Here is a 144,179-nt window from a genome sequence, read left to right as displayed (position 1 = left end):
TACTAAATTCGTCTTGTTTTCAGGCAGATAAATTCAATGCTGAATAACATTTCCCAGATGTCTGCTTTACGTTTTCATAATTTTAAAAATGTCTGGATAATTTATCTTGATGTTAGGATTAGGCTTACAAATTGAACATCAGTTTTCCATATTTTTAAGTTTATTTCAGAAATGGGGATAATTACTGTTGTTAATAAAATCTTAATATTAATTTAAGAAACCCCCTATATATCAACCGATTTTCAAATCTGCACCCCCAAACTATCAGAAACAGCTTTAAGGAAGATTGTTAACTCCTTGAGATCTTCATACTAATTAAATCAAAATGGAGGTAAATTTAGAAAGGTCCACCACTAACTGGCAGAGTCATCATGGGCATGTAAATACAGGCGGCATGTGGGTGCTGCCATCTTGGGCTGGATCATCAGTCCTATGACATCACCAGGGGCGACAATACATTGCTATACCGATATAAAAGCTCTTCTCTAATGAGTCCAATTCCTTAGATCAATATAAGATGCGACAGCACAGTCTAAACAAAGTGGTGAAGTCCGATATATGCCACAGGAAAATTCTAAAATGATATAGATGTTCTCATGCTTCTACGTCTTCCTCTTTTTTTCTTAATAGCAAAGTAATTAAATACAGTGGAGGCACAGTACCTTTCCAGCTGTGGGTCGCGACTCACGAGTAGAGATAGTATAATATTGCAAACTCCTTATCCTGGGGCGCCGTTCGTTCGGACACTGAAGGTTCCGCGGTTGTTTCCTGTGTCGGTGTAAGGTCTCTCCGCTCGGAGGTGGCGGATTGGGGTAAATAATTGCAAGTGATAGCAATAAGCTAGCATGGGTGTATGATAGCGGCCATGACCCCCCTCCATGTCCTGCTGGATACATTAAGAGGCTTAGGCCTCTTAATGTATCCAGCAGATACCGTGGCCCTCTAAGCCCCCTCCACTCCCCCATATGGCGTGAAGGTGGCGTAATTTGTGATTCTTTCTCTGCTGCTACGCCAGAAATCTGGCAAAAAAACTGTGATAAATCCCCCCCAATATATTTACATGCAAATACATGCATTTAAGTGCAAATTTCTCATTGCTCAAAAATTTCCGACTACTTTACTTACACACGAGGCCAAAAAATAAGATAGATTGCAAATGCCGTGCACCAGCTCAGGGTGAGCTGGTGCCGGCACTTATCTTCGTTTTGTTCTTAAACGGTTTTAAAGCATTTAAACGCTTTATTAATCTTTATATCCGAAGCAGCTTCCCCGCACCGTGGTCCGCGCTCAGCGCACCATGTGCGCAACAACTTCATTCAGGCGCAAGCACGGTCAAGCGCATGGTGTGCCGAGTGCATACCACGGTGCAGGGAAGCTACTTCGGATATAAAGATTAATAAAGCGTTTAAATGCTTTAAAACCGTTTAAGAACATAACGAAGATAAGCGCCCGCACCAGGTCACCCTGAGCTGGTGCACGGCATTTGCTGCTTAGAAGCCCTATCCGAAGTGGTAGGTTTCCTTTAATAGCAGCACCTCCTTTTATCAGGACCAAAGTTTCTGGCTACCTACTATCCAGCATAGCAACATTTAGTAAGTAAAATTGCTATTCTGAATATCCTTGTACAGCCAAGGAACCAGAACCAACAGGAAAAAATGATCAGGAGGCTGCAACACTAAATCTCTGTTTCAGATATGTACAGTGAAAGTTGAAGAGGATCTCAGATTCAAAAATCTTGTTGTAAGCTAATCACACTCATATTTAGCTATGTGCACTCTGATGCAGGCACTTATGTTCCTTATCCATAAAATATAAAAGTCATTTCTGCAGAAATATTCTATTTAATTCATGCAAATTAGTGGCAGGTACTCCTGCGCACATCACACAGGGCGCTTGGTGCTACTCTTCTAATAATTTATTCCATGCTTCCTGCTACCCTTCTATCCCACCCCCTCCTTCAGATTAAGGCTGCATTCCCACAAACGTGTGCCTACATTGGGCGCTCTGGAAAGGAGGGGAGGTGAGTGCTGCTCACCCCTCCCATCTCTACAGAAGGTAGAGCGACACTCCCGTTCGTCCAGCCAAAGATAGAGCATCTTTTTTATGGCCATGGCACGGTATGATGAGCACACGTTGAGTTCACCGTAATGAGCCCAGGCGCCATAGACAACTATGGGGGACGTAAAATAATATATTGATAATTTAAAAAGTCCTCATAATAGTGGCAATGAAAATGTCAACTCACCTTGCAAAAAATGTACACAGCGCTGTACACGAAGTTTGAAAAGTGAGAAGATGGTGAAATGAAGACTATTCTTTTCTATGAAGGTTTTAATTTAAAAAAAAAACCTGCATAAATATGGAGCTATGATTAATAACCTATTAATGTATTATTCCAGCTTGCTCCTATATTCCTCTATTTATAGCAGTCGGCCGGCCTGCAGAAAATACATTACAATGAATATTTGAAACCTCCAAATAATGAAGGTACAAACAATAAAGGATGCAGACGGCACTTCATACTTAAGCATATGCTTGTACTAGCAAATTATAGCTGCCTCTTATTTCCTGCTTTCCAATTACATTTACCAGTTTCAGCCCACATTAGACATAACAATCAGGAAGACATGTTCTCTCCAAAGCAAATGCCAACCTTCTTTTCTAAACCTAAATTTTACATAAGAAATAATATGTTGTATGTTATAACCTTTTTTATTATGTGCATGCCGAGCAGCTCTCCGTATGACCTATATATTTATATAAGGAGGTGTATTTACCTAGCCTTGTATAGAAGAAGATGACTATGTACTTATCCTGTCATAGGAAAAAGGAGCAGCGAGCATTATAATAGAAGAACATGTAAACACACAGATAACAGAGTGAAATGAAATGTTATCTCCTACTGCATCATGCATGGGTGTGCATATAGATAAATAGAGGAGGATACAACTGATATTTATTCACCACAATAGCTGCATTGCCTTTTTTACTTACCGTATTTATTTATAAACCTTTTATTTAGCTTTATAACATAAAACATGTTGTTTCATTTTTAGATACAAACTGAGAGCATCAAACAAATGTTATAAATGAAAATAAAGTACAGTGAACATACAGTAGTAGTGTACAATTATTAACAGGATCAATGGAGATATTTACAATTGAGAGATGGCAACACAATAAATATGAGAGCGTGACAATTGTAAGCATGGGGCCACATTTATCACTTTTGTGCGCCTAAGTGTAGTAGTTGCGCCTAAATTCTGGCGCACTGTTTTGCCAGAATTATCACAAGCTACAACCATCTGTGATAAGTATATTTTCTGCCTCTTATTAATCACTTTATTTTAAAACAGTTTAGGCGCAATTTTGGCGCAGTTAAGGCGCAATGTTAGATTCAGGCAGTTACATGTGATCCTGCTACAAGCTCCTCTCTGCTTCTCCCACAGCCCAGAATGAAGATGACACTCACAGCAGCACCCAGGTGTGTGACACCCTGCACCCAGTGACCTCCTCAGCAGTGGCTTCTCCTGGAGGGGATCCCCCAATGCTGGTCTCCTGCTGCACCCCTGTAATTCTGCACAATATCCCCCTCAGACACTGTGCAGAATGGGGGACACTTGTTTGTAGTATCTGCAACATTCTGCAAACTTCTGCAAACTTGTGCAAAGTTCTTTTCTCTCTTGCTGTGAGCTCAGCGTTTTGCAGAATGTTTTGTAAATAGAAGGTGATGAACTGTAAATAGAGTCTGCAGCTCCTGCCTGTAATGTATCTTTTATCTGTTCCAGTGTCTGGCTGAGCTCTGCTGCTAGAAATGAGCTGTTCTGCACAGGGGCTCAGTGCTTTCTTCTCAGATAACGCCACCTTCGGGCTGGAGTGTTTTTGCGCCCGTTTTTGCGCCTAAATGAAAACGTTGCAAGTGATGAATATCATTAGGCGCAGCAAAACATCTGGATTGGTAAGATAGATGAGGGAAAGCTGGTTATTTTTGCTGCGCATCTAGTTTGGCGTTTAATCACAAAAATGGCGCAAAAACGGTGCGCCTGAATGAAAAGGCGCAAAAACAACAGAAAAAACGAGTGATACATGTGGCCCATGGTATGTAAGGAAAAGCCCGCTCCTAGGTTACAGAGGTCCCACATATCTAGTCCAGGTTGAGCCTTCCCTCATTTCTGTGCAGGGTTTCCTTTTGATACCACTCTATATATTGCAAAATTTGGTCATCTGGTATCTTAGAATAAATCATCTCCATTTGTGAAGAAATAGACTTGGCTTGGTTGTCTCTCCCTCTCTTTAGTCCAATCTACATACAAATAAAATGATTTCTGGGAGTAGAACAATAGAGTCTATGTGGGGTGATGTATCATTGATTATTATTTTTCATTGTCTATGAGTGGCGTCGCTTTGCCGCAGTTGTGGTATTAATGCTGTTTTTCAACTAATTGCACCAAATGAACATAGGACAATGCAAAGTCACCTTGACATAGACCTGCTTGCAACAAATTCCTTAATAACAGTGTCATTAATTGCAACAATTCATTAAAGCGCCAGTGCCCACTCTGGTCTATGTCCTCAATTTACTCGGGGGGCAGGGGCTGGGGGACATTAAATGACCGGGGGCATAATTAGCTGGAGAACTATGGGGACATTAATTTAATTTCTGTGGGTATATGGACCATTGCTCTGAGGGAGGGGGGTGAAATATTACTTTATGTTGGGGATGATAGCCATTGCTAGGAGGAATCCATTACTGGGGAGCTAATGGGAACATTCATTTATGGGGGATTTGTGGGAGAAATCAATTGCTTGGAGGGAGTAAAAACAAATTGCTCGGGGTCTCTGGGGCACATCATTTGCTGGGGGTGGGGACAACCATTTCTGGAGGCTGGGGTTATCCATTGTTGGAGTTTTGGGGGCATATCCATTTTTAAGGGATTGTGGAGTACATCAATTTCTGGGGGGCTTTGGGGACACCAATCACTGTGAGGGGATGAGTGGGCATCAATTAGTGTGAGGGGCAGGAGGGACATCCATTGTCAAAGGGGCTGCAGAGAACATGAATTTCTGGGCAGCTTTGGGGAACATCAATTTCTTTGGGTTTTGTTAATTGCCCATTATACATAACATTATATACAGGAGGTTTGTGCGGGACATTACTTAATGGGGTCTGTGGGGGCATCATTTATTGGTAAGACTTATTTCATGTGAGCAAATTATTCAGTGTGTGGGAACATTATTTAGTGTGGGTATTATTAGGTGGCTCCTTTCACTACACATAATTAGAAAGGGTCACGTTGCAGGGGCATTAGCAGAGGCGATTATTAATTGCATTATTACATGTCAAGCCATGTTTAGGGAACATTATCAGGTGGGTGGCACAATGAGGGGGTTGTAATGTAAAGTATGGGGCCAATATATTGTGGAGGGGCAATAATTGTATGGGCCACAGTGTAGTATGTGTAAACTAGAATGAGTAGTATATATATGTGGGTTATTCTTAGGTGATTTGGGGTTGTGGGGCAAATCAGGACAGTATATTGTACATTGCCACAAGTTTAGGCGTATGAATTGTGGATTCCGTGTAGTCTTCTTCTGTAGGAAGCAGCATAAAAGTGTTAGAGGACCACCATGTAGGAACAATGAAGAACATAAGATGTCTGTGTGGTAAACTTCACAGGGAGGACACGTGGCTGAAGAGGAGACATGGTGATGCTGGAGCTAATAGAGAAGAACTACAGTCCGAGGACTCATCACCTGCAGGCTATGGATGGAATAGGTAGGGATTTCTCCTGAATTTTCAAAATCCAAAAATGGTCACTTGTCCATTAAATACAAATGCATTGGGGCCCGTGCCCCGGATCTTTTACCACCCTAGCAACGACCCTGGCCGTGGTGTATTAGGGGCTTAAAAATTGTTTCTTGTAAATTATACATATATATATATATATATCTTTGTTTGATCAACATTTATATGTTGTACATTGGTCTTATGGGTATTTGACATTAATATTATGATGTTAATAAACAGTTAAGCTTATACAAAGATCATTCACTTTTTGCTGCTGAAAGCAGTTATTTTATAGCGCCCTTTAAAATGTGTTCTGTTCTGTGTCAATTTATTCTTAATTACTTTCTTTTTATTTCCACATCTAAAAGTTTTGTTTTACTTTGAAATGATTTTTTTAAGCTTGAAAGAAATAATTTGCAAAATATAGGTTCTTCATTAGCTTTTGAATGTTATCTTTTGCTTGCAGTGTGTTCTCCCAGTCAGAGGTAAAACAAAAGGTCAGTTTGTTGTTGCACCGCTGTCTCCTTGCTGCAAGGGAACCTTACGCCTTCACTAAGCAGAACATGGACTGGAAAGTATCCTTTATAAATCTGATGCTTTATAAATCTGATGCTGCTTCGTAGTCTAATTGTATTTTACAAAGAAATTCAGAACTGTAAAAAAGTGAAAACTGGTGTTAAAAAAACTCTTTAAATTAAGAATGCTTTTGAAATGAAGTGTTAATAGTTTATACTTATCAATTAACAAAATGCAGAATTTATGAGAAATTTAAATCAATGGTTCTTATATGCATGTGCCTCATTAGGCGGCATACATATGCAGCAACCAGCAGACACAGGTGGTGCAAGGCTGGAGGATGGGGGTAAACAGTACCCAGGGACAGAGGCCAATTCCTCCAGGACCTTGTAGGTATAGCAATACTCTAAACACCTAGACGCTGGTGGCAACATAGAGGGGTGGTCCGCACTGTGGTAGCTTATTTCCCCCAGAGCACCCTCTGTGGTAGTGGTGTTAGGTGAGGGTCCTTCATGATGTAGATGTGGAAGTAATACTGGGACAAAGTGATTGTAGGTGAAAAACTGAATTTCAGTGTGATTGGATGACTCTCCAAAATAAACATTTATGGAAAGCATGTGGGATGTCAGCTGTATCCACTGGGGTATGAAAAAGTTTTGAAAAAATAATGAACGAATGCAGCAGATACTCCAGAAACTTTTAAAAAATGTCATCTTAGTAAATGAATATTCCAAATATGAGCAAGACTACAGTTATCAAAACCATAAAATAACAACAAATAACCGGTTGCTCAAGCATTTCAACTGAATGGTAGCGATAACCTTTTTATATACCTAGATTATCACCACCATCTGCAATGGCTCAGCAGAAACCGGTCATGAGATGAAAACCAGAACTGGCAATTATTGCCACTGGGAAAACAAGTGTCATCTTGTGGACCACTGTCTGTTAGTTGAGTGTGGTGGAAGAGTATGATCATTGTCTGCCCAACCTTGTAGATAGTATCTTTCTTGTTCTTTAGGGTATCTTCATTGTTCTTCTTGTTGTTCCTGTTGTGGAATATTTTCTAAACCTACAATTAAAAGTTTTAGAATTGAAGATATCCATTAGACCAAGGAACCTAATGTGCACCGTTAAGATGACTGACAGAACGCCGTTGGCTAGGAATTTCTACAGATGGCAGAGCTGGCACACCAGGCAGATGTTTGGATCTCCTTTTCAGGTCCTTGGAGCTTCATTAACTTCTAAAGCTGCCATGGTGGCCCAGTAAAGGTACAAGGGCAAGGTTGCAGAAAGGTTTCAGGATTATTGTCCTTTCACAGTCCACACCATAGACCCTTTAGCTAGCGTTGCCTGTCTTCAGTACAAATACCCAAGGAGCATAGGTTAGTCCTTGGTTTATTTAGTAAACTCTACCACTTTCTAAAATATTCACTTGGTTAAGCCAGATAGAGGGGTCTTGCCTAGGTCTTGTCAACACATCTTGTGTTACAAAGCACTTTTAAATTTAGCCAGTAGATGGCATTAGAACACAATACAATAACCCCTTACCGCCAATGTCTTTTTTCTTTCTACGTTTCATTTTTTGATCCAACCTTCAAAAATACATACCATTTTAATTTTTCTGTGTACAGAGCTGTATAAGTGTTTGTTTTCTGCTTAAAAATTGTCCTAGTATGAGTATTTAATAGTCCATGTAATGTACTGGGAAGCTCAAAGATGATGGGTCAGATTTACTTACCCGGTCCCGTCGTGATCCTGTGGTGCGTTGTCCAACGAGGATTCGGGTCTGCCGTGATTCACTAAGATCATTCCCCCGAGTTCCTACAGGTGTCGCTGCTGCGCTGAGGTCCGCTGAGCAAAATTGACCAAAAAAAAACACATTTTCATACATTTGTTATGGTCTCCGTATTTACAGCCTTTATTGTGAAGGAATAAAAGCTCCCCTTTATTCTGTGCAACAATACAATCACAGAGATACAAATTTTATGTAGATTTTTCTTATGTTTCAATACATTTTTTTTAAATGTACACCATATGTCATTAACCCCTTAAGGACGCAGGGTTTTTCGCCTCATTTCTCGCTCTCCAACTTCAAAAATCCATAACTTTTTCATTTTTCCGTGTACAGACCTGTGTGAGGGCTTATTTTGTGCGTAACAAATTTTACTTTCCCGTAATGTTATTTATTTTAACATGCCGTGTACTGCGAAGCTGAAAAAAAATTCCAAATGTGGAAAAATTGAAAAAAAAACGCACGTGCGTCACGTTCTTGTGGGCTCAGTTTTTACGACTTTCACTCTTCGCTCCAAATAACACGCCTACTTTATTCTTTGGTTCGGTGCGATCGCGGTGATACCAAATTTATACAGGTTTTATTGTGTTTTAATACATTTTCAAAAATTAAACGAATGTGTACAAAAAAGAAAAAAAATTTTTTGCCATCTTCTGACGCTAATAACTTTTTCATACTTTGGCGCACGGAAATGTGTGAGGGGTCATTTTTTGCGAAATGAGGCGACGTTTTCATTGCTACCGTTTTGAGGTCTGTGCGACATTTTGATCATTTTTTATTTCATTTTTTATGTTATGTAAAAAGGTGTAAAAGTCGCATTTCGGACATTTGGGCGCCATTTCCCGCCTCGGAGGTCACCGCCGGCCGTAACCGTTTTTATATTTTGATAGATCGGGCATTTTGGGACGCGGCGATACCTAATATGTCTGTGATTTTTACTGTTTGTTATGTTTTATATCCGTTCTAGGGAAAGGGGGGTGATTTGAACTTTTAATATTTTATTAATTTTTTTTATTTTTTAAACTTTTTTTTTTCTTTTTTTTTTCACTATCTTTTAGACCATCTAGGGTACATTAACCCTAGATGGTCAGATCGCTGCTACCATATACTGCAATACTTCTGTATTGCAATATATGGCATTTTTGCAGCACATTCATTACAATGAGCCACTGGCTCATTGTAACGAATATGCAGCTGCCAGATAGCCTCGTGTCAAGAGAAGACACGAGGCTACCATGGCAACTGATCGCCACCCCCCGATGACGTTCGGGGGCGTGGCGATCAAAAAAAAGATGGCGCGCCCACGCGCCGCCGTCTTTTAAACGCCGCCTGCGACTTTGCAGGCGGCGTTTAGGGGGTTAATAGCCGCGATCGGTGCAAGCACCGACCGCGGTTATTAGCGGTGGGGGTTTTATGCATTTTGCAAAAACCCCCACCTTTGTATGAAGAGGACTCAGCCCGTGAGCCCTCTTCATACACTCCTTATACCTCTGCGCCGTAGAGCTACGGCGCAGAGCGTTAAGGAGTTAAAATAATGTTTTTGTTTTGCCATATTCTGACGCCCATAACTTTTTTACAATTTGGTGTATGAACCTGTGTATGGTGTAATTTCTACCATTTATAGGACTGTAATTTTTTTTTCAAAATTAAAATATTTGTTGCAAAATGGCTCAGACATTTGGGCATTCTTCACAATTACAGGGTGCACCACTAAAAATAATTGTTTTTATATTTTAACAGATCCTGGCAGGAAAGGAGATACCTAACATGTATATGTTTGTTTATTTTTAGTTGCATTCTAGGGAAATTTGAACTTTTAGGTTTATATAATTTTTAAAAAATGTTTAGCCTTTATTTTACTGTATTTTTAAGCCTGGTTACTCATACCATATTGTCATACCTTCATCAGTTTTGTAATGTCAATTTAATAACTATTATCTGATAATGAGAACCACTGTTGTTTTCACCTTTGACCTGCTGACCTCATCTTTCAGCTATACAGCAGCCAATTTATGAAGTACCTGCAGTGAAGATGGTAGCATCTTTGGCCATCCTCCATCCACTAGTCTACAGTAGCATCGCTGGTATGTTTTTAGTTGCCATCCAGCCTTGTAGTCATATCTTAATGCATATTATTCTGTTATCATGTCTACATCTCCTATTCCCAACCCATAGCTCCATGCTAATCATATATAGGACCTCATTGTTGTATTGTATGGACATTTCATGCACATTTATGTATTTGCATATCCTGTATTATAGGAATTTGTTTAGAATTTCATGAAAACTTCGGTTCTGTAGGAATCCGAAGTTTACGGTGATTCGTGAGAACAAATTTTTTTTGCCCTTTATTAGCAGAATGGCCGCAAGCACAACGTGTTACATGGGGCAGAGAACCATGGGAAGAAGAAAGGAACACCTTCAATCATGTCTAGCTGCTTGTACTCAGTAGCTGATGGAGTGATTTTTGTTCAAAGTCCAGGGTGTCAATTTTTGGGGTTCTGTATTCCCCAAATTTCAATTCTTTTTTGTTGCTAAAGTAGATATCAATAAATCCTTGTAAAATCCGTGTAAAAAGTTGGAGGAGTGATTTTTTCTTTCTACGTTTCATTTTTGCTCCGTGACTCTGTGAGGTCAGAACTGCCGGTGTCATCAAGCAGTAGTGTGTTGATAAACAACACAAAGGTTCTCTAGTGGTTGACTAGGTCATCCACTTCCTCCCAAATTACATCTGACAACCCCAGCCAAGAGTCTGTGGGTTCCTCAGCTACAACCCTTAGTTGGCATGGCCCAGGAGTAGGTCAGTGGCCCTCAACCAGCCTCTGTCCTGTTCATTTCCCTCAGCAAGAGATCTACTAGGTGGTGTAAGAGATTTTTATCTGGGGCTCAAACCCCTCATTGCAAGATGACTTTCAGATTAACTCATGTTCACAGACATGTTTATATTGTCCTAGCTACAGAATTTACTGAGAATTACTCCAAAAAGCTTCTTGCTAACCAAAACAAGATAAGGGGAAGAACAGGCCGAAGAACAATCATCTATAACAAGTGTCAAGGAGAAACTTTTACAGGCAGGTTACACAAAAATGGCTGAATCATGACATTAGCTGGACAGTGATCAGCATGACCCCCAGCTAAGAATTAAAATAGTTGCTTGATCTCCAAAATAGCCGCTGTTTGGTTCTCTTGGACCAAGATGGCCACTGTAGAGGAATATATCACTAACAGTGGTCTGGGCTCAGCGCAACTATACAGCGAGGACGAACTTTTTGAGTAAACTCAGCAGCTGCTTGGCAGTGAAAAGGTGGGGAAGACATCCGCTGCTTTGTGAAGTAGGTGGGAAAGTAGAGATGTGGAGATTGGCAAGGGAGGTTATGTTGCACTTGCAAGTAGTGAGGCTGTGCACAGTGAGACCATTAAGGAGAATAGCAGTGACAGGGAAACACAGATCGATGATGATGTAGCCGATTGCACTTGGGAGTCGAGTGAAGCAGGAGCTTCAATCATCATCGTTGGAAGAAGAGGGTGTCAGGTCCAAGTAAGCAGTGGCACAGGGGCTCAGCGAGGCAGCGGCGTTAGTAGTCACTCATTGCAGAGTGTTGGCGGTAAAATCACCAACTCGGTGAAGTGGCAGTTTTTTGTTAAGACACCAGAGGAGCCAAGCATGCAGAGAGTGAAACGTGGCCAGGCAGTTAACACCAGCTAGCACCACGGCCCTGTGTCCACACATGCAGAGTCACCATCCAATGGCCTGGGAGGAACGTGTCTCCATGTGGTGGTCCATCCTGCTGCCGTAGCAACAGCAGCAGCACCTAGTAGCACACATGCCATTTCATCCAGGCAAGGCTCCAGCATCTCTGCCGAAGGGAGCTGTTTGTCTTCTACATCATCTCCTGGTTCAGATGCTCCTGCTCCTCACTACGCATGGCGCCAGCAGTCTTTGAACGAGGTGATTACAAAGAGTCAACTGTATTCGTCCAGCCATCCTAAGGTGCAGAAGCTGACCGTGCTCCTGTCCAAGTTGTTGGTACTGCAGTCTCTCCCTTTCCAAGTCATGAACTTGGAGGAGCACCCTTCAGAGAACTAATGGCTTGTGCAGAAACGAGGTAGAGAGTTCCAAGCAGAAATTTCTTTTCCAAAAACACAGTACCAGCCCTTCACAAATATGTAGAAAAGACAGTCCTTAAGTTGATCGGTTTCTTCAAAGGTGCACTGCAGCGCAGATGTGTGGAGCTGTAACTACGGTCAGGGCCAGTACATGTCCTTTATGGCCCACTGGGTGAATGTGCTTCCCGTCCAACCACTGCAACAACTACAACAGGAGATGCCACTTTCTCCTCCACATTGTCAAACTGCTGCTCCTGCGCCAATGTCCGCCTCCTCCTTCTCCACCACCACCTCAGCCTCCACATGTCTAAGTGCTGCTCCATCATACCACATGTGCAGAGCACAGCGGTGTCATGCCATTCTACACCTGGTTTGCCTCGGAGAACAAAGTCACACAGGGCAAGAAACTGCTCTGCGTCATGCAAGAAGAAATCAATGTGTGGCTTTCTCTGTGAAAACTGCACATAGGAACCATGGTGACAGACAATGGGAGGTACATGGTGTCCGCGCTCCACTGAGGAGGGATGGTCCATGGGCCCTGCATGGCACACGTGTTCAATCTGGTCGTCAAAAGGTTCCTGAAATCTTCCACTCATCTGCAAGACATGCACAGGAAACTGTGCATGCATTTCATCCATTCTTACAAAGCCAAGCACACCCTCCTCGAGTTGCAGTGGGAGAACAGGCTCCCCCAACATAGGCTGATATGCAATATTTCCACCCGTTGGAATTCCAGCCTCCATATGTTAGACCGCCTGTATGATCAGAGGAAAGCCATTAATGATTTTTTGATGATGCAAGCAGAACGGAGTACTCCCCTGTGTAACTTTGAGGCCACTTTGAGCCACTGGCAGCTCATGTGTGACACCTACCATTTGCTCAGGCCCTTTGAAGAGGCCACATTTTTTGTCAGTTGCCAGGACTACGGGATGAATAACGTCATTCCACTGCTTCATGTCCTGGAACAGATGCTGCAAAATCTGTCTGGTCAGGGCACTGGAGAAGTGGCGACTGCAGCTCATGGCTACATGAGTCCGGTGGGGGCTGAACTGGAGAAGGAGGACATTGGAGCACGAGCAGAGTCGGGTGAAATTAGTGGTTTTTCTACTCAGGTGACAGGAGAGGAGGAATATCCGGAGGAAGTAGAAGACGAGGCAGATGACCCAGAAGCGCCATGGCAGTATACAGTGGAGATGGAGGGAGTCCCGCAGAGTCACTTGCACAGATGTCCTGCAGCATGCTGCTTTGCCTAACTAGTGACAGCCGAATAGTCAACAGTCAATAGTCATAGGGATGAATTTTGGCTCTCCACCTCCTTGGACCCTCGCTACCGGTCCAAAATGGGTGACTTTTTTCCAGCTGCCCAGAGGGAGGAACAACTGGCGTACTATAGAGAAATACAGTGCAGACAATTGGCCGCTGCCTATGTGCGCCATTGTCCATCCTCTGTCAGGTCTGACTGGGGGATTCCTGGCAGTCATCGCTCACTTACTATTGCCACGGCTGCTGTGGGAGATAGGTGGGTAGGGGCAGTAGCAGCTCCATCAGCAGCAGCATAAGTCTGGAGTCCTTAATGAGCAGCTTCCTTCACCCGCCTAGTAAGGAGGGGAGCCGCCACCAGCAGCAGTACATGGAGCAGACCCTGGTGGTGGCCTACTTGGACAACACTCTACCACCCCAGGTAGAGGATCCCCTGGACTACTGGGCAGCTAAACTTGATGTGTGGCTGCAACTTGCGGAGTTTACAGTAGAGAAGCTTTCCTGCCCGGCCAGTAGTGTGGCATCAGAGCGGGTGTTCAGTGCTGCGGGGGCCGTCATTACCCCAAGGAGAACTCGCTTGTCCACCCGTAAAGTGGAGAGGCTGACCTTTGTCAAGATGAATCAGGCGTGGATCGGCCAGGATTTCAACACACTAATGCCTAATGCATCAGATTAGATCAGCCATGACGCCTCCCCCAAACGTTGAGAAATGAGTTTGGATTCTAACTACCTGCCTCAGCCACTACTTTGATGCTGCCACCCGCCTCATGCCACACATCTGCTGCCAGTTGCTGCATCTGCCTCCCACCATCTTTACCAGGGACTGGAATTGTCACCCACCTCCTCCACACTCATTGTGCCACTTTCTGACCTCCTGCTGCTGCTGCCGCCACCTCCACACTTTGTCATTGTGCCACTCTCTGACCTCCTGCTGCTGCTGCCGCCACCATCTCCACACTCTGTCATTTGCCACTCTGTGGCCTACGATGTTGCTGCCACCTCCATTATTTGTCATTGGGCCACTCTGGGGCCTACTCATTCTGCTGCCAAGTGACCGCTGTCTCCCTGGAACACCCTGTGATTTCCTTAATGCTGTTTTCACCATCCACCACTCTATGACGTTGTCACTATGTTTGGTTTTCCCCTTTATTTCATCAGTCAGAAGGAATGAAAAGCTTCAGGATTGAGTGTATACAGAACATAGAGGACATGCAAATATCCCATTTAATGTTCATCTATTTTGGATCAACTCTTGTTTGTTTTTGGCTTTAGCAATACTGATGGATTATTGACCGTTTTAAAGCTGACACTGAGGGATGAAAAGAAGGGCAAAATGATCAGTGACGTCAATGCAAAATTACTGCCGACACCCTCTCCTCTCTTTTGGGGGGTTTCTACATGTATCAGCGTTTAACAGAACAGGTTCTGTCGTATTCTATGGAATCATCTGATGTAAAAAGAGTGTGAAAGTGGGATCTTGACCCTCAGCTCCATCCATTCGAGCTGGCACAGATGTTACCTTGTCAGGTTTCGTTCCCGCTTCTCTTATTTGGTCAAGTTGGCCTCTGTAAGTGCCCATGGAATTGAAGCGGTTCTAAGAGCGATGACTGTCATGTGCATGTCATACTTAAACACAGCATTGTTTGAAGTTCAAACCACGCTCCCTATGCATACTTGAGCATGGCACAACATTCTACAACACCCTACAGTCACTCTGCTGCCAGGAAATACGTGAATTTAATGTTATTCACCATGATTCAATTCAGGTCGAAACAAATTTTGTCAGAAAATTTGTTGAACTCGGCGAATCCAATTTTTGGAAAAATTCGCCCATCTCTAATTTTAGTGTGTTACTACATGTCTATATGCATTACTGAGTGCACTATCTTTCTGTTCCCAGTTTTACCATACCCTACAATAAAAGTCGAATTGGACATCACTCCAGAATTAAAGAGGTACTAGGGGGGAGTTTAGCTGCCTGTCACATAATAAGGACAGAACATATATACTGTATTACAATTGTATGGCCATTTTCCAGCTGATCTTTATCAGTCTGTTTTAGAAAGATTCCTAACTGTCATATCGCCACCCGCTGTAGCATCATGATGCAATCCTGCATTTTTTGCAATAATTTATGACTAATCCCCATGTTCGTGTAAATGTACCCTTGTTGGTAAAGAAACAGACTGCAATGTGTCCCTTAGTTACAATGCTACGTTGCTACGGCTCTTTCTCTGGCTGTAGTTTGCTTTGTGCAGTAGATTCAAACATCAAGCTGAAAGTATTGGAGTAAATCCTCACTTCTTGAGCTGTTTCCACACACATGGGGAGATTAGATGTGTGCTTAGGCAACCTCTCCTCCATATGGTCAATACAACCACACCGATCCATGAAGGTAAGCCACCACACCACAATGCCAGGACTATTTATGGACATGTTAAGTGTGTATGCCAGGAAAACATATCCATAGACATATACTAGCAGACGGGGGCATCGCTGTCTGCTCAGTAGAAGTCACGTCCGGAATAGAACACTACACTTCCAGGCGCTACCTGGTTTAAGAAGCTGGTGACAGATTTGTACTGGATTTCCTATAAGTAAAGCCTGTGGGAGTCTATATCACTGATTAACAATTTCACAGAATCTCAAAAGCTTGTAAAACTGCTAAAGAGGGGTCTTTGCACCCAGGTCACATCACTTCTCTGATCTATGTACTTTTTACACTCTCATTCCCGATCCTTGTCCTTTCTTCACAGTCATTTCTGGTCTTTTCAACAAGTACATTTACAGAACAATCAAAGCAACACGCACACAGTGTTCCACCACTAAAAGCTCTGCAAAATAACAAAGCTGAAAAGAGACTTTTTAGAGACCAAAATTACTTGTTTCTTGCTTGATTAGTAGAAAATGTATCTAAATTCCCAGAGGGTAAGATGTTCTGAGAACTGTTTTCCTCGTTGTTCCAAAGAGGTTTCAAGAAATTAATACAAGTGAACAGAATTTTTGCCCTCATTACCAACACCATATATACATATATTAGTCCAGATTGCCAAGCAAGTCACTATGATATAAGATATGAGATTTATTAAAAGTCTTAGAGAACAAAAATGTTCTAGCTGATCATGGTAACCAATAACAGCTCAAAAAAAACTTTGATTAATAAAAATGTATATGAAACTAAATAAATTATAAATTTGATATTGTTGTAACCAGAACATCCTATGAAATACAGTAAAAAAAAAAGATTTAACCACTTAAAGGGAACCCGTCATCAGAAATTGACCTTAATAAACCACTTCCAGTATTTTGACAAGAAGTTGAACAGCTCCTAGATAGTGACTCTTTCATGGCCCCGCTTGATGGAATCATGCAGAAAATGAAATTTGAAGTGAAATGTAAGTTTGTTACATAAAGTCATGGAGGCGGAGAGTTTAACACAGCTCTCTCTGCCTCTGAAAACCTCCTGCCATGTGATTTACATAATTTGCGAGACTTCAGGAGATCTGATCAATGATTCAATTATAGTGAAGGGGGGGGGGGGGGTTCTAAGGCAGCGAAAGCTTGACTTTAGTGTTAAACTCTCCGCCTCCCTGACTTCATATAACCGATTTACATCTCCCTTTAAAGTTGATTTTCTGGATGATGCCACCACACTAGACCATGAAAGAAATATAATCTAGAAGCTGTTCACCTGCTTGACAACATACTGCTAGTGGTTTATTATGCCAATTCATAATGACATGTTCCCTTTAAGAAATAACCTTTTTTTCTTGTTTTTTCACTCTCCACCTTCAAAAATCTATAACATTTTTATTTTTCAGTGTACAGAGCTGTGTAAGGGCTTATTTTCTGCATAACAAATTTTACTTCTCAGGAGATTATTTATTTTTCTATGTATTGTACTGGGAAGCTGAAAAAACATTCCAAATGTGGTGAAATTGGCAAAAAAAACCACATTTGCATCACTTTTTTGTGGGCTCAGTTTATACGACTTTCACCGTAGCGCCAAATGATACATCTAATTTATTCTTTGGTTCAGTATCATCACGCTGATACCAAGTTAATATGTTTCATTGTGTTTTCATACATTTTTAAAAATTAAAAGAATGTGTATAAAAAAATAATAATTTCTGACCCTTATAATCTTCTGACCCTTATATCTTTTTCATACTTTTGTATGGAGTTATTTTTTGCGAGATGAACCTTCTTCTTCATTCATATCATTTTAAGGACTGTGCAACCTTTTGATTACATGTTTTATGTGATGCGTTTTACGCATTTTGGCGCTATTTTCTGTTATGGGGTTCACAGCTGGGAATAACCGTTTTTATGTTTTGATAGGTTGGACGTTTTGAGATGCGTGGATACCTAATATTTTTGAGATTTTTACTGTTTATTACATTTTATATCGGTTCTAAGGAAAGGGGGGTTGATTAGAATTTTTAGGTTTTTTTAATTTTTTAAACATTTTTCTATTATTATTTAGACTCTATAGGGTATTTTAACCCTAGATGTTCTGATAGCTTCTACCATATACTGCAATACTCCTGTATTGCAGTATTTGGCATGTTTACACAGTATTCATTACAATGAGCCACTGGCTCATTGTAACGAAACTGCAAATACCATGTGCAGGCATCCGAACGGGGGCTTGCAGCTATGAGGAGGAAGGTAGGAGGAGAAAAGAGGCTACTGGGGCGTGGAGTAGCCGCAACGTGTAGCCTCATGTCCGGCTACTCCATGCCCCAGTAGCGGCTTTAGAAAATTTACATATTAGGGTATTAAAGATTTTAAAAAGATAGGGTGGACGTGAGGATTAGCTCTAAAAAGGGTTATCCTCACGTCCCATACACCTACCTACCTCCCTTTAAGTTTTTTTTTCTAGTTATCAATATCACATTTCAAATCCTGGTATGGAAACAACCAGCACAGAGCTTGTCATAGTGGTACTGAGCGACTCCTCCTGCAATCCCAGGCCGCCCAGGACGTGCTGCGCTCAGCACTATTTAAAAGTGATGCATCCTGGGATGCAGAGGTCCGTGGTCAAGGGATCATTGAAAGGTCAGATACTCCACTTTTCTTTTAAGACAAAAGGTGTTGATGTATGAATTGCTTTTTCTTATCTAAAATCTCAGAATTTACGTTAAATTGATGTTAGCAATGAATAAGTAAGTTTTTGGCGACAGTCATGAAGGCAACTTTTCTACAACCCTAGAAATGCCTGTCAATTAACCTATATAATTGGTGCTCAGACACTGTATCATCCATTGCTGGAGCTAAATCTACATGTACATGATTTATTCTTATTGCAGCAATTACAGTAGATTCCCTTTGTCTATGTGAAGACAAAGTGAACGTTACTGTATAGCTAAAGAAGTTCACTGACCAGAATTTATTGTTTTATTTATCAACAAGAGAGAATAATTTTGGCATAATGGCCGTCATTAATGTGTTTATTTGAGTCAGCAGTTACTTCCCAGCACATCAGCCACTGTGCAAGCACAGCATAGTACTATACAGTCTGAACATTTACCAACTGTATATCCGTGTAGAATTTACACTTTCAGTTTATTTGTTATTCCGGCTCTCAAAACAGAATAACATTTCAGTATATAAATCAAATAGGTTGTAGGCTCTTGAGCCCTTGGACCTATTGTTTCATCTGATGACCATGTTATCAATCTCTAATGTGTTAGGCTACATTCACACTGACGTATGGAGGACGTATATACGGCCGATGTATATACGGCCGATATAAGTCCTCCATACACGTCAATGGGCACACGGCGCCCTACGGGAGCGGTACGGTGAGCACACGTGCGGCACCGTACCGCTCCGTACCCGGAAAAATATAGGACCTGTCCTATCTTTCTCCGTAGTACGGCGCCGTGCGCCATTAATTCCTATGGAGAGGGGCGGGGGTGAGCTGCGCTCACCTCCTCCTCCTCTCCCCGTACACTGCCGTTGCCCGCTACGGTACGGTACGGGCGGGCAACGTCAGTGTGAATATAGCCTTATTTGGTTTTATATGTTCCCCATGATCTGTAAAGCGCTGTGGTATATGACAGCTTTATTAACATATGATATAAGTTACAAAAGACATCCACAGACCGGAAAGTCATTTCATATCCTTATGATATACCGTCAGTCTCATGGGGAAATTCACTTAACCCCTGTGGCGGTGGCACATGTATATGTAATTTCTAGTGGATGCAACTTTAGAATCTTTCTGTTGCTTTTGATAGGTCAAATACGTCATGACACACGGCTGTGCACCCCTTGCTGTCCGGCAGCAGCCAGAAGAAAGAAGACGCGGGAGCAAGAGGTGAGTATAGGATTTTTTAAATATTTTTTTTAAACAGCAGTAAAAAGATTGTGGCAGCCGGGGGCCCAATATATGAAATAATTAATTATGGGGTGTTAAGGAGATCGCACTGGTTTCGGACGCCATCTTGACTACTAGAACAATAGTGACCGCACACTTGAGGGGGGTGGTGCTCAATGTAGGATTCTCAATCCACGTTCAATCTTATATGGAGAACATGGCACACACCAATTCTGAATTTTTCAAATGATTTTTATTTCAGTGATTCTATCACATAGCAAAGCCTTCACCATAGCAAAAAGAATTTTAAAGAGTAATTTTTCACAGATCTTTAAACATTAAGTACGACGTTTCGGTCATCACGACCTTTGTCAAGTAGGATCTGACCTAGGGTGGAAAAACATGCAATAAATACAAGGCTAGAGTAAGCTATAAAGGGCAGAAGGGGAGAGGGTGTAGTACAAATATATACATATATACAGGACGTCCTTTGTAAGAGATATATGCAGGTGTTGAGATACATATCAGAGGTAACATTGGCAAGACTGAAGTGGTAAGAGAGAAGTATGGGGTAGCGTTAGTGCAGAGGGATAAAGGTATGTAGGGGCGATATAGAGTGGGATCAATGGGGCAGCGAGAGAGGGCAAAAGTACTTACATGAGAAGTTTGGGATATGGAGGAGTAGTGAGGCCGCCAGTGTGTGTGGCCACAGGGTGGTTTAAATAGCGTGTGCGCGTCACCGGAAGTGTACTGCGCATAACCGGAAGTGACGTCACCGGAAGTGACGTCACCGGAAGTGCACTGCGCATGACCGGAAGTGACGTCCGGGACACTACAATGCAAAACCGGAAGTGACGTATGGGTTGCTATAGCAGCGAGACGCTGTCTGGGGACAAGAGCGCCGGCACATCGCTCACCTTGTAAAAAATATAGGGTGTGATATGTCGCATCTGGCGGACTTGGGGGGCATATGTTGAGAGGAGAAAGTATGTAATTGGGAAAAAAGGGGGGAGGAGCTGTAGGGGAACAGTAGATTGAGTTCAGAGTGGATAGTGTGAGTAAAGTATGTTGAATGGATAGTAATAAAATATAACCTTAGGATAAGGTCTAATGATTGGGTGTACTATGTGTGGTAATTACCATCCTGGGAGAGACAAAGAAGAACGATGCAGATTCTATGCTATCAACAAACTAGGGTTACGAAACAAGAGTAAATACAATCCACCCACCCACCATCACCCAGTCGAGACCTACATCTCACTAGTTGAGAACGATGTTCAGAAGCTCAAAGACAACATAAAGAAGAATAAATACAAATATCATTCCAACCTCAGCCCCCTAGAGAAACAGGCCCTTAAGAATCTACAAGATTCTAAAAACCTGGTTATAAAACCAGCTGATAAGGGGGGTGCCATTGTAGTGATGGACAAAACTGACTACATACAGGAGATTCATTCCCAATTAGGTAATCCCACTACGTACCAAGAACTTCAGAAAGATCCCACACCACAAATCACCCAATCAATTCACAACATCATCACCAAACATCTGACCCTAGGTACCATCGATTCTAAAACAGCCCAATTCCTAGTCAACCACCATCCCATAACACCAGTCTTCTATACCCTTCCCAAAATCCATAAAAGACTAGATAAACCTCCAGGCAGACCCATCGTGGCCTCCACTGACTCATTACTAGCACCCCTATCGATTTACCTCGAAAAAATTCTTACCCCCCTGGTCAAACAAACCCCATCCTTCCTATTGGACACCACGCATTTCTTGGACTCCATAAAAGCCCTCTCTCCCCTTCCACAACCCTCGATCCTTGTGACTTGGGATGTATGCAGCCTGTACACGTCTATCACCCACGAAAAAGGCATTGATGCGGTTAGCAGACTTCTAGATCAAGACCAGATAGGCGAACACGAAAGGGAATTCATCCTAGAACTCCTACACACCATTCTTTACAATAATTTCTTCCTCTTCGGAGATAAATTTTACCTCCAAACTCAGGGAACCGCTATGGGGTCCAATGTAGCCCCTCCATACGCTAACACATACATGGCCTTTTTCGAAAAGGACCATGTATACAACAATGAGACTTTTCAGAGATCCTCTTTATACTGGCGAAGATATATAGATGATGTGTTCTGCGTGTGGAGGGGCTCATTGGACTCCTTACTCACTTTCCACAACTACCTCAATTCTGTCACACCCGAACTACAGTTCACACTGCATCATGATACCCACCAGATGAACTTTTTAGACACACTTGTGATACAGGATCCCCTAGGAAACATCTCCATAGATCTTTATGTCAAACCGACCGACAGAAACACACTCTTACATTTCCACAGCTCACATCCACCACAGACCAAGAAATCACTCCCAATATCCCAATTTAACCGAGTGAACAGAATAGTCAGTGACCCATTAAAGAAAAAGGAAAGAATGACAGAAATGGCAGCTAAATTTCAGAGGAGAGGTTACCCCACTAACATTCTAACGGAAACAGAGAGGAGACTTACCACACAAACCAACAATAAACCCAAAGAGAAACCCCGAAGAGTTGCATTCATTCACCAATACCATCCCACTTCCCCACTTCTGACTAGAACTATTAAAAAACACTGGCCACTACTCAATCAAGCCTACCCCGACATTCAGGAGTTCCAATCTCCTCCCCTCATGTGCTACAAACGCACAAAGAACTTGAGGGACAGGCTGGTACGGGCTGACATAGGAAGCTTTCAAAAAACTAAGCAAATGTTTCTGTCCACCCCAAAAAAAGGCACATTCCCCTGCCTTAATTGTAGTCAATGTTCTTCTATCATTCGTGGGGAATCTTTCTCCCATCCCAGAACTGGACAACGGTACCCTATACAAGGATACTTCACCTGCAATTCACGGTTTGTGGTCTACCTCCTCAAATGTCCATGTGGACTCCTATACGTGGGAGAAACTGTAAACCCCATAAAGGACAGGATTAGTAAGCACAAATCAACGATAAGGACAAACCAAACTTTATTACCAGTTCCAGCGCATTTTGTCAAGTGCCACCACCACCCCTCTCAATTACGCTTCCAAATAATTGAACAGGTGGAAACCCCCCGTAGAGGGGGCAACAGGATAGCGTTTTTGCGCAATCGTGAATCCTACTGGATCCACACCCTGCAGACAATCGAACCATTGGGCCTGAATAGGGCCTATGACCGAACCTTTTCCTAATGTCCTATATAATTTCATTTATGTATGTTTCTATGCCACATTGATGTGATTTACTTTAACTTATGTTATTTCCCTTCTCTTACAGAAAAAATAACAGCATAGAATCTGCATCGTTCTTCTTTGTCTCTCCCAGGATGGTAATTACCACACATAGTACACCCAATCATTAGACCTTATCCTAAGGTTATATTTTATTACTATCCATTCAACATACTTTACTCACACTATCCACTCTGAACTCAATCTACTGTTCCCCTACAGCTCCTCCCCCCTTTTTTCCCAATTACATACTTTCTCCTCTCAACATATGCCCCCCAAGTCCGCCAGATGCGACATATCACACCCTATATTTTTTACAAGGTGAGCGATGTGCCGGCGCTCTTGTCCCCAGACAGCGTCTCGCTGCTATAGCAACCCATACGTCACTTCCGGTTTTGCATTGTAGTGTCCCGGACGTCACTTCCGGTCATGCGCAGTGCACTTCCGGTGACGTCACTTCCGGTGACGTCACTTCCGGTTATGCGCAGTACACTTCCGGTGACGCGCACACGCTATTTAAACCACCCTGTGGCCACACACACTGGCGGCCTCACTACTCCTCCATATCCCAAACTTCTCATGTAAGTACTTTTGCCCTCTCTCGCTGCCCCATTGATCCCACTCTATATCGCCCCTACATACCTTTATCCCTCTGCACTAACGCTACCCCATACTTCTCTCTTACCACTTCAGTCTTGCCAATGTTACCTCTGATATGTATCTCAACACCTGCATATATCTCTTACAAAGGACGTCCTGTATATATGTATATATTTGTACTACACCCTCTCCCCTTCTGCCCTTTATAGCTTACTCTAGCCTTGTATTTATTGCATGTTTTTCCACCCTAGGTCAGATCCTACTTGACAAAGGTCGTGATGACCGAAACGTCGTACTTAATGTTTAAAGATCTGTGAAAAATTACTCTTTAAAATTCTTTTTGCTATGGTGAAGGCTTTGCTATGTGATAGAATCACTGAAATAAAAATCATTTGAAAAATTCAGAATTGGTGTGTGCCATCTTGACTACTGTCCGCCATCTTAGATACAGCGGGCATGTTCCCTGACCATTGTCAAGTTTATGTCATGATTCAAACTTCATTTTATGTAACCTGTTTGCTCGCCTGTCAGCTAATACCCTTTGATATTTAATGAGAAGCCAGTCTGTCCTTGATTATATCATGATTCTGGAGTCCACTTATCTTATTCTTCTCAGCAAATTAGTATAAACAATATCTGTGTACAAGGTCTCTGAGAACTGAGCACAATTAATTAACTTTTACTCTGTCATCTCGCTGCCGGCAGCTATCTCATCCTCCCTCAAAGGGTTAATTAGGACTCACCTTACAAAAGTCAAGAGGGCTGTTGGGGCCCTGCATAAAAATCCCTATCATGGGGCCATTTTAGAAAATAATGGTGGAGGGGCAGTATAGGGAATAATTCATGGTGGAGGGGCAGTATAGGGAATAATTCATGGTGAAGGGGCAGTATAGGGAATAATTCATGGTGGAGGGGTAGCATAGGAAATAATTAATTATGAGGGGCAGAATATGAAATAATAGTGGGGCAGTATAAGGAACAGTTAATTATGTGGGGGAGAATATGAAATAATTAATGGTGAGTGGCAGCATAGGAAATAATTAATTATAAGGGGCAGCATAGGAAATAATTAATGGTGGGGGGCAGCATAGGAAATAATTAACAGTGGGGCAGCATAGGAAATAATTTATGGTGGGGGGCAGCATAGGAAATAATTTGTGGTGGGGGGCAGTATAGGAAATAATTAATGGTGGGGGGCAGTCTAGTAATTAATGGAGGGGAGGGCAGAATATTCAATAATTAGTGCAGAGGGGTTAATTGGGCCAATATATAAAATAGTTCACAAGGGGGGGTGCAGTATATTAAATAATTACTTTGGGGGGATCCAGTGTATTACGGATACGGATGTATTATGTGTTTTCAAGGAAGTTCTTTTGTTTTTTTTTAAATTTTTAAACTTTAGTCCGGCCCTCCAACTGTCTGAGGGGGGCGGTAAACGGCCCCCTATGTAAAAAGTTTGGGGACCCCTTGTTTATTGCCTCCAAGTTAATGACTCAGTCTCTGATGACCCATTATCTCAGAATAACTTTTAATAATATAATAATAATAATAACTTTTAATAATTTTTTAAAATAACCTGTCATTTGGGGCGCACAGTGAAAGTCGCACAATCCAAGCCCACAAGAAATGGCGCAAATGTGTTTTTTCATCATATTCATTACATTCAGAATTTTTTCCCGCTTTCCAGTATACAGCATAGAATATTTAATACCACCACTATGAAGTGCAATTTTTTCACACAGAAAACAAGCTATGGATTTTTGAAGGTGGGGAGGTAAAAATAAAGACCAAAAAATTAAAAAGGGCTTAGTCCTTAAGAGGTTAATACTAGAACCTTCATATCCAGGGTATTATGGCCAGGACTGCAGAAGTGTTTTGCTATAGATAGATGTTTTTACTCCTCTTTAATTGTGTGGCGATGAGACCTCATCCAAGCTCTAAGTTTTTGTCCTGTCTCTCCAACATAAAGGCCGCCCACAGGACATTTTGTGCAAACACTCAGGTAGATCACATTAGAAGTGGAACATGAGAATGTGGTCCGGGATGTCATATTCGTGGGGTGTGTTGGGGCTCTGCATCCTGTCTAAAGAATCTTTCTGATGCAGTGATTGCAGTGGGAGCACAACTTTAACAATGCTGACCATGGTACCTTGTCAGAACTTGCTTATTGCTCTGAATGGGATAAGATTTCAGGCTTCTGTGCTTGAAAACCATACCCAGAGATGTCTGTGATTGATAGCTTCCTTTCAGGATCTTTCCTCAGGGAAAGCTGAGTGTGAGTTTGAACTTGTTTTGTGTACAGCTGTGACTTGAGTGATGGAAGGCCGAACTAGTCAGTGCTGGGGCAGTGTCCATTACTGCCTTTCTATTCTACCCAGTTCCTTCAAAGGGTGCTGGCTATTGCAGCAACCAGGTAAAAAATATATTAAATCATAAGTATAAAATTTTTTGTTGGACATTATGTCCCAAACTACCAATACTGACACAAATCCACTAGTCTATCTTGGTACATCCAACCAAGATAGACTTAACAAAGCAAGAGAACTTTTCAGTGTGAACAGAGTCTTAGGCGGCAACAACCGCACCTTAAAAAATGTTATGCATGAATAGGAAAAAACGATGGTCTCACATTTGAAAGTCTGGTGGGACTCTATAACTTTGACCAAGTACTTGGAAAATGAAATGATACCAAGAGGTGGCAAAGAATACTGCCAGACTGCTCCTTGAAATTAATTGCATTATTAGTAAAACAAGAAAAAATAAAACTCAGCGATCTAAACAGCAAAATTCAAATTCTACAACAGGAGGCAGCACAGTATGAGTCCTCACCTGATTTCAATGATCTACAGACCAGATTAAACAACACCTTACAGAAATTAGAAGACTCCATCACTCTAACAAAGAAAACCAAATTTGACAGAGATTTAAAAGACTATGATCTAAATAAAGTCTACACGTGGAAGTCAAATAGATATCTGAAATCCATCTTGAAAAATAGAGTTCGCAAAAGCTATAAATCTTTGAATAGCTCAACTGAATATGACACCTCAGATGCCTATACTGATGTCTCAGACTCTAAAAATTCTACATCTCAACAGCAACAGAAAAATGTGTCCTTCCAGCGCATGCAAACCAGGAGAGGTCCAAAAAACGGGGAAGCAACAGTGAATCCACAAAACGCAACCGGTGTCGGATATCTGGCAGAAAACACAAATGTAAATGGAACCGAAAGAACAAATAGACACAATATCTAATCTTGATAAAAATAAAAATAAAAATCTTTCTGTGATCAATCAGTCAGCATGCATTTTGTCCAGTGTACAAATGAATATACTCTCTAAGGCCCCTTCTACACTAGCGAGTGTGATGCGATGAACTCGCATCACACTCGCAACGCAAGCTGCCGGGAACGCACGGCCCGAACGCTGCACCGCGGGAGTGAACTCAGCATGTCAGTTCACTCCCGCGGTGCAGCGTTCGGGCCGTGCGTTCCCGGCAGCTTGCGTTGCGAGTGTGATGCGAGTTCATCGCATCACACTCGCTAGTGTGGAAGGGGCCTAAAGGGTTAAATTTTATACCTTCCACCAATATGAAACTTTACAACATTGTGAAAGATGTTAACAAATTTATGCGACTGTTAACAATCAAAAGACACTTCTTCCAACAGGATGCCACACAATCTTTGGACACATCTGAGCCTTCCTTTTACAATTTATTGGGAACCACTTCTTTTTCAGAAATTACAGATTTTCAAGAAAAATTAGCTACTATAGATTTATTAGATCTACAAGCCATTTCTGTTCCGAAGGAAGAAACTAGTATGGATTTATAAAACATCATACGTATACCCAACCCTGGGTTTTATCCTATAAACTCGAGAGTACCGATTATGGACAAGTTATGGACAAATGCTAGTAGAAAGAGATCTAGCAGAATTACAAAATAATGTCACACATGAAGCAAACAGGAATATCTCGATTAAGGAAGCTAAAAAATAATCCATATATCACTATAAGACAATCCGATAAAGGAGGCTCCGTCATCATTTTAGATACGGATTTATATGCCCAAGAATGTAAAAACGTACTAAACGACGAAACAGTATATGCACGTTTAAGATCAGATCCCACATCAGACATAAAGAAGAAACTTTGCCATTTGTTACAAGAGGGCATTTCTTTGGGCATCCTTAATGAGAAGGTAAAGGAAACATTTATACCGGACTTTCAAAAATAATGCCATCTTTTATGCATTACCAAAATACCATAAAGATGTATTCCCACCTCCCATGCGCCCTATCATCTCGGGTACAGGATCTCTACTTGAACACACCTCTGTCTGGCTTGATAATATTCTTCAACCTTTTGTCACCAGAACTCCAGCATTTATAAAAGATTCTTTTGAAGTTTTAAAAACCATGGACTCTTTTGTTTGGGAACAAAACTTTTTTTGGGTCACATTCATCTCACTGTACACATCTATTCCTCACAATGTGGCTATTCAAGCAGTCCAATATCATCTTTGCAAGTACAGTGTTTTTTCTGAACTGGATATTGCTTTCATACTGGACATTCTACAATTTTTGCTTACAAATAATTATTTTGTTTTTGACAAAAAATTTTATTTACAGAAACAAGGATGCCCCATGGGCTTGAGATTTTCACCTTCATTAGCGAACTTGTTTATGACCTGGTTTGAAGAAGAGACAGTTTTCTCTACTCTTAATCCCTATCCCTGTAAAGTATTATGGAAGATTTATAGATGATTGTCTTCTAATATGGACTGGTAGAGAAGCAGACATGTTTCATTTATTTCATATGTCAATGACAATAATCATAATATACGTTTCACCTATTCTTTTTCAGCCACCTCTATAGCATTTTTGGATTTATGTTTGACAGGTGTTCCAGAAAATCGCAAAGTAGAATGTAACCTTTATAGAAAGCCCACTGCAGGCAACACTTTGTTACATGCCACTAGCTGTCACCCACCACATGTAGTCAGAAATTTACCTAAAGGAGAATTTATTAGGGCTAAAAGAATCTGTACACAAGAAAAACAATATTTAGAAACCTCTAGTAATATTACTCAACGTCTATACGAAAGAGGATACAATAAAACCTTTATTTCACGTACAAAAGATACCCTAAGAAACAAATCCAGGTCTCAGTTACTTTATACTAATCGTTCCACCAACACTAAAACAGAAAAAATAAAAGTACTGACCAGGTAACTTTTTCCACTGATTACACTTGCCAATATAATCAAGTAACACATATAATAAAAAGACATCTTCCCATTTTTTACCAGGATCCCATTTTAAACACAATATTAAAATCAGGATGCCGTTTTTCGGCTACAAATTCTGCCACCCTTGGTGATGTTTTGTCTCCCAATTTATTTTCTTCTTCACATACGAATCACACACGGTTAAACATTATAGGTAGTTTCAAATGTTCTCAACCAAGATGTGGCACATGTAAATACATCTCCAAAACCCAATTTGCACCATCTATACAAAACAATACGAATTACAAAATAAACTTGTTTATAAATTGCAACTCTACATGTAATGTATTCTATTATTTGCAATGAATGTGCGCTGCAATACATAGGTAGCACTAAACGGGCTTTGAAACAGAGAATAGCAGAACATAGATCAGGGGCACGCTATGATCCATCCACCATGCTTGTGTCACGGGTGGTTCTCTGCCCCCGCCAGCGCACCGCCAACGCTGCTTACCTTCCCCGGCTCCCTTCCTTCCGCCGCGCGCGCGCGCGGTCACTTCTCAAAATTTAAAGGGCCAGCGCGCCATTAATTGGTGCTGGCCATTTTGCAGAATCTATTTAAGCCTGCCTCTTCCTGCTAGCCCCTGCCGGATCTTGAGAAAGCTTTTCTGATGCCTTGTGCTCTTCTTGTGAATTCCCGTTGTGACCCTGGTTCCGTTTCTGACATCGCTCATTTGCCGCCTGCCCTGACCTGTTGCTACGTCTCTGACTCCGAACCTGTGCTGCCTGTCCTGACCTCCTGCCTGTCCCCGACTACGAGATTGCCTGCCGACTACGACCTTGGCTGCCACTGCGGACAAGTCACGCCTGTGGAACGACCTGGTGGTACCACGCCGCAGCTTGTCTAACCCGCTTTGCAGCGGGCTCTGGTGAAAACCGGGTACCACTTAGACTCCGGTCCCAGGTAGTGGCTTGTGCCATCGGACGCAGTGGTTCAGAGGATCCACAACCTCACGGACCCCGACAGTAAGATCCAGCCATGGATCCCGCCGAGGTTCCGCTTCCTACCCGTCCGACTCTGGCTTCCATCATGGTCCAGCAATCCCGAGAGATTGCCGCTCAACGCTAACAGCTGGAACAGGTGACCACCATGCTGCAGCAGCTGCTAGCCACCCAGCAAAAGCAACAGGTCTCTGAGCCTGTCCCCGTGGCTCCCGCAATCCCGGCTTGTCTTCCTACCGTTGAACCCAGGGGAATTCATCCGTGGGAGAATACGCTGTCCAGTTCCGTACCCTGGCTTCGGAACTCGTCTAGAACGACGCGGCCCTGTCCGCAGCTTTCAAGAAGGGACTTTCTACTCAAGTTAAGGACGCCCTGGCCGCTCGGGATCTGCCGTCTTCCCTGAGTGGTCTTATCACCTTAGCCACCCAGATTGACGTGCGATTCAGGGAGCGTGCTGAAGAATCACGCCTTGAACAACCCCAAGTCCGCCCACGACATCTCCCTCGCCTGGCTCCTGCTTTCCAAAGACCACTCCAGTCTCCTATGGGCTACTAGAGGAGCCTATGGAGGTGAACAGGGCCAGACTCTCTCCTCAGGAACGTATCAGAAGGCGTCAGGGAAACCTTTGTCTCTATTGTGCCAGTCCTGAGCATTTCTTGGGGTCTTGTCCTATCCGTCCTCAGCATCCGGGAAATGCCAGCACCTAGGGTTCTTGGGAGAAGCGTCCCTAGGTGTAAGCAAAGCTTCCCCACGCTTGATGATACCGGTGCGTCTCAGCTTTGACACCTGCACCCAGATCCAGGTCTCTGCCTTCTTGGACTCCGCAGGGAACTTCGTGGATACCACTCTGGTCTCCCGGCACCACATTCCCTTGGTTCATCTAGAAAAGGCATTGGTCATTTCTTCGGTTAGTGCCCAAATCCTTTCCGACCCGGTCCGGTACGGCACCAAGCCTCTGTCCGTGCAAGTCGGAGTTCTACACAAGGAAAGACTGTCCTTTTATGTACTTCCACGGTTCACATCCTCCGTCCTGCTGGGCCTACCATGGTTGCAGCTCCACGCCCTCGTCCTTGACTGGAGGACGGGGGAGATCCTCCGGTGGGGACCTGACTGCCAGTCTCGCTGTGTGAAAATGCCTCATCCAGTGCCTGTCCTGGCTTCGTCTGTGGCTCCCAAGGTCCTGGAAGTCCTTCCCGCTTGCTATAAGGACTATTATGACGTCTTCTCGAAGAAGCAAGCCGAGACGCTGCCACCTCACCGTCCTTACGACTGTCCTGTGGACCTGTTGCCGGGTATGTCCCCTCCGCGGGGTCGTGAACCCGCTCTCTGTACCAGAAACCGCAGCCATGTCGGAATATATCCAAGAGAATCTGCAGAAAGGATTCATACGTAAGTCCTCTTCCCCGGCTGCTGCGGGTTTTTTCATCGTGACCAAGAAGGACGGGTCACTCCGTCCATGCATAGACTACCGCGGTCTTAACAAGGTCACAGTTAAGAACTGCTACCAGTTGCCGCTGATTACGGAATTGTTTGACCGTCTTCATGGAGCCAAGGTCTTCTCCAAATTGGACCTTCGAGGGGCCTATAATCTTATCCGTATCCGTCAGGGAGACGAGTGGAAGACCGCTTTTAATACCCGTGATGGACACTTTGAGTACCTGGTAATGCCGTTTGGACTCTGTAACGCCCCAGCCGTTTTCCAGGAATTCGTAGATTTCATTTTTAGAGACTTGCTTTATGTCTGCTTTGTGGTCTATCTGCACGATATCCTGGTATTCTCTCCGGACCTAGAGACACACCAAGTCCACGTACGGCAGGTTCTCAATCGTTTAAGGGCCAACCGTCCCTACGCCACACTCGAAAAATGTCAATTTCATCAGCGGAGTATTCCATTTCTCGGCTACATCATCTCCGACAGAGGTCTCCAGATGGATCCTGCAAAGCTGTCAGCAGTTCTTCAGTGGCCCCGTCCAGTAGGACTGCGTGCTATACAGCATTTCCTGGGATTTGCAAATTACTACCGGCAGTTCATCCCACACTTCTCCTCGTTGGTGTCTCCTATTGTGGCGCTCACCAAGAAGGGTGCCAACCGCCGTCTCTGGCCTTCGTCTGCTGAAGAGGCCTTTACAAAATTAAAGTCTATGTTTGCTTCTGCTCCAGTCCTGGTGCGTCCCGACACTGAGAAGCCTTTCCATCTGGAAGTAGATGCCTCCTCAGTAGGGGCCGGTGCAGTGCTGAAACAGAAAAGTTCCAAGGGCCGAACCGTCACTTGTGGATTTTTTTCTAAGACGTTCTCCCCTGCTGAGAGGAACTATTCTATAGGGGACCGAGAACTGTTGGCGATTAAGCTCGCCTTGGAAGAATGGCGCTATCTTCTGGAGGGAGCTCGGTTTCCGGTCAGCATCTATACGGACCATAAGAACCTTCTTTATCTCCAGACTGCTCAGCGACTCAATCCTCGTCAAGCTCGCTGGTCACTCTTCTTTGTCCGGTTCGACTTCCTTATTCATTTCCGCCCGGCCGAGAAGAACATCAAGGCAGACGCCCTCTCTCGTGCCTCGGATGTCATTGGGGAGGAACCGGCTCCTCGGCATGTCATTCCTCCTGATCGACTGGTACTGGCCGCACCTGTGGATCTTCGTCAGCTTCCCCCTGGCAAGACATATGTAAAACCTGCTCTACGGAGGAAGATTCTGTCTTGGGGACATTGCTCCCGTGTGGCTGGGCATCCTGGGGTGCAGCGCTCTCTCTCTCTCATTTCCCGATTCTACTGGTGGCCAGAGCTGGCCAAGGATGTTCGGGACTTTGTGGGTTCCTGTGCTTCCTGTGCCCGGAATAAGCCACCACGTTTCAAGCCTGCAGGTCTTCTTCTACCGTTGCCGATACCCAGCTGCCTGTGGACTCACGTGGCGATGGACTTTGTCACAGACTTACCGCGTTTTTCTAAAATGTCGCATTTTGTCCCTCTGCCAGGCCCTCTGCTCCACACCTTGCCAGCCAGTTCTTCACCCATATCTTCCGCTTGCATGGACTTCCGTTGCACATTGTCTCAGACCGTGGGGTCCAATTTGTCTCCCGCTTCTGGCGATCCCTATGCAATCAGTTACAAGTGAGACTGGACTTCTCTTCTGCGTACCATCCGCAGTCAAATGGACAAGTGGAGAGGGTTAACCAAACTTTGGGCTGTTACCTGAGTCACTTTGTCTCTGCCCGTCAGGACGATTGGTCCGCTCTTCTACCATGGGCAGAGTTCTCATATAACTCCCTGGACTCAGAGTCTGCCGGTGCTTCACCTTTCTTTATTGTGTATGGAAGACATCCTCTCCACCTCTACCCCTCTCCGTGTCTGCTGATGTTCCTGCTGTGGAGGAGTTGGTAGCAGATCTTAAGACTATTTGGGAACAGACTCATCAGTCCCTGCTTCAGGCATCTGCCAGCACCAAGGCTCAGGCCGATAAAAAACGCAGGCCTCCTCCCATCCTCCTCCCGTCTTCAAAATATGTTCGCTTGAAGATTCCCAGCTACAAACTTGGTCCTCGCTATCTGGGTCCATTTGAGGTGCTGAAGCGCATTAACCCCGTGGTCTATAAGCTACGCCTTCCTCCCACCATGCGCATCCCCAACTCCTTCCATGTCTCCCTGCTCAAGCCCGTTGTCCTGAATCACTTCTCCCAGCAAGTTCCTCCCCCCACTCCAGTGGCGGACTCCACCGACACCTATGAGGTAAAGGAGATCCTATACATGAAAACGGTAAGGGGGAGGCGGTTCTTCTTGGTTGACTGGAAGGGGTTTGGGCCTGAGGAGAGATCTTGGGAGCCAGAGGACAATATACTGGACCGTGACCTCCTGCAAGGATTTCTCCAGCCCAGGAAGAGGTGGAGGCCGAAGGGGGGGGTACTGTCACGGGTGGTCCCACGACCCATATTGCGGGTCGCGGGCTCACCCGTGCTTCTCTGCCCCCGCCAGCGCGCCGCCAGCGCTGCTTACCTTCCCCGGCTCCTGGCTCGCTCCCTTCCGCCGTGTGCGCGGCCCCGAATGCTAGGGCATGCGCGCAGTCACTTCTCAAAATTAATTGGCGCTGGCCATTTTGCTGAATCTATTTAAGCCTGCCTCTTCCTGCTAGCCCCTGCCGGATCTTCATGCCTAGCGCCCTAGAGAAAGCTTTTCTGATGCCTTGTGCTCTTCTTGTGAATTCCAGTTGTGACCCTGGTTCCGTTTCTGACATCGCTCCTTTGCCGCCTGCCCTGACCTGTTGCTACGTCTCTGACTCCGAACCTGTGCTGCCTGTCCTGACCTCCTGCCTGTCCCCGACTACGAGATTGGCTGCCGTTTCTGTACCTCGACCTTGGCTGCCACTGCAGACATGTCACGCCTGTGGAACGACCTGGTGGTACCACGCCGCAGCTTGTCTAACCCGCTTTGCGGCGGGCTCTGGTGAAAACCGGGTACCACTTAGACTCCAGTCCCAGGTAGTGGCTTGTGCCATCATCCGCAGTGGTTCAGAGGATCCACAACCTCACGGACCCTGACAGCTTGTAGGAAGCAATATACGTAACATTTCAGCAGTTTCCAAACACTGCAGGGGTTTACAAAATGGAGACACCTCACATCTACCAGTAGTACCCATAGAACGGGTTCATCGCCCTAAAAGAAGCGGGGATTGGATCAAAGCCCTCCGAAATAGGGAAGCTAGAATACCACTAGGTCTAACTTCCAGGAATTATGTAATGTACATTTACTAATCATGTTTTGACCATGCTTTTCTTTACTCTGTTTTTTGATGTTTTCTTGTTGCCACTCAGCTGCACTTAATTTGTGACGTATTTTCGACTCCCTTTTCCGCCCACTTCCTTTCCTTTTTCCATATAACTTTTTACATAGTATGGTGTGGTATGTGTTGACTATGATTAAGAACAGCATTTAGTTCGCGTCAGTTTCTGTCATTACCATGGTACATTTTTTAACCTACTTTTTAAAAGGATGAAATAAAAACTAAGTTTTATACTTATGATTTAATATATTTTTTGCCTGGTTGCTGGATTCACCTACTTTTCCAGTAATAAACATAACTGGTTTTCATATGTCTCCTATCTATTTTCAATCATACTGTTATCTTGCATGGTGAGCGATTTAAGAAAAATCACACCACAGCAGTACTAATAAAAACTGCAACTCCTCCCTCAAAAATAAAACTTTTATGAAGCTCCATTAACAGAAAAATTTAAGAGGCAGCAGAAAATGGCAATGGAAAATAAATTATCTTAATATTTTTAATTTTAAATATTTGTAAAACAAGACAATACATATTTGCTATTGGCATAGTTACACTCACAAAATAGAGATTTTTGTTTTCATATAATACGTAAAAAAATCCAAAAAGCTGTGGTGGTATTGTTTTCATTATTGAACATCCCAAGTTATATTTTACTTATTTCACTAAACATCCCTGAATATGATATATTGAATAGCACCTTTAAAGGAAACCTACCACTTGAAGTGGCAGGTTTCCGATGGCAATACCGAGCACCAGCTCAGGGTGAGCTGGTGCCGGAGCTTATTTTAGTTAGTGTTTTAAACCGCGGTATCGCGGTTTAAAACACTTTTTAAACTTTATAGCCGGCGCAGGCAGGTACGCGCTCGGCGCTTACCATGCACGCGGCTCTCATTCACTTCCTATGTAGCCGCGCGCACGGTAAGCGCCGAGCGCGTACCTGCCTGCGCCGGCTATAAAGTTTAAAAAGTGTTTTAAACCGCGATACCGCGGTTTAAAACACTAACTAAAATAAGCTCCGGCACCAGCTCACCCTGAGCTGGTGCTCGGTATTGCCATCGGAAACCTGCCACTACAAGTGGTAGGTTTCCTTTAAAAATACTCATTCACGTTGCATTGGACTTCCCTTAGCAACCCCAAGGGCAGATTTTTGCCCACTGGAAGTAAAAACGAAAGTTTCTTATACAATTTCAGCAAGCAGAGACCTAAAAGCAAGATATGTTATAACTTTTCATTTTACAAACAATATCAATTATTTGCTGGACAACCCCTTTTATTTATACAATAGATGGGTCATGTTATGTGAACAACCACTTTCATTGGCCACCAAGGGCAATGTGGAAATTTCTAGCAGTATAGTGGTGGGAGACAATACAGTCAAGGCTTATTATGAAAACACAGGAGAATGTCCTATTTCCAGGCATTGCAAACTACTTACTTTTATGGTTGCATCACATATAGAGCCCAAGACAAGTAAATACGTTACTAGGATTGTTATATACCAGAAATGAGCTGTTTCTCAGCATGGACAATTGAAATTGTGTCTAAATTCCCAGAAAGGATGGAAATATCTTGATTAAATGTGGCAAAACACATATAAATTTGAATTTTTTCTCTGTGTGTAATTTTGTAAACTGAAGAATTGTAAAAACCATCTCCAGTAACTACAAATCTCCCTGACCAGTCCACTGCTGAGATATGATTCTTCATTATCGGGGCATACCGTTCTTACTAAGTGGTTTGCAACAATAGGAATGACTTTCTATGTAGAACACAATCTCTACTTACAGTTAAGGATAAGTAGAGCCGTGCACATTCGGTATCACAGCTTATAACAGTAATGTTTACAAAACATTTGCAGTATTTTCTGTTGTCATCAACATTTGCTTTTGTTCCAGTGAGAGAATGGTTAGGCCAGATCGTGAAAGAGATCGACTCCATAAAAGCATTTTGATGTGAATAACAATAACAATAACTGCCTCTCTGGCACGTACACTGGAGAACAAAATCAGAGAACAATACAAGAACAAAATCAGAGAACAATACACAAATTCCTAAATGTCACAGTCATTGTGAAGTCCTGTGTGACTATATCCTAACATGGGCAGTATTTTGAGCTTATTTTTTAAATTGTATATATTATAAAGTACAGAATAAAAATGTAAAAGACACTGATCCCAATTATAAAAAAGTTTCAGATACCTGAAAGTTATTGGTGTTAATCTGGCACTAGCTGCTAACTTCCTTAATTATCTAACTGACAGGTAACTTTCCAGTTTTCATTGACTCCGAAGTGACTGAAACCCTCTGGCACAAGGTTGTCCAGACCAAGGCCAAAGGGGTGACCTTATTAGCCATAACAAGACAAGTTGGTTGTTACAAGTCTTTGATTTCTAGAATATTGCATCTTTATAACATCACAGACTCATTCAAATCTCCTAAAAAGGCTGGTAGCAGCTCTAAAGACAAATGCAAGAGTGGACATGATAATGCAGAGAATCTCCATGGGTAATCATTTCAACACTGCAGGTAGAATTGCTCGCCATTTCAGCACTGAACAGGGTAAGGATTTTTCTCATCATACAGTGTATCAATGTTTAAGAGCATTTGGATTGAAAGCCCATTCTGCAGTGACCAAACCTCTCACTCGTAGAAGTAATCAAAAGGCTACACTCAACCTTTGCTGAGGAACATGTTGTGTAGATAGAGTAATGGTTCACCGTTCATTTTAGTAATAAAAACAAGTTTATTAATTTGGAACTGTTTGGAAACATTGGGGCAGATTTACTTACCCGGCCCATTCGCGATCCAGCGGCGCGTTCTCTGTGCTGGATTCGGGTCCGGCCGGGATTTTTTAAGGTAGTTCCTCCGCCGTCCACCAGGTGGCGCTGCTGCGCTGAAAAGCATCGGAGCGCACTGGAGTTGACCGAGCCAGGCCGAGTGAAGGTAAGTGCAAGCTCCGCGGTTTTTCCGAATCCGTCGGGTTTTCGTTCAGCCACGCCCCCCCATTTCCGTTGCATGCATGCCATCGCCGATGCACCACAGTCCGATCGCGTGCGCCAAAATCCTGGGGCAATTCAGGGGAAATCGGTGCAAATCGGAAATATTCGGGTAACACGTCGGGAAAACGCAAATCGGGCCCTTAGTAAATGACCCCCATTATGTTTGTCGACTAACTGGGGAAATTCTGAACCTGAAGTATGTAAAAAAGTCAGGGAAAGAGGTGGAGGAAGTGTCATTGTTTGGGGAATGTTTTCTGCAGCTGGAGTTAGACTTATCATACAGCTACAAGGCAAGTGTGTTTTATAACCTTCCTCAACAACCCATAATTCCTTCCTTGCATTAATCACTAAATCAGCCGGCAATTTTAATTAAGGACAATGCCACCGTAACACAAAAAAACGGTTAAAGCAGTTCCTTGAAACAGAAAACACTGAGACAATAAAATGGTCATCCCAGAGTCCTAAACTAAACCCAATAGAAAACCTCTGGAAAATCCTTGGTGACAAAGTTATGGCCATGAAACCCACAACAAGCATAGAACTGTGGAAGAGATTGGAAGAAGAGTGGCCCGAAATAATAGCATAGTAGTGTGAGAGACTAGTGATGTTCTGTGGCTGCAGATGTGCTGTCATTCAGAGTGGTGACTGAAAATTTAGTTATAATCTTTCTTTCTTTTTTTTACAAAAAAAGGTTTTATGTTGATATACTTTGGTGATTTTGTAAAACACTGCTCTAATGGTATAGTGTACCCAGTAGAAAAAACCCTCTCGGTAATTTTGATCTCCTGTATATAGCAATTTACCAATGATAAAAATCAACAAAAAGAAAGAAAAAAATCTAACTCCACAGAAAATTCTTCCCAAAATATTGATTGTTAGGTATATGTATGAGTCAAACACACCACCAAAGCAAGGCTTCCTTATAAAAACTGAGGGGGGCTTTTATTAATCTGGGTGCAGGAAGTGGGCTATAATTTTTAGTGGGCTGTAAGTTTGTGGCGCAAAGTATTAATGTTTTTGCGCAAGGAACAATAAGGTTTTTTGTGCCAAAAGAAAGAATAAGTATGAAGAAAACAGTACACAAAATCTTTTATTTTTAATTAAATATAGAATTCTGATCTGTCAGTTGTGCAAACAAACATAAGATTATATATAGTAGAATAACATATTTTTTGTCATGCTTTTGCATTGTCAATGATATTAATGACATCTAGTGGATAGATTCTGAACTGCAAATTACCCAAAAGCGTTCTATTTCCTTTAGAACAAGATAGCATGAGTTATTTTGTTAAAAAGCCACCTGGGCTTTACAGTAATATATAACTATTTTTGTGTTAAAGATATGGATAGTTATGACTAGTCTAGTGTACTGATGTCACTATTGGTAATATGTCTTGTCATCCAGTGTATTCAAAGAGTCCAGTATCAGAGAGCTGAAGTTTTAATGGTAATATGAAAACATTTAAGGGAAAATATCTGTATTGCACATTCACATATATACAATGATCTATTGCCGCTAGGCTAGACTTAGGCATAAAAACTCCCTATGCTACGATCAGTGGGGCTTCATATAGCATTTGCCCCCGCTGCAACACAGCACCAGCCTACAGTTTCCCTCCTGGCAGAATAAGCCCCATAGTTCCAGGCCCCGGGTCCCCACAAGTACCACACCACAGGTACAGCTGACACCATGCAGTAATATATTGGGACACATTTACTAAGGGTGATGTGCGCCAATTTTCCATCAGACTTTGCACTTTGTTTAGGTGCAAACTGCTTGCTCAGGTATTGAAGTTTCCGCACCACATTTGTGTCGCTCAGTCGGATCGTGTGTCAGATTTAACATGCAAAATACAACAGAAGTGTGTCACATGGCCCATGTTAAAGAAGCACCAAAAAAAAGTGGTGCACTCTATCAGAGCAGTGCAGAGGCCGCCATATTCATGGAGAACGGGAGCCAGAAATCCTGAATCTGGCGCCCTCTGAACACTACACAGGCAAACTGCACATAGTAAAAGTGGCCCAGATATTGAATGCTCACTATTCTATATGGCAGTGATGGCGAACCTTTTAGAGACCGAGTGCCCAAACTACAACCAAGACCCACTTATTTATCGCAAAGTGCCAACACAGAAATGTAATTTGTGATTTATACTCCCTTCTCTGTCACAGTTTTCATCGATACCATCACCCTGAGGACACCAATAAAGCAGAAAATAGAAGAAATTTGGATGATCATTGTAGCTTCCCTCCAGGGTCCCATAAACAGGAAGAATTGTCAGGGCCGGAGCAGGAGCTACAATGATAATCCAGATCTGTCCACACATTCCCATATCCTCCAGTAGTCCCAGGTAGCGCTGTCGATTTAAAATAGCTCTGTGCACAGCAAGTCCTGGGCTGTCTGGGACTGAGTGCCCACAGAAATGGCTCTGAGTGCCACCTCTGGCACCAGTGCCACAGGTTAGCCACCACTGCTATATGGCCTCAGAATCTGAGGGCAAATAGGAGGCCACCTAATGCAATTTCCTGAGAATTAAAAGCATTTGGGCAAAATGGAGCGATGGTGCCAGGAAAAAACAAAATAAATTGGGGAATACAATCAATATAGGTACTAGTGAGCCAATGGGTCTTGGACCATACAGGAGTTTTGTTGAAGTGGACGCTGTGTGATACTGCACCCAAAAATGTAGGGACCAACTATAAGAGGTCACCACGAACATATTAGTGGGTTTATGAAGTGTTTGTTTTATCGATGAAGCCTAGCATTGTATTTCTATGCAATTTTAGCATCGGGGTCAGGACAAGACATTTTGGTGCCCTATGCAGACAAGCAAAACTATACCCCATCCCCTGCGGAAAAAGGTAGCACAAACAAGGCAGAATTGGGGCCGATCCTGAGGGGAAAAATGAAATGTCTCCACCCCCCATTAAAAAAAAGAGACCAACTGCTATGGATCATCTACAATAAAACTTACCAGCTGTAAATCTAGCCCAAATAGAAGCCCAGCACATGCCTCCTGTAGATACGGGCCCACATTTAGTAAAGTGTTTGCGCCAGTTTTCTGTCTGACTTTGCACTGATAAGAATGTACAACCTGCTTCCACATGTATTTATAAAGTGTCTGTGCCAGTTTTGTGTTGCGACTGCACTGTGTCTGAGAAGACAGAAAAAAATTACTGCCAAGTGTCACAATTCTCTTTGCACCATAGTTCTGCAGCATAAACAAAGTGCACCAGGAAAATATTATGGCTCTGTGGACAATGCGGGCAAAGCACTTAAGAAATACATGTGCAAGCAGTTTGCACATATTTTCTGTAGAAAATCAGACAATGAACTGGTGCAAACACTAAATGTGGGCCACTTATATTAATATTTGCTCCTAAAAATGAACAAGGTCTTGTTTTCAGGAGATGTCTTATTTTTCCATGAACAAAAATTCACACAAGCCCGATGTTCTGCACGACTCTGCTTATCAATTACATTGGTGCCTTAAAGGTGCCAATGTAATTGAATATTCAGGTAATTGATTTTTTAGCCATTGGTGAGTCCGTACTACCCACGGCGATCCGCCGCCCTAGAAGGGTACGCAATCTATCACCTCAGGCTGTGACATCACTGCGCTTCATGGTAGATGCAACCCTGACTATATCCATGTATGGTAAATTTACCGATCCTTGTATTTACGAAGAAAAAGCAAGAATTTTTATTTAAATTATACTAAAAAGACAGTAACATACAAATAAATATAACAAACCATACATAGATTTTTCATACGTGTTTCCTTGATAGTTCCCATCTCCAGCATCACTAAGTAAGTGAGTGGTTTTTTTTAACTTTCACAATCCTATTGGATGTTGGTTGCCACAGTTACCAAGGTGGTATAAAAAACGTATTATTTAAAGGGGCACAACTGCTATCACGCTTTCTACAAGACTGACACCCAGGCCTATGATATTGTCCCCCCATTAAGTTCACTGTGCTGACTGCTGTTCTACCACCCGGAACAACCACTTACTCTACTCATAGAAACATCCTGATGAAATCTATGGGGAAATCATTGTTGACATTGATGGGACAGAGTTATATAAGGATAAGCTGGTCTGCACTGAGACTAATATTGAACATTCACTTATCCTCTAACCAGTTGTGTTATAGTTTCTGTCGACACAATACAACAAAAGACACTTCAAAATGTATGATCCAAATGCTTCCAATGTTTAGCAACGATAATTTTACAAAAAAGGCACCATGGAGCATAAACATAATGGGGCATATTTATCAGGGCCTCTGCGCCACGACTTTTTCACGTGTGATAAGTCGCCGACTGCGTTTATAAATGCTGTGAATACAATGATAAATATGCACCTGCCGTTGTATGATAAATATCCCCCAATGATTCACACCTTGGTTAAAAACTACTGTACTTCTAGCCAGGAATTGTGCTGTCTTTCTTATTATTTCTACACAATATACTGTAATACCTAGATTAATGGCTCTATTGAACATTCTCCCCCTCTGCTCCCCTCTCATTGGTCCCACCATTATTGGACCCCCCTCTCTGCTCCACTTATTATGGCCCCACTTCTGCTTCCCCTTTTTATTGTGCCTCCTTCTCTGCCCCCTCCCTTATTGTGCATCTTTATCGGTGCCACCCTTTATTGTGCCCCTTTTCCGTTCCCTGTCTTATTGTGCATCTTTCTCTGCACTCACCCTTTATTGTGCCCCCTTCTCTCTTCCCCCTCCTATTGTGCATCTTTATCTGTGCCCCCTTCTCTGTCCCCCCTCCTGTGCTCCACATCTCATGGACCTTCTTTTGGTGCATAAAAATAAACAAACGTTACTTACCTTTCCTCATTCCCACGCTGCTGTTGTGCCTGAAAGAGAATGTCAGAGATGGTCACTGAAGGAGAGTGTCAGAGACGGCCACTGAGACGGTCAGAGGTGGCCACTGAGAGAGACGGTCATAGAGAGATAGATACGTATAAAATATTTTTCGTTAATCCATTCTACTTTATTATAGCTAAGGGCAGTTAGTTATCTTGGGCAATGCCGGGAGCTACTCTGGTTCTCTGTCCTTCTCTGGTTCTCAGCACCAGTGTTAAGGGGCAGGTCTTTCTCTTTCTTCTTAGGGGTTTATCTCTCTGCCAGGTGCACACAGCAGCATATCCACTCCCATCTCCTCTGACCTATCACACTAGAACACTTCCTCTTCTTGTCTCTTCTAAAATCTCTCCCTCTGTACTCTGATGCCATCTACTGGACAAAGAGTCACACTGCAGTCCCTTGTTACAAACCAAGTTTGATTAAATAATTTCTATACAATCTCTTAACGGAAAACTACCACCAGATTCTATATTTATTAACCATTATACCACATATTAATCCTTCAGCATGACTGCAGCTATATGTTTATTTGTATCATTGCTGTGCTATTCTAGACTTAAAATTAAGTTTTAGTTTTTATTTGAATGAAGTATGAAGTCCTTCTGGGGTGTCACCAGAGCCACTCTGACCCCTCTTCCTAGATTTCAACAGACAGCTAGAGGTCATAAGTACCGAGGGAGCAAGGAGGCGGTTACAAGTCATTTGGGGGTCCTGTGATAACCAGAGAATTTGGAGACCAGTGGGGCTCTGGTGACACCCCTGAAAGCACTTGTTCATCATTTACATAAAAATACTACTTAATTTCCTCACTAAATTAGCACAGCAGCACTAGTAATAAACATATAGCTTTATTCATGCTGCTGGGAGCTACCTAGCAGCATGAATGGTCAATAAAGATAGAATCCTGTGGTAGATTTCTTTTAACAAGCTTAAAAAACTCTTAACAGACTACAACTTAGGCCGCCTGCACATGATTGTTGTTTTTCTGCCTGTACTTGGCTGTACTTGTGGGCTGTGTGTAATTCGTATTTTATCCGTGTCACGCAAAGTTGTTTTGTGTGTCATGCACCAGGAATAATGACATTTTTATGCCTTGTACTAATAATATTTTTTCATTTTTACCACATTCATTATTGTTGCGCATTTACTTACAGCTGAAAAGCAGGTAAAAGTATTATTTGTATTGGAGATAAAATATGATTAGAAAGTAGACTAATGTGTGTGAGTATACACTTAGAGACAGGGATTTACTTAGAATAGGCCGGACCCAATAGCAGCCATCTCCACAGGGCCCTTTTCACCTTCAAAATATATTCAAATTTGTACACAAACATTTACACAATCACACACTTTTATATACATATCTACACTCATGCATGCACATTATCTACTTATATATGAATTTACACACTCATACATAGAGCATATACACAGGGCCGGATTATAGATGGGGCTCCGGGGCTCGTGCCCGGGGGCCCCCACCATCTTGCCCCCCCAGGGGGCCCCCACCAGATCGCGCCACCCGGGCCGTGATTGCTCTACCGCCACCTCCCTAAGCCGTCCGCCCGACCCCGGCACAGGTGACCGCCTCCCCGCATATCCCCCTGCATGGCCAAGCCGTCCGCCCCCTGGCACAGGTTCCCGCCTCCCTAACCGTCCATCCTGCTGCATGGGTAGGCCTCCCCGCCTGCTCGTAGCCCCGCCCGCGCTCCCCCCCACCAGCGAAACAAGCGCACGTCCTCCGCTTCTCCCCCCCCCGCGCCCAAACAAACGGCCGTCCTCAGCTCCTCAACCCCGCCCGAAAAGCGGCCGTCCATCGGCTCCTCCCCCCACCGGCGAAACAAGTGTCCGTCCCCTGCCCCCTCCCCCCCACCAGCAGAACAAGTGTCCGTCCTCCGCTCAGCAGCCCCCCCCCCCCGGGGGCAAGCGTACATCCTCCACTCCTCCTCGCCCTCCAGCGGAACAAGCGGCCGCCCTCTGCTCCACCCCCCCCCAGCGGAACAAGCGGGCGTCCTCTGTCCCCCCCCCCCCGGAACAAGCGGCTGTCCTCCGCTTGACCCCCCTCCCACCACCTCCCGAACAGGCAGCCGCCCCTCACCCCGCTCTCCCCGGCTTAACATGCGATCCCCCCCTCCTCCCGTCCAAACCAGCAACTGACCGCCCCCGCCCCCACGCCGAACAAGAACCACCCCGAACACCCGCCTGACGTGATGGTCGGTCATCCAAAAAGGGTAAGTATACACTACATATGTATTAATCTGTGTGTATATATGATGGATATTCTGTGTATATACAGTGTATGTACGGTGTATATACTGTGTGTATATATGCATCTTCTGTCTATATATTTATATACTGTGTATATATGCATCTACTGTGTATATATTGTGTATATATGTATATAATGTGTATATGTATATATATGCATCTACTGTCTATATATGTATATACTGTGTATATATGCATCTACTGTTTATGGGCTTATTCACATGGCCGTCTGCGGGGACGTACATGCGGCAATAGCGGCACGGCGCAGATACGGTGCCACACACCGCAAAAAGGTAGAACCAGCTCTATCTTTCGGCGAGTGTGCGGCCGTGTCCCGCTATTATCTATGGAGAGAGGAGGGGTCACCTTCTCCTCCTCTCCAGCACACGGCGGTATGCCCGCACAGCGAGCATACCACGTGTGAATGTACCCTATATATGTATATACTGTGTATATATGCATCTACTGTCTGTACATGTATGTACTGTGTATGTGTATATATTCATCTACTGTCTATATATGTATATACTGTGTATGTCTATATATGCATCTACTGTCTATATATGTATATACTGTGTATTTGTATATATGCATCTACTGTCTATATATGTATATACTGTGTATATATACATCTACTGTCTATAGGCGGCTGAGGCGGCTGTATGTAGCTGTGTTACTGGGGGCGAGGTGGCTGTATGTAGCTGTGTTACTGGGGGCATGGCGGCTGTGTGTAGCTGTGTTACTGTGGGCGAGGCGGCTGTATGTAGCTGTGTTACTGGGGATGAGGCGGTGGTATGTAGATGTGTTACTGGGGGCGAAGCGGCTGTATGTAGCTGTGTTACTGGGGATGAGGCGGCTGTGTGTAGCTGTGTTACTGGGGATGAGGCGGCTGTATGTAGCTGTGTTACTGGGGGCGAGGCGGCAGTGTGTAGCTGTGTTACTGGGGGCAAGGCGGCTGTATGTAGCTGTGTTACTGGGGATTAGGTGGCTGTATGTAGCTGTTACTGGGAATGAGGTGGCTGTATGTAGCTGTGTTACTGGGGATGAGGTGGCTGTATGTAGCTGTGTTACTGGGGATGAGGTGGCTGTATGTAGCTGTGTTACTGGGGATGAGACGGCTGTATGTAGCTGTGTTACTGGGGGTGAGGTGGCTGTATGTAGCTGTGTTACTGGGGTGAGGTGGCTGTATGTAGCTGTGTTACTAGGGATGAGGCAGCTGTATGTAGCTGTGTTACTGGGGGCGAGGCGGCTGTATGTAGCTGTGTTACTGGGGATGAGGCGGCTGTATGTAGCGGTGTTACTGCGTGGATAGTGGATAGTGAGCAGGAGGATGTGTATGCACGCTGCACTCAGTGGGGGCCTCCACCAGATTTGCGCCCAGGCGCCCCTACCAACCTTAATCCGGCCCTGAATATACACATAATATGCACACTTATACAATATACACTCACCGGCCACTTTATTAGGTACACCTGTCCAACTGCTCGTTAACACTTAATTTCTAATCAGCCAATCACATGGCGGCAACTCAGTGCATTTAGGCATGTACACATGGTCAAGACAATCTCCTGCAGTTCAAACCGAGCATCAGTATGGGGAAGAAAGGTGATTTCAGTGCCTTTGAACGTGGCATGGTTGTTGGTGCCAGAAGGGCTGGTCTGAGTATTTCAGAAACTGCTGATCTACTGGAATTTTCACGCACAACCATCTCTAGGGTTTACAGAGAATGGTCCGAAAAAGAAAAAACATCCAGTGAGTGGCAGTTCTGTGGGCGGAAATGCCTTGTTGATGCCAGAGGTCAGAGGAGAATGGGCAGACTGGTTCGAGCTGATAGAAAGGCAACAGTGACTCAAATCGCCACCCGTTACAACCAAGGTAGGCAGAAGAGCATCTCTGAACGCACAGTACATCGAACTTTGAGGCAGATGGGCTACAGCAGCAGAAGACCACACCGGGTGCCACTCCTTTCAGCTAAGAACAGGAAACTGAGGCTACAATTTGCACAAGCTCATCGAAATTGGACAGTAGAAGATTGGAAAAACGTTTCCTGGTCTGATGAGTCTCGATTTCTGCTGCGACATTCAGATGGTATGGTCAGAATTTGGCGTCAACAACATGAAAGCATGGATCCATCCTGTACTCAGTTCACTGTACTCAAATGGCCTCCACAGTCACCAGATCTCAATCCAATAGAGCATCTTTGGGATGTGGTGGAACGGGAGATTCGCATCATGGATGTGCAGCCGACAAATCTGGCAACTGTGTGATGCCATCATGGCAATATGGACCAAAATCTCTGAGGAATGCTTCCAGCACCTTGTTGAATCTATGCCATGAAGAATTGAGGCAGTTCTGAAGGCAAAAGGGGGTCCAACCCGTTACTAGCATGGTGTACCTAATAAAGTGGCCGGTGAGTGTATATACATACATAAAATACACATATAGAAAATACACATTATATACACACATGTAGAATAAAAACATTGTATACACAAATACTTCATATACACAAATGCATACAGCAAATACACACCATACACACATACAGAATGTACACACATACATACAGTATATGCAAACCATACACACATACAGCATATACACACAGTACATACACACCATGTACACACACAAATGCATCAAATAAATACACACCATATATACACATACAGCATATACACACGGATATAGCATATACACAGAATTCATTGTCCCCTCACCCCCCCCCCCTCTCCCCATAGCGGGCTGTAGAGTTTCAGATGGACACCGGGCAGCCATGTGGAGAGGAGTATACTTAAACCACCTGCCACTGTTTAAAAAAATCTTGGGCTACAACTTAATGGAATTGATACAGAAAAACTTCACTTCCACTACATTATCATGTAGTGACATAGCTGGTAACCAAACATAATGGGGCAGATTTATCAAGCTGTCTGAAAGTCAGAATATTTGGTTGGGATTGGTTGCCATGGGCAACTAGAAATATTCTGACTTTCAGACAGCTTGATAAATCTGCCCCAATCTTTTGTTTTAACCAATGTGAAAAGAATTGACTTTCTTCAGTAACCTTGAAAGTAGTACTACAGTTGTATGGTGAGCTTTATACTGCTGATAAAGAATACTGATTATTGGATAAATATACAACTAATACAATTCTTAAATGTTTAGCTGAAAACAGTGTTGCTACACATACAAACTTATAATGTACTATTGAGTAAAATAAAATATACAGTGTGTGGGTGGGGAATTTATCTCGGTAGTTGGTCACACCCATCCATTTGCAGTGTTGCTATTAAAAATTTTACCTACAGAGGTTTTATATGAAAAACAAAACTGCAGTGACCTGTAGGAATTATGGATTATACAGAGAACACAACCACACACAGCTGACTATTCTATTCCGTAGTACACCAGCTCCTGGATAGAGCCTGATAACAGGAGTTATATCCAGTACCTGACCATTAACATGTGCAAATACAGACTTGAAGGGGTATTCCCACGAAGACAAGTTTCTTAAATGTACTTAAATGTAGGATAACAAAACTTGGGTCGTGGGTGCACCCATGCTCCTCTGCTTGCCCCCCGTACCCGGCTCTCACCTTCCCACAATCTAGCTCTGGCTCCAGCAGGCTGTCGAACGTGCCGCCTTCCAGAGATTTAAGGGGCCAGTGCGCCGATAATTGGCGCTGGCTGGCTGCCAATTCGGATAAATTCTCAGCCCCTTCCTGTCTTCCCTGCCAGATCTTCGTGAGAAAGCTTTGTTTGATGCCCTGCGGAGTTATTGTGATTTCCCATTGTGACTCCGGTTCCATTTCTGACTACGCTTCTTCGCTGCCTGCCTTGACTTATTGCTACATCCCCAACTCTGATCCTGTGCTCAGATAAAAAAAGGTCAGTGCTCAACTCTTCTAAGTCACAATTCACATTCAGTAGGTAATCTCACCACCTTCCCTTCTGTTAGAAATTGAGGATCTCCTAGGTTTCTCCCGATCACTGGATTTCAATGCACCCCTGAACCACTCCCGTGTCCGTGGTGCACTCTTAGTCCAGTGCCAGAAGATAAACTAACAAATAGTGCAGAATCCCAAGGTTCAAGAAGGATATTTTATTGTATATACTCACAAAGTGGAGTTAAAATGCTGCCCGTCCTGACCTCTTGCCTGTCCCTGACTACGAGATTGCCTGCAGTCAATTACTTCAAACTCGGCTGCTACCGTGGACAAGTCGCGCCTGTGTAATGACCTGGTCGTACCACCTTGCAGCAAGATGGTCCTGCTTTGCGGTGGGCTCTGGGGAAGACCGGATGCTACTTAGATTCCGGTCCCAGGTGTCAGCTTGTGTTATCATCCGCGGTGGTTCAGAGGATCCACTGCCTGCGATCCTGACAATAACACATTCTCTAATTCAATATTATTAACAAAAATACAGCATTTCACAGATATAATTCCAACCTGTGTCTATCAGTTCTAGTGTACACAATTTTGGTTGCCCCTAGATCTGACTCTGTGTTTTCTGACTTTAGGGTCAGCAGTCATCTTACCTGATGCTTTACTGAGCTTCTCTCTTCCTCTCCTGCAGGGGCCCCTCTCCCCTGCATTCCAGGACGAGCTCACACACTGACACAGACACAGACTTCTTGCCGGCAACGTGAGGACAATAAAGCTACAAGCTATAGGCAGATATGTTCTTTATCCAGGGAAGAGGGAGGTAGGTATATAGTAGAGTTGACAGTATGTAATGGCTGTGAAAGAAGAAGGGAGAAATTTATGTGTAATATGCATCTCATAGATCTCATCTCGGATCCGTCTTATCTCTCTTTCCAAGTGTCAGATATTAGTACAATGTTCAGAAACTAAATGGAAGTGTATATAAACCTTGTATCCTTATAATCTAACCACATTGTTAGCTCAAAGAACAAGAAGGGCTATAAAGTGTCTGCTTAGAGAGTGCCCACCCACACTCTGGAATTTTACACAGACCATTACTGCAATACAACTGAGTAATTTGCAAAATAAGGGATTAAAAGTTATATTAATTATGTAAACATCACTAGGGGATTGAAATGTGTGAATTTTCTTCATAGGCAAACCCCTTTAAAAGGGTTGCCCACTACTAAAAAACTTTAAAAAGGTACAGGGCCCCTAATAGGGTCACTTATATTATAGTTACCCCATTGAAGTTTAAAGGGCCTGGGACCACCTGTGACTTCAATGTCATGCTAGCTTCTGCCTGATATAACATCTGCACATCCCTCCAACCACTAATATGGGAATTGTTATCACGGAGGGGGCATGCATACAGTAAAGACAGTACAGCCCCCTCCATCAATCACAGGAAGTCCTGAGTCCTGGCATCTGCCGGCAACAAAGACACAAATACGATGTGGGTGACTCTTGTACTTACTGTAGTAAAGTTTCTTATTAGTGACCAACCCCTTGAAGGATATATCTCTACTCATACATGAAACATGCAGAATATAGCAACTAAGGAATGCACATGTAAATGTAATACATTTAGTTTTGCAAGGGTATTTAGACACAAGCTTTAATGCATAAACTGCTAATTTCAGATCATATAATCCAAATCAAAACTTTTAATTTATTAAGCCCCATAATACTTGACCTATTTGTATGTCACAATTCATAATTACATCATGTGTATGTGTACAAGAAGCAAGACAGGATATGAGTAGCAGTCACAGAAGGAATTCATGACATTTAGAAAGGTACTTTCTAAAAGCTGAATCTGCACAATTTCCTCTTGCTATGTCTAGGGTTAAACAAACATTAATTAGAAAGAAAGAATGTTTTGATCTATGACTAAGAATTGTGACAAAAAATAGTAATAAAACTGATGCTATTTACTTAACTAGACACAATTCATAATCTCTTGCAATGAGTATCCACCTCTTATTGAAAAGCCCATGGGGGATCCCAGCTGAACCAAAACTCCCCCCGCACATGGCATGGAGGAGGCATCATTTATGATCAGAGTAGAACAATATCTATAAACACAACCTACAACCTACAATATAACACAATACAATATAACATGAGAAAAAAAATCGGTAGAGATGCTAGGGTGGGCCCTGACACCTGCTGATTGTGTTTCTTATATGTTGCTACATAACATCTACATCTAGTATACTATATTCCGATATCAATATGTATATAATTCTTTCTTTGCAGTTTATGTATAGCTCTTTGTATTAAATGTGTAGATAAGTCTAAATGCCTGCAGACTATGTGCAAATTGTAACTTATGTTCTGAAACATGTTGGCTGTAATAAAGAGAAATCATATAAATGGAACACAAAACAATATATCATTTAAATAATAAGTGACAACACTGTAAGTACACCATAAAACATATTTCGCAACCATAAATTTCTTTGTTTTCCATAGGAACAAGACAAAAAGCTGGGGAATTTTCTAGCAGAATTAGAATCTCAATGTGAATTATGATTAAATGTTTGTAAATGATAACTTACTTCTGAATATTTTTTTACTTATTTAAAGGGGTTGTCCGGGATTAGAAAAAAGTTGACTCACGGCACCACCTCTTACTTCCAGCCTTTGTTTGTATACAGAGAGCGGCATTGCCATCCCAGCCACTGCAGCCTGAAACTAATTCTTGTCATATGTGTCTTACATGAAAATAATTAAACTGCACTTGACAAAAAATCTAAACTAAACAAAAAGCTCATGAATCCTTCACACTCCCAGTTCTGCTGGGTTTGCATGTGTTTTAAATAGGGAGAAAATTAACAAAATGCTACTTCTAGTTCTCCAGTAGCAGGAAAATGATGGTATGTTAACTCTTTCTCCCCAACTTAATCTATTTCTCAAGAATCAGAATAACCCCATATAAGAAAGTCAGATAGTCCTGTCAAAGTCACTACTATTTGGAGCATAATTATAGATCAATTAGGATATTACGGTTTACCAGTAACCTCATGATAATTTTCTACTATTTAGTGCATTTAGTTCATTAACTATCATGACTTCATCTATGTTAAAAAATATCAATATACCAACAATAAATATGAAAACTAAAATTCTATATAAGGTCTCTTTAACTACGGTTAGAAGCAGTAATGAGTAATGTTATGGCAAGTTGTTTGGTAAAATGGCATTTAATAGACCTTGTAGGCAACGTTCTAATCAAGTTATTGAATGGATTTTCCTTTCACGCTATATCAAGGTGTAATGTCGTTTAACGACATATTTTTGGCTCCAGTATATTGCGGTTTAATTGTTCTCTGGAGATATAACACTGTCTGAGGAAGTTCAGACTTTTATGAGTAGCAACCAGGTGATCATGTGGTACTGCACCTATAAAAACAGGGTCAGGTGGGGTGGAGATCTCAGCTTAGGATCAAGAGTTGTTTCCTATATAATGCATGTAAAAAGACATATAATGTACCTATAATGTAGATACACATTGCAATGTGTGTGCTTTCTCAAAGTTTAATTAAGTTAGTAAAGGATAGGCTAATTCCTTCTGTTTTGCCTTTTATTTATAGCTAAACTTTATTTGCATTTCACTTTTTTACATTGTAAACAAAGTCAAATGTCCAATAACACATTTCTAGTAAATACTGTACGTGTCTAGGTTATGCCTTATTATTATTATCGTTACTGTATGTAACTTTTAGTCTTCATTTTCTAGCAGCATTCCACAGTCAGTATCTGCAGCTTGCAATTCTGTCTGTGTTTAAAGGAAATCTACCATCAAAATAAAGCATGATAAACCAGGGACACTTATCCAGGCCGTGTGACTGTGGTAATCTTCTTATATTTGGTATCCATGTCCTCCTTCCTTCTAAAATTAACTTTTAAAATAATGCTAAAGAGCCTGAAGGGCTCTGGGGCACGATACATGAGCCCCTTTGTGCTCTGTCTTCACAGGATGTTACACTGTCTTACCCTCCCCCCTGTTCTCTCAGCATTTTCCTCTTCTTGCCTGCCATAATCTTATGGCAATGGAGGAAGTTTTAGCACAGAGTGAAAGGAAGGACGGGCTCCTGCACAGTGTACCAACCTGTGAAGCTGCAACATGAACAAGGGACTTCAACGTTTTGTTGATTTCCCATTAGGGGACTTGAACGTACAGTCAGTTCATTGTATAATACATTGTTGTATACTGTAAGTTTAATACTGAAAAACATCCTATTTGATACAGCCTCAGGCTGCACAGCTGTTATAGCATGCTTTTGTTGTCACCCCCTGATGACATTGTGGGGAGTCTTAGATGCAACAGTTACTAAATGTTGTGCTGTGAATAAAGAACATAACATTTTTGTTGTTTGTATGCACAGACAGAGAGGGGTGAACATTTAACATAAAAGAGATGAGATCATTTTCTGAACAGAGAAAATATTTTATTCCATTTGTCATGACTGTTGAATAATTTTCTCATACACAGTAAACTAAAGACTTTTTTTTACTATTTCCTCAAATGAAGATAATGGGCCAGATTTATCAAGCTGTCTAAAAGGTAGAATATTCTTAGTTGCCCATGGCAACCAATCACAGCTCCCCTTAAAAATATTCATGAGCACTTGTAAAATGAAAGCAGAGCTGTAATTGGTTGCCATGGGCAACTCAGAATAGTCTGACTTTTAGACAGTTTGATAAATCTGCCCCAATAAGTGTTATGCTAGTTTGGTTGAAAGGATAAAGGTATCTAAACTTATTTTGATCTTTTTCTTTTTTTTCTCTTATTTTTGGGACTTTTTTTTAGAAAATTTGAATATTTGTGCAAAAACTCCAGTCCAAAGTAGATAAATGCACTAAAATGGTATGAGTAGCTCCAGCTCTAAATGAATTTCATGTGCAAAACAAAGTTGCAAAACACCCAGAAAATGCAAATTAGACAGACAAAAAGCCCCATACTGAAGATAAATGACCCTCGTAGGCTCTGTAATATGTTTTTTGCCCTCTCCTAGTCCCTTTTTTGTTTTGGTCCTGCCATCCTGATTTTGTTTTTTTTACGAGATCTTTTTTTTGGGGGGGGAGATATTTTACTTTCTGATGGAACAATGGAACTATCTGTATGGTATATGTACTTGAAAGTTTTACTTTATGCAAAGACAGAGCAATTATTAAAGGAAGTGCAAGCTATCTCAGGTGCAATGTCATATGACCATGACATCTGACTTTAACCCCTTCACATAACACAACGCACTTTAACTGAGTTCGCACCTTAGATGGCGGGTGTCAGCTGTATAACACAGCTGACACCCACCTCTAACTGCCGTGGTTGGGGCTATTAGAGATCAGCAGTAAAATTAAAATACAGACGGTCCCCTACTTAAGAAGACCTGACTTACATATGACCCCTAGTTACAAACGGCCTTTGGATTTTGGTAATTTACTGTACTTTAGCCCTAGGCTACAATAAACAGCTGCAACAGTTATCAAAGGTGTCTGTAATTAAGATTTATTGTTAATCCTGGTTCTTATGACAATCCAACATTTTTAAACTCCAATTGTCATAGAGACCCAAAAAATTTTGTCTGGAGATACAATTATAAAGTATACAATTCCAACTTACATACATATTCAACGTAAGAACAAACCTGCAGAACCTTTCTTGTACGTAACCCTGGGACTTCCTGTATACTGCAATACAGTAGTGTTGAAGTATATAATAAGAGTGAAAACCCTCCAGGGTTAAATCAACCCCCTTTCCCTAGAACACATATAAAAAATAAACAAAAAAAATCATAAACATATTAGGTATCACAAAGTCCCAAATTGCCGTTTTATCAAAATATATAAAAGATTATTCCCAGCCGTTAACACCATAACAGAAAATAGCGCCCAAATGGCCAAATCGCCACTTTTTCGGCATTCTTTCATCCATAAATATTTTAATAACAAATTATAAAGTGTCCTAAATGTCTGAAATTGATATAAATTTAAACGCCTGCACATACCACAAAAAATGACACCTTATATAGTTCCCTACACCAAAGTATGAAAACGTTATTGGCATTAAAATTTGTCCAAATAGTTTTTTGTTTTGTTTTTTTGTACAAAATATTTACATTTTTTAAAATCTATTGTCATGGTGTCATTTGGAGAGCTTTGTATGCCCTTGTTTTTAAGAAAAAAAGGCTTTAAAAATTATGCAAATGAGCCAGAGGGGCTCCAGGCTCCTATTTACTCCTATTTCTCTTTTTCTAAAAATCAGGGCATAAGAATCTAAAAGAGCAGCAGACACTAGTATGAGAGCGAGCACATAAGTATGTTGGTGTGCTTGTTTTATAATCCTTGGTCTGGTGAAAGATATCCTTTAAATGGGTACATATATGCAGATATTACTGTACTATTGTACAGCTCTATAGAGATAAATCGAGTAGAACAGACATGCCGTCTGCTTCACTCATCTCCAGGAGCGATGAGTGGTCAGACCTGGGATCCCCTGTACTTGTGATCTGAGACCCCCACCGATCAACAAGTTAGGCCCTACAACTTTAATGTTTATGTAGAATGATGCAAAATATATTTGTATTGTACAATGGAAAAAAAATAGGTAACATACACTCACCGGCCACTTTATTAGGTACACCTGTCCAACTGCTCGTTAACACTTAATTTCTAATCAGCCAATCACATGGCGGCAACTCAGTGCATTTAGGCATGTAGACATGGTCAAGACAATCTCCTGCAGTTCAAACCGAGCATCAGTATGGGGAAGAAAGGTGATTTGAGTGCCTTTGAACGTGGCATGGTTGTTGGTGCCAGAAGGGCTGGTCTGAGTATTTCAGAAACTGCTGATCTACTGGGATTTTCACTCACAACCATCTCTAGGGTTTACAGAGAATGGTCCAAAAAAGAGAAAACATCCAGTGAGCGGCAGTTCTGTGGGCGGAAAGGCCTTGTTGATGCCAGAGGTCAGAGGAGAATGGGCAGACTGGTTCGAGCTGATAGAAAGGCAACAGCGACTCAAATCGCCACCCGTTACAACCAAGGTAGGCAGAAGAGCATCTCTGAACGCATAGTACGTCGAACTTTGAGGTAGATGGGCTACAGCAGCAGAAGACCACACTGGGTGCCACTCCTTTCAGCTAAGAACCGGAAACTGAGGCTACAATTTGCACAAGCTCATCGAAATTGGACAGTAGAAGATTGGAAAAATGTTGCCTGGTCTGATGAGTCTCGATTTCTGCTGCAACATTCGGATGGTAGGGTCAGAATTTGGCGTCAACAACATGAAAGCATGGATCCATCCTGCCTTGTATCAAAGGTTCAGGCTGGTGGTGGTGGTGTCATGGTGTGGGGAATATTTTCTTGGCACTCTTTGGGCCCCTTGGTACCAATTGAGCATCATTGCAACGCCACAGCCTACCTGAGTATTGTTGCTGACCATGTCCATCCCTTTATCACCACAATGTACCCAACATCTGATGGCTACTTTCAGCAGGATAATGCGCCATGTCATAAAGCTGGAATCATCTCAGACTGGTTTCTTGAACATGACAATGAGTTCACTGTACTCAAATGGCCTCCACAGTCACCAGATCTCAATCCAATAGAGCATCTTTGGGATTTGGTGGAATGGGAGATTCGCATCATGGATGTGCAGCCGACAAATCTGCGGCAACTGTGTGATGCCATCATGTCAATATGGACCAAAATCTCTGAGGAATGCTTCCAGCACCTTGTTGAATCTATGCCACGAAGAATTGAGGCAGTTCTGAAGGCAAAAGGGGGTCCAACCCGTTACTAGCATGGTGTACCTAATAAAGTGGCCGGTGAGTGTATATTACACAGCAAACAAGATTTAAAGAATTTAACACAACAGAAATATAATGTATACAGTTTCTAAAAATGTATAATGAGCTCATTAGCCCTTTATGAGTAAAGAGTTTCATGTGCCTTGAAAATAATAGGGAACATTTGGATTAATATTTGTCCCATATAATATGTTTTACATAAAGAACAATATTTCAAGCATAACATTGACTTTTCCTTCTATCCACTCAAACACATGGATACAACTGTACAATTTACAATTCACTTAGGTTCAAACACTTTAAGCTGCCTTCAAAAGTTGTTATTCCTTTCCCATTCATTTCCTTTTTAATATCCCCTGGTGTGAAACCAGAAAAAAAGTTCCATCAGGTGACAAGAAATTAACCAAAATGGCAACATTCCAGAATCTTGTCATTAACAGCAAGAGATTTTTTAATTTGTAGGTTTTAGAGGAATATGGGAATTAGTGTCTTAATACTTTTTCGAATGTGAATGAAACAGTAAAACATTGTATTTAATTGATACTTTGCGCCTGATACAAGCATGTGTGACTTCCTGTGTTATTTTCATACACATTTCTTTTTGTTGTCTGACCTCCATCCACATCTGTTCCATTATGAAATGTTGTGACTTCCATATGATGACCGCACGATGCACTTATAACCTATCGCGAGTCTGTATTAATAGGGTGTTTTAGGAATACTAGCCATGTGTTGTGTCACCTGAGATATTCAGTTAGGAAAATGTTATTTGTTCACTAAATTTCTGTCTTCTCTCGCTTTTTAATGAAAACGAAGATTACAATCCCTTCACCAAACTTGGGTTAGAGTCCTGCACACATCAGTCAGTGGGATACGTACTTTATTCTCTTCATAAATGCCATAAAGGTTTTCCAGCCAATGCCACAATGATCTCAATAGCTCCTATAAAGAGCTGAGACTACTCCCAAATGATTTTTGTAAATGTAAATAACAGAAAAAGCAAAAACACATGTGAAGTGAATGTAGGAGATGGTTGCGGCTTCTAAAGGAAGTGCAGTCTGATTCAGGAAAGTCAGCAGACGACTTACAAATTCCATTTTTAGAAGGCCTGTTCTTACTGCATACTGCTGCTGGAATGATAGATTAACATACATGCAGAGATCGCATTAACGTCTCTACAAGCGTGTCTGATGCATGTAGAGGCAGTTTTACCCCTTGAAAATAACTTGATATGGATAAATCTGCATCTGATCTTCCTGTGTCTTCCCGGGAGCTGTAGCCTCTTCATGTCACTTCACTGCTATAGCTCCCGCTCCAATAGATGATTATGTGACAAGAGCCTGGATACATGCTGCAGGCTCCAGACACATGACCTATAGCAGAGGAGAGAGGTGGGATGCAGTCTGCACTTCGAGGACAGGGGCATTGGCACTCAGCAGAATAGGGGGAGAAGCTGTCTGCCTTGTGCTGCTGTCTGTGTTACTGTAGCAGGGAAGTACATGTGACAAAAAGTTGTTTCAGGTTTGGTGGTTGCCGGAAGGACAGGAGAGGAGGGACTGGGAATTGTCTTGTCTTTTAGTCTTGTATCTTTATGCAGAATTGGTTGGAGTTCCCTGGCAAGGATCTTCAGTTGTGGGCTGTAAGTGACTACTTGGGGCACTCTTGCCTCCTGTTGGGTTTCCTTATATGTGAGTAAATTGTCTCTGTTTATGGCTGTTGCTTTACTCTTTTGGTAGTCAGTCACTTTCGGTTGGTAGCCCAACTGTAGAAATTCAGACCTGAGCTCCAGGAGGTGTTTTTCCAGGTCTGTCTTGTCTGAACAAATATGGTTGTAGCGTATAACCTGGCTGTATATGATAGATTGTCTGGTATGTTTGAGGTGGAAGCTGTCATGTCTCAGGTAGGCCGTTCTGTCTGTTGGTTTATGGTACATTGTTGTGATTAAGCAGCTGTCTTTAATTTCTATACTCTCTTGTTAATTTGTGGTATCCAGAAAGTGTATCTCCTTATCTGAGTAGCTTTTTCACATTGATGGCGGTGTGAAAGTTGTTGTAATCCTCACAGAATTTAAGCAGGGCCTCCTCACCTGCAGTGCAGATGATCAGAATGTCATCAGTATAACGGAGGTAGATCATGGGTTTTGTGGTGCATGTAGATGAGTAAGCACCTTCCAGGTCAGCCATAAAAAGATTAGCATACTGTGGTGTACACCTTGAACCCATCGATGTTCCCATACACTGTAGGTACAGATCCTCTCCAAATGAGAAATAGTTGTGGTTGAACACAAATTGTATAAGTTCTGTGACCAGTTCTGTTAGTAGATTGCGCTTCTCCATGTGTGCCCAACATGCCACTATTCCATCTTTGTGGGGAATATTAGTGTACAGAAATTCCACATCTATGGTGGCCAGAATTGTACCATAAGGAAGTAGGCCTACAGTCTTGAGTTTATTTGAAAGGTCATTATTGTCCTGATTTTCCACCTAATCTGAGATTCTTTCTGTCAAGGAGCCAATCCCAGAAATAATAGGAAATATATAGCCCTCCGCTGCTACATTCCTCACAAGTTTCCTCCTGGCAGAGAATCACACACAGAGCAAGAAAAGAGAAACAGTACCTATAGGTATCCAATTCAAATCTTTAGGAGTAGAGATATAATTGCAATTTCCACGAATAGTGTTCTAACTAGATGACCATGTTCTTCCACAATGTACAGTAATCTGGGTGTAGGTGTGGAGATGAGGCTCAGTAACCGCACTATTCACCTTTAGGTTCCACCTGCTGTCTAGGTCATATTAGAAACTTCCAAACAGCGGGTGGAACCCAAAGGTGAATAGTGTTTAAAGTGTTGGACAAAGTGCACACAAAGGTGGCGCAAAGACTTCATAAATACATATGCAAGCTCAAAATACATCCTTTTTAATCCAAAGATAGAGAAAAACTGCCACAGGCACAATGATATATCTAGGCCAAAATGTCCATATGATAATATGTCATGGTGCAATAAAGTGATACTTGTCATTACGTACTATTTCATCATGATGTCTGAAGGGTTTAAAGTCCAAACACACCTGGTGTTCAGCTATTCTCTTATACTATATTTATGAAAGTCTAGTGTTGTAATGTTTTTCTATTACTAGAGTTATTGCTAGGCTTTATTACTGTGTGGGTACAGGTTTAATATAAACTTTACACCATTATCGTCATATTACAGTAAATTGTAGAACAGGGGTCCCCAAACATTTTACATAGGGGGCCGTTCACTGTCCCCCTCAGACCGTTGGATGGCCGGACTAAAGTTTATTAAAAATAAATAGCGGTACATGTGACCGCATACGTAATACACTGGTACCCCCTCAATTAATTATTTAATATACTGCACCCCCTTGTGAACTATTTTATATATTGGCCCAATTAATTAATTAATTGGGCCAATTAATTATTAAATACACTGGGACCCCTCTCCATTAATTATTGAATATGCCTCCCCCATTAATTACTAGATTGCCCCTCATAATTAATTATTTCCTATACCCCCTCTATTAATTTTTTCCTATGCTGACCCTCCCCCATTAATTATTTCCTATGCTTTCCCCACCATTAATTATTTCCTATGCTGCCCCACCATTATTTATTTCCTATGCTGCCCCCACCATTAATTATTTCCTATGGTGCCCCTCATAATTATTTCCTAAGCTGCCCCTCATAATTAATTATTTCCTGTACTGCCCCTCATAATTAATTATTTCCTATACTGCCCCTCATAATTAATTATTTCCTATACTTCCCCTCATAATTAATTATTTCTGTCAGGCTTGCGGGTTGTGGATCCACTGGACCACTGCTGACGATGACTCAAGCCACTACCTGGGACCGGTGTCTAAGTGGTACCCGGTTTTCACCAGAGCCCGCCGCAAAGCGGGTTAGACGAGCTGCGGCGTGGTACCACCAGGTCGTTCCTCAGGCGTGACTTGTCTGCAGTGGCGGCCAAGGTAGAGGTACCAGAATGGCAATCAATCTCGTGGTCAAAGTCCAGGCACAGGGTCAGGGCAGGCAGCAGAGATGCAACGTCAGGGTTCAATCCGGGGTCAGCAACAGGAGGTCCAAGCAGAGGGGTACGGGAACACAGCACACAGAACAGCAGCACGGAGGATGACTGGTACACGGAAACACGGAGGAGCTCAGGTAACACAGGAACACGGAGGGACACAGGAACGCAGGAGACACAGGAACGCAGGAGACACAGGAACGCAAGAGACACAGGAACGCAGGAGACACAGGAACGCAGGCTAATCGCATTAAAGATTTCTCTCAGGCTGTAAGGCACAAAGATCTGGCAGGGCTTGCAGGAAGAGGCAGGCTTATATAGATTTCGGCAATATGACCAGTGGCAATTAATGGCGCGCTGGCCCTTTAAATCTTGAGATGGAGCCGCGTGCGCACCCTAGCAGTCAGGGACGCGTGCGGACCGTGGAGGGGAGCGAGCCGGGAGCCGGGCCAGGTGAGACCCCCTGGCAGCGCACTGGCAGGGGCTGGGCAGCACGGGTGAGCCCGCGACATGGGTCGCGGGACCACCCGTGACAATTTCCTATACTGCCCCTCATAGTTAATTATTTCCTATACTGCCCCTCATAGTTAATTATTTCCTATACTGCCCCTCGTAATTAATTATTTCCTATACTGCCCCTCGTAATTAATTTTTTACTATACTGCCCCTCATAATTAATTATTTCCTAAGCTGACCCTCATAACTACCTATTTTCTAAGCTGCCCCTCATAACTAACTATTGGCCCCCAGTCGCCACAATCTTTTTACTGCCCTTTTTGATAAAAAATAAAAACCCTGTACTCACCTAAGTCTCCCACTGCGCGTCTTCTTGCCGCGTCTGGGCAGGAAGGGGTGCGCTGCCGCGTGATGACGTCATTGCGCGGCCGCGCAGCTTAGTTCATGGAGCGATGTGCGCCAGGGTTGTTTTCCAGCCACATCTTTCCAGTAATAGTGCTCGAGCGGCCGTTTCCAACCGAACTGAGCACTACACAGTGACGGGCAGTAGCTTCCTGTCCGGACGGAGGCTCCTGCCCGACTGTCGAAGGCCGTGGGGGCTGAATCAAAATGGTCCGCGGGCCATATGCGGCCCGCGGGCCATAGTATGGGGAACTCTGTTGTAGAAATAAGGCAAGTTGCTATAAATGGCAGGTTCCTAGATTAAATGGATGAGGTGTCTTACGGTAAACTAGTTATGTGACATTTGTGTGCACTGATATGATTGTTCCAATGTGAAGCCGGTAAGGTTTCCTCTAGTGTTTCCCCATAATATGTAAGCGGTAAAGCCTTTGTTTATAGAGAGCAGGAGGGAATCCTTTCTACAGATATCGGACCTTACTTTCTATTTAATAATGCTGGGCCGAGTGCTTGAGAGATACCGATAGCCACAGACATTTGCCTTTATCTCCTTCATGATAGGGGTTTTCCAGGTACAGGGGAGGATTAACACTTTATATATGTATGTACACATTTACTTTCTATACCATTCACATCAAAGACTAAATGAGCATCTTAATGAAAGATAAAGTTGTAAGTATTTATTTGGAAAATCTTGGTTTTTAGAAGTTATATTTGTAAATCCAATGTCTATGTATGTAATATTTAACATTATATATATTATACATTATATACAGGTGGTCCCCTACTTAAGGACACCCGACTTACGTACAACCCATAGTTACAGACCGACCCCTCTGCCCACTGTGACCTCTGGTTTAGCTCTCTGGATGTTACTATAGCCCCAGACTGCAATGATCAGCTGTAAGGTGTCTGTGATGAAGCTTTATTGATAATCCTTGGTCCTATTACAGCAAAAATTTTAAAACTCCAATTGTCACTGGGACAAAAGAAAAAAATTTGTCTAGAACTTCAATTATAAAATATACAGTTTTGACTTACATACAAATTCAACTTAAGAACAAACCTCTGGACCCTATCTTGTATGTAACCCAGGGACTGCCTGTACAAGAAATGTTGTGCATATTATACAAGAATAACTAGTAAAATGTTATTTCTATTATAATAAAAGACTCAGTTATACTTGTTTGTTTCTATGTATCTGTCTGCCCACCAACACTCTCTCATATATACTATGCACAGAAAGTAAACAAGACTAACAAGGCCCCCAGTATCTGTTCAGATAAAAATCCATATTAACAAGCTAAACATTAGACTTCTGGTTGCTTCCTTCCAAAATGCTGCAGCACTAATTGTTAAAAAGGGATGTGCCCTGCTTCATCATGTACAGACATAGGGCCACATTTATCACTCGTTTTTTCTGTTGTTTTTGCGCCTTTTCATTCAGGCGCACCGTTTTTGCGCCATTTTTGCGATTAAACACCAAACTAGCCGTGCAGCAAAAATAACCAGCTTTCCCTCATCTATCTTACCAATCCAGATGTTTTGCTGTGCCTAATGATATTCATCACTTGCAACGTTTTCATTTAGGCGCAAAAACGGGCACAAAAACACTCCAGCCCGAAGGTGGCGTTATCTGAGAAGAAAGCACTGAGCCCCTTTGCAGAAGAGCTCATTTCTAGCAGCAGAGCTCAGCCAGACACTAGAACATATAATAGATACATTAGATACACTGCAGACGGGAGCTGCCGACTCTATTTACAGTTCATTACCTTCTATTTACAAAACATTCTGCAAAATGCTGAGCTCACAGCAAGAGAGCTAAGAGCTTTGCACAAGTTTGCAGAATGTTGCAGATACGACATACAAGTGCCCCCATGTAATTCTGCACAGTGTCTGAGGGGGATACTGTGCAGAATTACAGGGGTGCAGCAGGAGACCAGCACTGGGGGATCCCCTCCAGGAGAAGCCCCTGCTGAGGAGGTCACTGGGTGCAGGGTGTCACACACCTGGGTGCTGCTGTGAGTGTTATCCTCATTCTGGGCTGTGGGAGAAGCAGAGAGGAGCCTGTAGCAGGATCACATGTAAGTGCCTGAATCTAACATTGCGCCTAAACTGCGCCAAAATTGCGCCTAAACTGTTTTAAAGTAAAGTGATTAATGAGAGGCAGAAAATTAACTTATCACAGATGGTTGTAGCTTGTGATAATTCTGGCAAAACAGTGCGCCAGAATTTAGGCGCAACTACTACACTTAGGCGCACAGAAGTGATAAATGTGGCCCATGGTTTCATTCCAGCCAATGGTAATTTTATGGAAGCAAAAATATGTCCCATATGTTGGAAATTCATATTGGAAAAAGTTTATGTATAAGGATTTTTACAAATCTTAAAACTTTTATAGTTTTATATATGTTGCATGAAATTACTGAAAACAAGTCGATTGATAGATACAATGTAAATGACTGTTCAGGTTTTAGAAAATGTTTCTGTTGGAGCTCCCAATCTGTGACCTGCACCATGAATCATCTGCTATCACCAGGGGAGATCTATGCAAATGCTCACTTTCCCTGCAGCATAAAACTTCACTGGGCTTTTGCTTTAGAAGTCATTTCTTACTTATCATGAAGAAAAAATCACTATTGTTCACATTCTTAAACAAGTTCCTGAATAAATGTATTTTTCTATGTAAATTCAAAATGATCAATATAGAAGTGTTTTTCACCATTTTACATTGCGATGCTACCATATGTTTTAGTTTTAATTTATATGCAGTCTTCATAGAAGAGGGATGTTACTATACATTGTGAATCCGTCTTATGTGGGGAATAGATATAGGTATATTTTTGTATACAGTCCCCGGGTTAAGTACAAGAAAGGGTAATGTATGTAACTGTAACTGTATATTTTATAATTGTAATTCTAGACATTTTTTTTGCCCCAGTGACAATTGGAGTTTCAACATTTTTTGCTGTAATGGGACCAAGGATTATCAATAAAGCTTCATTACAGACACTGTACAGCTGATTAATGCAATCTGGAACTATAGTAACATCCAGAGAGCTTCAAAGGTCACAGTGGGCAGAGGGGTCCGTCTTTAACTAGGGGTTGTCTGTAAGTCGGGTGTCCTTAAGTAGGAAACCGTCTGTATAATTATTTTGTAGTGTACGTTATATTGCTAGATTTCAACCTATCAATATAATAATTTATTATTTGATTCAGAAAATTTTTCCTGCGACCATGTGTCCCTTATTTTTAATTTGTTGGCGCCAAAAAATTAGCTTTTTTTCCAACACTCGTAGCGTTTTTTTGTCCCTCAATTTGGGTGCAACTTGTGAATCCCAACATTTTTCCTGCTTTTCTAGACACTCCAACAGTTTTTATGGCACAATTTGTATGCCAATTTAGTTAGTGCTTGCTCCACAATCTAAAATCCCAGTCTAATAAACTACACAGTTAGGGCGACAAAAAACCTACCTTGTAAAACAAATAATAAATGCCCCCCAATAACATAACTGATTATAAATACACAATTATGTGCGAATAATCAATAATCGAAGAGACATATGCATTTCTGTTGAACATTATTTACTGCATTTATATATAAACTAATTTTTATTAGTTTGACTGGGTCCTAATCTGCTTTGTTAAAATCAGTTATTTTATGGAATCTATGTCACAAATGTTTTAGGTTTTATTACATTAAATTTGATCCATATGTTAAAGAGAAAAACACAAATGAAACTACTGGTAAGTGTGATTTTTGTACATTTTTTCTGTAACCTCCAGCTGCACCAGATACTTGACATACCTATCATAACGGCATACAATAAATAACCCCCAATACGTGTGTCTTTAGAGCTGAATTTTTAACATAATGCATAAAGGTATGTGGTATTATTCCCTTTCTATCACAGCCCTTTTCTGTCTCTATTTTAAACTTTTTAGCATTCACAAAACTACACTCACCGGCCACTTTATTAGGTACACAATGCTAGTAACGGGTTGGACCCCCTTTTGCCTTCAGAACTGCCTCAATTCTTCGTGGCATAGATTCAACAAGGTGCTGGAAGCATTCCTCAGAGATTTTGGTCCATATTGACATGATGGCATCACACAGTTGCCGCAGATTTGTCGGCTGCACATCCATGAAGCGAATCTCCCGTTCCACCACATCCCAAAGATGCTCTATTGGATTGAGATCTGGTGACTGTGGAGGCCATTTGAGTACAGTGAACTCATTGTCATGTTCAAGAAACCAGTCTGAGATGATTCCAGCTTTATGACATGGTGCATTATCCTGCTGAAAGTAGCCATCAGATGTTGGGTACATTGTGGTCATAAAGGGATGGACATGGTCAGTAACAATACTCAGGAAGCTGTGGCGTTGCAACGATTCTCAATTGGTACCAAGGGGCCCAAAGAGTGCCAAGAAAATATTCCCCACACCATGACACCACCACCACCAGCCTGAACCGTTGATACAAGGCAAGATGGATCCATGCTTTCATGTTGTTGACGCCAAATTCTGACCCTACCATCCGAATGTCGCAGCAGAAATCCCATCAGACCAGGCAACGTTTTTCCAATCTTCTACTGTCCAATTTCGATGAGCTTGTGCAAATTGTAGCCTCAGTTTCTTGTTCTTAGCTGAAAGGAGTGGCACCCGGTGTGGTCTTCTGCTGCTGTAGCCCATCTGCCTCAAAGTTCGACGTACTGTGCGTTCAGAGATGCTCTTCTGCCTACCTTGGTTGTACCGGGTGGCGATTTGAGTCACTGTTGCCTTTCTATCAGCTCGAACCAGTCTGCCCATACTCCTCTGACCTCTGGCATCAACAAGGCATTTCCGCCCACAGAACTGCCGCTCACTGGATGTTTTTTCTTTTTCGGACCATTCTCTGTAAACCCTAGAGATGGTTGTGCGTGAAAATCCCAGTAGATCAGCAGTTTCTGTAAAAAATCAGACCAGCCCTTCTGGCACCAACAACCATGCCACTTTCAAAGGAACTCAAATCACCTTTCTTCCCCATACTGATGCTCGGTTTGAACTGCAGGAGATTGTCTTGACCATGTCTACATGCCTAAATGTTGCCGCCATGTGATTGGCTGATTAGAAATTAAGTGTTAACGAGCAGTTGGACAGATGTACCTAATAAAGTGGCCGGTGAGTGTATATTTGGGACCAACTTGAATAGTAATTGCACAATTTAAAAGTGTGTGCAATGTACTGCAAAGTGTACACAATATAGAACAGGATGTAATAGTAGAGAGGAAATCTATTTATTAAAATTTTTGTTAAACTTTTTCTTTAGTCTCCTAGGTGGTCTCATTGAAATTAATGGGATATAACATGCATTTGAATTCTTTTTATTGGTCATGTTACATGTCAAGGATCAAAATAAGCATGTAATAATTTTAACCCCCGCATACCAATTGTTAACTGATCTAAGGTGGCAATTTTTTTGGAAGTGCCTATTTTAATTTTATTAACACTACACACACATTTGTACTTATTTGTGGTGGTTTATGCTATGTATGTAAACCCCTTTTTGAATGTTTGGCACTATGGTTCTCTCTAAAAAAGAATAAGAAGAAAGAGGTATGAAAAGCTCAGGTATGTCAATTAAATGTCAATGCCTGAAAAGCTCAGAATAATATGATATGAGTGTATTTTCCTAGATACTATCCTAAAATTACAGAAAAGGTTTTAGCTCCTTTTGAAAAGAATCTGAATCGATACTAGGTTTTTAACTCACATTGTGCCTTCTCACAAAGATTAGCTAGTAAAACCTCTTCTTTAGCTGTGCAGGGGAACTGGGTTTTAATTTCCCTAGTGTAAACTTGTCTGGAGTTTATGTGTATATAGCTCCACCACATCCAGGGTTCACCTATATACCTGAAAGGTTCTCTATTCCCCCAAATTAATAAGTTATCAGTAGAGAAGGGAGGAGGGGGATGCAGCTGCTGTCTCCTATATTCCTCTATATATAAACTTTCTTGCTATAAACCAATGAGATGAGAGTGAATACAGAAGAGGGGGATATCTAATTGGTCTAAGAGACTTTACACATCAATATTTTAATGTCCCAGAATAAAATAATTCTTGCAAGTATAAGGCTACATTCACATGACCATATGGGGGACGTATATACGGCCGATGTATACACGGCCGATATACGCCCCCCATAGACGGCGATGGGTTCACGGTGCCCTATGGGAGTGGTATGGTGCTGCACACGTGCGGCACCATACCGCTCCGTACCCCGGAAAAAGATAGGACATGTCCTATCTCTCTCCGTAGTAGCCTAACATTTGTAATCTGCAGGTGCAACAGCATTGAACTCAACCCTTTCATCAGACAACAGATTCAACAGAATGTTGATGCGCAAGACACAGAGGAAGGCTCACCTATTCACCAAAACAGATTAATCCATCACAGGGTGAGAACATATAATATTTCTGCCATTGGGAAGCGATCATCAATAGACCATTTAAATGGGGAAGGTGGTAAATTTATAACTCAAAGAAACTCAAGGAACTGACTGCATTTTTTACTTATTGAACATGTCTTACCATCATACATTATTAGGTCTTATAGCCAATAATGTTCAACCATTGCACTGTGCATTAGTTTTACCCCAGGTGCAGAGGTTTCTTTTTACTAAAAGCAAAGATAAGCATTGTACTGTACTGAGGAGAAATTTCAACTTGACATTATAAGTAGTGATGAGGGGATCAAAATTTGGTTTCATCAAGTTTGCCCAAACATTGTGAAAAAATTTGTTCAGGGACCCAGATTTGACCCCAAACTTGACCCCAGGCCCCAGAATGGCTGTAAATTGGGGTAATAACAAAGTAGCAAGGGGTAAAAAATTGTGGTAATACCAGGGCAGTTGCTCTGACAAAATTGGGCTAAGGAAAGTACTTTCAATAATCACATAACATAAACAATTAAATAAACATAGAAATAATAATAATAATAATAATAATAAATAATAATACATTACTAAAGGCTCCCAGTTACTTTCATAGCGGATTAAAGAAGAAAAGCACAAACCCTTCCTCTCATTGCATTTAAAAGTGCTCTGATGGTTTATACACAGTTACTGTATATACTCGAGTATAAGCCGAGTATAAGCCGCTGCTGACATTACAAGACATCACAAGCTGCCGCTGACATCACAGTTGTCGCGGACCTGCAGCCGGCATGAAGAAAGGAGAGGAGTTTCCCAGGGCATCAGAATAGTGAGTACTCAGTTAATTTTTTTTAGGCTATATACTTCAAGGGTCTGGCAAGCTATATACTTCAAGGGGCTGGCAGGCTGTATACTTCAAGGGGCTGGCAGGCTATACATTACAGTGGGCTGGCAGGCTATAAACAACAGGTTGCTTTCAGGCTATATACTACAGGGGGATGACTGGCTATATACTACAGGAGGATGGTGATCTATATACTGGGGACACTGTGACCAATGCATTTCTCACCCTCAGCTTATACTTGAGTCAATAGGTTTATCCAGTTTTTGGTGGTAAAATTAGGTTCCTTGGCTTATACTCAGGTCGGCTTATACTTGAGTATATACGGTATTTTCTCTGCAGTAAATTAATCAATGGGAAAACCCCACACCATTTCTCTCACTGTGGTTACAATACGGCAACTGGAGCATTTGACAGATTTACATTTTGAATCTAGCTACTGGGGAATTTGACAATTTTAATTCTTAGTGCAGCAAAAACAGGGTGGGAACACCAAAAATAGGAACACATGTCACATACTTTATTCAGCAGCTCCAACATGACTGTGTAATTAGTGAGGAGCCTTTTCACCACCCAGTTGAGCACATGTGCAGGGCAAGGGATGTGCATCAACCTATCTAGGTCCAAGGCTGCTACAAGGTTCCGGCCATTGTTGCACACAACCTTGTTGGGCTTGAGGTTTATCAAGCTTGGATGGGAAGTTGTCTTTCGCCCAGACAGATGAGTTTTAGTACAGCCTGCTGCCGTTTCCCCATGGCTTTACAAAACTGGTGGTGCAGACACTGGAGGTTGCAGTAAAAGGAAAAAAGCTTGTCAAAATTTGGCTCTGGAAAGCCCGAAAGGAAAATGAACTAATTAATGGAATGATAGGATCAATGTAATTTGACTCAACTCCATGTAGAAAAAAAGTTATTAATTTATTTTAAATAAAATTACAATAAATAATATTTATTTTAAAAAGTCCTTTGTGACGTGTTTCAGGGTATAACCCCTTTCTCAAACTTAGGACCATCAAAGTCAAGCAAGCCAAGCAGTGTTTAAATACCAACCCAAAAGCTATTTACTGGGAGGGAACTAGCCCTCTGTGGCCTATAAACATACTGTACAAATGAGAATAATTGTAATGTACAAGCGATATTTGTAAGGTGTACTCACATAGTTCTAGGTATACAATGTTGGACATCAGCATGCTACGAACTTTGGTGCCAATCGGAAGTGGGTGCCAGAAGTAGCATTTAAGCATTGGAGCGATTCTCTGTACTGATAACCATGCATGCACACACGCACACTGGAACCCGAACGCGGTTCTCCTATCCGAATGCTCCCAAGTAGATGATGCACACAGAAAAAGGGGTAGTGGTACATAATAAGAATAAAGTCATGAGACTGCTATGATGAACATCTCAAGAATAAACATGTCACTTGTGTTACTGAGTGTTAAAACTAGGATAATTTTGGCACAAATAATCCATTGTAACCAACAGCCCTTTAGGGAATTTCTTACAAAATTATAGGAACAGAGCACTCAAAATAAACAAAATAAAAGTAATAATAATACCCAGAGTAATTAAAAAAAAAAATATATATATATAATAGGCAGCAACATTATTAGTCAGGCAGATCTCACTTAATGCCATACAGTAGTTCATTGTGACCAGCAGACATAGAACCTGATCAGAAAAAAAGTAGATAAAATGGAGGATTCTTACCCTGTTAACTTTATCACCACTTACTCCAGTGAGAATATTGAAATTAGAAAGCTATTACAAAACCACTAATAAAAGTACACTTCCCAAACTAATAATAAGAGTACACTTCCCAGCATCTCTTTTTTTTTACCAAGATTGTGGGTACATACAGATGCAATCATACACACTGCAAATGTTGTGAATCTATTATGCATAACCGCAGCAAGTTTACGTCCAAAGTCACAAGGGAAAAATTTATGTTAAAACAGTTTATGAATTGCAGCACAAACTATGTAGTGTACCTGATTATCTAGTGCACTTGCAATTTACAATATATTGAAGGGACAATACAGCCTCTTGGAGAAAGATGAAATAAACACTGCAGCAACATAGAGAGTGGTTTCACATTACACAGTGGGACTCCGATTTCCGTTTTGGCCCTAATTGCCCCGGGTTTAGTGTGCGCGATCGGCGCTGGCTTGCACATGACTGAAATGGGGGGGGGGTCGTCGGACAACCAGACGGATTCGGACAACGCGCAAGATTTAACATTTAGAATTGTGTTGAAAGACTCGCACTTACAAGCACTGGGAAGAAAAAGGTGAACTCCAGCGGATTTTGGCGTGGAAGCGACGGATGCAGGAACTCGGGCGCACAATTTTCATGCATCGCGCCGGACTTCATCCTTGTCGGATAGTCCGAATCGGGGATCGTGAATGGACCAGGTAAGTAAATTTGCCCCAGTGTTTCCAAGCATGCAGCGGTACATCATGACTGTAACTAAAAGGATTCACTGTAACCCCTATAGAGCAGATTAATATTACACACCCACATAGATTCAAGACTCTCAAACAAAGAGAAATGGATTGGATTCCAGCAGGTTTAAACGAAAATGAATGAAAATATTTGAATAAAGTGTAAGTATATTCCTTTTATAAATACTTTATGATATATATTCTCTCTATAGATTAAATGCATAGAATTTTTTATAGAATAATATGTGGTTCATCGTAAGTATTACTCCAGTAAATCTGTTGGTCACAATGAACTGCTCTAGGGCATTAAGTGAGGTCTGCCTGACTAATCATGTTGCTGCCTATTATATTATTTTGTTTATTTTCATTACTCTGTTCCGATCATTTTGTAAGAAATACCCTAATGGGATGTTGGTTTGAATGGATTATTTGTGGCAAAATTATCCTAATGCCATCTACTATTTTATCACTCAGTAACCCAAATGGCATGTTTATTCTGGAGATGGTGATCATAATAGTCCCATGACTTTATTCTAATTATGTACTGACTCTATCTAAGGCCCCTTCCACACTTGTGTTGCAGATCACTTCAGTGTCTAATCAGGGTGCGATCAGGGTTTGGTCAGTTAAAAATTGACAATTTCCATCAGAGTTCAATCAGTTTTCAGTGCATGAAAAATGTTCAATGAACGTTTCACCCATAGATAACGCACGTGATAAGGACTCAGGACTGAGCTCTATCTTTTCTATGGCAATTGATGCATGAAAAATGCATTGCACTTGCATGTGTCTCGCTAGCACCTATACATGTGACCCTGCCTCTTATACAGCAGGGTCACATGCCCCACCTAGCCAATCACAGCTATACCCAAACTGGGAAATGGCTATGGTTGGTAAGGGGATACAAACTGCTTGAAAAAGGCAGCCTGTCGTTTGGCCCCAGAGCCGTGGGTGCCAAACCCAACATGTTCAGTACAGACTCAATCTTTATAGTTCAAGTCCTCTCATAAGCAGTGTCAGGCAGGGTACACACGTGCTGGTATTGTGCAGATAGATTTCTGAACAAGAAACATGTAAATTTTTGTATATATTTGTAATCCACAAGAAATAATACTTCTGGAACATTGGGGCACATTTACTTACCCATCCCTGGTGCATTCCCCGATGTGCATTGTCCGACTGGAATGTACTGTGCCGCGATTCACTAAGATCGTGCGCCCGATTTCCTGCATGTGTCGCTTCCCCGCTCAGGTCCGCCGGAGTTCACCTTCTTCTTCCTGGTGCATGTAAATGCATTGTCTTGCGACACAATTTGAATGTTACATCCCGTGCTCAGTCTGAATCAGTCGGATCGTCTTATGGCCCGGCTCCCGATTTCTGTCTCATAAAAAAACCAGCGCGGCTGCATCAAAATATGAATGCGTGCGACACAATCCCCTGCTAAAACCTGTCACAGCGGCGCAAATACCAAATCCGTCAGAATATGCACTGAAAGTGCGGCTGTGGACCCTTAGTAAATAAGCCCAATTGTTTCTTTCTGTTCTGTTTATCTACCTGGAAATTGAAAAATGAAAACTGTTATTTGCTAGTACCTTTATTAATGGGTGTATTGCTGACATGGACATGACATATAGGGGCAGATTTACTTACCCGGTCCCGTCGCGATCCTGCGGTGTGTTGTCCGACGAGGATTTGGGTGCGGCACGATTCACTAAGATCGTGCTTCCGAGTTCCTTCCTGTATCGCTGCTGCGCCGAAGTCCGCCGGAGTTCACCTGCTTCTTCCCGATGCATGTGAGTGCTTGATCTTACTACACATAACCTTTTTTAAATTCCACGGTTTGTCCGAATCCGTCGGGTTGCCTGACGGCCACGCCCCCAAGTTTCTGTCCCGTGCAAGCAGGCGGCGATGCGCCAAAATCCGATCCCATGCGCCAAAATCCTGGGGCAATTCGGCGACAAACAGAAATATTTGGGAAACCCAACGAAAGTGCGCCGTTCGGACCCTTAGTAAATGAGCCCCATATAGTGTGTTTAGGGCCATATCTTACTGACAGAGGGAATGGAAATCTTCAGTTGTTCAGCTATCACAAGGGACAATAACATAAAAATGGCCATAGCTGAGTACTAAAAAAAAAAGGATAATCAGATAAAAATGAAATGTAATAGACCACATGATGGTCAAGAACTCGTAAATCCCTGAAAAATTAAATGATTTCATTGACAAAGAAAATCTGAAAACAAAGTTCATCTACCATTAAAAGTGTTTGTATTTGGTAGTAACTAAAGCTTTCAACACCAAGAAAACTGCACATATGAAGGCGGAATGACAAGTTTTGTAGTTTTCTCATTAGTTTCTTGCTGGTTCTTCTTGCTATAAAACCTATAAAACACTGCATGGCTCATTTACAGGTCTATGCAATGGCCCCTGTCAGTATGCATCGTGTAAGGTTATTTTGGAAGAATTTACTCAGGTAATAATGATTTTCCTATGAGCCAATGTGCAACTTTCTTACATATCTTTAATACAGTATATAATCATCTGCACTACTGTTTCCTGTAATTTTGTTAAAAGTTTAGTTATACTTCAAATATAATATAAATTACAATATTTCTGTGCATTGTGATATAGAATACGTATACAGGCAGTCCCCGGGTTACATACAAGATAGGGTCTGTAGGTTTGTTCTTAAGTTGAATTTGTATGTAAGTCGGTACTGTATATTTTATCATTGTAATCCCAGACAGAACTTTTTTGGTCTCTGTGACAATTGGATTTTAAAAATGTTGGGTTGTGATAAGAATCAATACTAACACTAAAGCTTCATTACAGAAACATTTGATAACTGTTACAGCTGTTTACTGTAGCCTAGGACTAAAGTACAATAAATTACCAACATCCAGAGGTCTGTTTGTAACTAGGGGTCGTATGTAAGTTGAGTGTTCTTAAGTAGGGGACCGCCTGTATAAATAAAATATTTGAAAATAACTTATAGGGACTAGAGATGAGCGAACACACTCGTCCGAGCTTGATGCTCTTTTCGAGCATTAGCCTACTCGTAACTGCTCGTTGCTCGGACGAATACTTCGCCAGCTCGAGAAAATGGCATCTCCCGCCGTTTTGATTTTTGGCGGCCAGAAACAGAGCCAATCACAAGCCAGGAGACTCTGCACTCCACCCAGCATGACATGGTACCCTTACACGTCGATAGCAGTGGTTGGCTGGCCAGATCAGGTGACCCTGGAATAGACTAGCCCCTGCCCGCGCTGTTTGGATCATTCTCTGTCTGGATGCCGTTAGGGAGAGAGCTGCTGCTGCAGGGATAGCGTTAGGGTGTTATATTAGCTTACTGTTAGACAGGAGTGAGTCTACAAGAACCCAACAGCCCTTGTTAGGGCTAGAATAGCGTTATATTTAATTTTTGTTTTGTTTGCTTGTGGCTGGGCTTGCTGGCACTAGTAGTGCAGCTTGTACCATATTGTGAGGAATTTGCAGGGAGACTTGGGAACGTTCTATTTAGCTCTCACATATCACATGACACACATATCCATCTCAAACACCATCTCAAGTGGGGCAATTTATTATGGGTTTGATTGAATTAGGCACAGTCTGACGATTTTTTTTTTTTCAAAACTTAAAATGACTTAAAATCCAGTTGTGTGCTGTCAGTGTAGGTTAGAAACTAGGCATACAAGAACCCAACCGGCCTTCTTAGGGCTACAATAGCGTTATATATATATTTTGTTGATTTGCTTGTGGCTGGCCTTGCTGGCACTAGTAGTGCAGCTAGTACCATATTGTGACGAATTTGCAGGGAGACTTGCTAACGTTATATTTAGCTCTTAGTGACACACATATCCATCTCAAACACCTAAGTGGGACAATTTATTAGGGGTTTGATTGAATTAGGCACAGTCTGCTTTTTCTTTTCTTTTTTTTTTTCAAAACTAAAAGTCATCAGGCACAGCACAAAATCCTGTTGTGTGCTGTCAGTGTAGGTTAGAAACTAGCAATAGGATAGCATTGTTTTGTTAAAAAAACAAAAACACAAAAAACACAAAAAAACTTTACAGTTTACACTTTAATATTGAAAATGTTGAACCCGAGGGCTAGGAGTAGAGGACGAGGGCGTGGGTGTCCAAATACTGCAGGGGTCAGATGCCGTGGTCCTGGGCGGGGTGAGACACCACCTGCTGATGAGGGAGCAGGGAGTGCACTCCCTAGGCCGCAGAGTGCCGCAGAGCTACACTCCCTAGGTTCATGTCTCAAGTTACTGGGACTCGTGGTAGAGCACTGTTGAGGCCAGAACAGTGCGAACAGGTGATGTCGTGGATTGCGGACAATGCTTCTAGCCATTTGTCCACCAGTCAGTCTTCCACACAGTCCACCCATGTCACCGAAATCAGCACTCCTCCAGCTCCTCCACCTAAGCCTCCTTCCCCCCAGTCTGCCCCCTCCCAGGAAAATTTGGCATTTGAACCGGCATACTCTGAGGAACTGTTTTCTGGACCCTTCCCAGAGTCACAAACCACTTGTCCGGTTGCTGCTGAGCTCTTTTCCGATGCCCAGGTTTTCCCCCGGTCGCAGTCTGTGGGTGATGATGACATTGTTGACGTAGTGAAAGAAGTGTGTAAAGAGGTGTCGGAAGATGAGGAGACACGGTCATGAGTCAGACAGTGGTGAAGTTGTTGTTAGGGCAGGAAGTCCAAGGGGGGAGCAGACTGAGGGATCGGAGGATGATGAGGTGACAGACCCAAGCTGGGTTGATAGGCCGGGTGAACACAGTGCTTCTGAGACGGAGGCCAGTCCTCGACGAGAACAGGTTGGAAGAGGCAGTGGTGGGGCCAGACAGAGAGGCAGAGCCAGAGCTGGTGCATCAGCGCCAAATGTTTCACGTAGTGAAGCTCCCGTGGCGAGGGCTAGATTTTCGGAAGTATGGAGGTTCTTTAAAGAAACACCAGATGACCGACGGTCTGTGGTGTGCAACCTGTGCCACACCAGGATCAGCAGGGGTTCCACCACTACCAGCTTAACCACCACCAGTATGCGCAGGCATATGAATGCTAAATACCCCACATAATGGAACCAAGGCCGTTCACCTCCGGCCGGGCACACCACTGCTTCTTCCCCTGTGTCATCTGCTGCCTCTGCTAGTCAGCCCCCTGCCCAGGACCCCGGCCCAAACACCTCCCGTGCGAAAACCACACCTTCGCCTCCACGATCCTCCACAGCATCCACCAATGTCTCCATGCGCAGCGTGCTGTTTGTAGCCCTTGTCTGCTTTGAAAATTATAATTTTTTCAAAGTAAACGCTTATGGCCCATTTTGGGTGGGGAGGAGCCGAGAGACAGGGACTTGAACAGGCGAAAGTTCGCCTGGCAGCGGACCGCCAGCTCCATCCCAAGATCAAACTAACATAGTTTTAACTGCAGCACCTTTAATCTACTACTACCTTACTGCCTCCATACATCGTCTCCTTATCAAACGAGCTGTGTCAGACAGAATTTTGGGTTGTTTTCATGGCATCCACATCAAACTTGTTAACTTTGTTGCCACCCTGCTATGTTATCCACAAAATATACTGGCAAACATTTATCATTTACCGATATTATTTCAGCGCTTCTTGTGCATCTGTTTACATTCCCCTCACCCGCCATAACCAAAACTTATAAGAACAGTACTACACTTGATCTTATACAAAAGGTTCTTAGAAGAGCTGTTTGTAGCCCCCGCTTGCTTTGAAAATTATAGTTTTTGCAAAGTAAACGCTTCTGGCCCCCAGGCCCATTTTGGGTGGGGAGGAGCCGAGAGACAGGGGGTTGTACAGGCGAAAGCTCGCCTGGCAGCGGACCGCCAGCTCCATCCCAAGATTAGGCAGCCTCAGAGGCATCCATGCATACTGCCCCTGCTGTTTCCTGTCCATTTCGCCTCCACGATCCTCCACAGCGTCCACTAATGTCTCCATGCGCAACTTTCAACTGTCTATACCCCAGACGCTGGAGCGCGAGAGGATATACAGCACATCATCCCCTTATCAAACGAGCTGTGTCAGGCAGAATTTTCAGGCGTTTCACCAGATACATAATGGAACTCGGCCCATCTGTCGCCATCATGCTGGAGACCTGAAGTTGCAATCATATCAGCGCAATATGGATGCCCCATACTGTTGCTCTTAATCGAGCATCGGGAAAAGTTTGTCTCGAGTAATGAGCACCCGTGCATTTTAATGCTCGCTCATGTCTAATAGGGACCAAATAAAATCATTGTAAAAAAGTCCACATAAGTAGTGAAACCAGATGTTACTCAGTGTTAGTGATGTAGCAGTATGCTACAATTGCACTTAATACATTTCATTTAATACATGCACTTTGCTTGATTTACATTAGATAATAGAGTAAGTGAACCTAAATGAGGCATAAAGTTCAAGCAAATAAAATAGTTTACAGTAGGGTAACCATGAAAAGTCAAAAAAGGTTTAGGAATAAACATGTCTTTGCAATAAATCACTAGGCCCAATTTGGTTATAATCATATTCCATCAGAAACAGGACATCCCAGTTTAGGCAAAGTAGTCCTCTTAGCAAATGAAGTGAGCCAAATATTTTTTTCTGATACAAGACAACAAATTTAAAATGTCTACTAAATAGACTATAAACTCCAAAAGGACAGTAATGACACTAGACAAATCAACTGGATGCCAAAACTTTGTGTTTTTTATGACACTGTATTTGGTCTTCCTCATTTATAGCATTTACTCCAAACAGAAAAGATACCATGTACATCTACAAAATAAAATGACCACAGGATGCATATTCTAGAGAAACAGGAGGCAGATACATTAATTATATTTGTTGTTAATGCTTTATTGTATATTAAAATAAATGATCCATTTTTAGGTGAACTGTGTTCCGTGCTACAGACAGATTCAACAAATGGTGATTTTCTGGTATGAATAACATCAGATGTTAACATCATTTAAGAGGTTTTCCACTTTTTACAAAATGAAAAGTTATAATTGCCAATAAACTTTCTGCATCAATTCTTCACCTTTTCAAGATATGATTGTTATCCCCTTTCCATTGTTGATGTAATAGTACTGCACAGACGGCAGTGACTTGCTGAGCCATGTAGGACTACTACGTCATGCTTCCGGCACTGACTCACTGGCTACTATTTACAGTATATACACCCCCTATAATAACTATTTACACAACCTATTATAACTATATACACAACCTATAATTACTATATACAGTCCCTCTATGATAATTATATACACTCCCCCGATAAGCACTTTATACAGTCCCTCTATAATCACTATACACCCCCCCGAAAATAACTATTTATAGTCCACGCATAATAACTATATACACACCCTATAATAACAATATACAGCCTCCCTATAATAACTTAATACAACCCCCTATAATTACTATTTACAGCCCCCCTCTAATCACTATATACACCCTCTATAATAACTATATACACAACATATAATTACTATATAATTACTATATACAGTTCCTCTATAATTATTATATACAGTCCCCCTATAATCACTTTATACAATCCCCCTTTAAGCACTTTATACAGCCCCTCTATAATCACTATATACAGTCCCCCTAAAATCACTATATACACCCCCTAAAATAACTATTTACAGTCCACGCATTATAACTATATACACCCCCTATAATAACAATATACAGCCTCCCTTTAATAACAATATACAGCCTCCCTATAATAACTATATATACCTATTGTAATAACTTCATTGAGGCACAACTCTTTAGATAACATCTGACCACAAGCTTAGCATATCTACAGAATAAATATATATGTTTGTATAACTCAAATTTAAAGGAGTTTTCCCACTAACAAATGTTAGGCCCTATCCACAGGATAGGGCCTAACTTGCTGATCAGTGGGTTTCTCAGTGCTGAGACAAACACAGATCAGGAAAACGAGGGGTCCGGTGGGGTCCCACATACCTCCGTTGGACCGACACTCACAACTTTTTTTTGGTTGCTGATTTGGGCACAGCTCTTCAATCCTGAAACCATTCCTGCACTTTTAGTTTCCTAACAGTTTTTTTGGTGTTTTTTAGCGCATAATTAGACCAACAAAAACCAAGTCTACCAACTTCTAAACCCCTTCATGAATGTGGTTTTATATTTATGATGCTCATTTGTTCTTCTTCTGGTGCACCAAATATATTAATACCACAATCACCCCTAAAATCGGGTGCCAAAAAAGAATTATTTGCTCCAAAAATAATGAATTCTTTAGAGCTGTGTGATTCTGATTCTGGACAATTAATTGATCAATAAGGTGCCTGTCCCTCCCACATTTTGCTATTGATAACCTAATCAGGTCTTTGCCAAGAGATGGGACAGATTTATAAATCTGTTTGTCTGCTTTGTTCCATCAGACCGTATATACTCGAGTATAAGCCGACCCCCCTAATTTTACCACAAAAAACTTTGAAAACATATTGATTTGAGTGCAAGCTGAGGGTGGGAAATGCATTGGTCATAGCCTCCACCCAATATATAGTCAACAAGCCCCCTGTCACCCAGCATATAGCTAACCAGGCCCCTGCCCCCCAGAATGTAGCAGCCAGCCCCCAGTATGTAGCAGCCAGCAACCCACTCCAGTATATAGCCAGACCCGCTTGTATATAGACAGCCATCAACTCTGTACTAACCTTTGCAATGCCCCTCGTAGGTCCATTACACGATCCAGTCCCACCGGCAGTGACAAGTCCATCGAGCACAGATCAAGAGGAGGACCTGTGGGCTGGGGGGGGGGGGCATCGGAATGGTGAGTACAGAGGTAAATTTTTTATATACCCGAGTATAAGCCATGTGGTGCTTTTTCCGCACAAAAATTGTGCTGAAAAACTTGGCTTATACTCAAGAGTATACAGTACATGCCTTGTACCATGTCACCGGGTAAAGAAAAAGGGTGTATGGTCACTGAAAAGTGCTGTGCACTGTAGGACTATCTTCTGTGTCATAATTTGAAGCACTTTTGACAAATCTTCCCTATTAGCCGCTTTAATCCATTTGTGAAGGTAGAAAAACCATAATATGTATTGAATTGTTCAGAAAGTAATCTGAAAATGTGTTTAAAATGAAAAAAAATCACAAAATTTTTTGAAAATGTACATAATAGAAATGAAGATGAAAAATGAAGTTATTATGCAACAGGTGTGGCAACATTTGCTAAAGACCCCCTTTAACATTTGTTAAACGGAGTCTAACAGTGCTCAAATCCCAGAGCCTACCAGTTCTGAAATCCCCCAACACAACATAGTGTTTAATAGTTTTATAGTAGTTAAGGGTATTGATCCAGAGAAAGGCAAAAAATGCTACAAGGCAGATGCCAATTGTTCCAAATTAGTACAAAAAACTTTCTAACCCTAATATGGTGGATCAACAGCAAATTAACTAAATGTTTTGTTCACATAACACTCAAAATTTTTTTCTCAAGAAAAGCATCCAGGCACCCCTTGAACATGTACTAATTGTGATGGTAGAACAGCCTCTCCGATAGGCATAGTAGATGCCCCCTAGTCTTGGCTCAGGCCTAGGTATAAAAAGACAATTAGAATGATCTCCATCTTTTTACTGAAAGGGGTTAAATCCGTTTCTGTCTATGAATGTCTCTGACCATTACTGTCTCCTACTGTCTCTGATTGTCTCCGACTGTCTCCTTCTCCAACTGTTTCTGTCTGTTTTTGACTATCACTGTCTCTCTTTGACTGCCTCCAACTGTTTGTCTCCATCAGAACTCAAGTTTCATTTTCCCACAGCCATTTATAAAATTACAGCTGATCTCTGATTGGTTTCCATGGGCAACTGGAACAGTGTCACTGATTTCTGATAAATCTTCCTCTATGACTGTATTTCTATCCATATTACCTCACACATAAACTGTATTATACTAATTGCCTATAGTAACCAATCAAAGCTCAGAGCTCATATTAATGAACTGTGGCAAAATAACAACCAATCACGGCTCAGCTTCTACCTGCCACAGACAATTGCTTCTGTATATGGTGGTTAATTTTAATACTTGTATTTTAGAAAGTGCGGTATGAAAATTTCAGCTCAAAACTTATCCCATGACGTTCCCTGATTCACAGGTATTGGCTGTGCAAAATTTGCTGATTGTAAACGCAACGGTGCAAATTCCTATAGAGGACACACACCCACATACACTCAGCTTTATATATTAGATAGCAATAATATTGTAGAAATTTTTTTTGGATTCAGTTAATAAATTTTAAATTATCCTTTCAGTGTAATGTACCATTGCCTAAACAAGCATAGGTTTTATTACTATATCCTCAGAACATGCCATTTGTAGTTTCCTTTTCATATGGATCAGTTGTTTTGCTCGGTCACTGAATATCACTATGTAGGAAAGGTATAAATAGCTTGTAAAGAAAGTGTTAGTAACTCTGAATATAACAAGCTACATGAAAGAAAGCAATAATCACATGGGGCTACTTACACATTAGAACTGAACTCTACCCGGGTCTAAACAGTTACAGGCTTTATGCCTCACTGCTTTGGAGAGCCGAATCTAAGATTTCTATGGCAAAAGAGGACATTTCTTTTCTGGCAGAAAAGCACAACCGGTTCTCCAGATTTAGGAAATTCTGATATAATGACATCATTAATGGTTAGTGCTCATATTCTTCTCTAGCCAAAAATTGGGCAATGTGATACTAAAGCTGGAAAATATTTCCTTTTTTTGTTTGACTAAAGATGATTATATGCAATGTAATAGATTCATAAACCACTTGGAAAGCAGAGAATTTTGACAGTAATGTTTATTTCAATAATACATTTATTTGGATACTGCTAAATAGTACATAATCAAAGTGTGAAATACTAAACAAAACATATATACATGTGTCTGTGCAACCTATACGTGTGTAGTGGCAACCTGGAAACAAGTTACCCAAGGCCACCAATTTTCTCAACCAGATGAACCAGATGAATCAAACACAAAAATAATTTTCTCTTCAGGCAGCTTTAATGTTCTGACATATAGCAAAATAATTCATATCCTAATGTAATCGTTATGCAGTATGGGTACTAACTGAACCTTAGAATATCCCTAGCTGCCATGGTCTAAGGCAGCGGTGGCGAACCTATGGCATGGGTGCCAGAGGTGGCACTCAGAGCCCTTTCTGTGGGCACTCAGGCCATTGTCCAAGGACAGAGTTCACCAAACACTGTATCTTCCTGCAGTCCAAGGCAACTTAAGACATGCTGTTTTCAGCGCTATTTTAAAGTGACACTTTATTGAATCTTTGGAACTGCGGGGATAGTAAGAAGTTATTGACAAAATTGCATTAACTTTGGAGGTCATCCTACTAGACCCACAATTCTTCCTGCACAGAGAGACCCTGGAAAAAAACTACAATGATAGTTTGAATTTGCCTTCCTTCTTTCAACTGTATTGGTGGCCTCAGGGGGCCAATGCAAATGAAAGATGTGGAAGAACAAGTAGCAATAAGTTACTGTATAAAATTCCATGCTGGCACTTCACAGTAAATAAGTGGATTTTGGTTGTAGTTTGGGCACTCGGTCTATAAAAGGTTCGCCATGACTGGTTTAAGGCTTATTTCCCAGCACCCTAAAGCACAGTACCCAAAAGTCCCTGCCAATTGAAATTGAAGAGATATTCCAGTTTCATTGTTTTGAAGAAAAATCACTGTGTCATATAAAGTTATGCAGTGTTCTATTTCTAATACTAGGTATATTAATGCTCCATGGCTCCTCAATTTCAGCTTCATATGTGTTTTTCTTGTAAGACTCGTAAATGCTGTTTGGCTAGTAAAAGTCTTATTATATACAAATAATATTCTTAGATCAAGATACTGTATATGAAGAAGGGCTGATAAAGAGAAGATTAGAAAAGAAAAAGAGGAGCTACAGAAGATAATACAGAAACTAAGGCTCCCTAATAACAAGGTATTAGGCCTTACTTACCAACTTACTATATACAGTAATTAAATAATTTAATCTCTTAGTATTATTTGAAATTCAGACAGATAAGAATGTGACTGGAAGCACTACTCACCCCTTCCCTATCCATAGAAAGCTGAGCGGCCGCTGCCGCAAAACGGCAAAGTAATGAGCTTAGTGCCACACCCAGGGCTGCTTCGCTGGGACTGTTGGTTTACAGCTGCCTTTCAGAGTCAGCTTCCTTGGCTGAGCTTGAAGCTGAGCTGTTCCTCTAGAAAGTTGGGTGGTGTCATCAGAACCTGTCAGGTAGTATCAGCTGTGACCTGAGTGATGGACAGCTGAACTATATAGCTGGGGCAGTCACCTAGGAATTCCTTATATATCTGTCCAGGTCTGATTGCAGGTTACTGGTTATGTTAGTCCTTTTACATAGTCTGTATCTATTGCTAGGCTTACTGTGTATCCCAACTCTGGTAAGTTTATTCGACCTCTCTATTTCTATTTGATGCTGTGCCTGACATCACTTGTCTGTCTATTATCTGCTGTTTGTCCCTCTGTGTCTTTTTATCTCTTCTGTTGTGACCCTGCTTTCTACAATACAGCTTGTATTTGGCTATTGTCTTGACACATTTCTATATCTTTGTGTGAATAGTGGTTTATCTCTGATTCCCTGTTACCTGTCGGCCCTACTATCAAGCAGCTGCCAGACAATGTAAGTTTTCCCTCTTGCCAGGTACTCTCAGATTCTGTTAGCAGGTTCCTGACAGTGGGTTCTGCTGTTGGCAAGGCTCTAGTTCGCAATCACTTACCCAGTCTGACAGCTTGTGCCAAGTCTGGTTGTGGTTGTGCTTCTCCTGTTTGCTGGTCAGGTTATGACAGCTTTTTGACACACAAGTTCTGTTTTCTGACAGTCTGTAAATCTGCAACAACAAGCACAAAGTAAAAACCTTATTTTACCCCAAAAAATCAGGTTCTTAGGACATAATACATTCGCCCCTATGACTCTTTAGGGCAGTGGTGGCAAACCTTTTAGAGCCTCTGTGCCCAAACTTCAACCAAAAGCCACTTATTTATTGTAAAGTGCCAGCGCAGCAATTTAAGCAGTATTATTTCTCCTTGTTCATTGACAACTTTCAATCCTTCAGCCTCCCAAAGACACCAATGCAGTTGAAAGGAGGAAGGCAAATTCCCCTATCATTGTAGGAAGATTCTGCAGGCAGATTCTTTGAGTATTGTCTGGTGAACTTCATTCTGGGGTGATGGCCTGGGTGCCCACAGAAAGGACTCGGAGTGCCGCCTCTGGCACCAGTGCCATAGGTTCGCCACCACTGCTTTAGGGTAATGTATTATAATAATAATAAAAAATATTTCTATAGTGTCATAATTTTCCACAGTTCCAGATCCCCATACCAGGCTTAAAGGGTTAAAACCCGATGACCACTTAGACAACAACCTCTAATGCAGTGGTGGCGAACCTATTGCACGGGTGCCATAGGAGGCACTCAGAGCCCTTTCTGTGGGCACCCGGGCCATCACCCCAGCACACCGGACAGTTCCAAGGAACTTAAAAGATGCTGCTTTCAGTCATATTTTGTTACTTACTTCACTACTTGGGACTGTAGGAAAGGGAGAATGAATAGACAGGGCTGAATTATCTTTGGAGGACCTCCTGCTGGCCCCACAATTTTCTTTGTATAGAGAGACACAGGAAAGAAGCTAAAATGATGCAAATTTTCCATCTTTCTACTGTGTTGCTGTCCTCTGGAGGCCAATATGACTGTATGACTGTTGAAGAACAGGGAGCAGTAAGTTACTGCTTTAATATTTGGTTGGCACCTTGCGATAAATAAGGGGGGTTTTGAGTTGCTTTTTGGGCACTTGGCTGCTAAAAGTTTTGATAACTTTTAAACATTATGATAAAGGCAAAATAGAGGCAAAGATAGCTACTTTTTCCTGTGTGGCTGTCTGCAAACACTGTCCGCTTATTATGTCTTTGTCTCCCTCTGTTAATTAATTGTTCCAATATGTGATTTGTGGATAGCATCTTGTGGTATATATAAAATGTTTATGATGGGTACAGACGGCCAAACTACATCTCATGGGAAAACAGAATACAACTCAATGAACTACAACAGTGGTTGTGTTGAGCCAAGAAGGATTGATCTAAATTACTTCTGTACGACAAACAAAAAGTCCTTTAGTGTGTTTATATTTTAAGCTTGCTGCTGAGTTTTTGTTTGAAGTATTCATGAAGTCCATATTGTTGTAATAAGGTTTTATTATGCTGTGTAGCCAGATTACCAGTGGTATGTTCCAGGCCAGCTTCCTCCAGATGTGTAGCAGAAAGACACTGGTAAGAAAGCAGCTGTGTTCTACAGACACTCAACTTCATGTTGTTTGATAAAGTATCTTAGGAGTTACTGTATGATGAATCTTTTTAGAAGTCTTAACTACAGAGGCTGGGTCTTCAAATAACTGAGAAGTTTACACTTTGTATTTTGATGAGGACTTCATGACTATAAATACTTAGATTCTCTTATGTTAATGTACACCTGTCATCAGGTCTATGTTACTCATTCTGTTACCAGCTCACAAGGATTCCACCCCAGCCTTTATTTAGTCAATTCATACATTAATCATTCTAAAATCCTCTTTCCTTTATTATGTAAATTAGCCTGGGCACGTGGAGAAAGAAAGTGATGTCACCCGTTACCCCTTACCTTTCCTCCTAGCACTTCTTCTTTATCTGCTGTCTATGAGAGACACAGACATCAGCTACACATGAACCTGACATGCTCTCTCCTCCCGTACACATGGCTGCATCCTGGAGTAGTTGTATCTCTCATATACACACACAGGCTGCAGGGGATGTAGCCACCAGCACCAGGAAGCACATAGAGGCAGCAGCACCAGGAGTGTCACATCATTATGCAGGCTGGCAGTCATGTGTATAGGACTATCTAGTTCATACACAGGCTTCAGGGAGTGTGGCCATCAGAACCAGGAAGCACATAGAGGAGCCAGCACCAGGAGTGTCACATACAGGCTGTCAGTCACATGTATAGGGGTATCTCATACACACAGGCTGTAGGAGGCATGGCCGCCAGTACCAGGAGGCAGCAGCACCAGGAGTGGCATATCATAATACAGGCTGTCAGTTATGTGTATAGGTGGATCCTATACACACACAGGCTGCAGGGGGTGTAGCCACCAGCACCAGGAAGCACATAGAGGCAGCAGCACCAGGAGTGTCACTTCATTATACAGGCTAGCAGTCATGTGTATAGGAGAATCTCATTCATACACAGGCTTCAGGGAGCGTGGCTGCCAGAACCAGGAAGCGCATAGAGGAGCCAGCACCAGGAGTGTCACATACAGGCTGTCAGTCACTTGTATAGGAGTATCTCATACACTCAGGCTGTAGGAGGCGTGGCCGCCAGTACCAGGAAGCACATAGAGGAAGCAGTACCAGGAGTGTCTTATCATAATATAGGCTGGCAGTCATGTGTATAGGTGGATCTTATACACACACAGGCTGCATGGGGCAAGGCCTCCAAAAGCAGGAAGCATATAACGGAGTCAGCACCAGGAGTGTCAAACATCATTAAACAGACTGTCAGTCATGTATGTAGGAGTATCTCATACACACAGGCTGCAGGAGGTGTGACCATCAGAACCAGGAAGCACATAGAGGAGCCAGCACCAGGAGTGTCACATCATTATACAGGCTGTCAGTCATATGTATAGGAGTATCTCATACACACACAGGCTGCAGGAGGTGTGGCCATCAGAACCAGGAAGCACGTAGAGGAGCCAGTACCAGGAGTGTCACATCATTATACAGGCTGTCAGTCAAGCACTGGAGGTGTGGCTGTGCCTCCCACTCATGAATAAGCTGGACTGGTGAATATGATAATGCTTCACTGGACCTCTCTCAGGTAATTTGCATACAGATTTAGTACCTGATTGTTTAAGGTTACAGGCATGTAGAGGGACAATGAAGGCATAGGCAAGGGTTACTAATGGCAGTCTATGAAAATATATTTGGTTTTGGGGGTTAATTTGCCTGATATGTTCTCTTTAAGGAATCTTGGGATTTGTTCATACTAGCCTCCTCAGGATGTCCTTTCATATTGAAGACTCTATCCAAATGCTGCAAAGGAACTTGTTATTTTAATAGCAACATTATTGATAAATGGAACATTGGTCATTTACCAGGAGCATTCAGGAGGATATGCAGTCTCCCAGTCCTATAAGTCAGACCTCCAGCTTGTCACCTCCAATTGAAATTTTCCAACAGAGTTTTCCGGGTGCCAAGTGCTATATATAATACAGGGGTCCGTCTTTAACAAGGGGTCGTCTGTAAGTCAGGTGTCTTTAAGTAGGGGTCCGTCTGTACCACAAAAATCACCCCCTCCTTCTCTGTACAGGAGAGTCAATAGATTAACCCTTTATGTCACTGTTCTTGCTAAAAAGTAACATAATATTGCCAATAAGTAAGACAGTGTGACGTGACTGCATTCTGACCGATCCAAACAACATTTAGAAAGTTCTGTCAGTTTGACATTTCTCAGTGAAGAAGAGTGTAACAATCTGCTCAGGTAATGCAAATGGCAAGTAACCACATTCCAACATTATCCAGCACAGATGGATTAAAGATAATCTGTGTGTAAAGTATAATGGTCCTCTATAGTTACATTTTATCTAGCAGATGGAATAAAACTCTAACACTGGAGTAGCGCTTGACAAAACCTAGTGCATAAACAAAACCTGATACTTGAGCCCTCTATTAGACCTGTTTATGTGAAGAATTCAGGCACATGGTCATTCTCTAGGGGGTGTAATGTAAAGCAGCATCTTCTTGTTTAGTTAACAGGATTGCATTTCTTTTACGTAAGTGGCTACAATGCAATGGCTTTACTCTTTAGTTCTGTATTCCGCTTATAAATTGTGGAAAATTGCATCTATACACAACAATTACATGCAGGTAATGGGGCTCATTTACTAAGGGCCCGAACCGATCCTTTCCGTCAGGTTTCCCGATCGGATTTGGAAAAACCGCAGTATTTTTTAAAAAAAATGTGTCGCATGACATGCATTTACATGCACCAGGAAGAGGATGGTGAACTCCAGCGGACCTCGGCGCAGCAGCGACACCTAGTGGATATCGGGCACACGACCTTAGTGAATCCCGGCAAGCTCCGAATCAACGTCGGACAACGCACCGCGGGATCGCAAATGGACCGGGTAAGTAATATGTATTATAATATTAGTAATTGATAACAATTTGAATAGTTTCCCCAACTCCAGGCAAAGTAATTAAAGATAATCAACCACTTACCACTGTGGTTTTGAACCGTACATACTGATGCAGTGCTGCAAATGAAGCAACTGTAAAGCCGAATTACAGGAATGTTTGGATAACAGAGAAAAAGAGTCTTAGGCCTCTTGCACACTAGCGTTGCGTTTCACGTGCGTGTGCAATGCGTGAAAAACTGACGTTTTTGCTGCGTTTTTGTTTCATTTTTGTTCGCGTTTTTTTGCGTTTTCGGTGCGTTTTTCACGCGCGTTTTTTTAAGTCAATGGGACTTTTTCAAAGGGACCAAGGTTCGGGAATAAAATGTTTTATTTAATTGAAAAATAATGTCTTCTGATAAGTTGCAAACATCTGCGATCTATTCTTCACTGTTCCGCGCGCGTATATTATCTCCCGACAAGTTAGCAGATGTGAAGAACAGTGAAGAATAGAATAAAAACAGTGAACACAGTGAACACAGTGAACACAGGATCATTTAAGATAAAAACAGAGTGCAGAACACAGTGCAGAATAGATTACAGATGTTCGGCACATCTGCTTACTTATCGGGAGATACGCGCGGAGCGGTGCGAACAAAATAGCATGTGAAGAACAATATATATGTGTGTAAAGAACACATTGCAGATGTTTCCATACATCTGCAATGTCTTCTTCACACATATATATTGTTCTTCACATGCTATTTTGTTCGCAGCGCTCCGCGCGTATCTCCCGACAAGTAAGCAGATGTGCCGAACATCTGTAATCTATTCTGCACTGTGTTCTGCACTCTGTTTTTATCTTAAATGATCCTGTGGTCACTGTTTTCACTGTGTTCACTGTTTTTATTCTATTCTTCACTGTTCTTCATTGTGTTTTTTAAATTAAATGATCGTTCGCGAGCAGGGGAAATACTGTTATACTGGTCACCTAGCAACCCTTACGTTTAAAACGCATTGCACTCGCATTGCACTTGCAATGTTTGCGAGTGCAATGCGTTTTTGATACGTCCCCATAGACTTGAATGGTGCGTGAAAAACGCGCGTGAAACGCAAAAATAGAGCATGCTGCGATTTTGACGCGCGTGCAAACGAACGCAAGCACGCGCGTTGAAAACCACGCAAATGGAGAAAGACCCATTGAATACAATGGGACAGAGTGCAATGCGAGTTCTGAGCGTCAAATGCACGCGCAGAACTCGCGCGTGAAAAACGCCAGTGGAGAAGGGGCCTTAAAATCTCTGCAGCTCTCACACCTCTCACACCTCTCACACCTGGAGGGGCGCCTCTTCTCTTCTCCTCCCTCCCATTCTCATGTACAAGGTGTGCATAATTATGCATACAGCGAGCGCCCAAGACGTTCACCACCCCTCTGGGGTGCTCCAGGGCTGCTGTGTTATTGAAACGGTCCTGTAATTCAGCTTTACAGCTGCTTCATCTGCAGTACTGTATCAGTATGTAAGTAATGACGGCTCAAAACCACTGTATATAAGTGGTTGATTTCCTTTAACTCCTTAAGGACGCAGCCTGTTTGCAGGTTAAGGCTCGCAACTTTTTTTTGAAATTTGACCAGTGTCTCTTCCTGTGGTAATAACTTTTGAACACTGTTACTTATCAAAGCGATTCTGAGATTGTTTTTTCCCCACATGTTGTACTTCATTTTAGTGGTAAATTTTGGCTGATAAGTTTTGCGTTTATTTACAAAAAAAAGAAAAAAATGATGAATTTTTAGAAAAATTTGCCATTTTCGAAATTCAAAATCACCGCGTTTTCAGGCAGATAAATTTACCACCTAAATAACTTGCAGAATAACATTTCCCATTTGTCTACTTTACATTTTCATAATTTTTGAAATGTTTGGATAATTTATTTTGACGTCACGCGGCCTACAAATCGAATAGCGATTTTCTGTATTTTCGGAATTGACTATTTTGGGGATAAATACTGTTTGAAATCAAATTTTACATATTTAGCAACAAAACCCCCTATATAACCAACCCATTTTCAAATCTGCACCCCTCAAGCTATCAGAAACAGCATTTACAAAGATTGTTAACCCCTTGAGATCTTCATAGTAATTGAATCAAAATGGCGGTGAAATTTAGAATGGTCAAATTTTGTCGGTTATACGTTCATTTAGCCCTAAAATTTACACATTTCCAAAAGATAAAAAGAGAAAACTCACCATAAAATTTGTTCTACAATTTCTCCTGAGTGCAGCGACCCCCCACACGTGGACATTACTTGTGTTATGGGGGCACAGCGAGGCACAGAAGAGAAGGAGCACCCTGCAGCTGCCAGGATTTTAGTTTTCTGGTTGCCCCCTTTTGAAGGCTATAAAATTTTCGCTTTTCCGTTATTGGGGTCATGTGATGGCATTTTTTTTGCGGGACGAGATGCTTTTTCCAGTGTTACCATTTTGGGGCTGGTATCACCTATTGTTGAAAATTTTGGAACTTTTTTTGAGGTCATGAGTAGAAAAGCATCAATTCTGTACTGGATTTTTTACTTTTTTTTTTTTCGTGTTCACCGTATAGCCTAATAATCATGTTATCTTTATTCTATGGGTCGATACGATTACGGGGATACCAGACATGAATATTTTTTCTTATGTTTTACTAAATTTGCCAAATAAAACCCTAATGTGGGGAAAAATCTATAATTTTTGCATCGCCGTCTTCCAAGTGGCATAACATTGTTACGTTTTTGGCTACAGAGCTGGTTGATGGCTTGTTTTTTGCGGGACATGTTGTTCTTTACAACAATATCATTCTGGAGTATATATGTTTTGTTGATCACTTTTTATTGCATTTTTAGTGGGATATAATAGGTAAAAATCATAATTTTTGGCGGGTTTTTGGCGGGTTTTTTTTACGGCGTTCATCATATGGGTTCAATAGTTATTTAGTTTTATTCTATGGATTGTTACGGACGCGGTGATACTATATATGTGGGGTTTGTGTTATGATTTAGACTTTTTTGAGCGTTATATGTCTCTTTATATGTTTTGGGGCTTATGGGCATTTTTAGTGATTTATAAAGTAATTTTTTATTGAAAAACATTTTTTTGTACATTTTTTACATGATCCACCATGGGATATGAACAAGCAATCATCTGATTGCTTGTTCTTGATAATACTCTGCAATACTAATGTATTGCAGGGTATTATCAGTGCCAGCCTATGCAGATGCATAGGCTGACACTTTGCCTTTAAGATGACGTCACAGACGCCATCTTAAAGGTAAACCCTCCAGGCTTTTCTGGGGTCCCGATCGGACCCCAGAGGAGCCAAAACAGCGATCGCCCCCCCCGAAAACGGTGCAGGGGGGCCGATCGTGGGGTAAAGACCCCCAGAAGGCAGGTTAAATGCCGCGGTCGCGTTGACCGCGGCATTTAACGGGTTAAACACCCGCGATCGGAGCCCACTCCGACCGCGGGTGTTAGCCGGGGATGTCAGCGGTAAATTACCGCTGAAATCCCGCGGCTAACGATGCCGGTTCGGCTGCTATACAGCGCTGAACCGGCATCGGCTCTGCGCAGTAGCTGTACTGCGCTGAGTGCTAATCGCGGGACTCAGCGCAGTACAGCTACGGCGCAGAGCGCTAAGGGGTTAATCCAATTTCTATGGTAAAATATAATGTTGTTAAATACTTTTGAATATTTATTGTACATTTAATAACGTAGCAGGTCAAATGAAGACATTGGGCCACATTTACTAAGGGTCCGCAGACTGCGATTCTGTCGGGTTTCCTGTTTGCGCCGAATTGCCCCAGGTTTTTGGCACATGCGATCGGATTGTGGTGCGATGGCTTGCATGCAACACAAATCGGAGGGTGTGCCGTCAGTTAATCCAACTGATTCAGACAAACCGCAGAATTTAAAAATGAAATTGTGTCGCAAGACCAAGCACTTACTTACACCAGGAAGAAGAAGGTGAACTCCGGTGGACCTCAGCAGGGAAGCGACACATGCAGGAAATTGGACGCACAACCTTAGTGAATCACGGCAGACCCGAATCCTCGTCAGACAACGCACAGCGGGGATTGCGACGGGACAGGTAAGTTAATGTGCCCCATTATTCTTAATGTTAAAGGAGTCTACCAGCTCCATAAGTGCAACAGGTAAAAAAGAACATTGCGGGAGATACATCAACAGTTTTCGCCAGAATTTTGTTATAATTTCTACCTTAAATGCATCCCTTTTTGGATGTTTTTTGACTAATCTAAAAGAGGGCGTCCCTTGGGAAAAGGGGGCATGACCTATCCTTGGCACCAGCATTTAGTTGGGGCACCAAAACAATTCAGCTGGCGTAAACTAGACCTACTAATAGCTGGTCTAAAGTCTGACTCCACAGTCTTACACTGCACCAGATAAACCATCATGCAGTGTGATTTATCTGGAGCAGAATATGATTGTGGAGTCGGACTTTGCACTGGTGTATTTATTGACTGTTTTAAGAAATCACCCCCATTGTGTTTGGCACTTTATAACATACATGAGTCGTAGTAATCTGGCAATTTAGTTTTTTATGTAAATGGAGTTCTCAGTATTCCTGGGGTATGTCTGCAGGTATATAGTTTCTTTTTCCCATGATGATGACATCGATTGATGAAGGTGGTTTGCATAGAAGAAAACAGGTATGACTAATTGTCAGTGCTCCTGCATTTGAGAGTGCAGTACATTGCTGTCAATATTTACAAAACACATGTGTTTAAACGTCAAAGCATGTGTAAATGTATGCATTTGTTAACATTATATTACAAAATGTGTTAACATTGCATTAACTCATGTGTTTTGTAAACACACTGTTAACAGCAATGTAATCAGGCAAATCTGCTCTTAAACTTTTAAAATTCTCTTGTCTAGTACCACACACAGGTATTTTGCTCTGAAAAAGGATGAGTATTATTTTTGCTACACATGGGACATGTGTCAGGTGCTGTTGAAGTGATGGATGGCTGAATCAATCAGCTGCTGGGGTTCGGGTCTTGGGTCTCCATTTTACTTCACTGCCCATTCAGTGGTGGATCGACTTGTCTCTTGGCACTTGTAGTCCTACTGTACTTTCTGGCCCTTGCTTGAACCTTTGATTATTCTATTTTCCTCATAATTTTGTACCCTGTCACCATCTTGGTTTTTGACCAGCTTTACCTGACCTTGCTGTGTCTGTCTTTCTCTCTGTTTGAACACATGCTCTGTGCACGTACCCAGAGTAGGGACCATTCTCAAGTTGTCACATTAGGATTAGCACAGTGTGGCCATGAAGACAGGGACAGAGATTGTGGGAGCATGGGGCTTGCTTTTCTACTGTTTTGACTCTCATTTGGAAAAGACAGAATTTATTGTCAAACAGATGGCTTGGAAACAGGAAAGGCATGGTTGAAAACATATTAAAGTGCCATATACAATTCTGTTTTTACTTTCTTTGGCAGCTGGTACCTTCCCTTTAACTTAGTTTAGCCTGTGTTTATTACTTTGTTTTGACATCTCTTTATTAAATGCTTTTTACTTTCATTATTTTTGTTATAAATTTTAGGCCTTTCATTAAAAAAATGCCACAAGCAAAAATAGTTTAAGACTGCTTCCTGCACCTCTATCCTTCCAAGTCATATGAGTGGAGGGAATTTTCAAAGTGATGAAAAGCATTGGGTAGCCCCCTTTATGCTACATTTGTCTTTTAAGTCTATAGTTAGATCTGTAGTTGAAATTAAAAACAGACATAACCATGAATGTCAATGTGAATGTGAGTATATGAACTGCAATATGGCTAGAGCAATGATTATCTGCTCCCACTTCATGCTGCTGCTGACAATAATTAGTGTGAGCAGAAATAGAAATTACATATGCTATACATCAACCATGCTGCATGTCCAGGATATGAAGAGCTTTGTCTACTAAGTGTAAAGTGAAAATGAGCCTATTTTATGTGTAGAATGTTTTATTATAAGATGTGAACTGGATCTGTTTAAAATAGAAATAAAATTTTTTACAGAAGAACAATCATGATAAAACCCAATAGTTACTTACTTTTCAACAAACCTTTTCATAAACAAAAGTTTGGATAAATATAAGAGACTTTGCAAAATACCTTGTTAGAGAAAGAATCTGATTTCTCCAGTTATCAAGCTCTTTTACTACGCCATCCCACCTAAATTAATAATCACTCTGATAATCGATGAATCAGTCTTGGTCTACCAAGACTGACTTTTCACTCACAGAGGTTGTGAATTTCATCACCATTACATCTAAGGAGGGAAGGTGGAAAGGAAAAGGTGCCCTACAGCTACTAACATTGTGGGGCGCATTTACTTACCCTGTCCAGTCGCGATCCAGAGGCAGGTTCTACGACGCTGATTCGGGTCCGGTCGGGATTCACTATGGTCGTGCACCAGATGTCCACCAGTTATCGCTGCTGCGCTGAAGTCTGCTGGAGTTCACCTTCTATTTCTTAGTGTAGGTAAGTGCGTGTCAAGCAATGCATTTTTTGAAAAAATTCCACGTTTTTTCCGAATCCGTCAGGTTTTCTGACGGCCACGCCGTCGGTTTCCCTTCGCATGCATGCCGATGCGCCACAATCCGATCGCGTGCGACAAAAACCGGGGGCAATTCAGGGAAAACGCCACAAATCAGTAATATTTGGGAAACCCAACGAAAAATAGTGATTTGGGCCCTTAGTAAATGACCCCCTGTGTAGTTTATTGACTTACAGCTGTAAGAATCCCATCAATACTGATCACTAGATCTATGTAATATCCTATCATTCTTATCTAAAAGTTATTTCTTTCTCCATATGTCTGTTTCTTTTTCTGCTCTATTTCTCTTTAATGAACCATCATTAACATTTGAAAAATATGTAGCAAGTATAATAATACTAAAAGTGTTTCTTACCTGTAAGTGCTTTATTCACCTAAATACAGGATAGTACCTTCATATAATGGCATATATTATCCTGCTGCAACTCTTAACAGATAGAGAGAGTTATGAAATCATATACAGTACAACAGACATAATAGCATCTAGTATCCAATCCCGATTTGAGGGAAGATTGAGAGTTAGAGATCAAGGCTGCAAAAGTAAAAATTACTACAATACAGAATAAAAATTATACATCATAATACATATTCACTAAATTACTGATTTATGTATGCTTGATGAATTCATATGAAGTGAGCATTCAGAGAGCAATGTGTCTCCGGCAGGTAGTGTGAACCATTTCCCTTAAACACAAAATCTTAGACATGCTGAAACTGTAATGATAGTTCCCCACCTATTATTAAAAATAATATTCCCCCAGCTCTTGTGATAGAGCCCCTATAGCAGTGATGTCGCACCTTTCATGGACTAAATGTGTCACGGGTGTGTCTCGGATCGCGTTGTGGTGCGGCCCCCACCCAGTCTGGTCCACGTGTGCGTCCCCACTCCCTAGTGTGCGCCGGCACTCTGGGATTTAAAGGGCCAGTGGACTGCTGATTGGCGCTGGCACTCCCGGGTTTCCTTAAAGGCCGGCTGTTCCCAAGATTCCCTGCCGGATCTTTAAGCTCTATTGCCTATGAGAAAGCTTTCTTTGTGTTCCTGTACCTGTTCTCCTGCCTGCCTTGCCTGTTTCCCTGTTGTGACCTCGGACCTGGCCTATGACCTCTGTATCTCTGCCTCCTGCCCTGACTTTTGTGCCTGTTCCTGACCTCGAGCCTGGATTACGATTCTATATCACAACCGCCGCTGCCACTGGGGGCTAGCCTGGAACGACCTGGTGGCACACCGCCGCAGCAAGACCATCACGCTTTGCGGCGGGCTCTGGTGAAGACAGGTGCCATTTAGATCCCCCCCCCCCCAGTACCATCTCCCCCGGTGGTCCAGGGGGTCCACTGACCCCGAAACCCTGACAGTTAGATCCGGTCATGGACCCTGCTGAGGTGACACTTCCAATACAGGCTGATATCTCCAGGGTTGTCGCCTAGCAGTCCCTGCAGATTGCTTCACGAGCAGAACTACTTGGTCAAGTCACCGTGGCACTGCAACAGCTGATTTCCTCCGTGCCCCAGCTTCAGGCTTGAGGGACAGTTCCCATTCCTGCGGCAGTTCCTGCAACCCCTCCCGTTACTCTGACTTATCTACCAGCGGCAGAACCTAGGCTAAGACTCTCTATGCCTGACAATTATGATGGAGATCCCAAGTTGTGCAGGGGCTTTATTACCCAGTTTGTCACCGAAAGCTCGATTCATCGTCAGTCTACATTCCGGGAAGGCCCTGGCCCGGGCTACACCTCTTTGGGAGAGACGCGATCCAGTCACAGCCGTCGATACTGCATTCCTGGCTGAATTCCGCTCCATGTTTGACGAACCTGCTCAAGCCTCCTCAGCTGAAACGGTGCTGCTGGACCTGTGCCAAGGAGACTGATCCGTGGGCGAGTATGTGTCAAGATCCGTACTCTGGCTCCTGAGCTCTCCTGGAATGACGCTGGTATGGCTTCTACTTTCAAAAAGGGACTGTCTTCCCAGGTCAAAGACCCATTGGCCGCTCGTGACCTGCCTGCTACTCTGAGTGGTCTCATCACCCTGGCCATCCAGATAGAAGTGCGGTTTATGGAGTGTGCTGGGGAATTGCATCACGACAGGGCCGGCTCCAGGTTTCAGTGGGCCCTTGGGCGACAGAGCCTCAGTGGGCCCCTTTGCAGTAAACTGGCGTAGATTCATTTTATACAGGCTTCTCATCCCCATAAGTTTAATTGTATGCAGCCCCCCTCCCCCACATAGATTATATGCATCCCCCTCACCACCCATTATATGCAGCCCCTCTCCTCTCCCCCCAAACATTACATGCAGCCCCCTGCATGCACCCCCCATTCATTATATACAGCCCCCTCCTCATCCTCCCATTCATTATATACAACCTCATCCTCCCATTCATTATATACAGCACCCTCCTCACCCCCCCATTCATTATATACAGACCCCTCCTCACCCCCATTCATTATATACAGCTCCTCCTCATCCCCCCATTCATTATATACAGTCCCCTCCTCACCCCCCCCATTCATTATATACAGTCCCCTCCTCACCCCCCCATTCATTATATACAGTCCCCTCCTCTTCCCCCCATTCATTATATACAGCTCCTCCTCACCCCCCCATTCATTATATACAGCTCCTCCTCACCCCCCCATTCATTATATACAGTCCCCTCCTCACTCCCCCATTCATTATATGCAGTCCCCTCCTCACCCCCCCATTCATTATATACAGCTCCTCCTCACCCCTCCCCCATTCATTATATACAATCCCCTCCTCACCCCCATTCATTATATACAATCCTCTCCTCATCTCCCCATTTATTATATACAGCCCTCCTCACCCCCCCCATTCATTATATACTGCTCCTCCTCATCCCCCCATTCATTATATACAGTCCCCTCCTCACCCCCCATTCATTATATACAGTCCCCTCCTCATCCCCCCATTCATTATATAGAGTCCCCTCCTCTTCCCCCCATTCATTATATACATCTCCTCCTCACCCCCCCATTCATTTTATACAACTCCTCCTCACCCCCCCATTCATTATATACAGCTCCTCCTCATCCCCCCATTTATTATATACAGCCCTCCGCACCTCCCCATTCTTTATATACTGCCCCTCCTCATCCCCCCATTCATTATATACAGTCCCCTCCTCATCCCCCCATTCATTATATACAGCCCTCCTCACCCCCCATTCATTATATACTGCTCTTCCTCACCCCCCCATTCATTATATACAGTCCCCTCCTCACCCCCCCCATTCATTATATACAGTCCCCTCCTCACCCACCCCCCATTTATTATATACAGCCCTCCTCACCCCCCCCATTCATTATATACTGCTCCTCCTCATCCCCCCATTCATTATATACAGTCCCCTCCTCACCCCCCATTCATTATATACAGTCCCCTCCTCATCCCCCATTCATTATATACAGTCCCCTCCTCTTCCCCCCATTCATTATATACATCTCCTCCTCACCCCCCCATTCATTATATACAGCTCCTCCTCACCCCCCCCCCATTCATTATATACAGCTCCTCCTCACCCCCCCCATTCATTTTATACAGCTCGTCCTCACCCCCCCATTCATTATATACAGCCCCCCCCCCATTCATTATATACAGCTCCTCCTCATCCCCTATTCATTATATACAGTCCCCTCCTCATCACCTCCATGGACTAGTAAATGTGAGCATTAAAAATAAAAGAATAGTACTCACCTTATTCTTGTTCTAGGTCCGGAGCTTCCCCCTTCGCTGTCTTCCTCCTCCTGCCGGCAGCCGCACAGCGTCCGGAGCGCCGCTTTACGGTGCCAGCACCCGGCATGGCCCGGCTGCTGGAGAATGAGATGTGGCTACGAGTGGGCCCTCCTAGCAGCTGTGGGCCCGGGTTTGCCGGGTGCTGGCGCCGGCCCTGCATCACGAGCAACCTCAGAATCAGCTTCCTCAGCTACCTTGTTTTGCTCTTGTCTCCCAAAGGCCGCTCCAGCCTCCGGACGCACAGTCTGAAGTAGAGCCTATGCAAGTCGACAAAGCCCATCTCACCGCCAAGAAACGTTCAAGACTGTGCCAGTCCCAGCACTTCATTGGGGCTTGTTCTGTCCATCATCCCACATCCAGAAGACACCACTACCTAGGGGTCCTGGACAGAACATCCCTAGGTGTGAATACTGTTTCTCCACGCCTGACAGTTCCTGTACTTCTCTATGTCGGTACTCACACTCCTGTGCAAGTTTAAGTTTTCTTGGACTGTGGTTCTGCTGGGAACTATGTGGATTTCGCTTTTGTTTCCCGTCATCACATCCCGGTGGTTCCCCTCAAGCAGCCCCTTGGAATCTCCTCAATTAGTGGACAGCTTCTCTCCGATCCGGTCCGGTACCACACTGAGCCTATCTGTCTTCAAGTTGGAGATCTTCACATGGAGAAACTTTCATTCTATGTGCTGCCACGCTCCACTTCACCTGTCCTCCTGGGTCTCCCATGGTTGCAACTTCATGCTCCGGTCCTCAACTGGGAGACCTGCTTTTGGGGTCCAGATTGCCAATCACGCTGCATGGTGTCACCTCCTTCTGTCTTGACGTGGGAGAGGGGCCAGTTCCTCGGCAAATCACCTCTCCTGTACAACCTGCTCTCCGTAAGAGGTTTCTTGGGACCAAGAAGAAGAGGAGGAGGGCGAAAGGGGGGGGGTACAGTCATAGGTGCCCCCGCCTTCCATGTCTCGGATCACGGGACCTGGCATCAAACTCATCTCTCCACGCTCCTTCTCCCGTCCGGCCTGGGCCTAGGGAGCGGGAACGCACGTGTGCCGGCACTCTGGGATTTAAAGGGCCAGCGCACCGCTGATTGGTGCTGGCACTCCCGGGTTCCGTAAAGGCCAGCTGTTCCCAGGATTCCCTGCCGGATCTTTGAGCTCTATTGCCCAAGAGAAACCTTCCTTTGTGTTCCTGTACCTATTCTTCTGCCTGCCTTGCCTGTTTCCCTGTTGTGACCTCAGACCTGACCTGGTGAAGACTCCGCTCCCAGGTGTCGGCTAGTACCATCTCCCGCGGTGGTAAAATGCAACCCAAAGCACAGTTATATATCGCAAAGGGGCAACATAGGAATTTGGGCAGTAACTTGTTGCTCCTGGTTCTTTGACAACTTTCAAACATATCTAAATCTTCCTCCAGTCCCAAGTAGCCAAGGAAGTTTCACTTTAACCTCTTTAAGACCAGCGCCTTTTTTGTTTTTGAGTTTTCATTTTTTATTCTCCACCTTCAAAAATCTAACTTTTATATTTTTCCTTGTAAAGAGCTGTGTGACGGCTTCTTTTCTGCGTAACAAATTGCAATTTATAGAGACAATATTTAATATTCCATGCCGTGTACTGGGAAGCAGGAAAAAAAATCCAAATGCAGTGAAATTGGTGAAAAAAGATATTTGTGCCATTTTCTTGTGGGCTTGGACTTTATGACTTTTACTGTGCGCCCCAAATTACATATCTGCTTTATTCTTTGGATCGGTATGATCAGGGGGATAACAAATTTATATTGGTTTTATAATGTTTTTATACATTTACAAAAATTAAAACCTCCTCTACAAAAAAAAATTCTTAAAGGGGTATTCCAGGAATATGAACATCTGCTAGAAAAACCCATGATGCTTTTAATAAGTGAATGTCAAAAAACTTAATGTCATTAGCCACAAAATGTAGCTTAATTAGTTTGATTTTATGATTCACAAAATTTTATGGCCTCTCTAAAGTATGAGAAGTTATCACCAAGATGGCCGCCACTGGAAACCACAAGTCCCAAGATCCTTTAGTTCTCAGTAACTTCTCCTACTTCTTATGCTCTGCTCCCAGTGATGATCTAACAGGTTTACCTGCTCTGTTACCATAGTAATGATGTGTAGCTGTCATCACCAAACACTGGCCATACTGAATGCACTGCAACCGACCGACTACAGCCAAACGTAGTGGTGATCACATGACCTGCCCAGGCAGCTGCAGGACATGTGATGTGGACATTTGACAAGCGGCCATCTTCTGTCCTGTGTCTTCTCCACGTGGAGGAAATTAACGGACTGATTAAAGGGCTGGTAGCATTTTAATTCTTCATTACAGGGTATGTCCACAGCGTTTCCTGCTGTAATTAGCAACTAATTACATATATTCTTATATATTGTTTATGAATAATGCTGATTCCTGGATTACCCCTTTAATTTTACCAATAATAATTTGGGCTAATAACTCTTTCATACTTGTGTATGTCATTTCAAATGCTACTATGCTACATTTGTGACATGGTGATCCCTACCTTTTTTTTATTTTACTATTTTTCAGATTCCCTAGGGTACTTTAATCCTAGGTTGTCTGATTGAGCCTACCATATATTGTCATAGTACAGTATGGCAGTATATGGGTATTAGAAACAATGATGCATGATGGGATTGTACGAAAGAACAGATGCTATACAGCCTCAGGTGTTACAAAGGCTGTCATAGCAACAGATCATTGCTCCCCGATGATATAATAGGGAGTGTCAATTGAAGCCATGATGATGGCGCCCCCGTGCCACCAGCTTTTTGCTGCCACAGTCAAAGCTTCATCAATTGCGGATGTTATCATTGGGTGTTAGCTGCAACATGCAGCAAACACTCACTGTGTAAAGAGATGACCAAGTCTGTCAGCCCTTTCCAAGCTGACATGTGCCCTATAGATACGTTACACATTGTTAAGTGTATTTTGCTGATTATGCATTACAATGGTGCATTATGGGAGTGTAACAAATGAGCAGGTCTTACAAAGACCGGAGGCTGTCATAGCAACATATCATTGCTTCCCCGATGACATAAAGGGGAGTGGCAATAGAAGCCAAAATGACGGTGAGCACGCACCACTAGATTTTTACCGCCACCAAAGCTGCATTAATCGTGTTTGGTAACATTGGGTGTTTGCTGCAATATGCGTGATGTATAGATATGGCACAAATAGTTAGGGGATGAAACAGAACTGAAAGTTGCCTTGAACTGCAGGAAGATTATTTGAGTCCTGTCTGGTTAATTCTGTGCTGGGGTAATAAAAAGAGCTCTGGCACTTGTGTGTCTTACAGAAATAGAGAGCTCTGGCCCTATAGCCAATCTGTGCCATATAAAAATACAATACCATAATGCACTAAGAAACTGTGTTGACAATAAAAGATAATTGTTTTATAAAAAATGTTTATGCTGTTTGTTACATATGAGTGTGTGGATTTCACATTGTTTTCCAAATCAGTTTGTTTTATGTACTGTATGCCACCATTGTGTATGATATTATGAGATCATAAAATATGCATTATATACATATAGTACATATGTAAAATGTCCATAAATAAAAGTTGCATTCAAAAGGAATCAGAAGTAATCATAACAAATATGATTTATATGGTTTATGTGTTATAGTAAGCCAATAAAACAGCATTACAGGCAGGGAAACTAATTCCGACAAGTTTGCCAGTGAGAATGCCAAAATCATAAGCAAACCCAATAATGTGGGAATGCATCATCCTCATGGAGTGGCGCCAAAATTCTTATGAGATCAGTTGGTTCAGAGAAAATCCCACTTGGATGACTACATATTTCCTGTTTGTAAAGCAAATTTGCAAACCACACAATTATCCACAAAGTGCAATGCACAAAAAATCATAAAAACTATTGCTGTAGTAGGCCCTTACTTCATGTTAACCCTTGACTTCTCATATCAGCTTCAAAATCATAAAGTAGTATTAATAAAGTCTGTGCTGCCTCTTGGATAGTGAAGACCAGAAAAAACATGCCTATTTTTTTCCAATATTTCTCCAGTAACATTTTCTATAAATCTATCAGGATGATATTTTCTGAAGTATAGTTGCTCCTTCACAAATCAGTGTACGGGGCACAAATAGCACCACTTTAATCTATAGTCTATGTCCTTTACAGTAAACCTAATTGTCTCTGTCTGGTACTGTGGACCCAATAAAAATATATATATTTTATATTATTTAAACCTTTCCAGCACACATACACAAACAACTCTGCTGATTACATTGTAGACTACACATAGCTTTACGCTCACATGCACAAACAACTCTGCTGTCTACACTGAAGGACTTCCCACAGAACTACTGAATACATACACAAAAATCTCTGCACCATACACAGGAGAACTACAGAAATCACTACTGCCCACATACACAAACAGCTCTACTCCATGCACTGGAGTTCTTAACTTATAACCCCCTAGTGATGTTTCCACAATACAGATAATGTTTACCCTCTTACTGTCTAAGCAGACACTTTATGATCCCTCTAGTGTTGTGAGATGCTATGTGCTCACAATATGCTTAGATCATCAGGATATAGGTTTATCTACACTTTCATTTAGCTTCTGAACATTCACTAGTACCGGTATCTGTCAACCACAATTGTACACAATAGGACTGGTAGAGACAGGTTAGAATTGTACCTGTGAAATTAGAGAATGTGTTATTCTGTTATCCTGAGTAAAATTAAAAATTTCTTCTTTGTGGGAATACCCCTTTAAGACTGTCTAGTACTTTGAATCTCGTCTTTGTTGGCTTAGTTTACGACAGGCCAACCCCCTTTTCTGAGACAAAGTCCCTTTTCTCACACTAGTCGTAAACGTGTCTTAAAACTAACTTAAATCCATGCTAAATATGGTCTTTAGGATGCAAATTACAACAAATAACTTGATAAATCTTATTCCTTTATTCTGGTGTAGAATAAGACTGAGTCTAGTCTAACTTTGCTCTGTCTTACTTTTTAGAAATCTGCCCCACTACCATTATGTTTTCTTAAATATTTGCTATACTTTCCTTTACTGTTTAAAGTAAAATATGTAAGGGTAAATTATACATACACTGTGTGCATACAATGTATCTTTGTAGAAAACCATAAATTAGTGAAAAAAGGAAGTTTTTTTTCCAATTAAGAATGTATATGCTAAATATAATTCATAAATGGTTTCTTGTGAATGGAAAAGACTTTACTAAAACATTTGATAAGTGTATAAATGCTATATTTATTTCTGTGCATAAAGTTTCATTTACAAAAATGCAATAAACAGCCTGGATTGTGGTCTGGACACCAGATTCACAGTACATAGAGCAACCACAAAATTGTACATGACTACATAGGCTTCTATATACTATACTTATCTTAAGTAGATGGTGTTGGTTGTTGCTATGTAATTTAAGGAGATTATGTTTTATGTAAAGGAAGGAATTTCATCAACATGTTTATATATGACACACACAGCTCCACACTCTTGTAAATGAGAATTGTGTGAGATTAGAGAAACAAGACCATTTTTTCAGAAACAATAATACAGTTGTCCACGGCTCAAGTCTGGTATTACAGCTCAACATTATTAAAGAAAAACTATATTGAGTGATTACACACACAAACTGAAGGCAGATGATACACTGTTTCTCAATGAAAAACATCACACTTTATTAAATCTTTAAATGTAAATCTCTAACTCTAAAGTCATAATGAATTTTACTAAATTGTCATGTTATTACTACTTTAAAAAGCAAACAGAACACTTCCCATATTTGCTGCTTGCCTTTTTCGTTCCAGAGTTATAGCACTTTCTCTTCTGATGCTTCATGTCAAAATCCTAAGCAGTAGTTAAGTGGGCGGAGACTAACCTCTTCCTGTATCTGCCATTAAGGTGAGACAAATTTAGGATGCCAATACTTTCGATTAATACTCTCTCATTACCGTATATTCCGGCGTATAACACGACCTGGTGTATAAGACGACCCCCCTACTTTTCTGTTTAAAATATAGAGTTTAACATATATTCGCCGTATAAGACTACCCCTTTTCCAATGCATACAAAACACCGGTAAAAATAAAAAAAAAAACAGATTTAAATTTAACATGGTCCTTTTTATAATTTAAATTCTTATGACATGCAGGTATATAGCAGGAAAACTGTCGCTCATAAACATAAGGCATACAACAACAACATTACCATTACAGCACAGCCCCCAGTAGTATACAGCACAGCCCCCAGTAGTATACAGCACAGCCCCCAGTAGTATACAGCACTGCCCCCAGTAGTATACAGCACTGCCCTCAGTAGTATACAGCACTGCCCCCAGTAGTATACAGCACTGCCCCCAGTAGTATACAGCACTGCCCCCAGTAGTATACAGCACTTCCCCCAGTAGTATACAACGGAGGGTGAGTATGCACCCCGATGTCTTTTTGAGGCTGCCGGCAGCTTTTTGAGGCTGCCGGCAGCCATCGCTGTGCAAACACCCGATCGCGGGTGTTACCGGTAAGCCTTTGCTGCAATATGCTCAGCCCGTGAGCCCTCTCCATGCACCGGGACCCGCCGTATAAGACGATTACCGGTATATAAGACGACCCCAGAGAAGACAGAAGATTTTTCTGTCTTCAAAAGTCGTCTTATACGCCGGTATATACGGTAAGTAATTTAGCAGTAAATCCAATGAGATTTCTACAAGTAAATCCACTGAAAACTGCCTAGTTTACATACAGGATGTGTAAAGGGACTAGCCATGCAGCCACGAACATGGTGCTTGTGATACAGATGTAGCACTGGTTAACATGACTTAAAGTATGTTAACTCATTTAGTTATCACAGAAAATAGGCAGATCTATGCATTCCACTACAGAATGTATCATTAGATCTAGTTAATGGGTTAAGCCAGTCAGTAGCTGGTTGACAGTTTAAGTCAATTAAGCCAGTGCTACAGCTGTAAGTAGTAGAAACCAGCAGTAAAATAGTTACAGGAAGTGAAGTGCTGTGTGAGCACTAAGGGTTAGTATCTTTCCTACTGTATACCAAGTGTTAGGAGAGCTGACGTAGGTTGGGGAGAGAGCTGCAGAGCAATCTAGGACACAGTTTGATGTGCAGATAGAGATGTAGAAAGTTCTGTAGAATCACATACTGGGATGGAGTGGCAAACAGAAGAGACCATCTATCTCACTATTCTCTCTCCTATCCACAAAGCAGCACACACAATGATTCCCTGCCAGACAGACACAAAGAGCATCACATTTGAAGAAATGTTTATGGCAGATGTGAATGCCAAGGCGAGAATACCCATTTAAGTGTATTGCGTCACAGGTGTCCAGCGATGCCCCGGTCCCCGGCCCGACCTTACCTCACCACGCCCCTGCTCCCGTCCGGCCTAGGCCGCAGATGCGTACCCGTGACCTAAAGCGTTCAATGATACTACACAACTCTAAGAAATTACAACTAAATATAACCATTACAATTGTCAAAGGGGTGTGTCCTTGTACATTCAAAATTGATTGGATAGTGTCCTCTTTAGAGGGAGCCTACTAACTCCCCATGCATTGTGCTATGTAGTCATCATGTGGTAAAGAAATACACTTTAAATATCTATAATAATAATTTTTAGTGCCATTGTATTCTGCAGCCCTGTATGGATCATGGGGTACATATACAAATAAAACAGAGACACAGACATTACATTAAATTAACATAATTAGATGAAACAATAGGAGTAAAGGCCCTGCTCGCAAGAGCTTACAATCTATGAGGATGAAGGAGTGACAGAAGGTGACTTGTACAATGGTCCCGCCATTCTTTAAAGGACATCAACCACCATTTTCTCGGGTTCCCATTCCCATGTCTCTCATTGGCCAAACGGTGGTGTCACCCAGCTGTCTAAAATTCCATCTTCCATCTAGGTATCCTGTACGGTTGCGTAAGAAATCAAGCAGAGAGACATGGGAGCGGTGAATAACAATGAGGCATAAATTAAGTTTTGGAGGAACCAGGAGGTGCTCGTTGGACGGGACCCTGAGTGCCTCCGACTCATTTGAATATTTTTAAAAGCTTATTTTCTCACTGTAACGGAGGCTCCGGAGGAAGCGAAAAGAGGCTGAGTCATGCCCTAGAGGTAACAAGGGTGCGTTATGGGACAGTCTGCCACCGAGATAATGGTGGTAGATGTCCTTTAAGGGACAAATAAATAGATAAATAATGCTTAATGAGCCAGTCACTAGCGACTTTTTATATTTACAGAAACCAGGGTGCATTAGTCTGCTAAGAAACCTGTTAAATGGTATTATTAGGTGACAGGGGGATAAATCAGTGGAAAATAAGAGAAACGAAAATGAAAGGGAATGTGATAGTCCTAACATAAAACATGGGTTTTTATAGCCCATTTCAAAGTTTTCAAGTTAGGCCTGATAGATCGAGGTAGTGCATTCCAAGGAATAGGTGTAGCGTGGATGAAAGCCTGGAAAAATATCTTTATTATTTATGTGCAATTTCAGAGAAATTTCCATCTTGATATTTATGCTAATAAGGCAGTTGACGCATTAAAGACATGTCCTTGGCACATGGAGGGCTGCTAGATAATAATAATTCCTTTATTTAGATAACACATATTACACAGAGCTGCACAGAGCTTGTCCAATTGGTTCCTGTCCACAAAGGGGCTCACAATCTAATCAACCTACCAGTATGTTTTGGAGTGTGGGAAGAAACCGGAGGACCAGGAGGAAACCCACGCAAACACGGAGAGAACATACAAACTCTTTACAGATGTTGGCCCTGGGACTTGAACCAAGGTCAACAGCGCTGGAGGGCTGTAATACTAACCACTAAGCCCCCATATATATATATGATATAACCATTACCCTCTCTTTTAGAGAAGCAGAAGATTTGTCTTGTGAGAAGCTTGGAGTGACATGGTTGAAGCAGGACTAGCAGTGTTCCGGGTGATGACCATCTTGCACTTACTGTCTCAGTAACATACATATTTAAACAGAAGTATCACAGAAACAGCATCATGCAAATAATAAAGGCATTATGGAAATCTCAATACATGTATGTACAGCATGTTGCCAGTAGATATTATGCTTGATGGAGGTTGTAAAAAAATGTAAAATTATTTTACTCCACCAGCAGGTTAAAAATAAGGTCAAATAATAAAGCTGAATAAAGTTGCCAAAGTGATTTGTGATATATCACTATTACTGAACATACTAGTGCAGAGGAAATACCAACTCTATCTGCCCGAATGGAACAGCCTGGGAAAGCTTGCAACTCTTCCTCACTTTGATATCTGTTGCTATGGACACTGAAATAAACTTGCATCAAACATGTATGAGAAACGGAATCAACCAGATTACTCCTACAGGAAAATGATTAGAATGTGATTCTCCGGAAAACAATCTTACATCACAGGTCTGTGGTTCTCCATGACATTACTTTTGGAGCAAAAAGCAAATATGTGGAAAGTTTACCATAATGGATACAAAACACAGGATTAACAAAGCAAAGGTAGATTGAAAAATAAAATGTGACATTTGCAGTGCATTTCCTTTAGGATCATAACCTTCAATATTTTACATATTAAAAAATAGTTAAAAACTAAACATACATTTTTTTTAAAGTATGAACATTTTCTTGTGTTATATTAGAAGATGTCAGCAGTATATTTCATTTGACAAAGTGCATAGCTCCATAGCTCAATTCTCTCACATTTCCTTCTACCTCTTCTTTTTAGGCTTCAAAAACCCAGTTCGGGAACTTTTTTTTTTTTGTTTACAGAACATGAGCTTTTTTGACAAACTTTTTTCTAATCACATAATATTTATGTATTTTTTCATTCCGCCCTATAGTCTTTATGAAAAAGCTCTGAATAAATTGAAAACATAATAATACATGAAATGTTAATGAGGTAAATAGAATAGTACAAGAGTTACTTTTAAAGATATCCCTGTCCCAACAGGTGTGTCCAAATTTGGAAGAATTTACACCAAAACATACCAAAAAAAGTTTCCATGCAAAAGTGATTCCATGAGAGCTAGTCCCTGGCAATCACAGGAACAGCCCAGTAAATAACTACTGTAGCTATTCTAAGTGGTGGTTAAAGCAGTTAAATCAAGTTAAACTGAGATCCCTCAGCCGAAAATCTGTGGAACAGGGGAGTAAGATTCATGCAACTTAATGGAGTGCTGGATGGATCAAAGGTATGGAGGTGGTTGGGGAACTTGTAATTCTCCATTCTGCTGATGGCAGGAGTTCTTGTTAGTCTACATGTATCCCTTATTCTGTGGATTAATGTAAAACTTGATAACCCCCTTTAATGTTCATCATAGAATCTTAGTGATTCCCCCAGCTGCTGTATATAAATTATCCAGACCAGGTTGATTAGTCCTGTCTGGACAGTGCAAGAAGCTCCTTGTAATGTGCTCAGGGCCGGCGCTATGGGTAGGCAAAGGTGGCAATTGCCCAGGGCCCCCTGCAAGGGGAGAATCTCTTCTTTCAAATGAATCTTGAATTTTGTTTCTAGGTGCTATGGATCCAGAGATATTCAGGTTTAAAGTGAGAATATATTTTTATATATAAAAATCACTCCCAACGGCAGTTCAACAGTTATTATCTCCATTTTCCTAAAACGTAGAAGCACAGATTCATATAAAAGAGGAGACTCTCTTCTTTCATAGGAAAACAAGAAGTAAGGTTCTATGTGTCACAGAGGCAAAGATACAGCCCCCTGAAGTGTCCCCCCCTCCAGATTCTTAGCCATCAGGCTGCAGGGAGAACACACTGCACACAGGAGCTGTTGCTCCTCACAGATAATGGAAATATTCACTTTATATGTTACTACATTTTGAGAAGGGATAATATCAACTAATATTCATGTTTTTAACCCTTCTCTATGCAGAACTATCTAAGAACACACTTTCTCTATAATTCCCTTTTATTTTGTGATAGTTTTTTGTTGTTGGGAAAATTGGCTGATACAATGCACATTCAAACCCAGAACATGTCCATAAAGTTATATGTAACACCAAAAACACACACATGTTCTGGAATAAAGTTTTTATTTCCCATCATCCTCCATTATTTGCACCTATGTTATGACGTTCTCACTCATATTCTTATGAAGCGCGGAGGGTTCTGTTATTGTGTGGCTAATACAATGTTGCACATCTAAAAGTGACTTTATTATCTCATTAGCTTGGTTTATGGATATATAGTCATTTATTTGGGTGACCATTGTGTAAGGAACATACAATGATAGATTTGTGTGAATTTTCTAGCTGAAAAGCAGATGTCTAGTTATTACAGTGTTAGTGATATTATAATGATTTATTTATGTGAACATATCAATATGGGACATTTGTGAACTCTACACATGTCCATCTATTACATTTAGGAGATGTGAAGGTAAATAGTTTCTGTTTGGAGCACATTTTTTGCCATCAAAGTGAAATTTTAAGTATTTTTTTGTAAAATGTTTCATTTCGAATCAAAGTTGCATGCTTTGATGCTATTTTGAAAATGGGGCAAGTGTCTGCTTTTAGAAAATATCGGTCCCTTTTCCCAATGGGCCTCACAAGTCTAATCAGCCTACCTGTAATTTTTTGGAGTGTGGGAGGAAACCGGTGGACCCAGAGGAAACCCACGCAGACACAGAGAGAACATACAAACTCTTTGCAGATGTTGACTAGTGCTGCAAGGCTGTAGTGCTAACCACTGAGCCACCGTGCTGCCCATCAATCTCCATATCAGCTATCTATCTCCTATAAAATTACAGTTTGTTTTACCATACTAAAGGGAGCCTCTTGCTGACTGTGACTGGTCATAAAATAGTTTTATTTTGGGCCCCACTTTTAGTTTTGCCCAGGGCCCCACGTTGTCTAGAACCGGCCCTGAATGTGCTTATGCATCTGCAGCAGTGTATCTACAGCGTTCTAAAGGTATGTTTGGCTCACAATGCATAAAAACAAATGGTACATTTCCTTTAAGAGAGGGTTGAATATGCCTCCTGTCAATGTAATATTTACAGATACTGTATAAAACACTGAGCTCAGAACTCCAACAAAAAAAATTATAAGAGTTACAATGGGATTGAAAACGATGTAGTGGTAAGAGGTCAAAATCTGAATTTGTGTTATGTTTAAATAACATTGTATATGGTAATATATCAACTAACTGTATTACTGTACACATGACATGATGAATGGTAAAACTAAACCTCTATATTTCATCTACGGCTGCCTAAACATGTCTCAAATACTAGGCTGACACACAACAGACAGAGGACAGAAAGCCAGTTATGAATTGTGGTAATGCAAATGAACATGTCATATTTGGCATTGTATGACGGTTTTAATTACAGAATAATGAGCATATGCTACGTGTTTTCTCAGCAAACATGACATGCGAGGGCTGCAGTTTTTTGTTGCCGGAGACATGGTGATGCATGACAACATTGTCATCTACGTTCCAGATTGATGAACTTCCTCTGCTATTGTAAACTCAAAGGGAGGGATTTGTATTCGTGTAGATTTCTATGGAGGGGCTCTGTGTGGTCTGCTGTCTCACTTACATCATAGCTCTCCAGTCCATACATCATTTTATGGCAGTCTGAAAACAGATGAAAAAAACTATAAACATATCTTATTTCAAGCCAGAACTTACTCCCAATATTATTTCGGTAAGATATTTTTACACACTGTTGGTTTTCAGTTGTTTCTTATAGAATTGGTGATCTTTACTAAAAACAATGGGGATCATTTACTAAGGGTCCGAACGCCGCACTTACGTCGGGTTTCCCTAATATTTCCGATTTGCCCTGAATTGCCCCGGGTTTTTGGCACACGAGATCGGATTGTGGTGCATCGGCGTCGGCATGCACGCAACAGGAATCGGAGGGCAGGCCATTGGACAACCCAACGGATTCTGAAAAAACGTGGAATTTAAAAAATTGTGTCACAAGATCAAGCATTCACATGCACCGGGAAGAAGAAAGAAGATCGTGAAAGGCCAGGTAAGTAAATTTTCCCCAATGTGTACAGTTTTTTTTCTTTTTTTAGAATTTTATTAATTTTAAGTGAACATTTCAACATTTCCTATGATTTCAATCAATTATTATGTTGAATGCAGTTTTATTTATTTATTAACTTATATATTTATGTAATCACAGTAGTAACCCCTTGTCTCAGCACCTGTTTTCCACATTAGTGCCCAGGCAATTTTTCAGTTTTTTTCATCAATCTATAACTTTTATATTTTTTGGTCACTATAGCTTCATGGGGTCTTGTTTTGTTGGGGGCAAATGTAGTTTTTAATAACACAATTTTGGAAATCACATGTCCTAATGGTGAACTTTTATTAACTCTTGCTGTGAAGTATATTTTAAAAAGAGCACAAATTACATTTTTTCTAATAAAAGTTTTGTACCTATGTAGCTGAACCTAAATGCCATAACATTTGAAATTCTTTGGCAAAGTGGTTATGAGAGATTTTTTTTTTCACGGAAAAGACCTGTAGATTTTATTTCTACACATTTGGGTATTCATAAAGGCTCCTGATTGCAAATAATGTAATCTTTTGTGTGATGGATTTTTTAAAAATGTAAATTTTTGGCATTGTTGTTCCTTTATTTTTTAAAAGTTTTCTTGTCGTAAATACTATACAATATATCTCAGTATAGTTTTGTAGCCTAGATTTGTACGGGTGTGGCAGTACAAAATTTGTGTGTTTTTACTTGTTTTTCTTAAAGGGACGGTCGATTTTTGTGTTTGGTGGGGGTTTTATTACATTTTCTTTACACTTTATTTTTTAATTAAAACTTAACACTTCATTACATTGTTCCAAAATGGGACAACTGCATGAAACAGTTTGATCCCTTGTATAATGCCCTACACTACAAAGCTCTACACTACTCTGAAAGTGTACAAATGAATACCCTATTCAAATATTTAAGATTTTTAATATATACAATTAAAATCTGGCATTTGCCAGTGTCCCATAATAAATCATTATCCTCAATAAATATCAATTAATAATATTTTAGCCCCCCCCCCCCCAAATAGAAAAACTAATTTATTTACCTGCTGGTGCTCCCAGGTTACCGCTCTTAGCTGCCCCTGGGGCCTTCAGTTTAGGTCGCAAGCGACAAGATAATGTCATTGTGCCCTGCTATAGCAGAACTGTAGGGAAAATAACCAAACTATGCTGCCAGGAATTACCACAGTCGTGGTGCCTGGATCTATGAGTAAGTGCCCCAGATTTTTCAAGCTTGATTTTGATGGTAGATATTCTTTACAGGCATCCATATATTATACATATATAGAAATCTGCAGCATTATACAGTAGCAGAGTGGGGTATGGGATTTATTCAAATGCCCTACGAACACTGCAGAAAAAAATTGCAATGGAAATGTTTTTTCGATGCCTGTGATATGGCTGCAAAATTACTGCTGGATAAATTCAATAGCAATTCTGCTACATGTTCAGATAGCCTAAAGTCTAAATAGAATTATAAAAACACTTGGAAAATTTTCATCTAGGACCACAGGGTCTATTGTTTCCACACTCCAATTTAGAGATGCAATAGATATAGAGACTATAAGCCAATGTTCAAATGAAACATTTTGTAAACGTTATCTCTAACAGTAAAAAATATGTGTCTTTCTTGTCAAAACAAAGCCATGATTAATCCTACAAAATATGATTTTTATACACAAAAGTTACATTGTGGAGCTCATAGTAAATCTGCTGCATTTCTAATATGTAATAATAAAATTGGATAAAGACTGTATTATGTTATAACACAGGGGCACATAACTGGTGAGGGTAAAAAGAAAGTCAATGTATATTGTGTACAGGTTTATTGAATGGCATAGGCCGTAACACTGAGCTAAGTGTAGAACATATGCTGCTAAATATACTATATAATGTGCCAACAAAATAATGATGTAATAGAAATACAATCTCTATTAATCTGATTCCTACCATTGCCAGTAGCAGTAGTAGTGCAACAGTGCCACAGAGCAGATAGTACAATACATATCTGATGTAAATTTGCAGCTGTGCCACTTTGGTTTGAAATGCATAGGAGAGAAAATGTTTAAACATTTTCATAAAATTAGACATAACATTAAACATAAAAAAACATAAAAACATGATTTAATGTGCCATTTTACCATATAATACTAAACTTTACAGATTATATAAAAAAGATTATTGAGGATAAAGTATATGACCTTAGTAGACCTTGAAGAACATAAAAAAAACATTTAATATGAGCTGTGCTGTGCAATGCCCTGTCTGTCCCTCTGATGGGGAGTTCTAAATAGATGTAGCTGTAATTCACGTATTTTGTCAGTAGATGCTGCTACATCCTCAAAACTGAAGCATCTATTGTCTATCATTATTTACATTGTACAGTATACATACTCTATAGCTTACAATGTAATACAGTGGGTGTTGTCTCTAAGTATAAAAGACATCTCCTGTCCAGAAGTTTTTTTACAAGATTTTATTTTTATGGTGGGAAAGAATCCAATATTTTATTATTCTGACAGGTTCACTTCATGTTTTCACACTGTCGTCCTCTAAACTATAGAAAAACAAATGTATTCAACCTCTGTAAAGAAGACAGAATGGAGTCTGGGGAATAGGTTAAAACTTGTGAAAGGGAAAACTGATAGTGACAAACTGAGGTCTGTGTGTCCTAGAGAAGAGCTAATAAAATCATCACGTGTGGCAAAGAAAACATAGATGAGGTGCTGGTATCTGCTGTGCTCTCCCCATCACTCTGCACTGTCTGCGCTCCCTGCTCCGAGGGCGACGTGACCAGGTGTTTGTGGAAGCTCCGCTCTCATCAGACACATCAAACAGATACGGGGTTTATTCACTTAAGGAGTCGGGGGCATGTTTATTAACCACAGGAGGCGAGCTGAACTCAGTTCTCAACATGGGTGGCATGTGGCTGTCATTCACATCAGTGCTATCTAATGGGATGCTATAAGGCCTAGAAAAAGCGTGTCAATTTTATCAGAACATAATGGTTCCTACTTGACTTTAGGTATTATCCCTATGTAAGCTTTCCCAACGAATCTTAATGCTTTGTTTTAGCATCCAGCAAAATAAGGAATTCTCATTGGTTGATGTCTTGGACTACCTGGTAGATGAATAACAGAAAAAAACCTCCTAGAATTACTGAAATGAATTGATATGACGTCTGGTAAATCCCACATGAAACACAAACCTACAGAAAAAAGCTAGGATTCCATGAATAGTTCCCATAAAAAGTACATCATTTTACTTAATGTTATGTTAAAAATCAGAACAGACATTTAGAAATTACAGACTGTGCTGGAGGGACACAAAAACATCAGAGGGACATGGGTACTACCAGGACAATATAAAATCACTGTTAGCGTTTTAGTAGTAAGTTACAGACATAATATAGGGAATGCCTAAATGTGTCCCTACTCATACAAGATATAGTGGTAGTACATACTTAAAGGGGTATTCTCATTTCAGCAAATGAATGTTACTGTTTGTATACTGAAAAGTTATACAATTTTCCAAATTTAGGCGTTCTCTATACCAGTGATTGAGAATATACCAAATTGCAAACCAAACCCACTCATTTATTGCAAAGTGCCAACACAGCAATTCAAGCAGTAACATAATGCAATGTTCTTACTCCCTTCTATATCACAGGTTTCAATGATCCCTAGGACACCAATATTGTTAGTGGGATCCAGGAGCAGGAGCTCCAATAAAAATCTGACCCTGTCCGCAACTTCTCCCTCTTCCTGCACCAGGATGCTTCCCTATAAAATAATGCTGAGCATGGCATGTCCCAGGCTTCCCCAGACTGCAGGAGGATTCCTTTAATTCCTGTCTGGTAAACTCTGTGCTGGGAAACAGCCTGAGTGCCCAATGAGAGGGCTCTGAGTGCCACCTCTGGGACCCATGCCATAGGTTTGCCACCACTGCACTATACTATGCCTGTAACCTACTTCTAAATGTTAACAGTGATTTTATATTGCCCTGGTAGTACCCATGTCCATGGATGTTTTTATGTCCCTCTAGAACAGTATGTATTTTCTAAATGTCTGTTCTGACTTCTAACGTGCTATTGAATAAAATTATGTGCTTTTTATGAGAACTATTTATGGAATCCTGGCTTTTCTCTCTAGGTTTTTGATCTATTATGCCAGTCGAATGAAACAGTCCAAAATGGAGGAGTATACAAACAGGGGCACGGAAGCCTCGCAGCACTCAGTTTCCAGCAAGTTGAGGTGGCTGGCCACGCAACCCCCTACCCCCCCCCCCCATGCCGCATTTGCAGTGCTGGAAATAGGGGCAGGTGGGCATGGCCAGAAGCTGAACGCAGCGCGCCTTTCGTGCCCCTGTTTGTTTACATGCAGCCCGGACCGGAGAAATAGCAGCATGGGGTGCGAGGAGGTAAGCATATTTAAGTTTAGATTTTTAAGCAGCCCCCTACTGCCACCAAGGTTTTTTTTACCCCTTTAACTAAACTGAGTCTCCTCACATATGTAGGTGTTCTATCATTGTTACTGAATCCCACATGTGCACAGACTGCGTTTGTCAGAACAAACTTACATCGCAGGCAAAGGGCTTAATGGTTTGTTCACATAGCAGATTTTTTTTGTGTGATGTATCTGCATATAGAAAATCTGCAGTACTTAAGAACCAGTAATTTCTTAAATTCTTAAAAAAACCAGAACCAATGCTGATATAACATTGCTTTATACTTAAAGGGCATGGCAATTTGTGAGCTCAGTTGTCCCTTCTGTTTTATAACATAGGTTTCCATACTACATCAGTCTAGCACTGAAGGCCAGCTTCATTTACTTGTATAGGGATGGGCTGCAATACTGGATACAGGCCATGAACAGATGTGGTTATGTTTCTAGAAAAAAGCAGAGCCCTAAGAAAACTACTTTAACATGGTGCATACTACACACACTAAATGAATCTGCATTGCAAGACATATCTGCTGTCTCTTTACAAGCCACGGCTTAGTAGTAGAAAGCTCAGTAATGATGTGCATTGATGTCTCAGCTGAACTATCAACTTCAAGTGTTTTATCATCATTTTGTAGGTTGTGATATTGATTGCAGAGTTCCTGCATCCGCCAGAGTTCACCCGCTTCTTCCCGGTGCTTGTAAGTGCGTGTCTTGCGACACAATTCTAAATGTTAAATCCTGTGCGCTGTCGAATCTGTAGGGGTGTCCGATGGCCCGCGCCCGATCTCAGTTGCGTGCAAGCCGGCGCCGATGCGCCAAAATGAGTAATAGTAAATGAGCCCCAATGCATCCAACTATACTCCTAGTTAATTGGCTGTGGAAATATTGTAATCTTGACAAAGCCAAGTTTACTAACTGGGCTCTTAAAGTAACTTTTTGGGAAAAAATCTAAATCCGAGCTTTGACTGAACAGTCTTCAAACTCACCATGGTGATGCCATAGCGTAGCCGAAGCTGTATTCATAGATATTATAGTAAGTGATAAGTAGATTGTCTCCAAATGGCAGACAAATAGAGCAAGCCTATATTATATTCCTAGTATAATGTGTCTTTCTTCTGTGAATAGCACTACACCTGTCTACAGGTTGTGTGTTAGCAGCTCCATTCCATTCATTTTAGTAAACTGCAGTATTGGACACATCCTATTACACATTCTGAGGAGTGCTCTTTTGGAAGTGAACAGTCATGTTATAATTCCGTATAATCCCTTTAAATAGTTATGATAAGTGACTGAACAAAATGAATCATGTCTAGTTCAATCTTTGTAATAAATTATATCACATATGTAAGGGTTACTGGGTTGTGTGTTTTTTATGACAAATTATTTATGTGAAGTCTATGGTAACTTTGCAATAAAAAAACCATTTATCTAAGGACATGCTGGCACTAGCTGAACAATATAATAGCGCTCTATTGGAGGCATGTTTATAGTACAAGAGAAGTGTGTTTTCCTGCCCTATGCAGGTTGTCCTGTGTTTGTTGGTCTGGATGAGATCTGTCATCAGCTTTGTGTGTGTGGTTTGTTAGACTGTCACCAGTAGGGCAAGTGGACACAGATTCTTAAAGAAACTAAGTACCTTTATATTCACAAAAACTTTTCTAAACACTTCCATACAAACAGCCCATATTTAGAGCTGCTGACGCCCTGGGCTTTGTAGATGACTAGGCTATAAATTACAAGGGATACTCCGGCCGGTAATAACTTTCACAATTATAATTTATTTTAAGCCAAACTTCTATTCTCCACCAAAACCAATTTATATAGATATATTTATATATTAATGAAATAGTTCCTTTAAGAATTCAATAGTCAATAAAGCTAATATGCTGAGATACAATATATCAAAATACCTTAAATAAAGAAAAACAAATATTGTTTTTTTAATGCTTTAGCTTTAAAAAGCCATCACATGTGGCATTTGTTTCCTTGGTACATCCTTGACTTATCTAGAAGGGTATAGAGATATAGTAGGACATTTACCATTTGTCGGCCCCCGTGCATTGGCATATAATGAAGATCCTCCCGATGTATCTGGTGGACAATTCTAGCGTAGAGGTGCGCTATGGCCTGCATATGTTTGGGCCTGAATGCTTGAGGGCCAAGCGTGAGGCAGGAATATTCCATACTGGCCACCTCCGCCACCAGCCATGACTGCCTTCACGCACCTACATGCCCACATGTTGTAGAAGGTGAAATAATCACAATTACTGGCAGATTGCAAATAATTGTGACCATTTCAGAATATATATGCAAACTGGTGTACAAGTCCTGATAAATCTCCCCCACAGAATGGCCTACATTTATCCAAAACAGTGCAAACTACACTAGGTGCAGTCTGCCAGTGGAGTGTGCAGGGTGCGCCAGATTCATGAATTGTGGCGCAAGGTCTTCAGAAATCTGTCGCCCTCTGACAGAGTGCACCAACTTTTTTTAATGCACCTTTAACATAGAGCTTGCAACATAATTCTGTCGGACTCTGTATGATAAAAGTGGCGCATGGGTGCACAGGAACACCCGTTTCAGTGCAGAATTTTGTGTCGCGTCAGGTATAGTGCAGCCACAACAAAAATATGTTGTGGGCACTTTATACATGTACACATGTTATACTATGTACAAACAGTACTGAAAAGAAAGTGCAAAGTCCAACAGAAAACTGGTGCAGAGGATTTAAAAAAATGTGGGCCAATGTGTTTTTTTATTGGAAATGTAAAAGTGGCTTTATGTATTGAAAATATTTCTCCTGATCTTTTGTAGTTTTAATGTATTATTAAGATCAGGGAGAGTACCACTGCATGCAGGCCCAGTACCATACCTATTGTACGTATAAAGAAGGGCCATCTCACATGCATTCTAACAAAATTTGAGAAATTTTGTGACAGTGTCTAAATATTCCTTTTTATTTACTTGCATTCCTGTGGTACTGACTGCCATATTTCTCTTAATCTGATCTGTCTTTTAACCACCTTCCATTCAGTCTTGTATTATGGTTGATCATGTCAGACAAGTAATGGAAAGCTCTAACAAACAGTATTCACAGTATGTACCATGAGTTCCAATACAATTCTGCAATGATCACATTTAGAACATTTAGTACTCAAATAATCCCGTCATACAATGCCTAAAGAATACCCCCTTAACATATCCTCATTATACTTCTACCTTCTGAGCTCTATCTTTCTACACGTTCCTAATGTTGGAACATGCTATGTTTTGTGAGATCCGTATGTCGCCAATATGGACACATGGCTGAAACCTTACACATAATAGCGCTGCACACAAGTGACAGTAATAACTGGGTGCTTTTGGCTCCTCTCAGGTCATTGTGCTGAATACAGGTGGCATTTATTATTGCTATTAAGAAACTCATGTCTTAAATACACAAATGCTGAAGGTGTAAGGATTAGGTAGCAATTTCCATTAGGCAGTAAGTGCTTACATCTGAATTGAATCGCTCTACATTCACTTCACGTGATTGATCAGCGTTAAGAAGCTGGATTGTAGAGGAGCTGTTTCTCATTATCCAACACATGCAAGTCAAAGCTGCGAGACTTTACAGTATAGCAATATATCTTTGATCTCCCTTTATAATAATATAATCTGATTTGCCTAAACTTAAACAATCTATTATGAATGGCTTAAAATTTATGTTTATGATCTGAAATAAAAATGGCAGCGGTTTAAAGCCCTCCCCTTATGTCCAAGTCAATAAATTACATAGTAAAAACAAACGTGGTAATTTGTGTCTTATTAAAAGGAAAAAAGCCATATACAACAATTGTAAAACGTGTTACAAGTGGTGAACATATGCATATGATGAGACATCCTACTCTTTCACAGCCTCATTCCTAGTAACCCGGATAAGTCTCTGGATCAGATCTATATTTTTTTGCTTTTTCTTCTGGGATTTTAGACATGCCTGCATATTTTAATAAATGCACAGTGACCACAGATTTGGCTTGGCAGAACGTTTATGAAATGGTTCGCATTTGCAATGGTGTCTGGAAACTTCACGGCAAAGACTATTTATTCACAAAACAACTTTGTTTTCTTTTCCCTTCCCGTGCTCGCTACGGCTTCTTTTTCAATAAAACCTATGTTCCATCCTAAGCGACACTGCTCTGAATAACAAACTGAGCGAACATTATGTTTTCATGTTCTTTACAGCATGCGAGTACAGGTTTAGCGCAATGCTGAATATATAGAGATGCAAAATTTGTAATTAATTGCATGATAATTCTCAGGGTAATGTATGTGATCATTTTCTCAAATGCTCTTCTGACACATCTTTTCTCTCGTCTTTTTTTTTTTTAATATTACTACCATATGAATAGAGAACCAAGTGACAAACACAGCTTTGCTATGTATGCCAAATCCTACACTGCTGCATACACAAGATGACAACGTAACTAAATAAACAGTAGAGCAAGAAATGAAATACACTTGTCCTCATGCTATGAGCTTAATGTGTTTGGTAAAAGTAATTTCCTAAAAAGGAACCTATAACTGGAATCTGTCAGTGCATTTTAGTTCTGTAACCCTTTGCATGCACAGGCAGCCCCCTCTCCCTGTTGCTTTTTACTGCTCTCCTCTACTTCATCCTTTTGTCATTCTTAGTCTGTGGTGCCTGCCTGTGCCCCTGTCTTTGTTTTTATAGTGAAGGTGGGCCGGGCTTCATACCATTCAGAAAGTGAGCAGCGAGTAGGGGGCGGCAATTGGTTCAGGCATCTGTACCCTCCTCTCTTGGTTGGTGGGTTAGGCGCATGGGATTTATTCACAGGGGAGGGAAGCTCTGTGTTCTGCTATTGACATTCAGCACCAATGCACTACAGTATCAGAGTGAGAGAGAGCAGATACCTAACACACAGTGCAGAGGCACAGCAACTTTCCAGCTAAGCATCTATGCCAAGACCTACTGCAATCTCTGACCAGTGAGGATATTGGATATCAGGCTACTCCATCAGCTTTTTACTTTATCTAACATTTTAGCAGGACTGAGAAAAAGTGCACAAACTCTGGCTGTGCCTTACTTAATATTTGAAGAATATTTCGGTTGTACAGCAGAGAACCCTAGGACATTTACAGTGACATCTAAAAGAAAGGTATGTGGGAATTGTTCTATTTTTCTATGTATTTATATCACAGCTGAGATTGTCTTCTGGCAGTACATGATAATGTGATAATCAGGGAAGTTTTTTGGTAAAACTTTATGTCCCCCCCCCTCTTTAACTTTTATTTACTGAGCAAGTTACACTAATAAATCCGGTTTTCAGGTCTCTGTATACACACAAATTTCAACGTCTGGAAAAAAGATACATTTGCTGCATCTTGTGTTTGTATTGATTCTGAAACTATGCAAATATAACTAAAATCTATCAAAAACTAACAACTTAAGAAGAGCTTCTCTACACTGAAATAGCCGAGCATCCCCTCTCCCAGGGCTGGGGATGTGATTGAAGGAATGACTGTCTGGCGATCAGTTGAATGAGTTAATTGGTCTCTCTAAGTTCCAAGACCTTTGAAAAGTTTCTTGCAGAGCAGAACCCAGGAAATTACAGCTTTGATATCGCTGCCAGTGCACAATCAGAGCCGCTTTATGACATGACTTGTAACTGGAGGAGGTATTTGACTTGTATGGTAAACTTGGCAGAAGAGATCTCGATATTATTGCATTGTTGTGGCTGACTTTGAATTTTGTGTCTTGTTTGCTTTAATAATTCCGCTTTACACTGAGACTAAGCCGTGCTGCCTGTTCTAAGCAGATTTGTTTGTTAGGGATGAATCAGCAGGATGCGAAAGGTAGGGCTTGATCAAAAGAGATGGATTAGCAGACAAATAATCTCTAAGTACACATGTCACTGAGCAGGGAACATATGGCTGTCTTGTTTTCATAGTGTATCCCTTACATATAGCCATGACCTTATCAGTAGGCAATCTGTAATCTTGGGGCAAATCAATGCAAGGGTCATTTTGGCCACGGATAAAAGTCACCTTATTACTTGTAATTCACTGGACAGTAAAATGATAAGGGGACATCCTGAACATGATACGCTGGGAGGCTGCTGACTCTAATGTCATCGCACACTGGCGTTCACAGCACCTCTTCCAAATAAAGATAACATGGAGAAGAAGGATGCCTTTAACTTATTCTAGAAATGTGTTAACAGCAATGGTTAGAACTAAATCATATCAGTATACAATGTATAATATTATTCACTATATTACAGAAAAAAAACTGAAATCAGGACTTTATTTTGATATTTTGGTTATTGTCATGATATTGTTCTGAGATATGAACTTGCATCCTAGTTTGGGTTTGTAATATAAGTAAGGAGTCATAGGTAGGCACAAGTGCATTGTTTTAAGCTAAAATAGCCATGACTACACATATATCTGCAATATGGGTCTTTATATACTATACTATATATTATATTTAGTAGGAATTATTGCAAATTAATTCCAAAGTACGAGCTTTAGATGTTCTATAGTAATATATGACCATTATCTTGTCTAACACTTCATGCAGAAATATAAAGACATTTTATCCTTATATCTTTATAACAAACAATCAAGAAATTGTACATTACTTTATAAACCATACATCAATATCAGATGAATTATATTTGATAAAATATATAAGCTTATTGAATTGCAATTTTAATTTATATTTACTCTATATAAAAAAAAATAATTGTAGATAAATTGTAATTTACTTTTTAGACAAATCTCTATTCTCCTTGTGAAGCATAAAATAGGTCAGACATGGAAATCAAACTCTGTAGGCTGATGTAGCATAAACTCATGCCAGTGTGTTGTGCCCTTTACCACCACTATGGGTCACTCTAGGGAAATGTTTTGAGCACTTGCTATAATCACATAATCTGCAGCGCTGGAGTTTTTGAGAGGTCAGTTAGTATTATGTTGGGCTGATCCAAAAATGCCTTAACTCAGAATAAACTGAAACCCAAATAATGTGTATATAAATATTCACAATAAACATAAAGAAGATTTCTAGAAGTAGGTTCTATAGAAAAGTACGGTATTAAAGTAACCACATGTCAACTTACACCATTAGCATTATCTGTTTTATGTGTAGACTAGAAGACTGGCCAAAAGAATGTGGTTTAGCTGAAAGTGAGCGAAATAAACCCAAACATTATGTAACTTATGCTTGTGCAAGGCAGTGCAGACAAATGCACTTCCTTACATCCTTTGGCAATAAATGAGTTAATCAAAGACATGTCACCAGCTTAAAGGTGACATATCTTAACTAGGAGAGACCACATACAATAAAATCTGTGATTAATTGGTTAAGGTTTATTATAAATATGTCATAGAGTATACATTGTACAAAAATAACCAGAATGGAAAAATAGAATCCATTCAAAATTCTCAACAAAATATTTGTTGCACAACTGTGGGAAAAGAAGAATAACAATTTTGAATATCTTAGAAAAGCATTGATTCTATATTTCTTTATTGTATTATGTATTATATCTGCAATCCTGGGAAAACCACTGAAAATGCAGCGTATTAACATGAGTTATGTCAAACTATACAACTCAGCAAATTGATGTATTTATACGTAGAGTAAAAAATACATTGACAGAAGACATATATAAAATACACAACTGTATATAATAGCCCAGCCCTGCTATTGTTACATATACACACAGATGAGGCATTTTTACAATGTATATAGTACATTATGTTTGTATAATCTTGGTAATTACTGTACATAGCGAGTTTAGGTAACATTATCTATCATTGAGATTAAAAAAAACAGACTTTCAATAAAACTTTGCTCCTTTAGATTTCATTGTTTGCTTGGTGCATTTCTGAAATAGCGTCCATTACACGGACGTAGAAATGATGTCATAGGGAGCTAGAAATAGATGTCAATGGGCATTTTCACTGTCTCACTCGAGTTCCTTTTCAAAACATTGAGAATAAATCTGCACGCAAAAGAGCTTCCTTTAAGCTTTGCCTGCAGCTTGTTTGTCCTGGAGACACTGCAAGGAATGAAGAAAGATGACATGCCCTTTAGAAACCCATGTGTGGATGCTATTACTTAATCTGAGCAAAAGAAACTTCATTGTCTATTTTCGGGAGGAATTCTAAATTCTACAGAATGCTTTACTTTACCCTAAACATAGTTTACATGATTTACCCTGAAAAACTGTGCCTGTGCCAGGACACGCCATTAAGATGGTAATGAAGTGCCACGGGTTGAATGTGTAGTGTCCTGGCAGCAAAGTATTCAGTCAGCGTATCTTAGTACATAGTACACGCAGCTTCTCATCATCTGCTCCATGAGTAGAGAACTAGTGATCTGAAGGATACTGAAGCTGAATTACGGAATCACAGTGAATATGGAATGTATTAATAATGTATTACAGTGCTCATATGAGCCCAATTTTTCCAAACCATTAACGTATTGTCCATAGCTTCCAATTTCCTTTCAAGAAACTATTGTAGTCATAAGTTTTAAGATCTAAACACATTTCTTCTTGTCTTATCCATTATTTTCTGTCCCCACATTTACATGTACATGTCATTTCTTCCCAATCTACATGGCACATTTTTTGTCAGAAATCCTTAATTGATCTCTTTTTATGATTTGGTCTCAGTCTATGTTATACGGTTCATTTATTGTCAGTGTAAAGCAGAAAGGTTCAATGCATTTGTTGGGTTTTTTAATGTTGTGTAAGTTAATATCCAACTCAGATTTGCATGTATGTGTGACAAGTTCTGAGAACGGGAACACTATTATCTTGAATCATTAGAAACTTTTTGTGTTTAGGACCAAAAGAATTTTTAATTGTTCAAATGGCTGATGATAAGATTGATAACATTCATTTGGTTGTACAGTGTAACTTTCTATAAGTTAAATTTTATGTAAAATATGCCTCTCACGTTCATGTATTTCTTCTTGGCCACTAATTTCTGCAGGCCTGACCATCTTCTTTGCAAGATGGCCTTCTGAAGAAGTTGATATTGGAGAGATGAACGGGGCAGTTGGAATCAACATGCCCTATCCTCATTTTCTTGGGGAGATAAAGTGCCTTGAACCAGCTTACACTCTTTTTTTACACACAAAGTTACAGTTGTACAACCAGTTTACAGACCCTTCTGAACAAAGTCTGTAAGTTACAATGTTTCAGTTTTGTAAAAAAAAGAACTGCTAACAAATTATTGGTTACATTGGTTACTAAAGGAATAGAACAATTTGGTAATAAAATAGGCAAAATACTGAAATCTTTCCAATTGCCTCTTCACCTGTCACAATCTGTGGCTTATTGACAACAGAGACCTTTGTATCAGGAAAGATTTGTTATCTGTATTGTGCCTTTCGTCTATTATTTGTCTTGTTGAATGGGGAGGACCCTTCCTGTAGGATGCACAGGAAATCTTTGTTTGCTGTTGGCACTTGGCATGCGCTGGTGCAAGTTTAGTCATATGATAGATCCTAAACTGACAGCCTCCTTCAACAAAATATATTTTTAGGTACCATTCCAGAAAATCATTTCAGAACATATTCAAAATATAACACCTACGGACAAAAGCAATTGTAACCACAGAAGATGAATTTTGCAGTTCTAACCATAATTGTGTAAAGAATGGATGAGTCAGGCCCTGGCGTGCTTGGTACACAAGTGCTCTTGAACTAGAACTCAGTTGGAATAGCTTAGAGGTTACAAGGATGTTTTTCTTCTTGAAAGTACATGTGTTTCTACAACAAAATTTGCTTGTAAAGTTTAGTTCAGTTCAGCCAAAGTTTTATCGTCAAAAGATGTAGCTGCCCTCTCTGCATGACCCATATTCATCTATAATGAAGTGGTTGAGAAGATATTGGTATTGCTTTGTACATCTGGACTGAAAAGTTAACAGAGCCAAGTAAACTAAATTTGCCCAAAGCTACAACATCATTGAATCCAACAGACCTTTAAAGGGATATTTGAATTATAAAAGTTATCACTTATGGTTATGACATTTCAAAGGTTTTGAATGGGGGGGGGCTAACTCCAAAGACCCAGCCCATCATCATAATGGTGTTTATGCTTCCAACTTTCCCAGTCAAGTTCCTAGCATGTTCCCTGCCACTTCATTGAAAGTCTATGGCATTGAAGATACAGAAGTCAAGTAACCACTTACAGAGTAGATAACGAAATTCCCAATGAACGCTCCGAAGACCAGTTTCATAGAGCCAAATTTAACAAATTGATGGCTTTTACAAATAATATTTAAAATTCTTATAATATTCATACAACAATAACAGGTGCAGCTGATGTTTTCAAAAGAACTTATGAGTTGTTTCTGCAACTATTTTCAGTTCTCTTGATCTTTGTAGCCTACCACTGTGGTGCAAGGAAAAGAACTCAAGGTATAGCATGTGGTCATGGATCATCTACCTAATTCATGTGTTCTGCATATACAAGACATGTCCTCTTCTGCTACATGCATGTGAGGAATGCTGGTGTTCTGCACAGTTTAGAGCATTATTCTGAGCAGTGATGTATAGGCGTTGGTTACATAAAATGCTATTCTTAAGCGGATTATTTAGCAAAAGGAATTCTTCAGATGAGCAATGCTAAAATTCCTGCATTTTACACAAAAATGTTTTACAGCCTAAGAGAAATACCTTGCCACAAGAGGACAGTAAGCTTAAAAAAGCCAAAAGGAAGAAACAAATATTTTATATTTACTATAATTGTCCACACGTAATGTTCAAGATTCTAAACTTTTATAGTGCAGCCATATGTATCTCTGTGTGTATATATATATAGTAAGATGGATGAAAGTGACAATTTTGTGCCTTTAACACATGCAAGTATTTGTTTTCATTATGTAATTTTATTATTAATACCAATGGATATGTAAACGCTATGATTAGACACACTACATCACTGGTTGGACAAGAAATGCATGTCCCCTAAACTGACAAAATTAAGAGTGGGTGGTGACTTTTATCCACAGCTGTTATAAACCCTCTTTCCAGGTTAACATATGGGATGGCAAACCTTCTAAGTTCGCGTCAGGCTACAGCCTCACTGATGTGGAGATCGCTAGAGCCTTAAGCAGATTTTTAGATCTTATCTCTGTTATGATTTTCAGACAACGGTTATTGCATTCAGACATATTTAGAACAGCTGTGAAATGCTGCAGAGCTTGATATGATCAGTGATAAATGAACCCATTACATGTTCCCTTCTGCCACACATTCTGGGCCTTGCTTACTAAAGTGGAACTGGTGACCTCAAAGAAGTACTTTTTGGCCAAATATAAAAACAATTAATTTTAAATCCCGAAAGTACAGCAGAAGGCACTGTATAAACATTAACCAGCCTAAAAGACATCATACATAGTAAATCACTGAGACATCCTACTAATAGAAAACAATAAACCACACTAGAGATGTATAGTGTTCCCGGTTCAGTTTAACAGAACTGCAGGAAGTCCAGGTTTGACATCCAAATTTAGACTGTTAAACATAATATACAGGTCTTATGCAGTAGATCCCACAGATGTGACTATTCCAGCTGTAAAACTCAACACAAATGGAATATTTTAACATTATAATGTGATTTTTTTTAAAAAGCTAACTTTGGCCATCAGACGAGCTTTTCCTTTTTTAATTCTTAATCAATTTCCAATAGTATCAGCACATTATCAATTGTAAAAGCAATTCTGAAACCAGTAAATAAACAGCTCCACGGCTCAATGCTTCTGCTTTTTGGGAACCTTTCGAGCTGTCGTATTCTGAAGAATTATGTCTTTAATGGAGTACAGCTCATTTCCAGCCTGCAACATAAATGAACTGACATCAAAAGCCTGATTTGATTTGTGGAGTGCCAAATCTGAGGCGAGGATATAGCTGTTCTCCTGAGAACAGAATTACAGCCACTTCTGTCTATATTCTGCATACGCCTTCACAATCGACATGCAAGTACTAGAAGTGGCACTAGAATAACATCATTTACTTTTAGGATCATGGTAATTTATGATTTGATTAGGAAATAAGTACTTATTACAATTTTGATAGAAGGTTAAATAAAATATCCAAACAATGTTTGTAATACGAAATTTAAACTACTGAAAAGTAGTATGTTCTATAGTATTATCACATTATTATTACATTTATCATGTAATATTGCTGCAAAAGATACTTGAAATAATATTGAAAAAAAAAAGAACAAATAGACACCCATACACATTAGACATACGTCATTATTTTTATATCAGTAAAGTGCATGGAGGCCTTCTGGCTCAATTCAGACTGCAGGGAAATAATGTATGAGAAGTTTGGGATCCTTTTGCTCAAATGGGGAAAAAAGCCACCCAAAAAAGTGTCTGCTGGTAGTGACTTGCTAATCCTTTCTTATTGGGAATACAGGCATGCTCAACTGAGCCGAGCATGCGTGTATAAGGAAGAGGAGGTTGGATGGAACTATGCATAGGCTAGTGTAAATATAACTATATTACAAAGTTCCATATAACACTAGATTTACACCATTATTTGTATAATTAATAGCCACTGAATCACTTTACTGAACTCCCAATGTAACCTACAGACAGTATCAGTGATTTTTATGGCCCGGTATTTTGGATAACATAATCTGGCCTGTGTACTGTAATTATAAACTGTTGAAACTGATAACAATATCTGAATGATAAATATTATTTTATATAATAAACAAAGTTTACACAACCGACAGGAAATGATGTGAGCTCATGCACATCCTGTTTGCTCCGCATGGAATGTCTGTGCTAGAAACAGCTGCATCAAATACAAGCAGCAAAATCCCTGGCAATTCCTCTTTGTATGATGCATGAACTTATATATATATATATATATATATATATATATATATATATATATATATAGTATATGTTGTTAGTATATATAATACATACATTTAAGGGTTATGCATTTTGGTTGATTTATAAGAAAGCATAATGAGAACTGTGGAGTGGTTTCCCTATCATTATATACTTCACATCTAAAGAAGATGTCTGGATCAGACTGCAGACCTGGCAATATGGAGGCCTGGTGTGTGCGTGTTTGTGGGGGGGGGGGGGGGGGTGTCTGAATGTACTAGTGAATTGGGCTTCAAAGAAACAAAGTGCTATAAAATAAACCCCCCAAAATTGATCTTATCACGTACAACCCCTTTAACATGTGAGCAACAGTTGACAAATGTTGATTATTGCCTCCACTGTGGCCACAAGGGGAAGTATAGTGATCCCAATGTAAAATGATGGGAGATCTGTGTACCCAGTGGGTCAGCTAGAGGCCCAAAACAACTTTTATGTGCATGAGGCCTGAAACTGTACTTACTTATATTCCCCCCCCCCCCAAACACAATACATAGTACTCAGTTACACAATATAAAGTGACATACAGATTGGTTTTTACTTCCTTTTAAATACACAAAAACTAAGAAATATTAAAGTCCCAAATCTTCAAAATTCATTTTCTTGTTTGAAACTTTTTATCTTAGACCTTGTTGAAGCCTGAGAGGAAAATGATTTTAATAACTTTAAATGGTGACTAATATTTCTGGACTTATATGTCTGGTTTATCGGGCTTGTGATAAATAATATTCAATTGTTTCCTATGTGCTAACTTGTATTCCCCTACAGCTAGTCCAGGGTTAGGGTTTGTGTGCTGAAGCATGGGTTGTATTTCTCTTGCTTTGCTTTTACACTTTTGTTTCTTTATTTTTACAGCAAAAACTTAAAATCAACCCCGAAAAGTATTTGTCAAAAGATGTTCAGTATAAACAAGCGTAAAATGTGAACAGATTGCTTCTTATCTTTAAGGGTCATAGATAAAAGTTATTTCCATTGGCTTTTATATCCATTCCTTTTGTGAGATGAAAGGGTGTTGCATCTCTCTGAATAAAAGAGTGTTGTACAATCTGCCACTTCACAACCTCTTCTGAAAATAGCCTATTGTACTCCAAGAGGGTGCAGAACAACAGCAAACAGAGCTAGGGTTCTCCAAAATGAAAGCTGTCAGTCCTACCCAACCTTTAAGCCTGAACGATTATTCAAGCTGAAATATTTATACACTTATCAGGTTTACACGCAGGTGTTGCAGGGACGAGTGAGTAAAACATGAGATATGATTTTTAATGTAACATTTTTTCTTATGATATATTTGTGCTCTGATATTGCTTACTGCAGACACAAAACATTGTATCTTATACTTTGTAGCAACGTAAACTGTGAGTATGTAACAATGCACAGTTGATTTCTATGTGTTGGTTTCTCCAACCTAAAGTTTATTTCCCTCTTAATAACTCTTTATATTTTTAGCTCCATTGAACTCAATCTATAGCTCCATCATGGGGTACATATATAGACAAAATTTGACTGAATAGTGTAGTAAGCTTACCATCAGTTTTATCAATAGTGAGGGACCTTCTCGCAAGAGCTAACAATCGATGAGGAGATTCCAAGAGGATCCATTATTTCCACTGTAGATGTGCCACAGCTCTGCAGACAGATTTGCATAAGAATTAGCCCCATGCGATAGAGGCCTCCTCCCAACTTTTGAAACATTGCAATGATTTTTTTCTGCCACTTCTGCCAAGGAGGTGTAAAATACTCAATTTACTTGTACTGCATGCAGAATGTTAGCAATTGTGTACAATCCGGGACAATATCCTCCTCAAATCCTCAAGAAGGATTTTTCTTATGATAATAAATATAAGGAAAAGATGGAGCTATAATTCCTACGTTAAAGAACACCTAAAAAATGTAAGATCCTTTACAAGATGACATCACACTTATATAGTGATTAGATTAAGATTTATTTAAAGATTATCAGCAAATCATAGACACATTGGTCCACATTTATTAAAAACAGTGCAGTTTGCCTGTGTGGTGTGCAGAGGGCGCCAGATCCAGGATTTCTGGCACATGTTCTCTTTATGAATCTGGCACTCCCTGCACTGTGCCGATAGAGTGCACCATTTTTTTTTTTACATGGGGCATGTGACACAATTTTGTCATGAAATGTGGTGCATGGTCCAATTGCGCACCGAAACGCCCCATTTCAGTGCAGAATTTTGTGTTGGGTATAGTGCAGCATTTACCACAAAGTGTCGTGTGCGCCAGAAATGTGACTCCTCACTTTCACTATTTGCCTGCAAAAACAGCCTTTAAATTTGACCTGAAAAAGCTCCTCCGCAGTATAAATCTTGAGGATTAGAATATAATAACCTGACTCTTTAGCACCCCCACACTCTAGCTGTTGCCATTGCCGAATGAACGCTGCGTCCTTAAAATTCCGCTTGCTAACTTGCAATCATGGGCTCTCTGCTCCCTGTAATTAAGCGTTGGATTTTATTTGTTCCAGATGCATTGTTTCAGCTTTACCAGATGAATTGAAGGCTATAAATTACAATCACGTCTCTTTAACTTGATGACAATGTAGCACTGTGGTGAATGTTTTATCCAGATCAAGGCAGGAAGGGTAATTTTGTTAAGTTTAATTTCATTAGATTTTATTATTGTAACAATGGCTTGGCATACATCAGGATTCTTTTTATTTTATTTCTTTTGGTTGTGCACATGGCTGTGTCCTGTAAAGTCTTGTAGCAGTGTAGGGATCCCATAAAAGAGATTACAGTACTTTGGGTTTCTTTTATTAGGTAAATTGATCCTTATATTGGACCATGTTTCCCTATTACTAAAATTCACCCCAGCTTTTGAAAACACAACATAATGGGGATTCTATGTAATGCATAACAATAGTAATTGTAGCATTTCTATATAGTCTGTTATACAATTAAATGACAATTCTGGGTGTGGTTTCTAAGAGATGTCTCTTAGAGATTCTTAGAGATACCTCAGGCTGTCAAATTTACTTTAAAACTGTGCCAGAAAACTGGCATCAGCCCCAAATACATCGGCCCCAAAGTTTCCAAAAGATAGTGACCTCACTCCTTTTGTTCCAAATGAATGTTTGTGCTCTGTCATGTTATTATATTTGTATTTGTCCCCTATGATTTGTAAAGCGCTACGGAATATGATGGCGCTATATAAATAAAGATTATTGTTATTATAGTACCCTATTTTTCAGACAATAAGGCACACCGGATTATAAGGTGCACCATCAATAAATGCCTGCTAAAATGTCTAGGTTCATATATAAGGTGCACCGGATTATAAGGCGCACCTTATTATAAGAATGAATGACCAGCAGGTGGCAGACCTGTGCAAAGTTCAAGGCAGCTGTTGTCTGTAAGTACGGTTCATATATAAGGCACACTGGACTATAAGGCGCACCTTTGATTTCTGAGAAAATCAAAGGATTTTTTGTGCGCCTTATAATCCGAAAAATACGGTAGTTGTAAAAAATGTGCCTGACGCATTCTGTTAGCCCATCAGAGTTTAGATGTCACAGTCAATCCATCATTATCGTCTTGCAAATTAAACCTATTCAAAATCTTTTTTTAGCTGCCTTTAATCTGGATAAAAAAACTTAGAGGAAACTCCTAATGCATAATGACCAGACAGGCGCTGAAAGTTTTTCTCCATTCTATTAATTAGACCTCCCGTATTAAAGAGGATTATGGAATTCTGTCATATAGACTCTGAGATGGAAATATCAGGACATCTGACATTGCAGAGCATTCTGAAATCCGTGCAAAGAACATTGTACCCTGTGATGAAGCTTTAAAGCTCATATAGGAAATATCACGAGTCATTTAACTATGACAAGGGAGAGAAAGCTTTACCATAGTCATGCAGTTCTGCTTCACTACGCCAGATATGTCTTTGATTATTTAAAAGGAACATAATAAGAGTCAGTGGATTAACACGGATATGCTGTATCGGTCTCTAAAAAGATTCCCACAGTACAAATGAACTTCTTCCAGGTTTTGCAGATCAGAACTAAAAGAATCACACCAATTACCTCTTTGAGATGACCACCCAAAATTGCATGGCAAAGTTTTCTTCTGGTGGGTTATGAAGTGAACTGGTTTGAATAAAAAGGAACTGGAAATCAGGTTTAGATTTTAAATAAATAGGTTGGACTTGATGGACCTGGGTCTTTCTCCAACCTTATAAACTATGACATGGCTCTTGTTACTAGTTTTTTTGTAAAGTGTAAATTGTTTTCTACAATTCCAACATCGACCTGATCTAATTCTCAGTACTAAGTGTAGTGTTAAGTACTTGACAGAAGTACACTGGCACTTCTTTTCATCTCCAGCTGTCATCTCCAGCCTCTTGAAGTGTCTCCTCTTTGTCGAAATGATCTGATGGCTGACAGATATCATTGTTATTATGCAGGTACTACTTGCATAGTAGCCAAAAAGAAACTCAGCTCATCTGACTGGCTGGAGTGGACATTCTATCTATTCTATCTGTGCATGCCTCTTACACAGATTTTTAAAACAATATTAGTCATATACGACAGACTGGCCTAATCAAAAAGGGCTCATTCAGTTTATAAGGGGCAACCCTGGGATTGGCTTATTATGTTTGTAGATGAAATACACATTAATACTGAACTATACAAGCACATATGTATATAAAAACATATTTTCAAGATAATTTATACAGAAAAGTAACACAGAATCAAAAACATCTAAAATGTAGGTTAAGAACCATCCCAACCATCCAATTCTGGCAAAAAAAACAAGTATATTTGTGGCAATGTGTTATAATTTGCAGCAGCAGAGTTGTAAAGAGGTGTTTTGTGCCAGCTGACCACAATATATTTGGAAATACTAAAATAGTACTAGGTAATAATGGTTGATGGTAATAATCACATGCAAGCAGCACATACTATCCAACAATATGTACCCTGCCACATATATATAACAATAAAAACATGAAAAAATTACATTACCGAGTCATATATGTCATTGAATGGAGAGAGGAAAGAACCCACACATTAATACTGGTCATTTATCATTATGATATGTGAATGAAGTTTTAGGAATTTAAACTTCTCTCTAGTAAGTGGCTCTTGCAAAAATTCTTGTTAGGAAAAATTCTATTCCTCCTCTGACTTTGGCTGTATTTTTTTTTAAAGGGAACTTGTTACCAGGGACCTCATTTTCACTAAAGACAGGTTGCAGAAGCACATGACACCTGCATTGCAAAAATGCCTCTCTGCCTTTTATAAGAATTTGCATTACAATATAATTGTGTGTTATAACTTACCTTGCACCCTGACAAAATCCTCTGTGTAGTCCCAGGGGTTGGGCTTTGGTTTGGCTGCATTTCTAAAAACAACAGGCACTTGTCTGTGTTACTCATTCCTCAGAGCCCCCACCTTTGTGCTCCTTCACAGAACTCACAGCCTGGTGAGCTGACATCAGTGGGAGAGGGAGAAGCTGAACAGGAGCACAAAGATGGAGGCAGCCTGCAGTACAGACAAGTCACATGTTGTTTTTTGAAATGCATCCAAAACAAAGCCCAACCCCTGTGTTTACACAGAGGATTCTGTCAGGGTGCAAGGTGAGTTACAACACACAATTATAATTGTAATGCAAATGACATATTTGCAATGCAGGTGTGATGGGCTTCTACAACCTGAATTTAGTGAAAATCCGTGGTAACAGGTTCCCTTTAATCACCATATTGTAGTAACCAAATAAACCACAATGACAGCTTTTTGACAACTATTGCTTTATATATGATGTCTATATAACTTCAATAGATATTGCCCAAAATAAAAGATTATCTCTCCATAAATGCCTCACTCAGCTTAATGAGGAATTAACCAGAGCCAGCCATTTAGGGTTGGTTTATCACTTCTTCAAAGGTATTACACATTGAAGTTGAACTCCTATCTAGTGTATATCTACACTTAAGGGGGCCAGTCTGATATTATCATAATCTAAGGGGGGCAGTCTGGTCATAATCTAAGAAGATGATCAATTGACTTAATTAACAAATTATTCTAAGCTGTGGTCTGCCACAAAATGTTGATTCAATAGCCCTTAAATCAATCTGGTTAAGATCAACAATGTTTGAATAACAAGACATCAGCTTCAAAGGCAATTATAATGGATAAATCCCACATTATAAGGAGGTAATAAGTTATACATAAATGAGAATCAAACATCTCATAAAAATTACACAGATAAAAAGCAGAAAGAGAAGGATGTAGAGATTGTTTCTTTGTCATATTGTACACTCAGTCTTTTAGTCAGTGAATTATTCAGCCAAAGAATTTAAGGAGTGAGGCTTTGGTCTGAGTTATCCTGTAATAAAAATGTGTCTATTGAATTATGAGAATGCATATGGTACAGCTATTGTTACATTTATTTACAGAATATTATTCAGAGCGGTTTAGCATATGGGGCAAAAGAACCCTGGAATTTGGGTTATGCCTTCGAAATTGAACAAAACTTGAAGTGACGTTTCATGCCAAACTTAGTGAGAAATGGAACCACTTTGACATTGGTTCTGGAGTATTTTTGTTTAAGGTTACAAGAAGTTGCTGGTACTTAGCTTCAGTCAAATGATTCTTGAGTTACATCTAGAATCTGAATGGCCATCTATGTAGCGTGGCGTTTTACTGATGAGAAAGTGCTAAATTATCTGTTTCATTAGTGACATTTATGTTTTTCATGTAAACAAAAGCAACTAACGGTGTTTACACAGATTGATGTGTCCATTGTTAAATTTGTCTGTGTCATTTTACTTCAATTATATTTAACAAAGACTTTAAAAACTATTAATGTCTAAAACTTTTTTTAAATGCAGCCATTCACTTCTTTGGTTGTAAATCTTATAGAAATATATGAAATAATTCTGATGTTATTCTTCTCCTTCCCCAGGATGTTGCTGTCTCACTGGTATATTGTGTTGGTCCTCCTGCCAGTTTGTTTGAAAAGTCAAAAATTGCCAACAAGAGATGAAGAACTGTTCCAGATGCAGATCAAAGATAAAGCTCTTTTCCATGATTCATCTGTAATTCCCGATGGAGCTGAGATCAGTGGTTATCTGTTTAGAGATAACCCTAAAAGGTAATACTTTTTATGAAACTAGCAGCAGGTCTGCTACCTATCACCAAATCTATGAATGTATCCCCACTATTGTATCTATCTATGTATCTATACAGATACCTATATTATATGTGTCTAAAAAGTCATTTCATATCTATCTATCTTCTATTTTTTCCTGATTTGTTTAGTAAGTCAATAACACCAGAATACCGTAGTGTTTATTCTTGACAGACTACTATTGTTTTCCCAGCTGCAGGAAAACTAGCATAAACATTAAAGTATGACAAGGAAGTAGGGGTCCCACAAGAGGAGCCACCCAAGTATTAGAAGTCCCATGTTTTGACAAGTGGTTGGGCAACCCATGGATACAGCTGAAAGACCCTCTAAGACAGCTGTGATTTCATTATCTTGTATATTTTGCTGGGAAAACATGAAATAAGTGAAGGATTTCTAGATCTTAATAAATTTGATATGGATTATTTTTCAGAAATTTTGAAAGGTTCTCTTATTTTCATCTTAGGTATTTTTTTGTGGTAGAAGAAGACAACACTCCACTGTCAGTTATTGTCACACCGTGTGATGCACCTCTAGAGTGGAAGCTTACTCTACAGGAGCTACCGGAGGAGGCCAGTGGGGAAGGATCAGGTAATATTTTCTAATGCAATCTATTCAATGTCTCATTAGTATCTACAATATGTAAATATAAAATAATGACAATTTGTTGTATATGAATTATAAAACATGGCAAATTACTATAGATTCCAGATATAGTGTATAGCTTTACTGAAACTCTTTTCCTTATCTTTCCTTACCAAATTCCCATTTCCCTATGTTTTATGGCCTGTAGGAGGAAACTAGAGTATAAATACATACATTGATAGAGCAATCAAATTCCATTAAGGTGTTACCTTGGTTTATCCTCTTATATAGTATCAGAATTCAAGCTTTTCCTGATTTTTAGAGGGCAATATACATTATTCCCCCCAAAAAACAGACTATTGCTATGTTTGGTTTTGTAGACTGCATGTCTTTGTCAACTTTTCCCCTCTGAAAACAGTTTTACTTTTATTTTATTTTTTTGTTTGACTCACTGCTGATGCTTGGTATAGAGCAGATGTTGAGTTCAGAAGTTATGACAACTAAGCAGGGTCAGGTATTTTGATCGGAGGCTTGCATTTCTCGGTAAAAACATATACACTCATCTATTTTCCTATGTCTGACTTTGCAGGTGAGCCAGAACCACTGGAGCAGCAAAAGCAGCAGATCTTGAATGAAGAAGGCACTGAGTTGTTCTCTTATAAAGGAAATGATGTGGAATACTTTGTATCTACAAATTCCCCATCTGGTTTGTATCAGTTGGAATTAATTTCAACAGAAAAGGACACACATTTTAAAGTTTATGCCACAACAACCCCGGAATCTGATCAGCCTTATCCAGAATTACCATATGATCCAAGAGTCGATGTAACATCACTTGGAAGGACCACAGTCACCCTGGCATGGAAGCCAACGCCCACATCCTCCATATTAAAACAGCCTATCCAGTACTGTGTTGTTATAAACAAGGAACACAACTTTAAAAGTATTTGTGCAGTTGAAGCTAAAATCAATGCTGATGATGCCTTTATGATGGCCCCTAAACCTGGGTTAGACTTTAGTCCCTTTGACTTTGCTCACTTTGGGTTTTCATCAGAAAATGATGCTAGTAAAGATCGAAATTTTATGTCAAAGACCTTATCCACAAAGTTGGTCCGTCAGATGACTACAAAACCAAAAGATGATCTTCAAAAGGTTTGCATTGGAAACAAAAATATATTTACAGTGTCTGATCTGAAACCTGATACCCAGTACTACTTTGATGTGTTTGCTGTTAATTCTGCTACAAATATGAGCACTGCTTATGTTGGAACATTTGCCCGAACCAAAGAGGAAGCCAAGCAAAAAACTGTAGAGCTGAAGGATGGCAAAGTCACTGATGTGTTCATCAAGAGGAAGGGTGCTAAATTCTTGAGGTTTGCTCCAGTCTCATCTCACCAGAAAGTCACTTTTTCAGTTCATTCATGCTTGGATGCCATCCAAATCCAAGTCAGAAGGGATGGAAAACTGCTATTGTCACAGAGTGTGGAAGGTGTACGCCAGTTTCAACTTAGAGGAAAACCTAAAGCTAAATATCTGATCAGGCTGAAAGGTAGCAAAAAAGGTGCTTCTATGCTTAAGATATTGGCTACATCAAAGTTCAACAAACAACCATTTCCTTCTCTTCCAGAAGATACAAGAATCAAAGCTTTTGACAAATTACGTACATGCTCTTCAGTCACAATAGCATGGCTGGGAACACAAGAAAGAAATAAGTATTGTGTATATAAAAAAGAGGTGGATGATGACTACAGTGAAGAGCAAAAGAAACGAGAACAAAACCAGTGTTTGGGTCCGGACACCAGAAAGAAATCAGAGAAAGTCCTCTGCAAACACTTCTACAGTCAGAACCTCCATAAAGCAGTCACCACAGAGACAATAAAAGGCCTTGAGGCTGGGAAGTCTTACATGTTGGATGTCTATGTCATGGGTCATGGAGGCCATTCAGTCAAATATCAAAGCAAAGTCATAAAGACAAGAAAGTTCTGTTAAAATCCATGTGAACTTGTATGTGAAATATACGCTCTGATGGCCATACTGAAGGACTACTTGTGCAGTAGAGAGCTTGTCAAGTACACAATACCTAAAGTGGTGTAGAATGGTATCAACTCGTATACTTCTGTTTACATATTGAAGTGGTTACTTGTAAGTGGTTATCCTGCTGCTTCTCTGGAATTCTTGGAGAGACAAATATGTCTAAGGCACAATATCAGACTCTCGGTAGATGAAGTAATAATAGTAGATAATGGAGAAGGAAGAAGAGACAATTTCAGTTGCGTCACACAGTGCATGAACTGCGTCTAAATTATTTTACTAAATACTGGGCCAAGGCAAGTCCTCTGGTATAATTCATTCTCACATAAATCCAATCTAGAGATGATAGACTATCTGTAAATTATTTTATAAAGTCTTGTCTGAAATGTTTATGTTCTATAACTGTAAACTGCAAAAATCATTCCTGATAACTACAGATCGATCCTAAGTATTAACTGGAGCTTTCTTTTTCTTGACTATTGTACATTCCTACTAGACAGGTTTATTTTTTAAATATGTATTGTATGTATAAAGTTGTCAAACATATATTCATGTACATAAAATTGAAAAGTACGAGATTATATATTTCTTTCGTTTACCCATCGTCTGACATACTAAATCAGGATTGAGACTGAACTTTGTATGTAAACATTTTGTTCACATGTTTTATTGTCATATGCCAGTTTGTGTGCAAAATATATAAATCTATAATATAGTTATATTAAACAGATATATACAGTATAAATGTAAAGATATAACACAGCAGAAAGAAAAGAGACTATGGATCAAAGTACCAGGCAGACATTTGTATTGTGGTTGATCTTAAAGCAACATATTCAAAAGGGCCACCCAGCATATAGCGTTCCATACAAAGAGATAAAACACACGGGAACTGACAGCACTTTGTAGTCTAATCCACTAAACTAAGCGGTTCAACCTTTTCAAGGTGGTGTTGTGATGACAAGATGTTATTAATGGTAGATATTGTATTTCTTTCAATAGGCATTACAAAAACTGGCAGGATGTTGGTGTACTATCGTATCACTCAGCAGTAATTCTGTATTACACAAATAAACAGAAGGTACATTATGGTGCAGTATCGAGCTGCCAAGCCATACATATTGATTTTTACCTGAAAATGGGTACCGAATGAGCTATGGATAAGATATAGGTGATGAAACATTTTTAATATAAAAAAACAAACTACACAACCAACTAGACCTGGCCTAGCTACCTGTCTATAGTAGATGCCATAAAAAACGCAGTGTGAGATTGTCAGCTATAGGTAAATCCCCTGCCAACTCCCCCTCCAACTATGGCCATAGTGAAACAAAAAGCTAACTATAGGTATGACAGAAAACATGAACTACTTTGGTTCATTCCCATAAAAACTGTATAGTAGGCTCTAGTAATTTTATTCTTTGCCAGCTCTGCAGAAATAACTTACAAGAGAAACACAAGTGATTAGACCCAGTGGGGGAATTCATTAGGAGTGGTGTTTTTTGACAGCACTCTTAAAATACCCTCAATAGTAGTCCAGCCTGTAGACCAGGTCTGAACTGGTGTAGGTTTTTTTGTTATAGTCCGGGGGAGAATATAGTAAATGGGGTGGGCTGGTCATTCACATCTCATCCCACCCTCCACCTGCCCGGCAGAGAAGCCCTAATGAATCTCCCCTAGTGTGTCCAGTCTATTCCCTCAATAACATCACATATCACATATTGAAGGGGGGGGGGGTAAACCCCCATAGTTATTTGGTCAGTGAGGTTCATTAACAAGCATTGAAGGTCTATAGAAGCTCCACTGACTCTCCTAGTCAGTTTATAATAACATGTGTGTTTTCTGTACAAATGTCACTATCTTTGTATTCATTTATTTTTTTATGGTTGTCTTTTTTTCTTTTTGTATTTGCTTCTTGTGAAAAAATGTGTCATTACAAGGTTCCAATATTTGAAAGATGTAAAATAAACGATACATTTATTTATAGCGTTTAACATTTCCTTCATATGTTGGTTAATAGGGTCCAAGAAGCTTTTACATGGCACACCTATTGTTTCCACTTAAGATGACGCCCAGGATATTTTCTGTATACATTATAGATTATGATGGTTTACATTGCGGGCAATTTATTGCAACACCTACACCTTAGGCATCTAAAGGTTCATTCAAATGGCCGTCTGCGGGGACGTACATGCGGCTGAAAATTTGACGGCAATAGCGGCACAGCGGCAATACGGTGCCACACATGTGTGGCACTGATCAGGGCCGCACACCGCAAAAAGATGGAGCATGCTCTATCTTTCTGCTAGTGTACGGCTGAGCACCGCTGTTTTCTATGGAGGGAGGAGGGGCCACCTCCTCCTCCTCTCCAGCACGCGGCGGTATGCCCGCACAGCGGGCATACCCCTTTTGAATGCACCCTTACCTAGCTGTAATTGCAGTATACAGTACATAACAAGATTAAGTAAGTGTTTAGACTACATACACAGTACAAACCAAAAAGGCAAATTTTAAGTGAATATGACGAATGATAATGTAATGAAATTCAAATAACACAATGGACTAATAAATGTTAATGTATGTATAATGTATACACTATCTTTAATGTATACAATAATGATAATGTATCGTGATGATAACTGACCCATGTTAATTATTCCCATGCATTGGCAAATCCTATTGAGATTTCACACAAATATGTAACATTTTAGGACCTAATTCAGTTACATTTCCTCCCAAAATACTGACACATTCACATTGATATGGTATAATATAACAAAAAAGGAACTTTAAGGCTCCTCATTACATGATGGACAAAAGGGGTAAAATTGTTCCAGTTGCCCATGCAGCTGTGGGAAAATGAAACTTGAGTTTTGTTTGGTTGCCATGGGCAACTAGAACAGTTCTGCTTTCAGACACTTCTGATAAATCCCCCATAGACAAAGTGACAAAGAGTCAGAGACAAATACAAAGATGTTCAGAGACAGTCCCGGTCAGAGACAGACAGAAACAGTCAGAGACAATTGGAGACAGTCAGCGATATTCGGAGACAGACAGTGTCAGAGACAGGGAAAATCAGAGACCGTGAGAGACAGAGAAAGACACAGTGTGAGACATTCAGAGACAGAGACAGTCTGAGAAAATCAGAGACAGTCAGAGACAATCAGAAACAGAGACAGGCAGTGCCAAAGACAGTTGGAGATAGACAGATAGACACAGTCAGAGACAGTCCGAGACAAAAACATTCAGAGACAGTCAGAGAGAGAGATAGATACAAATAAAATATGTTTTGGTTAACCTATTCTATTTTGTTATAGCTAAGATCAACGCCGGGAGCTATAGCTAGTATATATATATATATTGGAAAAAATAATAATCTTTATTTATAAAGCGCCATCAAAAATGTAAGCATCTCTATTTTTGACCTAGTTCTGTCAATGGGTCCTTAAAAACATGGACAGCACACAATTTCCATCTATTGTAAGTATTCAGTTTTACATTTTTGCCTTTTCCATTGGTTTGGGTTTCCTTCTGCTTTAAATAGATACTAAAATAAATGGCAAAAAATAAGTATACAGGCCTTAGTAAAATACAGTTAAATAGAGCAAATCTTCAGATTATGAGATATAAGCGTGGGGGTGGTATGCTGGCATGTGCTGACATGCTTTGCTCAGGGATTTTGTCAGTTCCACTAGTAAGGTGCTGTTTGCCCTGTCAATATCCCATACATTCATATTTTATAAAAATCCATACAAGTAAAAGTCTGAAAATTCTTAAAACCAAAAAATAATACATTCTATTTTGATTTTACTTTTACATTATAATAACAACACCATATTATAGGGCATGTCCTGTTATTACAGCGGTCACATCTGATGCCTCTTATTCTCACTAATGCAAATAATATAAATCATTTCTCTGTCGTGGCTACAATACTGAAACAATACCCCCATACTGGCTCATTTACGCTGCATAGGACTTTCTAGAATGTACATCTGTGTGTCGCTTGCTTTGAACTTTGTGTGGGTGGGAATAAAAGAAAAGATGCCAGCAGGAATTGGGAAGAAGGGAAAAGAGAGGTCAACCGTTATCATCATACTCCAAAATAAAAGGACGATAAAAGGAAAGGGCATGCTCCTGGTTTCTGGAAACAGGCAAACCTTATTAAGCCTCCATTGCATGACATTTATTGCTTACAGTGATATTAAAATCTCCATACTATGTCATGTTATCTATGTCATGACACTAGTAGGAAACAGAGTCCTGTGGCTTCTATGCTGCAAGCCAACATTTCTGTTTAACAACTGATTGCAGAGGAATGAAGAATACTATTTATCTGCAGCTCTGGATGCCTCTCCGTGCAATGTCAGCAAGGACTGGGGGCCAATTCTGGGTTAAACTGATTATGAATTGATTAAACAATTAGCTCTAGACCAAGAGACGTCAACCCTGAAATGTACAGCTTAGAAGTTTGTGTACCAATGGTAAAGAATAAATTTTATAGCTCTGAGACACTCCCCAGGTAGTGGAGAATTCAGAAATGTTCAGTTATAAACATCCGCATACCATAGTTTTTGGCCTATAAGACGCACCAAAAATCCTTTAATTTTCTCAGAAATCAAAGGTGCGCCTTATAGGCCAGTGCGCCTTATATATGAACTTATACAGAAATGTGCTACAGACAAGATGTACTGTACATTTACCAGTGTTTAATAGCTCCATCCCCAGAAATTTCCTGCACCTTCCCACACAGTATACAGGGTCCCTAGCACCTGAGGTGCCCTGGCACCATAACTAACATTGTGCCCATCCTGCCCTCCCCTAGCACGGAGAGACCGGAGCTGCCATAGTGCCGACCACGAGGCAATCATCATCATCAGTAAACAATCCCCCATACCTGACAGCCCTGTAACAGGGGAAAGAGAAGGAGCCACAGGGAACCCCACAGGAATAACACCCTGGCAGAGAAGGGAAGGAGAAGGGGCAGAGGGAGACCGCTTAACCCCTGCTGCATCACCCTGCATTAACCCCCAGCAGCCCATACCTCTGTCATGTTATCTATGTCATGACACTAGTAGGAAACAGAGTCCTGTGGCTTCTATGCTGCAAGCCAACATTTCTGTTTAACAACTGATTGCAGAGGAATGAAGAATACTATTTATCTGCAGCTCTGGATGCCTCTCCGTGCAATGTCAGCAAGGACTGGGGGCCAATTCTG

The 144,179-nt window shown here is 40.9% G+C and overlaps 1 protein-coding gene and 1 long non-coding RNA gene across 4 annotated transcripts; both read left to right on the top strand.

Moving 5' to 3' along the window:
* The first annotated feature begins 83,567 nt into the window (after nucleotides 1–83,567).
* NDNF (neuron derived neurotrophic factor) lies at nucleotides 83,568–140,945 on the top strand. Of its 3 annotated transcripts, none has more exons than XM_072119341.1 (4): nucleotides 83,568–83,623; nucleotides 136,124–136,312; nucleotides 136,812–136,936; nucleotides 137,520–140,945. In XM_072119341.1, exons 2-4 carry the CDS (start codon nucleotides 136,125–136,127, stop codon nucleotides 138,917–138,919), a joined length of 1,713 nt encoding a protein of 570 aa, XP_071975442.1. In that variant the 5' UTR covers nucleotides 83,568–83,623; nucleotide 136,124; the 3' UTR covers nucleotides 138,920–140,945. The 3 variants fall into 3 exon arrangements, with proteins under 3 accessions (XP_071975442.1, XP_071975440.1, XP_071975441.1); XM_072119339.1 differs by lacking the exon at nucleotides 83,568–83,623 and adding an exon at nucleotides 83,818–83,862; XM_072119340.1 differs by lacking the exon at nucleotides 83,568–83,623 and adding an exon at nucleotides 121,094–121,411.
* On the top strand, nucleotides 101,006–108,274 carry LOC140073208 (uncharacterized). Its single transcript, XR_011849189.1, has 3 exons — nucleotides 101,006–101,071; nucleotides 104,568–104,661; nucleotides 107,652–108,274. It is a non-coding gene; the product is annotated as an uncharacterized lncRNA (long non-coding RNA).
* Nucleotides 140,946–144,179: the final 3,234 nt, after the last annotated feature.

The sequence above is a fragment of the Engystomops pustulosus genome, chromosome 1, assembly GCF_040894005.1.
Source record: "Engystomops pustulosus chromosome 1, aEngPut4.maternal, whole genome shotgun sequence".
NCBI lineage: Eukaryota > Metazoa > Chordata > Amphibia > Anura > Leptodactylidae > Engystomops > Engystomops pustulosus.
This window is presented reverse-complemented; position numbering and strand designations above follow the sequence as displayed.

Bases quoted from the DNA above. Each gene is read 5' to 3' on its own strand.
- NDNF (XM_072119339.1), top strand. The intron at 136,313-136,811 runs GTAATACTTTTT...TTTTCATCTTAG, and splicing joins TTTAGAGATAACCCTAAAAG to GTATTTTTTTGTGGTAGAAG. The intron at 136,937-137,519 runs GTAATATTTTCT...CTGACTTTGCAG, and splicing joins GGCCAGTGGGGAAGGATCAG to GTGAGCCAGAACCACTGGAG.